The sequence below is a fragment of the Neolamprologus brichardi genome, chromosome 11 (assembly GCF_056152115.1).
Source record: "Neolamprologus brichardi isolate AB-2024 chromosome 11, ASM5615211v1, whole genome shotgun sequence".
In the NCBI taxonomy this organism is placed as follows: Eukaryota; Metazoa; Chordata; class Actinopteri; order Cichliformes; family Cichlidae; genus Neolamprologus; species Neolamprologus brichardi.
This window is the reverse complement of record NC_142114.1, coordinates 2,455,341-2,577,236: the sequence shown is the minus strand read 5'-3', so window position 1 is coordinate 2,577,236 and position 121,896 is coordinate 2,455,341. Positions and strand designations below refer to the sequence as shown.

Genomic DNA, 121,896 nt, shown 5'->3' with positions numbered 1-121,896 from the left:
TTACTCATCAAACTAATCTTACTAATCTGGAACTATTTATTTGCTCCTTGTGTCATCGCTATCATTACAAAATGTACATCAAATCACATCCATGTTAAAATATGTGACACACATATTGGGCGGGACAGAGTTTGTCTTCCTTTAAAATAATGTAAATGTCACACACTGGCTTAACGCAGTGAAGAACAATGAATTGAAATTACTGAATCGGTAGATTAAGGAAAATAAATGGTGATGCATTTGCTAACTACATCAGTATTTGCTATATTGCTGTAATAAAGCAATTAATATTCACCTTAAAGAGCACAGCGAGACCTCTGGTGTTTAATTTTGAAAAAACGGAAGTCGTGATTTTAACCGTGACGCGCGCTTGTCGCCTTCTGGTCCGCTAAGCTGCTCACCGTGATAAGTACCGGACGGGTCAGGGGCATTCAGAGCCTGTTCGTCAACTCTTGCTCGGTGAAGACGTCGATAGGACAGCGGGGACTCTTCCTTCACACACACCGACACCGTTTGTAAATGCCTGCAGACACACAAAAGATGATGCTGACGGCCTCTCCGTGGGACCGCTGGTACTCCACGCGCTGCTGCCTGTGTTGCCATGTCCGCACGGGAACCATCATCCTGGGGGTCTGGTACATGGTGAGCATCGCCTAACTCTGTCACTCACTGCATGCGTGTAGACTTCAAGAAACAGCAGAGCCAGAGACAACATGATATGAGCACAGGATTTAAGAGTATCATAATCATTTCACGTCAGACTTGATCTGTACTTGCCTTTTTGATATTTATATAGCTGGAATCAAAATATAAAGATGACATTGTTTTAAGTTACTTTATCCAAGCTTTTTTTTTGTAAATACAGGATTATTGATAACACTTAATTTAAGAAATTACTTATAGTATAGACACTTTAATCAAGTATTTTAAAACTGATGAATAAAACAATTCTGCCTTTTCTGGGTTGTGGCACTAAGCTCTTGTGGAGCATGTCTGTGAATTAATGCTGGTGTAGTTGAGTATATCAGACTGACTAAACCAAACACCACATGTGGAAAAAGCTTCTCTCTGCTCCCTATGAATAAATGAGCAGTGGGCCTCTTCAGGTAGCAGGTTTTTGTGTCAGGCTGCCAATTGACTGTGGAGAATTTTCCATTACACTCACCTGATCAATGGGGATGTATGAGTCACCTGAATAATGAGAGGTGCTGGCCAGAGCAAAACAAAGACTTCTACTGTAGGTACTTCATTTAACATAGCTGCACTGTCTCCACGCCAAGACTTAAGAATTTAAGGATGGTTACTGGCTGCAGTCTGTGATGATAAAAAGTTAGGTAATGTAAAGAGCACTAACAGACACTGCTCTGCAGATTATTAATTATGTGTGGAATGTCAGGTGAAGAGGTTTACATTTCTGGTGCGCCATCTGTGCATACTGTTGCCTTCATCTGTCCATATGTTCTCTGTCCCTAAGCTCATCAATGCTGTGGTGTTACTCATCCTGCTCACTGCCCTCAGCGATCCTGAGCAGTACCACTTGACCAGTGCAGAGTTGGCTAATGACCTGGATGTCATGGATGATGCCAGTAAGTAGTGTTTTGCAGTAAATGTATCACAAGTTGTCTCTAAGAGTTATGAAGTAGATTATTGTTAGGAATTTTTACATCCATGTATCTTTTTGTATACAAGGGTTAAATCTTGATGGAGATTTGGTAGAAAACCCAGTGGGCTCTGTGGTGTTTTTCTTCCACCCAAATCTAAATCTAGACTGTGATGGATGACTTAAACTCTAGCGTGTAGGTAGATCCGTCATGTAACTAATGGAATAATTTACTGTGTTATTATAAGGACCGCAGACATTGTCTAAAGTGACAGTCTTCATTTCTGTATAAGTAAAAACACCCAAAGCCACAGCCTCGCAAAAACCCAATGTCCATCTGTGCAGAGCATTTGAAAAGCCTTCTTAACACACCAGGTGCATGCTGGAACAGTCTGACCAGGGGTGACTCACAGCACATGGTGCTGGTAGTCTCTGATTGGGAACGACTATTGTCCCAGTTCCAGAGGATGAGCGTTGTCCTGTGACCCATTAGTACATGCTGGACCAGCCGGTGCCACTGCAGTTTTACAATCACATGCATAGAATGTTCAGATTTCTGAGGTTTATAAGTATCAGTTCACTCAGTAACATATCTATTTTGTGTTTTAATCTTTTCTTAGTAAAATAATTCTCCCCTGAGAAAAACAACATCATTATCCTTAGGACTTTGACCTAGATGAGAAGAAAGCTACTGGTTCCATTTGGGGTTTTTTTCAGCGTGTAACTGGAGTTGAAGGGGAATTACCGTAGCTCATTAGCTTATTATAAACACACTGAAGCTAACAACTAGCTTGTCACAGTTTAATGTTTTTTAGGCCAAATTAAACATGAGGTATATAATATAAATATTGAGCTTTGGTGTTAGATGTTAAGATCAAATTTTCTGGTTAGCTATAATCTACCAAACAGAATCAATGCTTGGGTATATTTATAAATGTTGGAGGAAGAAAGACAAGCTAGTCTTTCTGCTAGCTAACCTTCGTTTAGCCACATTTTTATGTTTTGTGGTGGCACTTAAAGATAAGATATAACATGCTAATGGATGAGCTTTATACGTGTTGCTATATTGATTTGGGGCACAGTTTCCTGGCTTCCAGTCTTCATACAACAAAATATTATTATATTCTGAAATTACTCTTAATAACAAATATAATAGCTTGTGTAAAATGTATAATAGCTTAAGCATTCACCACCAAATAGCAAGAAGGGAAGGTTAGCAACAAGCCTGTGAGCATAATGGAGAATTTAGCTGTTGCCAGATATTTTACTCATTAGCTGGTAAAATAAAACAAAAAAGGGTGAACATCACCGGGCGGCCACAATTGTTTCTGCTGCCCCAGATGGCAGAAAATCATATGAAACATTTAAAAGCTTTTTATACTGGTATTTTGCCATTTACCTGAATTAGATTCTGGGAATAAAGTGTCACACTTCTGAGTCGTCTTTTTTCTTTTTTAAACCACAAATGTGATTCATCCTGTGACTCAGAGCTGTGAAACACTGATTGTCAGGTCATTATTAAAAGAATATGGAAAATAATGGGTCAGGCAGGAAAAAAAAGTGGCGTTTCATTGAAGTGACTATTATTTCCCCGTAGCGCCACTTTTATTTTAAGGTTGCTCGGCCCTGCGCTTATGTAACACAGTGATTAGTTCTGTTCTGTTGAGTTGATTTCAGGTCAGGCTGACACGATGTGTATCCCAGAGCAGAGGTTAAATCCTTTTCTAGTTGACAGATGCATCATGCCGTTGTTTTCTTCTGCTCTCCATTTGTGGTCCCTTGATGACACCATGGTCTAAACATTTTCATAAATGTAATTCAGGATTGATTGCGCCACATGTGACTACAGCCTGAATAATTAGAAAGCAAAGATCGGTACAGCTTTTTTGAATTTCTACCTTTTCTCCTGTTGCTTCAGACATGTGCATTGCCTCAGCGATCTCTCTGCTGATGATACTTATCTGTGGGATGGCAACATATGGTGCCTACAAGGTAAAAAAACATTTATTTTACTCTCATAATTGTATTTCACGTGTTGCTGTTTCCCCGTTGATTCTCTGCTCTTTGATAAATTAGCCATTCTGTCCCAAATATCTAACGTTAAGGTCTTTATTTCAGTTACGTCCTGCCTGGATCATCCCTTTTTTCTGCTACCAAATATTTGACTTTGCCCTTAACACCTTGGTGGCTGTTAGCATCGTAGTTTACCCAAACACCATTCAGGATTACCTGCAGCAACTGGTGAGAAACATCTGATATATGTATATATTTATTTTACTTATCATTTATAATTTGACATGAAATGAAAACATCACTGCTGTCTTTCTGATTCCTCCTCAGCCTGAGAACTTTCCCTACAAAGAGGAAGTTGCTGCTCTCAGTAACGTGTGCTTGGTCGTCATCGTGCTGCTCTTCATCGGCTGTATTCTCGGCTTTAAGGTAAAGTTTTCTGCTCCCAGTTTACATATTTGTCTCATATGCTTAGCAGCACTTAGAAATGTTTCCTGGTCTGCTGACAATATTATGCAACCTTGTTACACAGGCTGTTGCCTTTTTACGTAACCTTCTGTTCACATGTGGCTCTGTGATGTGACTGAAGTGAGGTGGAAATTGATTAGCTTTCACTGGTTCTAGGTAAGGTAGAGCCCAGGAATGAATCATGAAAGCGTGCTGTGGATAAAACCTCGCTCCAAAAAAGCCGAGATGCTGTGTAAAAACTCAGAATGCGATGATTCGCAAACCTTCAAAACAACATGTCAAATGTTGACACTTTAGACATTTTATATTGTTTTGACTGTGTTCGTTTTCAGTGTCTGGACACCTTTTTGTTTTACACCACTCTGTAAGTGCTTCCCACTCCTCCTTGATTTGAGATGCTCAACAGTTTGAAGCCACTTTGTTGTATTTTGTGCCAAATGTTTTCAGTGAGTAATGTGTCTGGACTCTCAGTAGGCCAATATGGCCCCTAACTCTGGACCCTTATTGTTCCAAAATCTGTGTTTGTCATCCAGTATTAATGATGCCCTCACACAATATGTGCACCAATGGACCTCCATTCGATTGCATATGCTAGCTTTTGAACTTTATTATAATAAGCTAGCTGTTCTCTTCATTCTGACGGAGGATTTAGACATTTCGAAAGCTCCAAAAAGAATTTTAGCTTCTGGTTCATCAGACCACAGTCTCAGTCCAGCCTGACTGAGGTCGGGCCCAAAAATGGGATCCCGTTAGGACTCAGGCACTGATGGCAAAAAACTGTAATCAGGCAGATTTTCCAGATTCTCTTTTAAGGATATTATTTTGAATTTGCTCATGCAGTCCTGCCCCTGTCTCAAATGTTTAGAAAAATGTTGCTGGTTCATTTTATACATGATCCCAACAGTTGTTGGAAATGGGACTGTATTTTTCTCAGCAGACATATTTGATTTATCACAGCAGGAAAAGCAGAGAGCACAATACCAGAACCCCAAAGCAGCTACACTGAATTCAGACACCATTTCTTTTATTATTTATATGTCAAAGTGAGAAGGAAGAAGTGTAGTACTATACTTGTAATATAAGGTTTACTCTGAGCTTTCCTTCTGAAAGATTTAAAGTCAGAGTCGGGTGTAGGAGTGTACACATGTGTAGTCTCAAAATTATATTACAGTGTTTCTAGGAAATTTGTGATGATGGTATTTATGACAACACAGGGAAGAAAGGCTGAACAATGTGGTGACTGCAGTGGAAAAGACATAAGGAGGCATGTTTAATTGTTCTTTTCCAACGAGCTCTGGTTATTTATGCAATGTAAAGTATGAATTTATTCCCACGAGGTGCCAGCAGCTACAGTGGTCACACAGCATAACTCATATATACAGTGCTGTGAAAAAATATTTGTCCCCTTACTGATTTCTTAGTTTTTTGCATATTTGTCACATTCAAGCAAATTTGAATGTTAGATGAAGATAACCTGAGTAAACACAAAATGCAGTTTTTCATTCATGATTTCATTTATTAAGGGGAAAGACCTATCTAACCCAACCCGGTGCTGTGGGAAAAAGCAATTCTTCCCCTGTTAAATCAGTTTTTTGGAAAGGAGTTCACTTTCACTAGCTGCACCCAGGCCTGATTACTACCATAGCCAATAAATTAAGAAATTGGGCTGTTTTAAACCTGTAGTGGTGAAACAAGTTTGTTTTTTCAACCAGGAGCAGGAAGAGTTTTCTTGCATGTTTTGCAGAGTTTGGTGAAGGTTGTTGAAGTAGCTCACTTTTTACTAAATCATCATACGGCTCTCGCTCCAGAAGGTTCTGGGCTTGTCGTGTTGTTGTGCCCATTAGGGAACGTAAACTCTTTGCTTTGCAATCTCATTGACGCTGCAATATTTTTTTTATCATGTAAAAATGTATACCGATATAATCGCCCAGCCCTAGGGACGAGTTACTTCCTCTTTTTTTATTAATTTTTTTCAGCCACACTATTAAAGTGGCTCTTTGAGGGTCAGTGTGTTCTGATACTCAATTACTGAACACTGTTTAGTAAAATTAAGCAAACATTTATGGTTCCAAGGCAACCAATCACTTCCTTGCATCATCTAAGTTGGCCTGTGCCATGCACACTAAGTGTGTTTGCAGTAGCAAACTCCTTATTTATCCAAGTGTGTCCCTGGGAGCTCTAGAATAAACCTCTTAATGGTCACTTGGGCAGTGTGGCAGTTGGAAATGCGCACAAAACAAGCAGGCACTTGGCCACTTGCAAAGTGTGGGCGCACCTGTTAAATCCTGTGGAGTTGAGCTGTTAATGAACTTCGTCAGGAGTTGTCAGGAGAATCAGGTCAGGCCATTGTCCAAAGCTGACATTTCTCACTTTAAGCACATAGGAGGGGCAAGCTAGCTCACCTTAGGTGAGCGTGCTGCCTGGGTAGAGCTTGCACGAGGTGTCACACAAAATGCTCATATGCTCACTGTGAGTTCACTACACATTCACCAGCCTTATTCTTACATGTTGGACATCGCACAGGCTTTGTACTCGAGAGCAGGTTAAAGATAGTTTAATTTGTGGTCCAGATGCAGTTGACGTTTGTGCTCTGACATAAACCTGTGTAAGGCAAAGGTAAAGGGCGCTTTAGCGTCAGTGCAATATTTAGCCTCTTAAAAAAAGTTGCAAAGTACTTTAAAAAGCCATGAAGACATAAGAAAAATCCTAAAAAATAACTTGTGTCATGTATCTAAAGCCAGTAATCCTGTCAGATAGTTGCTGTGATTCTGCTTAAAACCAAAACATTAGGTTAGTTTTAACAAGGTAACGGTTAATAGAAGCTCATATGTTTCATACTATAGTCGATCAGGGCCTTTTTAGATTGCAAACCCCATGTAATTACCCCAAATCCATCTTTTTAATCAGCACCACTGTCTGAATAATTTCTGATTCAAATAATTGGATTTGCACAATCAGCATCATTATCACACTGTCAGCATGGTTTTGAAGTGGACCATGAAGTAAATTAAGCGATTGCTGCACCTTCCTGTGGAGGTTGTTTGAATAACAGAGCTGTCAGAGCATTAGGGCTGATACTTAATTGGTTCTTATGGTAAGAATGTTAGAGAGCTCAGCCTGGCTTTGGTTCCTGCTAGCGGATGGATGTAGCAGATGGTGTTGTGTTTGGCCGAGGCGTTTCAGTAGCAAGCCGCCTGCTGAGAGCCAGATGATTTCTGGATGACAGAGAACAACAGGAACTTGCTACTATAAAGAGACGTCTAACCCTCAGACAGATTCTGCAAACACAATCTGAATCTAAAGAAGAGCGAGAGTTTATTTAGAATAACAACAAATTTACTCCAGCCTTACATTCTGGTAACAGTGATGCCATCTGTGTCAGTAGGTGTGCAGAAAACTTACTCTTACACCGCAGCTTCTCTGAGGACAAGATGACCCAGTCATATCTGGAACACCTTGGAAAATTCATTTGCATAGTAACGAGGAGAAGCTGCTTGACTTAAAGCTTTAATACAAGCATCCACTGAGCCGTGCTACCAACGTGGCTGATAATAATTTGTCTATGATTTGTTATTTACCATAACTGTTATGTAGTCCATGTGTCTAACATGTGTTTTTGTTTTCTTTCTTCCCATTCTCAGGCATACCTGATAGCTTGCGTGTGGAACTGCTACAGATATGTGAGCGGACGGGGTATTTCTGAAATCCTGCTGTACGTCACGACCAATGACACCACCGTAAGTACTGAGAACAGCGCTGACTTCTTTGTTTAAATGATAAGACTGGTGATGTCATGATATCATGTACGTTCAGGACTTTTCCTTGCATATTGGTAGCATTTAGCATCAAGCCCACTTTTTCCGGTTGTACTTGTAACAGTTTGCTACAAATACAGTGGTCTGTTTGGCATTTGTTTGGGACTATTTCCAGCAGGAAATGAATATATATTTGGCACTCCAAACATTTTCACAGCAACAGCAGCACACTTTCTGTGGGACTGAGCCAGAGTAAATGATTGTGTGTGCTAATTAAGGTCATGAAACACAACGTTATGTGTTTTTCTCAGTGGGTTTTAGCCAACACTGAACTTCTACAGCACAGAAGAATGAAATAAATCAGACTAGCAGAAGAAAAAAGTATTTTTTTAGCGGCACTTTATTTTGCTGTCAGACCACCTGTGCGAATGTTTCCAGTGAGCTGCTACAAACGCCTGTGTGCAGAGCTCGCCAGACGTGTGAGGGTTCTCGCTTCAACACTAATAATGCACTCATTCCTCACGTGCAGTGTACAGCTGTCCAAATACTTGTAATTTACAAGTCAGCAGTTATTAATGTATGACAAATAAGAATAAACTTGTCTGTGAAGGTTCTTAGTAATAAAACTTATACAAATATAAGTATAATATATTATACTCCAAGTCCATTAAACCCTCTTTCATGTCTAAATCATCATTTTGGGAACTAACATTAAACAGTTTCTGATCTTTGCTGTTTTTCTGCATTTTCCAAAAAGTAGAAAAGCAGCTTCAGTGGAAAAACGGTTTCCTTATGCAATCCAGACTGCAGGTCATGTTTGGATCGTCTGCGTAGGTTTCCTCTGCTCAGGCCAGTCTGGCAGCCATAAAGTCACTATGTTGATGGGAGAAAGAACATTTAAAGCTGTGCTGTAGTAGCGCGTAGTTTTACAGAAGCTACAGTAGCATGGATGAATGGACAGACTTGGAAAGAGAGACGAGGATCCATGCTGGTGAAGTCATTAGATGGGTACAGTAAGCTCTTTTTGGGGCCTCATGTTGGTGTCTTATTGACCGGACCTGGCTCTCAGTTCACTGTTACCCCACAGCCCACACAGCTAACTGCTTGACTCTGACAGAGGGGAGAAGACTAATGGAGCTATAGAAACACTAATGACTGTTTTGACTATTGCAAAACATGGTTTTCGGTCTGAACACATAAGGAGCTGCCAGTAACTGGCCCCATCAGGACTGATATTTGACCTTGCAATATATTGGGTTTCACAAGTATTTTGACAAAACCTGTGCTCCCAGTCTGCAACTTAAGACCCCTCAGGGCGTAACACTGCACACAATTTAAAACAGCACCTGATGGTCTACGCGCTGTAGTTCCACTCGCTCCTGATGTGTAAAACACGTGGGCTGTAAAGAGAGACCCAGGAGGCAACTTTCCAGCTCACTGACATCATCTACACGTCTGCAGGGATGCTTTTTCAATTAGAGCTAGCCATATTTAATGGAAGCCCCCCCACATACCACAGCCGGGTTTGTGGCTTTTGGTTAGCAGCTTGCATGGTGTTACATCAATTATATGATGGTTAGGTCAAAGGTCCGCTAATGCATTGCATGTGAACTGTATTCTTGGGCATAAAGAAAAGTAATTGACACCTACACACAGGTGCTTTATTGGAACAATAAATAAATGCATCATAGAAGAAAGCATGCTTAATTTCTCTTCATGGAGTTGGTGTGGGTGTTGACTCTTGCTTGGCCCCACTCCCCACAGATCACCGTGTTGTTCAGGCATGGCACACATGCAGTTCGTGGTGGTGGTTACTGGGATTACAGACTGGGGATTTATTAGCTAGAATGGAATAGCAACTGTTAGATTTGATCCACTGTGTATCCATAGATGCTTTCCAATACACACACAATGTAGCAGAAGATTTACTATACCCCAATATTGCCATAGTGATTCCTGTGCTGCTTGCTTCCGGTTGTAATCCTGACTCCTGTGTTTCCTTCTCTGTCAGTTTGCTTCCTATTTTATTATTTTGGGCTTAGCATCCTTATATTCCTTTCTCTTTATTTTAGTACCCTCCCTTTCTGCAGCTCACAATTGTCTCAGTTGAATCCACCTGTACCTTCTTATTCCTTTCCCTTAAATTATATATGGTGTGTTTTGTTTCCATTGAATTACTTTGTTTTCACTGACTCTTGTGCTGGCTCTCCTGCACTCGGTCAATTCTTTTTTATTTATAATCTAATGCACCAGATGTGACCAGATGCAATGCACTGTTCTTTTTCTGGACAACAGATGATGTCACATGTGTCACAGCAGGGCACAGACAGATTATTGAAGTTGTGTAGTAACCTTAAAGTTCATGATATGCATACCACATGCTAGAGTATGCACTTTAAAACGATTTCAGTATGTGCTGAAAGTAAGAAGAACAGTGTCATCTATCCAGTTGCTTTATAATGTAAAATCAAACTCTTTAAAATGATCTAATATATGCAAGTACAGGCCTAAAGGAAGTTATTGATTACTTAATATCCCACATATTTATTTCAACATCATTAAAGTTTATTGTCACAAAGGCAAGACTGTACCCTCGTTGACTCATTGTTAAATACTTAATAACACATGCAGGTCAAACACATAGCGTTGTTGAGGAAGCCCACATTTCTGTTGTCAGGAGGAAAACCAGAATGAGTGCTGGAATGCTGAAAGAGATCTTTCAAATCCAGGAAAACATTATACAGCCTTAAAATGCATCAGTTTTTTTTAAAGTTCCTTCATGGTAGGACCTCAATTCTGGCTCTATCATATCACATAACGGGACTCAGCATTGAGCGGAGACATCAGTCCAGCTAAGACTGTGCCTTCTGTGATGCATATAGACAACCATTAGTCAAATTTAGTTTGGAACTCCCCACTTACCCTACTTTTACTTTTGGTGTAGGGGATGAATAATAAAAGATAAACAAGTAGATCTGTCCTCTCTAGTTATCTGTATACAGCTCTAAACTAAATGCTGCTGCTGACAGATGCTTTTGTTTTTCACGTGACACAATTTTAGGACACTCGCTTCATGTACTACATTTCCTTCCTGATATAATAGTAATAGTAATAGTATTTCAGTAGTAGATTTTTAAAAACAATTTTACATAAAATAACGGGGAAAAAGTCCTGCAAATAAATTCAAAAATGAGCATGGGAAGCTTGATGGCTACTACATGTTAGCACTGCTGTTGTAAGCATGGTAGTATGTAGGTCAAAGCCACACTGTGCTGAAGTACAGCCTGCTGCTTGCATGCCTTTTTTTCTTATGTATGACATTTATTTTAATATTTTGTCTAAGAAGGCTTCCAATCAACCGCTCCAACTGCTTATGTAATGTGCAGTGCAAATAAGGCTGGTCATCTTGCCATACTTGCATTTTACATGTTATATAATCATATTTGACTGCAGTCCTGCAGTTTAGCCTATTTTATTGGGGAATCAGACTGATTTCTGTGCAAGCTGTTCTCTCTGGGCTTACAAATATTTCACTTAATCCAAAATAAATTTTTAATATTTCATTTTTTTCTGTTTCAAGTTACATCAAAAGGGATGTAATATTATGCAACTTTACCAAGAACATGTTCATATTGATCAGACTGATTTTCATGGTATTTATTCTGAGTCATGTTCTCATTTCTTTGTCTTCCAGGTGCTGTTACCTCCTTATGATGACAGTGTCAGTGTCCCTCCCAAGCAGGCTCCTCCACCTTACACCACTGTTACAGCCTGAAAACATTCCCGGGATCCTGCTGACTGCTGTTGATAAAAGCACAGCAGAATTGATGCACCACACTGCCTCTCCACTGTACAGTATATTTCTGGATATATTGTAGCTACACACACATTACCGTTCTCTTAATGCATTCACACGCATATGTACAAAAACCGCTCATCCCTTCCTGTTATTTACTTATTCTTATGTATTTCTCTCCTGTAGCTCTCTGTGTATCTCTGTGTCTTAGTATTCATCCAGAAACAATGTGCACTTTTATGCATTTGAAGCGAAACAAGACAAAAGCACTAGAAAGTTCGATAGATGATATATATTTTTATTAATTCTATTTATGCTCTCTGTGTCTGTAATCGTATTCTGTGGGTCCTACCTTTTCACAAACATATTTAACTTGTGCAGAAATGCAAAAAAAACCCCAAACAAAAACAAACGTATGGCTCGCATTAAAGAGTGAGGAGCCGTTGCGTGTTTCCTGTTTGTCTCGTCTGAGCTCGTGATCAGGGTTGGATTGCCTTCATTCATAGCTTTCTCTCTCATGGGTGCACTTCATGGAGCCACGTGTGAAGTGTCACCTTGACGGGAAGTTTCCCAAAGAAATGCACCTGCCTGTGTTCTGACATGATCAAGGAGCAACCTAGTGTATATCAAACATATCAGCGTATTCTACCACAGACATAATCACGGTCTCGTGTTCTAGAAATCAGGAGTGTTGATTTGCGTTGACTGATATTCACAACTTTCTAATGTAATTGTGTCTTTCTACTGATTGATGACAAATGTCTTGGATTGCTGTTTATCTAGAAGCACTGATCTGGAATCAGTTTGCTCTTTGAAGTCACTATAAGTTGGTTGCTGGACAGAGGACTCGGAGCCCAATAAATATGGACTCTGGTTGTGTTTTTTCAGTTAAGCCTAATGGGAGCTTTCTTGTCTGTGTAAACATTACACAAGTCTGTTCCACCAGATGGAGTTACTGGCAAGCCACTCGTCCCTGGACACAAAATGTCCTGCAAGCACTCAAATGTCAAACCTTCTGTATGGAAAACAAAGATGTGACATATATTTATCTATTAAAATCCAATTTCACTGATACATGTTGTGTGTTTTATTTTGTCAAACATGTATATGAACTTGAGCAGGCATGTTTCAAGGGTCAAATGGAGCTCAGTGTGTGTGTGTGTTTGCAGGAATTATTTAAATTAATCTGGTTAGGGTTTTTTTTTCTGCTATTAAGAGTTAAGCTCTAGCTTAAATGGAAGATGTGACGTCGAAAAATATATTTGGTCACTGAAGTGAGCAGTGACTGTGTATAGTCTAAGGAGCTTGGAAAGAAAAGCGTCTGGACTTCTTTAAGTTTCCTTGAAGACGTTTCACCTCTCATCTGAGAAGCTTCTTCAGTTCTAAGAGCAACTAGTGGAGAGTCCCAGGTTTTAAGCCCTATGGGAGTGTCCCCAAGAAGGTCATGTGATTTATTGAGACCTCAATATATAACATGATAGGGTGGGGCTAGGTTTCACAATGGGTTCACCTGAAACCTTGGCTGGTTGTGACCCACACCCGTTTTCCCACCTTGGCTCATGTGATTAGGTAGAGGATCAATAGGGGGTCCATGACCCTCTTAAGGGGGACACACCCACAGGACTTAAAATCTAGGACTCCCCACCATTTGATGTTAGAACTGAAGAAGCTTCATGGATTAGAGGTGAAACGTCTTCAAGAAACTTTAAGAAGTCCAGACGCTTTTCTTTCCAAGCCTGCTAGACTACAATGAGCTGGATGACTGAGAAGCTTCACAGACATGTCTGTGTATAAATGTCTCTACTGTGTGGGAGGCAAGGACCCCCAGAGTGGAAGTGTGATGACTTTTACTTACCAGGTACCAGCACCATAAACTGCTGCTGTGGCTTTGTACAGTTCATCTGAGCATAATTTGTAAAAGTACAATCCGCCTCTTTGAGAGCAATGATGACCCATTACACTACACTAGACTTTAAATCTATCAGGCCTCTGGCAGTCTGACTCCATTACATTATAATCTATCATTTGATGAGCTACCCTAAAACTTTAATGTGAGAACAACATGAAACATTTACGTTGTCTCTACTTTCCTCCAAATAATAAATGTTTAAAGTGTTTTCAACATGTAAAATTGGGAGTTTAGTTCCACTTATCTGAAATAAATATGAGTAAGATGATCTGAATGGGAATGAAACACTCATAGTTATTGTTTTACCAGCAGACTGATCAGAACAAGAGGCGTCTCCAAAGTCAGAGTCAGAGTGGGAGTATACAGAGAAATAGTGGATGGAGTAAGGGACTAGGCAATGCAATAGCCTCCAGAGATAGAGACAGGACTGGGATATATGTACATTTGCAACGCGGAGCTAAGGCATTGACAGACGTTTCCTGCTGGAGCTCAACTGTTGGCTCAGTTTTTGGATTTTCAGAGAAGCTTCGCTGAATTAAAAATTCCAAAATAATTTTTAATATAATGGTGAGTAGATTTCAAATTGTTATCTTGAAAATGCTATACTGTGGGCTTTCCCTTTTCTAAAAAAACCCAATGCTTTTTCTTTAGCGTTTTAATAGCAGGGTAGAAAGAGTAATCACCACCAGCCACCTGTGTGGTATTGACTTCTTATCTGCGTTAGGACACATCCTGTGCTCCTTTCACCTGCATCATGAAAACTCATCAGAGAAATTTAATGTGCAAAACAGACACAGTGTCATAAATGCTATTCAGTACATGATGTTTTTGTGTTTCATAGTAAACACACAACTTTGGCTTCCACTCACGGGGGGAAATATGAAAGGAGCTGCTCTTTTGTGGAATAATCAAAATGCTGTAATTACTAAACTTTCTTCATATCTTTGATTCATGTGTTTAGAGGAAATGCCAGTTTAAAAAAAAAACATTTTAGGACGCTGTGGAGTGTCATGAAATTCTACAGCACATAACAGGATTTTACCTTTGCTGCTGGGATTGTCATCTGAAGATGAAAACGCTGTCAGGATGGCGGCTGAGAGACGTAAAACACATGTGAGTTCAGAGGGCAAGTGTTCCATGAGGGTTTGCATATGCATGTGTGACCTCTGCAGGTCTCAGGTCAGGCATATAAACCTGGCTCTGCGCAGAAGTGTTGATTTTTTATTAACTGAACACACGGAAGCTGCTGAAGTTCTCATTTGGATGAATCAAAATAAAAGTTTTATGTTGCCTTCACGTAAGATTGTTCTTCTATTGTTCTTTTCTCCTTTTTCAAATATGAATATATTTATAATTTCTGCACTGATCACGGACATTTCTAAGACAGTAGTAAAGGCTGGAGTCTGAATATGACGGGTAACAAGTGGGTCTCTTGGGGAGCGGATAGGGAAGCAGTCTGGTGTTTTTCAGCCTCTCTTAAATCACTGTAAACCTCCTATGCAGCAAAGCATTCTCATTCACAGAAGCTCACTGACTTTCTTTGAAGGCTTTAGGAAGCACAACACAGGTGTACTGTACAGCCCACGTCTTTAAACAGAGTTTATAGAACAGATGATGCTATTTTAAAGTGCTGAATATCTGAGAACAATCTCCATATTTCAAGGAAATTAGATAACAAGCATATGAAGAATAAAAAGTGCAAAACACTATACGCAGAATATTGGTGGAATTGTTTTTTATTCTCTTGTTGACACTCTTTCCACAAACGTATTGCAAATGTCACAAAATGTAACAAGTACATTTTCATTCTGCCATATCATAAGTTTATGCCAAAACTTTTTTGATTTAAACTGCATTAAACTGAAATTACTCAACGTGCAATGTATCAGTTGCAATCAGCCTCACCTTTCGTGTGCAGCTCGTCCCAGTACAAATCATTCCCAGATACTGGTGCTTCACCTAATCACAACCAACCACGCTTAGCGAGTCATGTGTCAGATTTTGTGTTTATTATAACACGACGCTGTGGCTGTAGCTCAGGAGGCAGAGCGAGTCATCTACTAACTGGAAGGTTGGTGGTTTGATCCCTGCTGCCCCAGACTGCATGCCAAAGTATCCTCGGGAAAGATATGGATCCCTGCATCCCATTCAGTGTTAATGAGAATGTCAGATAGAGAGGACTTAGACACAGAAAAAGTGCTTGTATGAATGTATGCGTGGATGACGTGTGTAATATAAAGTGCTTTAAGTGCTCGAGTAGAGTAGAAAAGCACTTTATAAGAACAAGTCCATTTATAATGCAGATTTCTTGCCATGTTTCTACATGTAGACAATTATATATAAAAAATAAATAGAAATAGTACAAATAGTAGGTTGGCAGCTTCTCTCTCTCTTCTCCATCTTTGCTCCCTGGTGATCAGGTTTGTACCCTACTTGCGCTGCACTGTGGAAGTGTTTCTTCTGGATCAGCTCTTGTTTTTGTGCTTACGTCACTCTGCTGCAGTTGTCGTCTTTCATCACAATGAGGTGTCTGGCTCTTGGCCTTTTCTGCCTGCTGTGCTGTAACGCAGCGCAGACGTACAGACGCCGCCCCAGACCCATCACGGCAAGAAGCAACACAACTTTCCCAATCAAAGCAGTTGGTAGGTGATTAGTCGGTTACCACGGCATTTCTGTATCAGTTTTGCCATTTCATCCCAAACTCATCCCAAACTTCCTCATTGTCTTTGATTTTAGAGAATCCATGTAAAGCCATCCCGCTGGATTTCGTCTTTGTGATTGACAGCTCCAGAAGCATCCGTACCAATGACTATGAGAAAGTGAAGACCTTCATCATCAACCTGCTTCAGTTCCTCAAGATTGGCCATGATGCAACACGGGTCGGTCTGCTGCAGTATGGTAGTGTGGTCCAGCCCGAGTTCTCCCTCAGCACCTACACCACCAAGAGCGAGGTAGAGCAGGCAGTCAGGAATATGGAGCACCTCGCCACAGGGACCATGACGGGTCTGGCCATCCAGTACACCATGGAGACAGCCTTCACTGAGGAACATGGAGCCCGACCAATGAACCTACACATCCCACGAATTGCTATGATTGTGACTGATGGAAGACCTCAGGACACAGTAGAGGAGATTGCAGCTCAGGCAAGACAGGCTGGCATCCAGATTTTTGCTATTGGAGTAGGCAGGGTGGATATGAACACACTGAGGGCCATAGGGAGTGAGCCGCACTCGGAGCATGTGCATCTGGTGGCCAACTTTAGCCAGATAGAAACCCTGATCTCTGTGTTCCAGTCCAAACTGTGTGGAGGTGAATAATCCCGTCTATTTTAAGTGTCTCTCTTTATTTCTAAAATGCATGTGTGTCTACTCATGCTTGAGTGTTTGTGAATGTTTTTGTGTGCATTAGGTTCAGACATGTGTGAGGTGGTGGACCATCAGTGTCAGCATATCTGTGTGAGTAGCCCTGCCTCATACAGGTGCAAGTGCAGGGAAGGATACATCCTAAACCCTGATGGCAAGACGTGCACAGGTAACCCCCTCTCTTCTGTTACATAGCTACAGTCTTTTAACACTGCCCAAAACTTGTACAAAGGACCTGATGATGGTCTGATGGCTTAAGGACCAAAAATGGATCACGTGACCTTTTGCATAACAGATTTTGCCCATCTGGCCACCTTATTTTCATTTTTGGTTTACTCTCACGGTTTGGCTGCAAAAACAATCACTGAAACCCTTGTGTTGCCTTTTTACACCAGACTGAAACAACTTGCGACTCATGAGTTTCACTCAGATCAAAGCAAAGTAAAATGGGAATGGGAGTGTCAGTTTAACCTCTTAAGCCCCAAGCCTACCTGATCTCCTGCCTTTTGCCCCCGTATCAGGGGGCGTTGGGGCTAAAGAGGTTAAAAAGTCTCACTGATTGGCTTATATTTAGTTTCTGCTGTCCCTGACTGACTAGTTACTGCAGGTTTCCTTCTGCACACTGAACTGTAGGTGATTGTTCTCCACACTATTGCAGCTGAGGACACGTGTGCTGTGGTGGATCATGGCTGTGAACACATCTGTGCAAACCTGCCTCGTGGTTATGAGTGTCGGTGCCGTCCAGGATATCAACTCACCATAGACCTGAAAACGTGCAACAGTAATATTACATTTTTTTTACTCATAAGAAACTGTTTTATTCAAATTTCATGACTTATTGTTAGAGTCATAATGGAAACACAACTTGCTTCCTGCCACAATGTTGTGTTTGTGGATTAAAGTGTTGGCTTTAAATCATCATATATAGCAAGTAGGAATAAAGTACAATAATTTATCTGGTCTTGGATAAAGGAACTCAGCGTCATGAAGCCAACACTGCCCAAAGGCACAGTCACCGTGAGAAGCTTTTTTCCTACCAGTGATGTCTGTTAACCCACTGATGGAAAGTTTTCTCTTTGCTCCTTCGGTGGATGTTAACAAAAAGGAAAGTGGGGGAGATTTCCTGAAGAAAGTGTGCTTTTGCAATCATCAGTGCAGTGCAGCTGCTGAAATGTAGAGGTGTATCTGGAGTGTCATAGTACATCCCAATCCAAACAAGAATGAGTTCAATCATCACAGTGGGTTCACACTCTGCACCTTTAGAGTGGATTTTTTTTTATTTTAAAACGAAATAATTAGATTTAGCATCTTATTCTTCTGTATTGGGCATATTTTTATTAATCTGAAAAGTCTTGTCATAAAACAACAACAAAATAACCAGTGAAAAAGTGGAATATCTAATAAGAGATTCGCCCTCTTCAGGAATAGACCACTGTGACCTGGGGAATCATGGCTGTGAGCACAACTGTGTCACTGTTCCAGAGTCCTACATCTGCACATGTAAAAGGGGCTACGTCCTCAATCTCGATGGCAAGACCTGCAGCAGTAAGTACTTTTTTTTTTATCATTCAAAACGCGGCAAAATAAAGTGAAAACACAGCAAATATACAGCATCTTATGAAACATTCAAACGGTGCTGGCTACAGCAACCACGACATAAATTTCACCCAAATGCGTCCTTGCAGAAATCGATTACTGCGCCGATGGCACCCACGGATGTGAGCAGGAGTTTATGAACACAGAAGACAGCTGTGTGTGTAAATGCAGGAAAGGCTACACACTCAGACCTGATGGGAAAACATGCCAAAGTAAATTTAGTGCTTTTTCATATTTAATTAAAAAAAAAAAAGCTCCACATTTTCTTTATATAGAGAGCATAGAAAGCCGCCTGTTTTACATTGCACAACGCATGTAAAGCTTTGTGCATCTACAACAACTGTCTGATACCATTCCAGCCAACTTTGAGTGTACAGAAATTGACAGATTGGTTGATGAGTCTGAGATGTAAAAGTGTCACATGAGGTCTAGGATGATTATCTAGCTTTTTGGGTCTTTGGATTGCTTCTGTCTGTTCAGAGCTGAGAAATAAAAGAATATACAGGAAAGCCTGAAGAGCTCTTTCTTTATAGCAGGCTCTTATGTGTTCAGTATTTTTCAAAAAACGGAAACTATTTTTACAATTTAATGCAAAATTTGCAAGTTAGTAAAAGTAATCACTACAGGTAGTGATTACTTTTACTAACTTGCAAATTTTGCCTTTTTGTACTGATAAAATGACTTCCTCTAGAGATCGATCACTGCGCTGATCGAGCCCACGGATGTGAGCAGGAGTTTATGAGCACAGAAGACAGCTGTGTGTGTAAATGCAGGAAAGGCTACACACTCAGACCTGATGGGAAAACCTGCAAAAGAAATTTTAAATGAGCTGTTTCCATGTTATTGGTGCTGTTTTTAATCCATATTTTTTTTAAAGTTATTCCACATATTCTTCATAAGTATAGAGCATAAAAACACCCAAGTATTGATTTATAGCTTGTCTAATGATGTGTACATTCGCATCTATTGTCTCATATAATTCTAACCATGTTTCAGCATATGGAAGGCTGATGTAGAAATGTGTCACATTGATGTCTGGGAGGATTATTCAGTTATGTGAACTTACTTCTGTTTCTGTGTTCACTAATAAAATTAAAAAACAAACAAACATAAAAACTGCAAGATGTAAATGTTCTGCGTATTTTTCAAATAATAGAAACCAGTTTAACCAGTTTGATCCACAATTTTTCATGTAAAAATTCAACACTTAGTTAAAACCTTCTGTTTTTGCTTGTTACCTAATTTCTCCTTTGTCTTTGTGACCCGCCAAAATGATTTCTAACAGAGATCGATCACTGCGCTGATGGAGCCCACGGATGTGAGCAGGAGTTTATGAGCACAGAAGACAGCTGTGTGTGCAAATGCAGGAAAGGTTACACACTCAGACCTGATGGGAAAACCTGCAAAAGTAATTTTAAATGAACTGTTTCCATGTTATTGGCGCTGTTTTTCATCCATCTTTTTTTAAGTTATTCCACATATTCTTCATAAAGAAAACATAATAACACCCAAGTATTGATTTACACCATATTTAATGCTGAGTACATTCACATCTATTGTCTCAATATAATTCTAACCAGCTTTCAGTATATGGAATAGATCTAATTGGCTGATGTAGAAATGTGTCACATTAAGGTCTGAGAGGATTATTCAGTTATATGAACTTACCGCTAATTTTGTGTTCACTAATAAAATTACAAAAAAAACATACAGAAAAACTGCAAGATGTAAATGTTCTGTTTTGTTTTTCAAAACAGTTTAACGTTTCTGATCCACAATTCTTGATGTAAAAAATCAACAGTTGGTTAAAACCTTCTGTTTTTGATTGTTATCTAATTTCTCCTCTGTCTTTGTGACCCGCCAAAATGATTTCTAACAGAGATCGATCACTGCGCTGATGGCGCCCACGGATGTGAGCAGGAGTTCATGAGCACAGAAGACAGCTGTGTGTGTAAATGCAGGAAAGGCTACACACTCAGACCTGATGGGAAAACCTGCAAAAGTAAGTGTAGCTAAACTGTTGTGTAGCTAAAATCAAACAGATATGATTGTCACAAAAACACTTTTGCTCATACCTGTAATGTGAGGCAACACTTGAATGATCATATCATGTGTTATGCTGCAAACTGACATCCACATGCCTCTGTAAAAATGTTGTTAAAGCACAATAAGCAATGTAATAATTAGGGTTACCCACTCTTGAATAAACTTATTTCACATTCTGATATCAGTAGAGGCTGTAGTCATGATGATGCAACACATTTATCCTCCACCGTTCATCACTTATAGTAAGAGTGCAGTAAGAGATTAATTACAGATTTATAGATTCACTGCATTGAACTGAGTCTTGAATTCAGCTTTATCTGAATTTGATTAAAAGAACTTGGCAATAATGGAAGCACTGCTCTCCTGCAGAGATCGATCACTGCGCCGATGGCACCCACGGATGTGAGCAGGAGTTCATGAGCACTGAAGACAGCTGTGTGTGCAAATGCAGGAAAGGCTACACACTCAGACCTGATGGGAAAACATGTCAGAGTGAGTTTGAGCTCCTTCGGTGTCATAAATAATAACAGTTTCTCCACCAGAGAATTGTTTAACACTTTCTAGTGACCCATGAATCACAACTTTAATGTGAAAACACTGATTGCCGAAATACTTTGGAATCATTGTTGGGGGTAAGTGTTAAGTGAACATCACATACATGATAGATGTTGAAATGCAGGCATTCGGTGGGTTAAGCATAGAACTACGTTTGAATCTTTTCAGTAAGCTGTGTTGCAGTGAGTCTTATTATTATTTTTCTCTGCTTTTACTAGTTTTCTCTAGAGGCATCTCATCTGCAGAACTATAACACTCTGCACAACACAAGACAGAAAAATCTTCATAGGAGACAAAAATAAACCAAATTCAGAATGTGACGTTTTTCATCTGCATGTTTTCAAATGTTTCTATGATTGTTTATGTCCCCTATTTGGGTATTTATGTGTTGCATAACTTTGAGTGTGTTTTTGAACCCAGTTATGAGGTCAGCGCTAATCCCATGGCTCACCAAAAGATATATCTTTTCCCTCCCCTGGATTAAGGGATATTCTGTTTACCACCACACAGCATTCATAATGTCAGAGAGTTATTAGACCATTTATTGTATTTGTAGCCTCACAATATATCATATAAATGCTAATTCTGCCATACACTTTCATGTGCTACAGCAACATCATGGTAATCTTTGATTCTGTGTAATTAAACTGAAAGGTCTGGATCTGTGTCAGACGGTGCACCATGGCTGTGAGCATCAGTGTGTCAACACCAATGATTCCTACATCTGTAGATGTTTTGAAGGATTCATACTGGCTGAGGATGGGAAGAGCTGCAAAAGTAGGATTACTCTTATATGGACTGTCTTCTTGAGAATAAAATGTGAAATAAATAAATGTATATATTTTAAATATTCTTCTTTTTCCAGCAGAACCCGAGTGCAGCGAAGGAGTCATGGATCTTGTGTTTGTGATCGATGGCTCCAAGAGTCTGGGCCCCAACAACTTTGAGTTGGTCAAGCAGTTTGTAAACAGCATTGTGGACTCGCTGGACATTTCCAAGACGGGCACTCATGTGGGTCTTCTTCAGTACTCCTCAAAGGTGCGCACAGAGTTCACCTTGGGCCAGTACTCCACAGCACAACACATCAAGAGTGCCGTGAACAGGATGCGATACATGGGAAGGGGCTCCATGACTGGCTCAGCCCTGCGCCACATGTTTGAGTCTAGTTTTTCAACCAAAGAAGGCGGCAGGTTCAACATCCCCCGTGTCAGCATCGTGTTCACTGATGGAAGATCACAAGATGATGTTTCTGAATGGGCCACTAAAGCAAAGAATTCCGGTATTTCTAGTCATCCCGATGTACGACAACCTCAGAGTATCTTCTTCCTAATGCAAGTTTCATGTTGTTATGATGCTTTCTGATACTTTTCAGGGATCACGATATACGCTTTGGGAGTTGGCAAAGCCATCGAACAGGAGCTGAGAGAAATTGCGTCGGAGCCAGATGAGAAGCACTTGTATTACGCTGAGGATTTTGAAAAAATGGCAGAAATTACAAAGAAACTCAAGTCCAGGATATGTGCAGGTACTCCACACAAGGCAAAATATGTGTGATCTTTCTTAATAGATGAAACTAATGCTATGTTTGAGGCTATTCAGGTAAAGTGGAGCTATAATAAGGGCAGATTGGTGAAAAAAATGTAACGTTACTGCCACCTATCTGCTGCTGCCATGGTAACCTGTGATTCTAGCAGAGCAGCCACTCTGTGCAATACCGTCTACTGTATTATATCAAGTAACTCATCAGTCTTTTATGCTCTGCAGTCATATGTCCTCCCTGCATGTCCTTCACATTCTCCACAGACAGAGACAAGAAAGCAGAAAAGGATTAGGGGAGAAAGGACAAGATAAGAAAAAGAATCCAGGGACTGAAAGTCTTTCACAACCTATCAACTTTTGTTCTGCAGATAAACCATCTGATGAAAACATGTGCCAGTGTGAAAACATGATAATGTTTCAAAACCAAGTCACAGAGAAGCTGAAGAGCCTGGTTCAGAATAATATCCTTTTGTGCTCACTGCACAGTTACTAATGCTCAGGATTGCCACTGCCAAACTATTTCATGTGTCATTCATGTGTTTTGTTATGTGTTTTTTTAAAACCTTGAACACAGTTTTCAGCTAAATTGGATTATTCCATTCACGCTCACTTTCGCTTAAGGACAAGTTTTAAAATGTAGGTTAAGTAGGGATCAGACGCTGGTTAATCCCACGATGTCTCTTTTGTCCTGTGATCTCAGAAAACTCTCATTATGCATCAAAAATTTCAATTATGACACATTTTTAAAGGGACCCTGGATACTCATATTAAACTTGGGAGCTCTCTAATAGGCTGACAACATTTCCAGGGTGTAGTCCTCCTTTCATCTTACGGCAGCTGGTAGAGGGATAGCCTTTTGGGAAAAGTCTACATAGATCAAATTTATATACATATATAGGTTGTGATCAAAGATTAAATTTATTGTTGCAGGTAATCAGCATAATAGTTGCTTCATAGAAGGTTTTAAAACTTTGATTAGGAGAAGGCAGAGGCTGATAAATACCAGATCTGTCAGCTGATTACTCAGTTACCTCAATCACACTGATGACATGACAGTATAAACAACTTTGAGGGTGGCAAATGCATTTTCACTTACACTACATCAGGAAATCCAATCATTTCCCAGTAACAGATCTAAAACTTCACTGGCCAGAGAGGTATAAGTAACTCCTTAACATGCCTACTTGCAGCCATGTCAAGGAGGCTGGAGACTCTTGAGAATCAACTTGTGCATAAATGAAAGGTCGAGACTCATCAGTCTCTACTCTGCGGCATCTCCAGGATCCCTTTAATCCTGCTCAACAAGCTATGATGGAACATATGCAAATGCAGCTCTTCCTACTGAAGATATTTATAAGCTCTTCTAAAACTACAGTGTATTCCTTCTGAAGTATTGTTAATGTTATGTAATGGAATATCGCATAATTAACTCTTTGTACAGAAGACTGGCAAATAAACATTTTACACTTCATAATTTTGGCTTTTTAAAAATGATATTTTCACCATAAACGATTCTAAGTGGTCTACAAGTCATCTATGGCACTCAAACTTTTGACTAAAAGTAAAAAAGCAAGCAATGGATTCATTCAGCATTTTTAAACTTTTTCTGGTTTTGCTAACAAAAAATAATTACAACAATAAACTAAAAAAATATCTACTTATTAAGAATTTGCTATTATAAACATGACCACAAGGTGGTGGATCTCATCCAGAGGGGGCACTCCTATAGAGGGGAGGACACACACACACACACACACACACACATTTCATGCACATGTTGCCTCCTCCTCCTGTATGAATAGTGTGACTGTGAGCAGGAGGCAGTCAGGGAGCATTCAGCAGTATTGCCTGCATTGCCTAGCTGCATGGTCATAACACATCGTTGTCTGGGGCAAGAGGGCAGCAGGCCATGCATGAACACACAGACAGACAAGGGGATATAATGGTGCTCAGTTACTCTTAGGAACTGGAGAGAGTTCAGCGTTCCACGTTTTCACTGCCAAACAGTCTCTGAAAACAGAAAGCCCTGAGACGCGTGTTCGCTTGCTCCTATTCCAAGTTTTTGATTCATCTCAACCCATTTTTTCCCCCCAAACATGGGGTGCTCCTCATCCAGTGCACAGACCGTTGATCAAGAAAAAAGACCAGGCACAAAGCCTGAGGAGAGCAATGGAGACACAGTGGGTAAGTAGTGATCATGAGTATGTATGCATTTCATAAAATGTATACAGTGGTTGCTCCAAGGCTCTGTTACTTTACTCAGTCAGGTCTTGCTCAGGGGTGCTGCTGCTGGTTGCTCTAGTACATGTTGTGCTTTCTCACTTATACTCTGCTAGGCAGCATACTTTAGTACCTCACGGAAGAAACATTCACGCTTATCCACTTTATCAAACCCATAAGTGGTTGGTATTATTTCTTTTTTCATTGAATCATTTTTAACTCATCAGAATGATGGTTGAATGTATCAGGACAAAACAGTGAACATCACTATGTTTTAGTGTTGAAATGTGACCTGAGAAATTTTGAGAAATCCTCAAAAAGCGTTCCCTAAAGATAATTCAGTGTTTAGATTTGCTTGGACCCATCGGGGGTTGAGTGCAGCTCTTAAAGCATATCTCTGTGTGAGAGCCAGCTGGGAGTGTTTAGGGACCTATTTGCAGCCTAAGGCAAATCCAGACAGTTTTGTACTGTAATGGGATCTTTAACTGATATTTCAAACAGTAGTTTAAAGAAATAAAATCAAACAGATATGATTGCTTGATGTTTTAAAATTTCCTTTATCAAAACATGCAACACTTCAGTTATAATTAAGGAGCGTCTGAAAGTTGCTCTTTTACAAGCCTGGACACTGATGTTCTGATATTCCTTTTTGTGGAACCGCACAGCAGAGCTCTTAAAAAGTTTTGCATCCAAAATATGCAGTCCTGCTCTCTGTGTAATTGCCCTGGTTTGACAGGTTTTGCATACAGTATATGTGCACCGTATTCAAGCCTGTGCAGAAACCCATCAAATGGCCTGCCACAGCCTATGATTGTTCATTCATGGCTCCGTACAACTTTGTGACACATGTCTTGGTCATGCCAGCACAGCTGCATGTACGGCATGTTATCACTGACATTCCCCACATACACACACGCAGCAGGACACACGCAGGCCTTGTTAGAGAGTGTGACAGCAGTCGAAAGATGTAATCTCGCTTTTGAGGAAGTAACCTGAAATGTTCTAAACATATTCCTGCCTGCCACAGTTTCTTTTTGTGAGGTGTTCCATTTCCCCAGTGCCACTGCATCGCTCTTGTGTCACAGTATTGTCTCTCCTGCCAACCAGCTTGAGTCACCTGGAAAAGCATGGGTCTCTTTTCCAGGCTTTTACATCATTCCGGCAAGAAAACCAGTTATTGTGCTCCTTGCCTGGGCGGGCTTTTTCTAAATGTGTCTGAATGGGTGGAGGTTTTAAATCGTACAGTATACGGTCTGTCTGACAAACCAGCTGTGTACCATCCAAGCCACCAATGGTCCCATCCCCAGTCTGGGCCCCTGGTCTGTGTGCCCCCCTCCCCCTCCTCCCTCTAATGGCACTGTTTTGACTGGGATCTCTGTCATCTTTGGCTGTGAAATCATGTTGACACACAAGTCATCCATGCCTGGAGTGGCTGTGTCTGTCTCAACCCAAACACGCACATTCGCATATTTTTTAACACAAGTTCTCGGTTATTGTCCGGACAACAGCTTTCTAGTCTCTGTTGATAGTGGGTGCCATTGATTAAACAGTAGGACCTGGTGGAAAACCGGTAAAAATATCTGAAAACACCTTTACTCTTATGCAGTTTTACACTATTCCCTCAGTCACCGTGTTAATAACAACACTGAGCTCACATAAACACCTCTATGCATTGCGTGTTCTTCCACTGGCTCATTTTCATTCAAGTTGCCAGGCCGTCACATTCCCTTCCACCCATCACTCTCAGCCCTTTTTGTGCTTCTGACAGACAAATAAAATCAGGAAGCTGCAGCTTCCAAACTATCCACCCATACAGCTAACTGAACCCTTCTGCTTGTGAACTATATCCTTTTCGTGTTTTAGCTGTGAAATAAGAAAGGGCAAAAGCTGTTAGGCTTCTGTGAGTCCCGTAACTGAGATGTGCATTGATGTTTCTGATATTTGAGTCCAAGTATTCAAGCCCACTATTGTTGCATACTGCAGCCTGTTCACACCCACAGTGTGTGGAAGAGCAGAGACTGGGGAGGGAGACTAAAGGTAGAGACATCTCTTTAAATTCAGCAAGCCATCATCGCGTGTATTGTTCTTCCTCTGAGAGTGCGTGTCCTCAGGGCTCTAGACAAACACGAGCTCTCAACTACGGAAATGAAAGGAAGTTTTCCTCAGCACGCATTCTGTGTGCCCCTTATTGCTAATTTCCTTTCCCCTGCGTTTCATGTTAACTTGATTTAAAAGTTTTGCTCCATTGATAGGTTTAGGGTTTTTTACAGTTTTAGTGGTCCACATATAGATGCAATACATTTACAAAACATTTTTTGTGTGGGAATAAAACAACTGGGAAAGAACCATTAAACACGTAACTACCTGAAGAACCTTCTACAATCCTTCTTTTGTTATTCAGTGTTGTCATGAATTCAGTGTTACACACTAACATGATTATCATTAGCCGAGCCTGCTGATCAATGCTGAACTTGTGTCAGTCATAAGTCTTAACTGAGTTCTTCATTTGTCATCTCTGCATTGACAGCAGTCAAAAACGGCATCATTGCAGAAGATCCTCAAACCATCGAGGACCAGATGCAGCTTCCTGTGCAGACTGCGTTACCCGATGATCTTCAGAGGGGTGCTGATGATGAAGCTGAGGCTGTGTTAGTGGCCCTGGAGGCCCAAGAGGACCTTGGCTCTGGGGAGGACCTTCTAGCTGCTTCTGAGGTAAAGGAAGAACCTACTGCTACTGAAGAGACAGCGCCAGAGGCTGATGCTTCTGCTCCGGCTGAGCCTGAGGCTGCTATAGCAATTGTTGAGGTACTACCCCCGGTTGAAGAAGCCGCCCCTGTAGAAACTGTAGAGGCAGAACCCCCTCCTGAGATTGAAGCTTCTGTTGAGACTGCAAAAGAGGCCCCTGCTGTTGAATCATCAGCTGAAGCGGTGCAGGCAGAGGCCTCTGCCATCACTGAGGAGGTGGTTGCAGTGCCTGTCGCTGAACCGGTTATATCTGAGCCAACTGTGAACCCAGTTATTGTGAAAGAGGCTTCAGCCGAGGCTGTGGGGGCCCCTGCTGAAGTGGCTGCACCTGCGCAGGCAGCTGACAATTCTGAACCAGAGGCTGCTTTACCTGCACCAAGCGAAGCTTTAACAAAAACACCGGCTGAGTCTTCAGCACCAGCTGGAATTTCAGAACCAACTGAAGCTGCACCACCTGCTGAACCCTCGGTGCCTATTGAAGCTGCAGAGCCGGTAATAGACACAGAGATTGCTGCTGCAACTATCCCAGAGATGCCAGCGTTACCTTCTGTCACAGATGAGATCAAAGCTGAGCCACAGCCTGCTGCCGAGGAGCCAACAGACCCTACTCCAGCTCCTGCTCCAGCAGAGGCACCCAGCACCGCAGAGGATGCCCCTGCTCCAGCTTTAGGAGTTGAACCTGCTGCTACTGAGCCGGTCCAGAATGCAGAGGTTCCAGCTCCTGCTCCAGCTGCTTCAGAAACCCCTTCTGGGGTAACCTCAGAAGCTCCACCAGCCTGTGTCACCCAAGAGTCCACTGCAGACAGTGTAGCAGCAGTGGAGGCTCCTGTGGTTGAGCCCACCCCTACAGAAACTGAAGCCCCTTCAGCACCAGCCCCATCCACCGATGCAGCTCCAGAAGATTCACCAGGTGGTATGGACCATTAATGGCTCCAGATTACCTTTTCTTTTGACATTGTTTCTTGGCTTGTTTAAATAAAAAGCAACATTTAAGTAATATTTCCATATTAACAACAAAATGTTTGTTTTAAATGTACACAGCAGAGTTTATTGTTAGATTTCACTCGTCAAAACAGATTTTTGGCACAGTTCATACTCTGCAATTTGCCACGGCCACATGCCCTGCAGAGTAAAACTTATAAGAGCTGAAGGATTACAACTGGGTTTTAGAGGATGATAGCTGCCACTGAGCCTCTTGAGGGAGTTTATAATGACAGGTTTTCTTGTTGATTTATTTACTTCACTAAACACAGAGTTGTTTCACTGATTAACCTGTCACACTAAATTTCATGTCAACCCATCATCCTAATGTTGGAGACAGTTTTTGGGTGGAGGTCAGGCGCAGCAGCATTATTGCCGGTTGAAATAGCTGCAGAACTCTATGCAAACATGTGATGGACGCTGAGCATGTAGGAACAAGCTCAGAAGGGGATGAAAAAGCTGAGCAGAAACAAACCTGGTAATGAGTAACAAATGGACAAGAGTATGTTTGCATCCAAGTAAACAATTAACGGTCTGTCAGGTGGTCAAACACCAGATCTATCTTGTTGCAACACATACGGCCAAAGCAAGACTTCTGGTAATTAAACACACATGTGGTTAATAACCCCAAACTCTCCATATACTAATCCACCGTCCACACACTCCTCTGTGTACTAATGTGACTGCTTGGAGCTGACAGGATCAGCGGGCTATTGTTGGGCTGTGAGGCCGAACAGATAGTGCAGTGTGAGAAACAGAAAGCACACACTCAGAAAGAGAAATGAAGGCTCGTCTTGAGAGTGTCAATTATTGCACAACAGCTCCAGTCAGGCAACTCTCACTCATTGTGCTCTGTTATGCACTGTCTACAGACCGATCATGCCCTGCTGCTTTCAATTATACGACTATTAAAACACACCGAAGATCATCCTACAAATTTGTGAAGAAAAATCATTTTAAGGGCTCATTTTGAAGGAAAAATCGAGTCAACTTGATATTAAATGCACGGTGATTTGCTCCGCTCTAACATGCAGGATTTTATACCTATACATTTCATTACAATGTGCAGTGACTGAGTTAAACCTTCAGAAAGTAAGTATACATCTCTACACTTTCTCTACACTTTACTGTGTAACCTTGCATATTAAATCATAATGTGCACCTCCAGTTGTCACCAGTGCTTTGCAAGGCTTTGCACACGCGATCTCTTTTTTGACCTTTACCCGACTCTTTATGTTCAGAGAACATGTTGTACTTTCAGGATAGAAACAAGCCTCCACGCAGCACGAGACGAATGGACTTCTGGCATGGAAGACATGCTGTACTGCATAATTTTTATGAGAATTTTTTGCTCGAGGCTATGTAGTAGTTTCTGTGTGTTTCACGTTTATATATCCTGGTTGGGACTTCAACCTAACTGCACATGTAAGAATGAGAGGGGCTGTAAGGACAATAAAAGCACAAAAAAGCTGTTTATTTAATGGTTAAGAATTAGTTTTAGGGTAAGACACTAAGGTGTGCATTATTTCAATGAATACCCTCTACAAGGATATAGAAACAAATGTGTGTGTACATTGTAGTAACTTGTAAACGAGTTCAGAGGGACTCATGCTGTTTTGTATTGGTTATAAATTTGGCACTTATAAATCCTCAGAGCCAGTCAGTTTTGACATTATCATAGTTAATGAAAATGCCATGCTAATGTTTGTGTCTATATATATATGCAGTGGAGTCTGCAAGCGAGGTGTCTCAGGATACAGAGGGTGAGAAAGCCAAAAAGGAGGACTGAGTTGGTAAGAGCACAGCCACAAACCAAACTATAATCCAGTGCAAACTCTGAAGGATTAGACTGACTCTGCAGTCAGTGCATACTTGTAAAAAATAGTCTCCTACAGGTGAACTGGATGCATTTTGGTAGAAAAAACAGAAATACGTTGAATTCTGTTTATACTCAGTTACAAAGGTAAACTTGAAGAGTGAAAGTGTGAGTCAGATGCTGAAGTGCTGACATGTTTTTTTTTTCTTTTCCTTTTACAGAGAAAAGAATGCAACAAAACGCCCAAAGCTACCACTGTAAACCTACTGGAAGGAAGACGAGATGAAGTAAACAGAAGAATAAAACAACTGATTTTCAGTTTTGTCTCATCAGCACTCACCAAACTTTACACCACATTTCCTAATATTCACTGTGCCTTAAAAACATTCCTTAGAATCTTTCCCATATTTGTATATAAACCTTTTCAGGAGAGGAACGGGAGGAGTATGTGTTTTTTAATGGGAAATCAAGTCTCTGGATCCACGTACTACACATGTGGCCTGTGACAAGAGGGTGCAATCCTCTGTAAAATCTGTCAACTCTTGCTAGCAACTCTTTTGAGTTTCGAATGGCAGTGTGCTGAAATACAGGGAAGGATACTCGGTTATTTAAAGAAGCCGCTTCTGAGGAATACAGCTGTGAATAAAAAACTTAGACAAAGAACTCAAAACTGACAAGAATACAAACCTGGAATGACACACACTGGCTAGGTGTACACTGTACTTAGGCTGTATTAAACTGATTCGTAATTGGTTGAATTTCTAGTTTATAATTCTGACATTAAACCATATATTTTTGTTAACTGTTTGCACATTAATTGCAGCCTTTCCAAAGGGGCTCATTTATTCAATAGGAATGACAGTAATAAGTGTTGAGTAACTCGGCACACGTGGTTTCAATATTTCAACATTTTATTGGTTCACATTAAAGTGTTTTGATTTGCTTAAATGAAAAGTGGGCAAAGATCACGTATGCAGAGGGTTAGCACTTATATATGCTTTTATAATCAGTCGTTGGCGGGTTAAGGATACAGGCGAGGCCATGTTCCTGTTCTGTGAAACCCTTCTGTGGTTGCTCCGTAGCTGGTGGGTGTTTGTGAACTTTTCTTTCTTAAAGTAATGAACCTTCCAACAAAAGGAACTTCGGGGTAACGCTGATGTCATACGCTTGTCAGTTTTAGATTGAGTGCATTACACTGCATTGCCTAGTGGGCAGAATATTTAACTATTTAGTTCTACATGCTGAGTTTAAAAGTGTAAGGGCATTAGAAAATTACTGCAACCTCATAAGATGTGATGATGCTTTGGGAACAAATTTTGTTTTGATCTTTTTCATTTCACTTCTCACTCCCTGTAATATATTCGTTTTCTCTGACTGTGTCTATGATTCCGCTAACCTGTTAGTGTACAGAATAAAGTTTTACTCACTAATACTCTGTCTCTGTAACTGAATTGTGACTGGAGATTATATTGGCTTTTAGTATATGGTGACCACAGTCTTTCCAAGACCTCAGTGCATACTGTAGTGTGTTTAGAGAAGCATACGTATTTAAAACCACTCAAGCATAAGAAATTTGAATAGTCACAATACTGTATTAGAGTGTGGCGCTGGGGATAAAAGGCACCCTGGTCCGACTACATCCTTTAAATGAATTCAGGCTTTGCATACGAGCTGCTCGCTGCTCTTCTTTCCCCCCTATATCGATATTTGACTCACCTGCTGACACACTGCACCATGCATGTAATGAAGCATGTGAACACGGAGTACCAGCATGAGAAGCTGAGTCTCTCTGAAAATAAAATGATTATTTTGGAATATTTAATACTTAGTATGCACATGAAGACTTGAACTGCTGTTTTAAAAATCAGTTTGTGTTGTGCAGTTCCAGGCTGAACGTTTTTATTTAGCCCCAAAGTATACCGAGTGATTCAGACACATTAATCCAACAGGAGGAGTTAATCACTGAAATTAAATCATATAGTTCTTTATGGGTTTGCAAGCCTGCAAATAAACAACCCATTCTGCCATGAGTTAACCCTGTTAAACAAACTCTGTTCATAGTTATTGCAGAATTGCTGAGGACTTTTTAGTCTACATGAGACAATGTGAGATTACAGTGATCATCTACAGGCGGTTTTCTTGACATTAAGAAGCAATTAAGGAAAATTAAAACCTTTTATTATTCAGTTATCATCTATCACCTGGTACAAAGAGAGAGGATACACTGTCATGATGACAACACAGGACGGTAGTGTAATCCAATCCAACAAACAAGCTTAGGTACTTCTCAGCTATTGTAAGTGAAATGTGAGCAGAGTGGATTTAAAATGCAGTGCTGTCTTCAAATACATCTCATCATTATCAGTGAGGGAGGAGAAAGTGCTCCACACCTGACTGCCGTTAGTCTGCTAGGTGACCTGTGGCATGTTAAAACAGCACTAAATCGCTGATGATACTAGACCTATAATTACATCAGTTTCACACTTTTCAGTGCTTTTAGCTCTTTCTAGTTTTTGCTTGTTTAATGTACTTGTTAGGAAGTGTCGGTCAGAGGGCCCAAAACAGCAATTGCTTCAATTTCAACCAGTCCACCCTGGAGAAAGAGACAGCATCAGTACAGTGAGAATTGTGGTTTTCTGTTGGGTTCAAAGCACAAAAGTGGAATAAGTGGATAAAAAGTCTTTGTCAAGTACTCACTCGAGGGAGAGCAGCGACCTGATAGGCAGCCCTGGCTGGGAAGTTGGTGCTAAAGACTAAAGAAAGCAGCTGAGTTAGGTCCCAACACATTTACACATACAGACTTTCAATGATTCAGACACAGATACAGAATCTACAGAAGCTTACAGGACTGCAAAGCAGCCAATTAACTGGTACCTGGCATTTATAGTGTTGTCCTTGTCTGACATGCCTTTATATCAGCTGATAAAACAAGCAAGCTCTTTATAGTGACTGTCAGAGTAGGAGAAACACAGGTGTGCGAGTACACAAATAAGGGCTCTACTTCATCATCAGTCAGCTTGAACAAGCAGTTATTAATCTTATTAGTTACACTTTTGGATTTACACAGACCTGCAAATACCACTGAATCAACAGAACATTTATCTTTGTGACAATTTTAATCTGCACAACAATTTAACTATGTTCACACATATTAGACACAATATACATTAAATATATAAAGTTCAGTGTATAATTATCATATATATTCACACAATTTCATCAGTACAAAAACCAAAACAACACATTATTAGATGCACAATGGGAAATGTATTACAATGAAAAGCCGCAGCAATAATTAAGACACATTAATGAGTTACTACAGAGTGTCCTTGATTGTGTTGGGCACTGCACTACAAAGTTATCTCTGGTTATCTCTCTGTTATCTGGATTCACTGAACCTAACACTCGTGATCACAAAGCTGGTTATCCACTCAGTGAGTTAACCAAGGGTTTAGACACTCCTATTCTCGGTGCACAGAGGTCTGAGGGATCTTCACGTAATGGTGACACTATTTTCTGGAGACTTGACTGGTCAGTAGGTGGTGATTTCATACCTGTTGACCTCTAATATGGAAGCACAAGTTACCATGGCGATGTACCCTGGTAAGAAGTGAACCACATTTGTAGTACAGAAAACCTGGGGTTAACCCCAAAGCTACCTGGATAAGATGAGTTCCTGTTTTGTAGTACAGGCCTCTGCTCAGGCAGCAGAATTTATGTCATTGTTGTTCTTGTCGGTTCATGTAACCGCAGCATAGCTGCACCCAACTTCAACCATAGCAAAAGCCTAATCAGCCAGAATAAAGTGAAAACACCTGTGACTCGGTGCAGGGCCTTTAAAGACAGAGGTGGACTGAAAGAATAATCTCATTTTGACTGTACTGATGTAATCACGGATAATGGACTCAACACAGAGTGCATCAACCTGGGTGCTTGGATCAGTTGATTGTAGGAGCAATACCTGAATTAACTGGCATTACAAAAATGCCCCGTTATCTTTTCTGCCATACTACTAAAACAATGAAATGGATATGGGGGCTTTGTGAATAGACTTAAACTTTTTTTTATTTAATCTATGGAATGTCAGATGTGGCAGTCTGTCGTCTGACATTTAGATTAAGATTAAGACCCGTTGGTGGGGGAAGCTCAGGTTTCACTCTGCTAAGTGACTCAGCAAATGTCAGCGTTCCCTGCGAGTGTTTCTGCCCCTGTGTTTCTGAATATTTATTTCATAATTCAACTTGCTCTGGAGTTTCCACAGCATATTTAGAATATGAAGAGGCAAATTCAAGCCCTAGTTGAGTTATTGTAAAGGCCTTCTGGGTGAATACATTACTGGAAAAATAAAGAGTCTATAAAATCTGCTTGTTATGCAGCAGCGCTGTATGTCGCCTGGACTGTGCTGACACCTGGTGGCTAACATTGTATTGCAACGCGAAAGCCAACAGCAGCAGATAACTCCAAACACACACTGATACACGTTAATGGCTGAATCATTGATACTCACATTGCTTGTACACGTCATTGACACTGGTGAAGTCGTTCATATCGGCTAAGAGCACTGTGGTTTTGACAACTTCAGGAAGTAACAAGAAAAGAAAGAAAATAGTGCATGATCGGGTCTGTGGTTGAAAAGTTGAAAGACTTGTCCTGTGCACATGCAAAGAAAGGCAGGGCTCTCTCACCGTTGGTGTAACCACACCCAGCAGCCTTGAGTATTTCACCCATATTCACCAGAGCCTGAAGAAACAGAAGTCATGTACACGATTGTGCAAAAGTAATTCTCACTTTGTGATGACTTTCAGATCCTCATTCAGCCTGCAGGAAGGATGCGTTAGACCAGTCTTAAATTTATTCTGCAGCATTACAGAGAATTAAGGAATTAACCTGGAATTGGCCCCCCGCAGGAAAACTGGTGGGTTTTTTCAAAAGGCACTATTTTTAAAAGCATTGTCACTAGATTTTCTTTTAAGTAATGGACTGCATTTATTCACACTGTAGCAGCCTCTTAATGGTTTGGTTGTGAGCTCAACTCCATTGCAATTATCTCAGCAGTTAGGAATAAGGAACATCTACTGATATCTGGATTGCTTTCAAGTGCGCCATGTTCATGAATGAATGAAGGAATGAATCAGTGATGATGGGGATTCCAGTGTCACCTGTCTGGTTTGAGCCTGAACACCACCTTCTACCAGCTGTCCACTGGCAGGGTCCATTCCCAGCTGTCCTGAAATATACATGGTTCGATCCACCACCACTGCTTGGCTGGAAAACACACACAAACATGCAAAGACAAATGCTTAGCTACTCTGGGTTTATTTCATTCACAGTGGTAAATCTCATTGTCCTTTCTGCTGATCTTTGCTAAGTAAAGATTTACTAATAATGAAGGAAGTGAGGTTAAAAAAGTTGTATGTTTGCTTGACTATTATGTCACTTATCTCTCCATGTGTAGGTTTTTAACTGAGGGTTGTTTTTTGATGTTTATTTCCTTTTGAATAATAGATTCATAAAATTGCATTTATGCATCTTCCTTGTTTCAATAATATATACACAGCTTCTTTTCTCGATAAAGAGAACACTCTCTTTATACCTGTGAGGAGTCTTGAAGTCATTTTTCTGTGCCCCTATTAAACATATATTTGGGACTGCTTACCTGCATTTGTACAGTAACTGTAAAATTAGAAACATCATGTCTCAGAGTGATGTTGAAAATAATTCATGCATTTATTTCTTCTAGGTGGGACAATTGTAACTCATTATTATATGGATGTCCTTAAAACTACCTAAAAAGCCTTCAGTTGATCATTGTGTCAAAGTATCATATCACCCCAATAGAGCACTTTGCTCTCAGACGACTGGCATAACTGTGTTTCCTGCGATGTTTCAAAGCAGAATGGGAAGCAGAGGTTTCAGCTTCCAGGCCCTTCTTCTGTGGAACCAGCTCTCTGTGCAGATGTGAGCGATAGAAACCCTCTCTGCTTTTAGGATTAGGCTTAAACTTAAGTTAGAGCTGGATCAGGAGGGTCGTTTGATTGTTTGGGGTCTTCTCTGTATTATTTTAGGCTCTTTACCATTTATAACAATATAAAAAAAAACCCTCTGAACTCTGAACTCTGAAACTGAATTAAATTAATGGCAGACTAAAGTATTGAAAAACCTCGGGCACAGTTTGCTGTTTATCGTCATTGTTTAACATTTTAGTGGTGTGTAGAGTTTAAAGTGCAACATCCAAAAATCTGAACTTTGCTCCCAGAAGCTCTGAGAGCATATGCTATCCCACCTCTCCCAGCAGCAATCTTATGGACGAAACAGTGAACTCAGTATAGCTGTATTACCCGATTAAGCAAAAAAAGTCGTGGTGTGTCATCAATGAATTGGCAGTCAGTGCTATTAACAGTCCAAATGTAATGTAGTTTGGTGCTGCGGCAGGTGTGTGCCAGCCTCAACTTTAACCTTAGGGCAATGATTCAAAGCTCTTCTCACCTGTACGGACCGATAGCAGCAGGAGCTTTAGCTGTGCTGATAATCCTCCTAATTAGTGCAGCCATTTCACTGGAAATCTATCGGCCCAAGTGAAAGAAGTAAGTTGTACAACAGAAGGCTGCAAGCAGAAAAAGCCCTGACGTCAGAAGGACGTCAGAGCTACTTTACCGTAAAAGACATATCACATGCGCAAACACATTTCCCTTTACAGATTTTAGTTCCAAAACTGGTCACCTCAGACATTTTAAAACTCAAGTAAGAGACAATAGTGACAACATATCACATAATCTTACGAAAACGTACCTTGGTTTTTATTGGGTTCTTTTGTTGACGCGCTAATACTCTACAAAGCGCCCTTAACACGTCATATCCGGAAGCAAACAAGACCAGCACCAGCGTGAGGAAACCTCACATGGTTGCTAAACGTAAAACTAGAGGGTCCCTGCAGCTGGAACAGCGTTTCTGACACACATCACACTGGGGAACCTTGAGGTAAGCTTATGAAGTGTAATTCCTCTGTACGTTTGGTATAGAAATGTTTTTGCTTTGGTTTTGTTAGTTAAAACAACTCCGCAACTTTACCCCAGGTAACGTTGCTAGCAAGCCTGCGTTTTAGCTCAGCATTCAACTGTTTGGGTTAGAAGCTGCTCGCATAGCGAGGTCTCAAGCGTCTCATTGTATCTTACAGAAAATGTCTGCGGCTAAAGTCAAAATGCGGGAGAAGAAGATGAGAAATCAGCCCGCCAGTGTGCAGTATCCATCTTCTTCATCTAACGTGGAGAGCAGCACGCAGAATGGAGCAGACGCCCCTGGCACCGGTACTCTTGCCTTCCCTGGTTATTTCACGTAGCCTATTACATATTAAACTGTAGGAACGGCCAGCGAGTCCCCTACAGTAATGCAGAACAAAGCACACATATGTTTTCTTCCAGTCTTCCACGTATGAAATGGATTCTTGTATAAAAATTTACTGCCAAAATAGTTAAACCGGCAGATAATATGAACCACATAAGCAGAATAAAGCCAAGGTGAACTGAACAGTTTTGCTCTCCTTGGACTGTATCATACATACTTGAAAGATAAGGTCATACATGACTGTATCTGATATAGCTATACATTAAATATCAAACACAACAGAACATTCTTCCTTTCTAAGTAAATGGATATATGTCATATCTGATAGTTCTGCTACTTGCCATGCAGTGCGTCCAGAAAGTATTCAGTGTGTCACTTGTTCCATGTGTTGTCATGGGAGACGCATGAAAACATGTTAGTTGTGCCTTATTCCAAAATGGACTAAATTGTACATGACATATCTGATAATGACAAAGTGAAACAGCTTGCTTGAAATTCTTGCAAATCTACTAAAAACAAAGGTATAACTTGTAGATGAGTATTCACAGCCTTTGCCATGACACACAGATTCAAGTTCAAGTGCATCCTGTTTCAACTGATCGACTGTTTTCATAGCTGATTGGAGCCCACCTGTGGTAAATTCACCACTCATCACCTGGCCAGTACCATCCCGACAGTGGAGCATGGTGCTGGCAGCATCATGCTGGGGGATGTTTGTACACGTGCAGCAGTGTACAGAGACATCCTTTATGCTGACCTGCTCCAGAGCGCTCTGGGCCTCAGACTGGGATGAGGGTTCATCTTCCAACAGGACAACAACCCTAAGCACACATCCAAGATAACAAACATAACTGATCCCCATCCAGCCTGATGGAGCTTGAGGGTCTGCAAAAAAGAATAAGAGAAACTGCCCAAAAATAGGTGTGCAGAGCTTAAACTCAAAAAGACTTGAGGCTGTAATTGCAGCCAAAGGTGCTCCCGAGCAAAGGCCTTGAGTACTTATGTACGTGTATGGACTGTATAGTCTGTATAGTCTGTATCTGTCTGTGAAGGTTCTCAATCATCCAGCTCATCATAGTCTAAGGAGCCTGGAAAGAAAAGCGTCTGGACTTCTTTAAGTTTCTTGAAGACGTTTCATCTGAGAAGCTTCTTCAGTTCTAGGGTCAAATGGTGGTGAGTCCCAGATTTTAAGCCCTATGGGAGTGTCCCCCCCCAAGAGGGTCATGGACCCCCTATTAATCCTTTACGTAATCACATGAGCCAAGGTGTGAAAACGGGTGTGGGTCACAATCAGCCAAGGTTTCGGGTGAACCCACTGTGAAAACTAGCCCCACCCTGTCATGTGACTTACTGAGGTCAGATGACCAAGGATGTGAGTGGGCACTAGGGCGTCTGGAAAGGGATCTCAAAACTGGATTATAGATGGCAGACAGTTGGTGTCGTAAGGCACCGCCTCTGTCCAAAGGACATCTAGAGGGCATTCCGGGCATCTAGAGGACCCACTTGTCCATGGTCACACTTAATTTGGGACAAATCAGAGCATTTATAGTGAAATAACCTGAGTTCAGGTCTAGCACCTCCTGTTTAACATAGTTTTTTCCAATTGACATTAATAATTTTATGCAAGAATTTATTTCATGTGTAAGAGACCTTCGAGAAAACTATTACTGTTGCTTTGTTTTGTTGCACCTCTGGTAGGAGTATCTCAAGATTTTGTGAGTCTTCCCTATGGACTGTCTGTCACTTGGTTCTTATGATTTTTTTTTTTAAACTTTTTTAAGTGCCCTCCAAATTTTTGTTTTCTTTCTAGTTCCTCATCTTCCTCTGTCATGTGTTGTTCATACAGTGAATATAGGGAACATATTTTTTCCAAGGGAGGAATCCCTTCTTATTAAGGTCGTTTCTATGATGAGATTCATGTGAAAACAGAATAAACAAGAGGACAAAGATGTTAGATGCCTTATTAAGTTGGGCGAGTTTACACGCATTTGTAGAGGCAGACCACACATGACTCAGTCTCACTTTTATTTGACCCCGACAGGAAAAAATGCTGATCCTCTCAAAGGTGGTCTTTCGGAGGTGCACCCCTCTACAGAAAGGCAGAAGAAAACTCCCCACCAGAGCGGATGGGTCCGTGGACATCATAAAGATGGTGGTGGCTACACTAAGGAGATGCCCAAATACGTCACTGGTAAAATCTCAACATTTTTTACATATTAAGTTTAATTCAGAGCATAAACAGTCATGAAAGAAATGAATTGTAAAGGTATTCATGAACAGTTACAATCAGTGTTGCCAACTTAGCGACTTTGTCGCTATATTTAGCGAGTTTTCAGACCCCCTAGCTAAAAAAAGACGTGAAAGCGCATATCGCTTTTACTCTCAACAAGCAGTGGGTGCTGTAACGCAGTCAGTTCTTCTTTTACTCTTATGCTGTTTTGTGGATCAGGTTTAAAACTACTTATAAACACACACACACACACACACAAAGTAACTCCACCAGAGTGCCTATTTCGGGTCACTTTTGCCGGTCAAAGCCCGGGTAAAGGAGCAGGGTTGGAATTGTGACATTACAAAAAACAATAATTGCTAAAAGAAATTTAATTTGTAGTTCTAAATAAATTCTAAATGCATTTAGGACGTTTATTGCTCACTTTATGTCTCGTCCACGATGTTATTTCTCTCTCCAGCAGCGTAGGTTACAATTACATTAGCATGACCAATTATGCAAATTAGGTGATGACGTCATTTAGCGACTTCTAGCGACTTTTAGGACAACCAATAGCGATTTTCCTTACTGAGGAGTTGGCAACACTGGTTACAATCCAGTGAATGACTTCCATCTCCATCTTTACCTTGCTCACTCAGCTGGAGCTTTTGCAAGGGCCAGGGCTGCAGAGGTGAGCGCCATGTTGAAAGCTGTCAGAAAGACCACAAGCAGCAGCCGTGTGTTTGAAGCTCTGCCCAAACACATGAGGAGACGAGCCATGAGCCACAACACCAAGCGGCTCCCTCACAGACTGAGAGAGGTGGCCAACAGAATGGTAAATTTCTGGACGTATTTTATTTTCAGCACTTGAATGTCTCACAAACACCTCCGTACCCTTGTTTTATATACGAAGTCCCCCACTCTGAGTACCTGGGACATGTCCACTCACTTGTCCTTCCTCTGTCAGCGGGAGAAGGGCCTCCAGGCTGGCTCCAAAAAGAAGAAGGAGCCAGCAAAGAGCAAGAGCCGCAAGGCCCGGCGGCGTCACGGAAACCTGCTGCTGGAGTTCAACCGCCGTCAGCGTAAGAACATTTGGCTGGAAACGCACATTTGGCACGCCAAGCGCTTCCACATGGTTAAAAAGTGGGGTTACTGCCTCGGGGACAGGCCCACATACAAATGCTACCGGGCTTGCTACAGAGCAATGAGCAGCCACTGTCTCCTACAGGTAACCACCTGCTGTTCACACAGACTCTGTGAATAATTTGTTTTTACGTACTGTAATGCCGCTGTCTGGAACATCAGCTTACATTTTGCATTATCTCTGCTCAGGATCTCTCTTATTACTGCTGCATAGAGCTGCAGGGGGACGAAGACAAGCTTCTAGCTGCTCTTTCACAGCTGACCAGCAAGGAAGCAGGTAAGAAATAATTGAGGTTTCCCGTTGGGCTTCTCTCTTTGCCTTCATACAGTAGTTCTCAAGGCAAAAAAGAGTTTTTAGCAGCAACTCCTGCTAACTTACACATTTAGTTTAAGTAGTGTAGTTATACACCTTTGATTTTCTTTTCTAGGCCCTACGTTTGCTGCAGCACTGTGTCTGTCAGGAAGGAGACAGGGCAGTGTCATGGTGTACAGAGCTGGACGGTACCCCTCACAGCCCCTGGGGCCCGTCACCTTCCTCTGGAGACCCCGCACACAGGGCTCAGCGCACAGGCAGCTGTGGATCTGGGCTCATCCCACTCTTAAGCAGGTGTGACTGGTTTTAGAGGTCTGCTGGTTGTAAATCATTTTTATGGTTGGCCTTTTGAATTTTTACTTGATATTATTACATTTACAAATAACTCCAGCAGGACTGTTAATTCCATATACGGTATCCTCCTTCCAGGATCTTCTGCCTGAATTACAAACTGTGTGTCAGTGTTGTGAGGCTGTATTACCTCCGGCTGCACCAGTAGTGGTTAATCTTACCTTGGAGGCAGAGTCAGAGCCTGAAAACACGCCTGAGGCCAAGCCGGTACCTGGAACCAAGAGAAAGCGTAGCCGTAAAGATGCAACTGGACCCCCTGCAAAGAAGATCCTTGGTGATGGAACAAGATTACCCTCCACCCCAGTGAGCTGGAGGTCCAGCTCAAATGGAATAGTTATAAAGTTTGTGTCATTTCAGGAACAAACCGAAATGAGATTGGTTTTTACTGTAGATGTTGATGATTGTTTCATTCACTTTATTCTTTGTGTGTGTGTGCGTGCAGCGATCTCACAATGGAGATTGTACGCTATCGGCTGATTGGACCACAGTCCCATTCGGTGTTGGTAGACACTTTAGAAGCTGCTACAGGCTGTGATGTAAGAACTGTACTATGTTATTAACTTGAACTGTTCCCAAAAGGCGTTTTCATTTTCACTTCATGCTTGAATTTGTTTTTTGTAAACAAGGAAGTGCAGAAATCCCAGACTTGCTCCCTCTGGTGGCCTCAGCACTGCTCAGATGAGGCCAAGATGACTCTGCATCAACAACAAGCTGATATCTTTAACATCCTGAAAGGTTTGTTTTTCCTCTACTTTTTAAAATCCCTGATTACTTATTTTGCTAGTTGATTGTGTGTCCAGCCTTTTCTGTCTCACCGTGACTGTCGTTCACCCAGGCATCTATTCGACCGCCGAGCTCCCCTCAGGCACGGTGCTGGGTCTGACTGTGGATGACCCAAGGCTCACTTTACCAAGAAAGAGAGTTAAAGCTTTGCCTTGTGTAAAGCAGGCACAAGGTAAAATCAGATATACTAGATATGACGGTGGAGGAGGGGAAAGGGGTTTTAAAGTTGAGTACTTGTACATCTCACAATATATCGACACTGTTGCTTCTCTCCTACCGCAAAATCTGACATAGCAGAGAGTCAGTCTGTTTCTGGTCCTGAGGTTGTTTCAGTGAGTACACATCTGGTTCTGTGCTCCGGGGAGCCTCTGCTTCGCCATGCAGATGTTCCAGGTTCGAATCCTGGCAGAACCCTGTACTCCAAACACACCCTTAGTGACTGGCAACAGCTGACTTATGAGAAGATGCTTGAAAGATGAGGTCTGTTTTTAAAAGGGCCCTTTGCTGATTTAAATCGGATGTACCATATTCATGATCCATTCTCATTGCATAAATGGAAAAATAGAATAAAAGTCTCTTTTGTTATCTTAACATAATTATTATACTTGATATTCAATGTCTTATATTAAGCTGTTAGTTTCTAGTTTTTCTTTTATCAAATTTCAGTATGAAGTTGATCATCAGGCATATTTCAGACTCTGAGGGGAAAAAGCAAAAACAAATATGTGAACATATGAATAAACAGGAAAATTCTACAATTAAAAATAGAACTGCTTGGCTAATAAATTTATGCCTTCATATTTTCCCTCAGCCTTAATGGCTTCGCAGCATCATGAGGCTGTAATAAGTGGGAACCTTTTATTGTTCATGTGGGTGGAGCTCTGATAAACAGGTTTGCTGTGATATCTGGGTAATATTGCTCAGTACTATTTTTCTTTGCCTCATCCTGCTTTACAGTAGGCGTACTGAGTTCTTATAGAAAATGCATATTTGATGTCTAGCATCTGAACTAAATCAGGTTTAAATCTTCATATTGGACTTTATTGACTATACAGATGACTAGACACCCATCTAGTACAGATTTTCTTGTACTAGATGGGTGTTTTGCTCCTCTTTGGTAAATCAGTGGTAAAATGGGACCCACAGGAGCATAACATTATGATTGATCACTCTGTGGCCATCCCTAATCAGCTGCAACATTAAAACAACCTGCCCTGCTGTTGCCATGGTGGTGTGTGCTAGTCTGCACCAGTGCTTATGTGGGTGGTATATGTTAAAGTAACATCCACATAAATTCCAGGACCCATGGTTTCCCAGCAGAGCGCTAAATCATTGATAAATCACCTGCTTATCAAAATTTTAGATCATAAAGCAGAGGTCGAGGACTCTGTCTCACCTCACACTAGTGATGCTGGTTATATAGGGGTATGCCATGTATGTGTGTTTCTTCCAGAGGTGGACGAAGAGAAGAGGCGAAAGCTAATGTTGGAGGGAGTACCAGAGCCTTGCTGTCAGAGTTTCATTTGGGAACAGTCTGTGCGAGACAATGTCACCGATAACAAGATATCTGAGCAGGTAGCTTATTCTCTCGCCACTATCATTGTTGTCGTATCGTGCGTTAGCCTCTCCATTCCTGAAAGTGCATATGTGGCACTTTCTGTTACCTCCTGCAGGAGCTGAACCGTATGAGGAGTGAGGTGCTGGTGCCAGGCTCCAGGCTGAGCCCAACTCCCCTGCAGGGTCGTGTCCCCATTCTCCTTGTTCATCAGCCGGGCAAACAGGTTGGGCATGAGATGAGCTCCTGGGGAGCTGGATGGGACCTATTGCTTCCCAAAGGCTGGGGGATGGCCTTCTGGATCCCACTGGTAATACGTTTTGGAGTATTTTTACTTTTCCTTGGAGTGGTTTGGGTGCTTTCACACTGCTTGGTTTGGTTAAATCGAATGCTGCCACGTTTACTTATTTACTGTGTTGTTGGGTTGATGTACTTTGAACTCATATAGTGAGTTTTAGTTTGTTTCAGAGTGCACTGTGGTTTGGTTTATTTCTTGTTACAGTGGAGGTTTCAAGAAGAAAATAAAAGACAGATCTGAATGTTTGAAAATGTTTTGGAAATATTCTGTAAAGATGAGATGAAAAATACTCAAAGGATAAATTCAAATGGTTTATTTAGATAAGTTGAAAAAAAAGTTAAACAAGAAAGTAAATGAAGAAAAAAGGTAAAACGAAGTAATAATGAAGAAAGTTAAACAAGTAAATGAAGAAAGTTAAACAAGTAAATGAAGAAAAAAGGTAAAACGAAGTAATAATGAAGAAAGTTAAACAAGTAAATGAAGAAAGTTAAACAAGTAAATGAAGGAAAAAGGTAAAACGAAGTAATAATGAAGAAAGTTAAACAAGTAAATGAAGGAAAAAGGTAAAACGAAGTAATAATGAAGAAAGTTAAACAAGTAAATGAAGAAAGTTAAACAAGTAAATGAAGAAAAAAGGTAAAACGAAGTAATAATGAAGAAAGTTAAACAAGTAAATGAAGAAAAAAGGCAGAGGAGAGAAAACCCCAACAATCCCCTCTGAGCAAGCACTTGGCGACAGTGGGGAGGAAAAACTGCCTTTAAACGGGCAGAAACCTCCGGCAGAACCAGGCTCAGGAGGGGACAGTCAACTGCCGGGACTGGTTGGGGGGGTTAACAATCAGGTGAGGAAGCAGTAGCGTCTCTCCTCCGGAACAAGTGGAACCATTTTTTCTTTTTTTTCAGGCACTTTTCCACGAGCGCTTTTTTCTCCAGGATGAGATTTCTCAACTCATCAATGGTTTCTGTGTTTTCCTTTTCAAGTTTCTTACATCTTCGTTCCACCTCTTCTAATGTGGCTTGTTGTTCTTCAAGCTTGTCTTGGAGCTGTTTGGATGTTTCCTCCTGTATCAGCTTGTCCTTGTGCATGTCTGCATTTCTCTGTTGCACTTCTTTGTGCTTGTCTTCCAACTGCTCATTTTTTTTCTGGATTTCTTGGAGCGTGAGCTGCAGGTCTTCATGTATTTTGTCTTCTTGTTGTTTTTGTGCCTGCATTTGAGTGTTTTCACGCTTCAAGTTATTATATTCCACCAAAATCCCCTTAACGAGCTCTGAGTTGTTTCTCGCATTTTGCTCGATCCTTTTCTGCAACTGTGAGCAGCGTTTCTCCAGTTTGTCCTTTTCTTCTTCCACTTTAGTTGCTTTGTCCTCCAGCTGATTACAAAACTCCTGCAGTTTTAGATTTTCAGACTCAAAGTCCTGGACGATACGCTTTCCTTCTTTCAGTTTTTCTTGTTGTTGCTCTTTCTGTTGAAGAAGGTCTTTATTTTGGCGCAGCGTTTCATCCAGGCTTTCTTTCAGCATTCGGTATTTTTCCTGCATGCTCTTCAGTTCGTGCTGCATGTCTCTTTGCTTTTTGTCCTGCTCTTCCTTCTGTTGGAGGAATTCTTTCTTTTCTTCCACAGCTTCATGGAGCTGTCTTTGGAGGAGCTGATTCCTTCGGTCCATGTACTGGAGATCCCGTTGTATCTTATCAGTCATCGTTTTCTTCTCTTGGAGCTGGTTGGTCATTTCTTTTAGTTCTGCACTCTTTTCCCTTTTTTCTTTAATGAGGTGCACAATCTGCTCTCGGGTCTGAGCAAACTTGATTCCCCAGCCCTCATTGATAATTTTTATGTCCGGCTGGCGCTGTTGTCTGTCTTCCAGCTCTTTATTTTGGGCTTCCACTCGTCTACACTTGTTCTCCAGTTGAAGTTTCTCTTCTTCAATTTGTTGCATTTTTTTCTGGAGAAGGTAGTTTTCCTTCCTACTCTCCTCTAACGCCCTTTGGAAGGATGAGACACCATTTGGGGAAATTGGCCGGCCACGCCAGGAAGGAGAGGCGGCGTAATCTTTTTGAATTGGTTGTTTTCTTCTTGGAAACATGTTGGAATTTCAATACGATGACTTTGGTTTTGTGGTGAACGTTTGTTGGCTGCAACACAGATGCTGCTGAAACGAACTAAAAACTTGCTGTTGCTCACCCCTATTTAAGGAAAAACATCAAAGGACTTAAGATTCTTAAGATGACATCATCCCTATGACATCATCACTCCCTAAGCCAATGAGATTGTCACAAGACATTTTGGAATGGGGTATTTTTTTTTAAACTGTTTTCAAACTTAACTTAAAATTTCAGTGTTTCCTAGTTGTGGACTATTGGTTAGTCCAGCCGATTAAGAAATTAATTGTCACAAACATCCCTAATATTATATAACAGACAACAGAAAACAAGACAGTTTTTTTTCTACGCAATAGAACTATAATAAAAGTTTTTTTAAATTATCCTACTTTTTATAAAAGAGAACATTTATTAAAGAATATGTATTTAATTAAAAAACTCTGTTCATCTAAAGCAGGGGTCAGCAACCTTTAGGACCCAAAGAGCTGAAGATCCATAATTGGCCTATCTGGGGTTGAAAGTCTCGATAAATGCACGGCGTTTCGCCGGGTACACCGGCTTCCACGAGTGTGACGCTTATTTTGAGCGATGAAAAAATAAGAAAATATAATTTTATTTGTATATTGCAAAATCACAATAATCTTCCAATTCAGAACTACAAGTTTAAAAAAAAAAAAAGAACTAACATAAATAAAATACACTTCAGCTAAATACTAATTTATTTTCCCAAACCACGCGGAGCCGCACTATAAGGACTAAAGAGCCGCAGGTTGCCGCCCCCTGATCTAAAGGGTATAACAAAAAGGGGGAGCTTCCTGCTCGAAAATGAAATGTCCCCACTGGGCGCTCGTGGCTCATGAGTTAGGAGTTTGCCTTGTAATCGGAAGGTTGCCGATTCGAGCCCCGGCTTGGACAGTCTTGGTCGTTGTGTCCTTGGGCAAGACACTTCACCCGTTGCCTACTGGTGGTGGTCAGAGGGCCCGCTGGCGCCAGTATCCGGCAGCCTCGCCTCTGTCAGTGCGCCCCAGGGTGGCTGTAGCTACAATGTAGCTTGCCATCACCAGTGTGTGCGTGAATGGGTGGATGACTGAACGTGTAAAGCGCTTTGGGGTTCTTAGGGACTAAGTAAAGCGCTATACAAATACAGGACATTTACCATTTTTCTGGGCGTGGGTGCTTAACTAGTTAAAAAGAACAAAAAAACAAACAAACATCTGTCTCCTATTTTTTATGTCACACAGGAAAGAAGCTTCAATATCTGATGAGAAGACATTAATTTGTTGGTGTTTGTGGTGTTTGGTGCAGTTTTGTTTTCTGGGTTGTTGTTTATTTACAGTGGAGATGAAGATCTCTAACAAGTTGATTTGTTCACATTCGCACATCTTAATCTTTAAGAGGAATGTGTTTTTTGAGTTTGTACACTATATGCATGTAAGGCAACCGTTTCCTCTTTCACTATTTTTGTGTGCTGCGTTTTTCTTTTTTAACAAAAGGGGAACAAAAGACATTTAAGTCGACCTAAGATGATTTGTTTAAATTTTTACAAGGTCTTACTGAGGTGATGCAAAGTGAAACATGCTTTCGTCTTTTTTGGTAATGTGCTGAAAAAGCTTGAAAATTGACCTTGAATGTGCTTAAAAAGTGCTTGAATTTGACCCTGAAAAATGTGTATGAACCCTGAGTGGGGCAAAAGCAGATACACTGGGGGGAATGATTATTTGATCCCATACTGAATTTGTAGCTTTGCTCTCTTTGCTGTTCCTCCACAGCTGAAAAACACTAATGGGATTTTGTCATCACCCTGCGCAGTGGCCAGTGTGGATCCCATAAATTGATACCATTAAAATCTTGGACAAGTTCGAGTATAGCTCATCTTGACCTCAAGTTCAGAGGTCAAGTTTTCTGACAATCTTGTGAATGTGGTAACTTGACAACAAGGCCACATAGGATCTAAAATTGATACCATAGTTGTGTCTTCTAGGTACTAGCAGTTTTTATGGAAGTTTCATTTTAATGGCGAGAGATCAACCAAAAATCAAGAATAAATGCATTACATTTGTTATAAATTGATTTACATGTCATTGAGTGAAATGGTATTTGATCCCCTACAAACCCGGCCAGAATTCTGGCATAAAAATCATGGAGGAAAACGGCTGAAGGATGGGTCTTCCAGCATGACCATTACCCAAACGTGACTAAAAAAGAAGCTCACAGCTCACCAGTTCTCAATCCTCCATATGAAGTCTGTGGAGGGAACGTATGCTTTGAGTTACCAAGAATCAGCCAAGAAATGTAAAGCATTTAGAGCTGCTGTAAAGATGAGTGCAAACCTGGTAAGCAAGTTCTGTTTTACTTCACATTGATTTCACTCGTAAATCAGTAAAACAGTGTATAACTTTTGTAATTTATTTCCTCTGGATTTTGGTTCCTATTCCAACTCTCTCCATGAAAATAAAGGCTGTTAATTTCTTTGTAATTAAACTAACTTACAGTTTCTGCAGGAGATCAAATGACCGTTTCCCCCTTTGTGTGTGATAAAATCAAAAAACTATAGAATAGAAAAATACATCTGCTTGTCAGCTGTTCAAGAAGTGATCTTATAATTAGCCTGTTTTTAAAAAAATAAAATAAAAATACAGTAAACGGTCACTTGGTAACTATATTTCCACTTTACTTGTTGCGGACTGTAAGCTCTGAGAGTTAATAATCAGTTATGTTTTTTTCCCTGAATCCTGACTCCACAGAACATACATGTGCACATTAGAAGCAGGTACATTTAATAATGGTCACTACTTTTTTTTTGTTTGTTTGGTTTGCAGATGAAAAATGTAACAATGTATCTTTTTCTTGGTTTAACCCCCCCCCGCCCCCCCCCCCCCCCCCAATAACCTAAACTGCAAGAAAGGAAGCACACTTGACATGTAGATAACACCACCTTCATCTGATAACCTACTACCCAACTGCTTAAGGCAGGATCCCCTAGACTGGTTGCAAATAAGCCAGATGGTGATATCAGAGATTCTCAGGCTTTCACTTTATATTTGCTTCCTCATTTTATTGAAAATGTAGAGTGATGTTGGTAAGATATGCTATAATACTGTAGGGCCTTCTCCTTACAAAATGAAGCATCTTGAGGTGACTGTTGTGGTATATAAATAAAGTTGAATTGACTGAAGCCCTCAGATTTGCTTTACCTCTGAAGTCGGCTAAAAATCCATCTCTCCTCTGCGTCGTTTCTCCCTCCTGCAGGTGTACAGAGGAGTTCGCATAGGTGGACTCAATATGAGTCGGAAACACTCTCAAAACAAAGCAGCGCCTCACTTTCCCCGTGATTATCCAGACTGCCCCGCAGGCATGCGTTTTCAGGAGGAGCAGGAGGCCGAGCTGCTGGACAAGTTTAAAAGGTCAGCTGGATACTGAGCACGAAGGAAGAAAAATATTAATGCAGTGTGTGATTAATTTTTATCAAACATGGTGAGGTCCGTTTTCAGTGGGGACGTTTTGTCCTGCCAAAGCTTTTGTGTATCTTGTAATATTATTCTGGCGTCTAACTACTATGTCAGCCTGCAGACAGAAAACAGAATCTTAAGAACTTGCCCAGAATCTCAAAGTCGTTTATACATGTTGGATATGTTTCTCCAATTTGTTTTAATTAACTGCTGGCAACGTTAAAAGCAATCTTTCAAATGTGATGGTAAAATATTTTCAGTTACATAAACATTAGCTGAGGTGATAATGAGACTTTATTGGAACTAAAAACTCTTCGCCGTGTTCTGTTTTTAGTGTAAAGTCATAAACGGGGGTAATAATATTCATAATCTACAGCCTGAGTGGTGAGATCAGCAGTAGATTAGAGGTTTTGATAAGCGGAAGCACTCCAAAGTTGTGACCCAGTTAATTTTCATAATGCGGATCTCTGTCGCCATGCAGATGAGATGCTAATAAAGTCGCTTGTCCCCTTCTATCCACTGCTCGACACTTGTGATGTCTTGCATAAATTGGCAAGGTTGCCCAACGGTTTGACAAGGGTTTGCCCTTTTGACCTCTCCGTAGGCATCCACCTGCTAAGAGGACCAATTACATTAAGCATGGCTGTGTGGCTCCTTTCCGTTGCCCTTGGCAACAGCTGGCAGAGGAGTGGGAGATCATCGTGCGGGAAGGAAGCAGCCAGACACGAACCACAGCGCAGGCTGACGCTGTGACCGAGGAGAGGACATCACAACAGGCGATCAGCATAACAAAACCTCCGAGCCGATTCACTGTACTGAGGTGCATGTTTTAAACGTTTGTGGTGTTCTTTTCTTAAAGTGAAGATAAACTTTTATCAGTACTGACGTGTACACTAACATACACACACTGGTGCTCCCAACGTGCCTTTATCACACACGTCTAAATCACACTTTAAAAAGTCTGCTGCATTAATATTTTTAAGAGTCCCTTGAGATTAATGTGCTGTGTTTTTGGGAGGCCGTGGACTCCAATAATCTCTTTCCTCCTCTTTGTATTTTTTATTAAGAGACACAATCACTGCTTTTGACAGCTTTGATGCATGCTGCTTCTCCAGTCTTACCCCCCTTTCATCATAATGTCCCCGATGAGAATACCCAAAGTACATCCAGCCTTAAATTGCTGCAATACATCACTGTGATTAGTGGAGGGGAAAAGTAGCATCTATCCTCATAAAACCATCACATAAGCTTTGAGTAATGACTGACTTTATGGGAAAAAAATTGGATTGATTTTCACCGTCCATTGGCTGCCTTTTGTTTTCAACATTAGGCATTAAAAATGTTCTCCAACAAAATTTTGTCTCTGAGGATGGCTAATGGAGCCAATGAAAATGCTACTTTTCCTTTTAGTATTAATCACCTGATTTAAATGGGGCTTTTTAAACAATTTATTTATTTTTTGCTTCCTAGGAACAGAAAGGCTTTGAAGCTGCTTTCTGCCTGGTGCAGACCCACAACATCTAAAGGTCAGAGGCCATGCCGTGTTGGCGAGCTACCGCCTATCAGCTGTGAAGCTATGACGTCGTTCCTGTCAGCACATGCGATGAGTCTGGTGTGGGTGCATGTGTCGCTGCTGTCAAAGGGCAAACCGGAGTACCATGCCATGTTATGCGTGCCAACTCCAGAGGACCTAAAGGCGCTAGGAAATCGACAAGGAACTGGCGGTCCTCAGGAGCCACCACACAGAGACCACTTTAAAAGCAGAATTAAACGCAGAAAGAAGGACCCTAAGAAGGCTGCAACATCCTCTGTAAGTCCTAATAAGCCTGATGGCAAGAAGACAGACCTCATCTTTGCTTCTGACTTAGACACCAACACATCCAAAGACCCTAAATCCTTCTCGGAGTCTTCCTCAGACCTCGTTCTAGGGCTGTGGCCGGATCCTCTGCCCAGTGTTGCCTCTCACTGCTCCCGGGTGACCGTGGGCTGGGTCACTCAGGGTGACTTCTCCATGTCTGCAGGCTGCGGGGAGGCTCTTGGATTTGTGAGCGTTGCTGGGCTCCTTAATACCCTCCTCAATCAGACAAGCGAACACAAAGGAAAGCTGCTGCTTCGGAACCCCACCTCCTTGCACTACCGCTTTGCTAAGATCAACATAGAGGTCTGAGGTCTGTTTTGTCTATGCAAGTTAATGCCAAGAGTGCAGTAAATTGTTTGATGTTTCATTTGTTCAGTGAATTGATGGAATCTTTGTGCCTTGACTGAAGATTTATTGACTTGCATGGCATCACAACAAGCAACCTAGTGACTTTTTAGTTGAGTATAGTATACTCTGAGATACATCTTTATTGATTTAACTAAGTAAAACAAAACAAAAGGTAATCTGTAAAAGAATCGGTGGAATACTGTAAATGAATGAGAGCCTTGGTTTGTCTCAGAAAGATTAAAACTTTAAGTTTGGGTTTCCTGGAGGAATGGATTTGATGATTTATGTTACAGATTTTGTGTTTAAGAGGGTGTTTGCAGCTTCCATTGCATTGAAGAGGTTTTGAGTATATGCTGTGAAATAGGTGTACTATACTGAACAGAACTGTTGTTGTGGGAAACCACAGCCATTAACCTACAATCAACATAAGTGCTCAGAACAACTGATCCTTTAACATTCATTCTTTTTATAGTCGCACTGGCAGGAAAAGCAGTTTCCTGCACATCCCATAATATGTAGGTGGAAGATAAGAGTATAGTTGCTTGGCAACATTAAAGTTTAGTATATAGTTCGAGGTGAACATGGGTGATATATTATTGCTTTTATTGGTAACAGATTTTTGGAGCGAGCAACTTTATTGTGACAGAAGATTTTAAAAGCATGGCTCCTGAAGCACTTTTTTCTTCCTCTCCCCATTTTAAAATGAGGCCATGTCAGATCAACATGGCACAAACTGGGCTGGCCGGTCTTCTTGGGAGTCCCTCCCCCACCATTAGAGGGCAGTAGTGCACTTATTTTTCTGTAACAAATGGAAACCCTCAGACCGCAGGAACACTTTTTTTGCCCTTATTTATTTACACACAACACACAGAGCGGTTTATTCAGCTCATTGACATATAACCTTATGTTATATTGATAGGCTCGGTCAGAGTGCCCTCCTGGACCTTTTTGTTCAACCACGACTCTCCTCACAATTACAAATCGTTGCTTGTGAACAATCTAATATTGACCTTTCATCCTGAGGTGTTTCCTTGTGTTGGAGTGACTCCTCTTGAGGTATTTCTGATACCTGTGTGGGAAATGATGCTAAGACACAAATGGACATTTTACCTAATGAGAGGTACTTAATAGTTGGAACATAAAATGTAAAATCAATATGGCCACCAGTTCTGATGCTCAGCTGGCACTGGTTTTAACTGATGGCCATCATTTCTTTCTATAAACACATTTTAAATGAACCAAGAAGAGAGACGCACACACAAACGCATCAACATGACAGTCTCAACAGATGGAGCTGGGCCTATGAATCGTCTGTTTGGCCCGATCTGTTGCACATAAGTTTGGCTGCCAGTGATCCGTATGTTGTAGTCTTTGCCTCAGGCTGAACTTTGTCTGTGTGCCTTCTCCCTGTGAATATGGACAGTGCAGCTCATTAGATGGAGTCTGCTGCCCGGGTGGCAGACAATAGCAGCTGGGTGATTCCAGGATCACAGCCACTAGATATAATTCAAAAGCTATCTGCTAATAAGTGAACCATAAAAACCAAAAAAGGTTCTAAGGGAACGAAATAAAAAACGATAAATAGATCTTACCAGGAATTTTATTCATTGCGATAAAATTGCGTTCTTGCTGCTTTATCTTTGGCCTGTTTCGGGCTATCAGGAAAACTCCAACAAAGGACAGAAGACAACTGGGGGGGAAAACAGTTTGAGAAGTTTGTTGACATTTTGCAATAAGCATAATTTGATAAGCTGCAGTGGCTGGTAGCTTATTGAACACTTACCCAAACAGGAACATACCGATGTTCAGCAAAGCCAAGCCTTCAAATTCCTGATAGAATACAATCCCTGCAAAATGAAAAAGTCCATTTAATGTGACAGAGTAACAAAACATGCACATCACCTCTGCTGCTTTCTTTGTGAAACATGGCCCTAAAACCCTAAGCATACATTACACTGGGATAATGAGTGGGGAGAATTATTAAGTGAAAGGGTGCAGTTTTGAGAGATGAATAGTAAACACTGCTCAGCATATTGACAGAATGCAAAAACAAACAATGTCCTCTGTGCAGAGACTGTAGGAGAGCCACTGTTGGCTCGGAGAGCGAGTTCATTTTTCCTGTGCTCAGTTCACTGTCTTAAGCTGTGACCGTCACCGGGTTAGGACCAAAACAATATTTTTCCTCAATGTTGAACTAATCTTAAAGTAAAAGTCCGCCCACGGATGTTCTTACACCACCAGATATAATACATCAGCAATTTGTTGTTCATTGCAATCAATTGTGGGTTATTTGTGTGGGCGGACAGAGCAATAGTAATACTGAGAGCAATATCGGAGAAAGTAAAGAGTAATTCAAACTACAGCTCATCTCGTGCCTCTGCCTCCCCTATCACGGGCGTCTCTCTGTATTGGGCGGCGTTGTGAAAGACGCTGCCGTTCATTTGCAGTATGAGAGCGACACCGGAGCTGATCTTGTTTGAGCCTGATGTTTTGTACTGCTGGAACATTTTCTTCTTTTACACTCCACTGAAGCCATGCTGCAAATGGGTTGAAATGACATCACTCGGCCAATTTATCCAGAAGTAAAGCAAACAAGAAAATGGATTTTGTAACACAAGGTGTTCCTGCCAAAAAGGGTTTTACATTGTGATGAAGTGTTTTACTCTGGATTTTCTCTTCAAGCCCAAAATACTTGGGGGAAACTTTTGTCTGTTTTTCGGGTTTATTGATTAGATATTAAAAACCTGACCTGGCAGAACACACACACTTTAAATACCTTGCAGCATTTGCTGAGCAAGGACTCCTAAGTGGTTCACAGCAGTGAGTCACTGTCTTGATCGTGCCCTGTGTGCGTAATGTATGTGTACCCGATTTCAGCTATTGTAGTGCTGGAGCACATCTTTGTCTGTTATTGCCAGTAAATCTTATGAAACATCTAAATCCCTTTAATTTGCTTCTTTAGTAGGAATCAATCTCCAAAACTGCTTTCATGAGGTGTTCCCGCTTTGCAGTGATCAGTATCTATCCAGTGCAGACAATGTTGCTAGCATGGCAGTAAAACTAATGTGACAAACAAAGCCTGCAGGCCACGAGTATTTCTACATGTTGACATGTAGGGGGATTAATGGGCTATTGTTTAGTTCCCAGATGTTGATGTGAAGGCTTTGTGCATAGATTTACTGTGACGCACTCTTACCATCTCAGGCTCTTCAACATCCACACTGTATGATACATTAAATGCAAACATTTTGACAATGTACTTCTTTTATACTAAAAAAAACAGGGAAGTTGTTGGTTTATTAAACTAGGTCATTACTCTGTATTTATACTGGTCCAGTTTAGAACACTTCTGTCTAACAGGCTTCTGTAGCTTTAAGAAATAATGAATGAAGTATGCAGTTGCAATTCCTAGAATATATATTTGGTTTGGTGGTGAGTGTTCGTGACACCACAACAATGTCCAGAGTACAAAAAGCTGGCACTGATAAGAGCCATAAAGGAATATGTCACTTTGTGGCTAAATGTTGCACTTTTAAATCATTTTTGAATGCAATTCAATTTTATTTATATAGCGCAGAATCACAACAACAGTCACCTCAAGGCGCTTTATATTTTAAGGTAGACCCTACAATAATTATACAGAGAAATACCCAACAATCATATGACCCCCTATGAGCAAGAACTTTGACGTCTGTGGGATGGAAAAACTCCCTTTTAACAGGAAGAAACCTCCGTCAGAACCAGGCTCAGGGAGGGGCGGGGCCATCTGCTGCGACCGGTTAGGGAGAGAGAAGGAAGACAGGATAGGAGACATGCTTTTGAAGGCAGCCAGAGATTATTGACAAGTGTGATTCAATGCAGAGAGATCTGTTAACACATAGTGAGTGAGAAAGGTGACTGAAGAAGAAATACTCAATGCATCATGGGAATCCCCCAGCAGCTCACACCTATTGCAGCATAACTAAGGGAGGATTCAGGGTCACCTGGTCCAGCCCTAACTATATGCTTTAGCAAAAAGGAAAGTTTTAAGCCTAATCTTGAAAGTAGAGATAGTGTCTGTCTCCTGAATCCAAACTGGAAGCTGGTTCCACAGAAGAGGGGCCTGAAAACTGAAGGCTCTGCCTCCCATTCTACTTTTAAATACTCTAGGAACAACAAGTAAGCCTGCAGTGTGAGAGCGAAGTGCTCTAACAGGCTGATATGGTACTACAAGGTCATCAAGATTTGGACCACAGAGGAAACCTAAGGCCCAGAGAAGCAACTGTTCTGCTCATTTAGCCACATAGCTGTTCAACAGCTTTCTGTTTAACAGACCTGCAAGGATGGCACTTGCAGTGAAAAACACAAAGTTGATAGGAACCACCTCTGTGGCATCAAACATTTTCATCGCCTGATTGAGAAATCTGTAGAGAGAGAGAGAACAAAGCAACATTTGAGAAGTTTGGTGAATGAAATGCAGCAGGTACAGCGTCATCATGTAAAGTATGTGATTTCCTTCACTCTTCACTGAACAGCCATCGAGCCAGTGACAAACATGAGATTTAAGTGATGACAAAAAGCTTAAAGATGAGAACTAGAGACAGAAAACTTTGACTAACTTGATCTGGAAGGCGCAAGAAGCAACCATGACAACAAACATGACGTAGAAGATGGGGTAGATGAGCTGCAGCTGGCCTTTTATTGACTCTGTGATCATCCCTGACACGGCTTTGACTGAGATCACTGTCAGAGAGGCTGCAACAACACACAGGCAACACATCGCTTTAACATTTAGCTGCAGCACCTCACAAGTTCATGCTAAATCGTGGAGGCGGTTAATTCGAGTGAACACGCTGAATTATTTCCTTCTATTGTTCTCAACTTGGTTCTCTTCAAAAATGATAACAGCTCTATACGGTAGCCAAGCAACAAAAGCAACCTCCGGCTTAATCTACAGCATCTGCCCTCAGTTGGGCAACTTGCACTCTTTCGTACCGAGCAGGGCCACCAGCAGCATCACAATGACGATGTGCTTCATGTTCCTCCTCTTGTACAGATAAAGCAGAAGGCAAAAGATGACGATCTCTATAAACTGTTGAGAGAGAGAGAAGTACAAATCATTAATGCAGATTCCATTTCCTCGAAGCTGCACAGAAATTGAAAATCTGAATTGCACTTGAATTGTACTTTTACTGACTGTCTTATTAGTGGAAGAGAGTGCAGCGTGTAGCCAGAGAGCAGGACACTTTAATTGAAACAAATGACTATGGTGGAAAAATGAAATGAATTGCTGGGTTTTAAATGAAAAGAGCTCGAGGTTGTCCGTGTGAGTCAAATAGCATTCAGCTGTTCCAGGATCCTCTAATGCAGCTCGAGTAGATAAAGAACAACAACAGAGTGTAAAGCAGAATAAAGTGGGAAAAAAGGGCAAGCTGACCTTTAAAATGCCTCCAGCTATCATCCATGTATCTCTGTATGTATTTTAAATAAAAGGATTACTTATGATTTGAAAATGGATTAACAAAGACCTCAGGCATTTGTGGCAGATAACCAATCCATGTTCAGATTGACATTACAGCAGTCCTTCCAGATGAAGCCATCTGATAACAGAATGATCTTTGGTAATAAGAAGAAGGGGCAATGGGTATTTCATTCCCTCTGATTAATCACCCACTAAAGTTAATCCCATACTTGTTGGCGGCTGTTCCTCTGCAGGCTGATGAGTATTCACAAACAGCGTTTCTAGCTATCCATTTGTATTTGCCCAATATCTTCTTATGCACTTTTCATGGATTTTTTTTGTACCGGTTTACTAAATACAAAAAGATTTGTGAGTGAAATGCTGTGCCCTGAATAATGATGGCACTGCCACCCGGGGCACGTTCTCCATCTCCACCATTGGCTAGCACTCTTAAAGAGCTGCTGCCGGTTATCGTTTTACATTTATTTCTACTTAGCTTGACAGATCATGTGCAGTTGTTCAAAAAAGTTGTTCAAAAAAAGTAAATTAAATGTTTAGGATTTGGAAAGATAGCGTCAGTAGAAAAGTGTTTTTGCATTTGTGGTATATTCTGTAATATAGGAAACAAATGAAAAAAATTCAGAGTATTTCGATAGCCTATAGGTCTTATGTGGTGCTCAGGACTTACTAGTTACTAACTAAGACGTCACAGCTAAAAGGCACAAAACGCAGTGTTTGGTACAGGAGACATTTAACCTGAGACATGAAATACAAGGTGCATGAGAGTCAGGGAATGACTCAGACACAGCTGGATGGATATGAATGACCCCAGTCTAAGTCTAAGTCTAAGGAGTGCTTTCAATCAAGACTAGTTCCGAGCCAACATTTACGTTTGTGATGAGTGGGTTTTGACAAAAAACAAAAAAAATGTTGTTTTAGCTCTGTACTTGTCTTCTGATTGGTCACTATAGCAACAGCTATGTTTATGCCACTGCTGCTTGAGGCAAAACTGGACTAGGGGGGTACACGGGTAAGTGTTAATGCACTCACAGCCTGTTTGGTGGAGGGAGTATTTCGTGACTACCGAGTATGAAAACGCTATCTAAGCTTAAAAGGACTCTCTCGCACTTGACCACTTTCACAACAGAGAACAGAGCTAAGGGAACAGCCCCTAAGAGTAGTGGTAGAAAAGACCTCGCCTCGTTTGGAAAAAGCAGCAGCTGGTTGTAAAGAGTGACCTTGTCTTTGACCAACAGTGGTGTGCTACATTAGGATTTTCAGTGACATGACCGCGGTGTTGTGCAATAAAGCTCACAACGATGCATCCTGTGATTACATGTGGTTTCTCTGTTACTGATAAATAAAAAAATATTGTTAAACGAATACACATTAATGTGTATTACTTGACTTATAAGGGAGCATTTTAAAGGACACACCAGGTAAAGCAGGAAGTGCCAGCTGATGGCGTAGTACTGGACCAGATGGGCTGTGATGTGTGTGGAGGTGTGGGGGGCAAAGGTCACCAGGACGTACGTTCCTGTTATTGCCAAGGTACCACCTAAGAAAGAAAGACAGCAGAGTGGTGAGTTTATTGGAGGTGGTTTTTATATTGATTTGACAGCTCAGTTGACCTCATCTTACAAGTAGTTCTGCTACTACTACTGGGAGTAGCTAACATCCATTACACCTACAGTCATGTGAGAAAGAAAATATACCTTCTTCAGGTTTTATGCCCCCCTCCCCAATCACATTTTACAGTGTAATTTTTTTAAATGTAGCCATACTGCAGAAGCAGAGTTTGAACAACTATGTAAACATTTAAACTGTCCTGCTGTATCAGCCAATTTTTTGCCTTAAGCTGCTGGACAAATGCCCTCACACCTGACTTTAGCTGTTCATGGTAAACTCACTGACTGCAAGGTGCCCATGTCTTGTGGCTATAAAGGGAGCCCAAATCCTCGCCCTTCCATCACTGTTCTTGACAGCTGGTATGAGGTGTTTGTGCTGATATACTGTTTGGGTTACGCCAAACGCGGCGCTGTGCATCTCAACTTTAGTCTCGTCTTTCCAAAAGACATTATTCCAGAAGTCATGTGGATTGTTCAGATGTCACGCTGCCAGCAACCCTTCCAAACAAGTGATAGTTGTTCAGTCTTTTTGTAACTGTAATGTCATGATCTTTAAAAATGCAACCAGCTAACTAAGAGCTGTAGAGTCTCAGTTGTAGCCCTTGGATTTATTGCAGTTTCTCTGAGCACTGCACGATCTGACCTTAGGGTGAATTTGCGTGGATGCTCACTACTGGGAATATTTCAATTGTCTTGAATATTTTACAGTTCTTCTGACTGTACATGATGGACTTTTAATTGTTTGGAAATGGCTTTATAACTCATACTATTGGGCAGTGATGGGCAATGCCTTTTTCAGATCTGATCTCTCTTCTTCTTGGCAGTCTGTTAAAACACGTGTGAATGGTTGAGACTAGAAAACGGCAAAGCTTTTCTTTTAGCAGCGCTCGCACTTGCTGATGATCAGTTAATTAACTTAATTTGATTATCAGCACCTGGCTGCCACGTCCCCTCTTAATCCCCATGGAAACAGTAAGATCATACTTACAGTAATTCTTCACACGCTGCTTCTGCACTTTGCCTTCATTTTTGTCAAATAAGTACTGACACAGTGTCGCATGTAACACCTCACCACACGGTTTTTTTCTTCTGTCCTAAGACGTAAAACCTTACAACAGAAAGAGGACCTCCTTTCCTTTGCACATGACTGTATATGGCTTAGTTATTTAAAGAAGTGTTTTCATTTTGATGTCATTTTTTTAAAAAAGTGAAGTGAATATAGAGATTCCCTGTATTTTTTGATACAGCTGTCCAAGATGCAAAATGAGTAGTGCAGTGTTTGATAGAAAAAGAAAAGAACTGGCCCAGTTCTTGTTTATTATACACTCCATTCCTTAAATTGGTACAGCCCTGCAGCACACACTGACATTTATTTGATTGTTTGCGATAGGCATCCTGCTAAAAAGATAAACGGGACATTTATTGAAATGGTACGAATGCTCTTTTTCCCCTACAAATGATCCAGTGACTATATATCTTACCAATGGGCTTCACTTTAAAACACATTTTGTGTCATATTTGTGTTTCTAACTTCTGACACAAGAATGAACTCAACTTGAAAAATGAACTTGAAATGAAGCCTAAAATGTTACTGTGTTCATTCTTGCAGTGGTTTTTAATATTCATCTTTATTTTTGTTATTTAAATGATCATTTTCTAGGTTTTACCTCTGCCGCTGGCTGCACACAGGCAGAAAAACAGAGCTTGTTCCCGCTAATATGCCCCTTTATGAATAAAACATTCATGCATTTAACTGTTTCCAATATGCGGTTGATAATGGCATTCAGCAATTGTAAAACAAAATGGCAAAAACATTGCAGCCAATTTATCCAAGAAAGCAACAATAAACAGAGCTGTGTGATGCTGATATGAATTTCCAGTCCAGGAGTAGGAATGGTCATCACAATTATGCCATTTAGCAGCAGAATCACCAAATTGTTATGACAAACAAAAGCTTTTCGTAAAACAAAAAATATGTCTGTGCTGAGTGTGACTTCGCTTTCCTGAAGCTACAAAGATAAAAAAGCAAGAGGGCATTTTTACTAGTACATAACTGGAATTCAGGATATTTTTTCTGTTATGACTGAATTATCATCTGTAAACTCAGTTTGGCATAGACAAACTACATTCATAATTGCTCTGAACTCAAACTGCCAGACTGCCAGAGGACACTTATACTGTAAGTGCCATCATCGCTGCTGAATGCTTACTTACCAACGATGTCAGAGGCACACAGCGTCTCCTTGAGAAAAACCACAGATATGATAGCACTGGCTGTAAAAACAAAATAAATGTCTCTTAGTTTAACTGCAATTCAAAACATTCAGTCCACTACAATGAAAGTAAATACCAACATAGTTATATTTCCATAATAATCACATCAGTAATGTTGAAGGTAGTCTACATTGTTGACTGCAGACACACACACGTCAACCACATCAAAGCATCTGTGAGGCAGTGAGGTCTTAAAATAATGAAGCAGAATTATTTGTTTAGAGTTTTTTTTTTGGTGGTTGTTACTGGAATGCTCAATATGAAGTCAAAGGAGATGTTGATGCAAGTAATCATAATGCATAAAGTAATCAATCAATCAATTAACCAATCAATCAATAGAGATATCAAAGATTTTGGGAGTGGCCAAATCAATAATATTTTACAAAGAAGGAATGCACTGGCCAGTAGAGGGATAGATTCTGAAGCGTACAGGGCTACGCTTTCTGCTTCAGCCAAATGTTTCTGATCTGATCAGACAGCGCTGCACAGAGCAAATGGATTATGACCCAAAGCGTGCTGCAAGACCAAAGAAAGAATTTCTCAAGGCAAAAAAATATGATATTTTTCAACAGCTAAGTCAGTCATCTGATTTCAACCCTATAGAGCATGCTTTTTAGTTATTAAATACAAATTTGAAGAGACTGACAAACAAGCTGCATCTAAGGGTGACTGCAGAACATCTCAAGGGAGTAAACGACGCGTGTGATGATGTCCACGGATTGGAGACTTCAGGCAGTTTCATCCAAGTATTAAAAACAATCCTCATGTTTAAAATGATGTTAGTTTGTCCAATTACTCTTGACGCTCTGAAACGATTTATAAAAACGACTGTAATTCCCAGACAGTTCATGGAAAATTTTCCTAAACTGCTTGAATTAAATCTCAAAGTCTACACTTGATTTAAAATCCACTGTTGCAGTCTACAGAGGCACATACTAAAAGAAAATGTGCTTTGGGCACCGTGCACCCATCACGTTGGGTGCACGGTTTACCTGGGAAACAGAAGGCTGCAGGACGCACTATGGAAGGAAGGCGATTTCTGGACATTGTTCTGAGGGAAAACCTTGGGTCCTGGTATTCGTGTGGATATTTCACTGACATGCACCTCCTTCCTAAATATTCCCAACCACCACTTACACACGCTTCATGGCAACCATATTCAAATAGGCTACTAACATCAGAACAAGCCATCTTTAGTTTTTTTTAAGGTGTTATGCTACACAAGATAAATGCAGTTAGTGATACAAGTATTTAGTTATGCACATATTCACACAGTGACACTATATTATTATATGTAAATGTGTGTTCACATAAATACATGTACACAATGCTTGACATGTTTAGATTAGACCAACATAAATCAGTCCGTATGCTTGGATAAATGGAACTCATTAGGACTTCATAGCACCAGCATGAAATTATGATATTCCATGCCGGCGTTTTTTGCTAACCCATCCATCAATATCATTGTCAAAAACTGCGACACTGAAAAGCAATCAGTCTCACATCAGCTAAGCCTGAGATTAGTCTTCTTAATGTTTCCCGGGGATCTGCACCGAACCAAGGGAGAAACACGGCATTCGGCTGTCACGGAGACAAATAGCGAGGCGGGCAGAAATGCGTGCAGACTTCACAGACATGCCGATAAACAGGCAGATACACAGATGGATGGCCACACAGGCACGCTAACTGGCTGAGACAGAAAAACAAACTGCGAGACAAACGGCCAGTGGACAGAGAGGCAAACTGACGTGCAAGTGACAGCGGCCTGTCACAGTGAAGAGGTCAGTTTGCATAACACGCTGACGCTGCCGTGCTGGAGGTCTCCTCACTAAACAACACAAGTGGAAAGCTCATTTTTATATAACCAGTTGGAATTATGATGTTGCATTTTTCACCAATATCACAGCAGAGCATACTATGGGCGCTATGTTTTGCCGACACGACTGCCAGACAGCAATCTGGGTGAGCAGGTGATGGCACACAGACACAGGGACTAATTGAATGGAAGAAATTGCTGGAAATTACTGGAAGAGAAACAGACAGAGCATTTGAGTCTGTGTATGGGCTCTGCCTCCGCCATAAGGAGATTAGATACAGAGTGTAAACAGCTCAATGTGTCAGAGACACAGTGTGGCACGCATTGGATCACAGGCAGTGACAGGTTCTTAACATGGATATTAAAGATATATAGTTGCAAGTTTATCTGAAACAAATCAAATATAAGCAAAAATGGCATTTTAAAACCATGATTTAAAGCCACACTTTCTTTCAAATAGGCTCCAAACACACATTTTCCGAAAGAACAGGCCATGGATGTGCACAATGCCGCAAGGACCCTACGCTCTAATTGGAAGTTTATAAGGATTCTCCTTAATATTCTGATGAAACAGTTAGTTGTTAAATATTTCATACTGAGAGCATGTTCACACTCACATTTTGGACTACTCTTTTGCCTCTGGGACCAGCTGGATCTAACAAGTAACCATAGCAACTCCATACAAAGTGAGCTTTGCACGGCTTGATATAATGAGAAATGTGGCAACGGGAACCTCTGGGGTACGCAGTTCTGTCACTGCTGTCGTGTGCTTGTGTGAGCAGCACCTCTATACATGCTCTTTGTGATGTGTAGTAATGGGTACCTACCAGTGAGGACGAAACATACAGTGTCAAACATTCTTGTGCAACACAAATCTGTCATGAGCAAGATGAAAGCAACAAAAGTCTGACTGCCATCACCCAGAGAAGCTCAAATATAAGAGCTGTGCACGTGTAATTTGTAAAAGAAAACAAAAGTATTCACAATTTCCCAAACAGAAACTTTTGATAACTTGAATCAAAACAGTCCTTCTGAAGCTATTCAAGAACAAATTTCACAAACGTTGTAAAGGAGTTCTGAAATCTGAAATGAGATCTTGTCCTGACCCTGAATAAATACAGTCACACTGTAAAGTCATTCTTTAAAATCATTGTGTTATTTATACATCTACATTACATCCTGACTTCTTCACTCTGCGCTAACACCGCATCCTAATGGATAATACAGCGCTGCAGGTCTGACATCTGTGAGTGATGCAGTCAGGTTTCTGTTCATTTCCACACTGCCAGCTTCCCCTCCTCTTCTGCATGCGATGACATCGGTATCTGAACGAGAGAGCTGATTCTCTGCTCCACACAACAGCTTTTGGGCTGATGCTGTCATTCCTAATAGAGAGGACTGGGCTCTGTGAATGCGGACAGTAGTAATTGCTCTCCCCCGGAACGTCACGAGTGCCAGCGTGACATGCACGGACAGGCGGATGACAGCGGCATCGTCATCTCTCTCGATTCCGGCCCTTTACTCCTTTGCTTCTCCCTGTTGTGTCTTATTCATTCACATACTTATGCTCTCCTTTCTTTGAAATTTTCTTCCTCTCACCTCAGCCTTTCTCCAAGCCAGCCACTCACTTCCCTCTTGTTTACCCAGTGAAGGCATCCTGCTGTCTGTACCCCCTTCTGTGCCTTCACACAGCTCTCAGCACAACAGCACAGCAGGAAGGGTGTGTGTTGTGTGTGCATATGTCAGAGGAGCATCCCAAGTCGACACAATCCTCTAGACCTTTTACACACCGCTACAGTTATGCATAAATTTTATGTGTGTGTATGTATGTGCTTTACACATTTGCATATAGTGTGAGTCAGTGTGAGGTGAGGGGTACAGTCAGTCAAAGAAAGGAGCCAACCTGCAGATTCTCCCCTGTAGCTGAGGACAGACTGTGTCATGACTGCAGACATCTTCCTCTTCTTTCTCTTCCTTTCACCTCGTAATCTCAGATGCATTCATTATTTAAAAGGCTCCTTGAAAACGCACTTCAGCTGCATAATATTCATTCAAACTCCAGTGCAACACTAGCAATCGGCTGGTTTCACGAGGATCTGATAGTAAAATGGAAATGAGTACGGTAATTGTTAATGGTTGTGGTTTTAAAGAGATTCATCACAAGGTTAGATTTACACACACACTGACAACACATTTGGAGGTTGCTGGTCTGAACGGAACACAGAACTGAGGCTTTATTTTTCTGCTAAAAGCATTTTTTTCTTTGGTAAGTGCTCACTGAAGCAAATACAGTGGCAAGCAAAACTACAATGAACAAGAGGTGCAGCCTTCTTAGCAAGATTTGTGATTTCGCTTAGTGCTTTATTCAAACCATTCATCCACTGGCAAGACGTGACTATAGGAAGCATGGAGGTAATAGCTGTCATTAATATCCATGAGTCACCACCACCTCCAGCGCCGTGAGTGATGCGTGGTGGAAGGTAAGAAGTGAACCTGTTCAATATTTAACCTGTGTTTAGAGTGTTTGCACTGAGCAGCTGCCAGCTGTAGCAATGGGCCAGGCTTTGTTTTGACTGGCTAATGAGTCCGGCTTAGTCTGTGACATCTTTAGCTCAACTGTGGGCCGTAAAAATGATTGTTTCTCAAGTGTGGTGTTAGATTCATAATGTCAGGAATAATTGGACTTCCTATGTAATTTAATCTCTGAAGCTAAAATGTAGAGATTTATCTTCTGGGTTCAGTGCTGGGTATAAGGTAGGAATTGAAACGATGACACATGAACTCCCCCCGCCGCCACCACTCTTCCACACACACACAATGACCCACTGTTTCTGCTCGTTTAAAATTTGTTAAATTACTTTTGAATTTACACCTTAAATAACAAAGAATGGTTTGTAAGCTTGAAGATTCCAGTGAATAAAGTGAAGACTGTTAGTCTCATCAGTTATAAGCAGTTGTGTAGCTTGGAAACAGGAGAGAAATAAAACTGTTATTGCAGATGGAGAACTTCACTGATACATACAGATCATTTTTATGCCCTGCACTTGAACATACTGCTGCTGAGCTAATGAGCTGATGAAGTGATATATATTACCATATATGAAGGTCTATTTAACACACAAGGGTAGAGCAGAAACTAGAATTGTGCAGTGCAGCACAAAATAATAGGATAATAGACACATTTAAGTACCAGTGTATTGTGACATTTAATATAAATGTCCTTACAATATGTAATGGTTATTAGGCAATAAGGGACTTAAATATAATGATTATTAAGAAACATTACTACGTGATAAGAACAGATTTTACGTGATTCTTATAGAAACAGGTTAAGGTACTTTTTCAGTACTTACTTGCAATGCTTCTACATTTAAAATATTAATAAAAGGAGTACAGTTACTGAACCTAATTAACTTAGCTCTGTTGTCACTTTTAAACCTTTACTTTAATGTCCATGTGTTGAATTTCACATGTTTCAATTAAAGTTTTCATATAAATAATACAATACAATACAATAATACAATATTATGCCTCCAATCTAAAAAATGCATCATATGTTCTGCATCCCTATTATAAGGCCCTAATATTATATATTATTATATATCCCTCTAAAACTGAGAGACAATGAATGTGGGGAAGAATTTGTATAATCGATAAGTTGCATTACTGCCGTGAAGTCTTCTTGTGTATGTTTAAATGCAAGCTATTTTAAGATGATTATTATTTCCTATTTTGAATCAAAAGCTTCTTTTGCAAACAATATCCATTAAATCCTAGAGAGTCTTTGCAGTTTTCAGATGCTCCACAAACAACAGCAAATGTCAACTTTGGAATAAAAATGAATGTTAAACACACGAGTCTTTACCCAGGTCTGCCACCCTACATTTTACAACGTTTCCTAGGAGATTTCTTCTGCAAGTAATAAAGACAGAGCAAAAAGATTTAATTCCCAATACCAAAAAGAAGAAATTTGTTTTGTTTTTGTTTTTTTGTTTTTTTACCAGCAGTAAGTCTCACAATGATTCATATTCCCATTAATATAGTGATATAGGTAATGTTAGCTAAGTTATCAATGCTTACCTAGCTAAGTGGGAAAAATAAACCCAGTCAGCCTACTGTGGTGTTACAGTGAAATATAACAGTAATGGTTCTAGGGAAATCAACCAACCAGTATCTGGAAGCCACTCAGATCCTGAGCTGGTGTCACTGTCAAACGCAGCATTTCTATGAGCTCAACACACAAACTGTCTGTGTGCAGTTTGTCGCACACTGTGTTGCTAGCTAAAGATACAGCTGCTGTATTTCACTATTTAAACGTTGCATGAAAGTCCTCAGCAGGTTAGTGTAGCATGAACAGGTTAGTTTGCTGTACTGTAATGGATTCAAAGAAAGGAACAGTGTGTGACTGGTGCACAGTGGTCGTCTAGAATAAAGTTAATATAAACAGTGTACTGTCAGTGTAGAGCAGGGGTAGGCAACGCCAGGCCTCGAGTGCCGGTGTCCTGCAGCTTCTAGATCTCACCCTGGGTCAACACACCTGAATCAAATGATTAGTTCATTACCAGACCCCTGGAGAACTTCAAGACATGTTGAGGAGGTAATTTAGCCATTTAAATCAGCTGTGTTCAAGGACACATCTAAAACCTGCAGGACACCGGGACTCGAGGCCTGGAGTTGCCTACCCCTGGTGTAGAGGGTGGAAATTAGCAAGGACAACTCATGAAACATCTGCTGACATCTGGTTGAATTCAGCTGTGTACAGTGTTGGTCAAGTTACTTGAAAAAAGTAATTAGTAACTGATTACTTCTCCAAAAAAGTAATCCCTTTACTGATTACTTACTTTCAAAAGTAATTCGATACTTAGTTACTTTTTTAACCCTCTGGTTGTGTGCATCCCCACCTGCCTTACTTGTTCCGGTCACAATTGACCAGTTAGTTTTTAAAACATGATACACAACCTGAATACGTAATAAAGCAATAGACCTTTCAGCCCAATTCTATTTTTTCTACATAATCCATCATATAAAATTGAATCAAATGGAAAATTCTCTTTTTAAAACTTGTTTAATTACTTTTAATCCTTTAACCTCAAGCGCATTGCATCAAGCAAAAATTAAATTATATGCAACTCTCTCACAGAAAGAAATTTGTTTAACATTTAAACCTATTTTCTGCATATTCCAGCATATGAAATAAAATAATGTTTTGTGTTTACGCTCTCTTTCAAATAGATGCAAGTAAAACACAGCAAAAAAATAAATAAAATCAAAGTCTCGGTGGCACTAAGTCCTGTTGCTCTTTTTCACCTGTTTAGCAGGAGTGGGGCGGGTGGAGGTCTGCCCGGTCATGTCAGTGGGGGGATCCGGGGGGTTTCTCTGTGAATTTCACATTCCCGTGGCAGCGTGCTAGGTACTTGCTCAGATTTGAAGTTTAATTTTTCACGGTAAAGAGAAGTTTTCTTCCCATGCAGAGTGTACAGCGTACATTAATGTTTTTGTCACTTTTTACAGAATCAAACTCAAAGTAATGTCAGTACTTCCAAGCTTTAAACCCTGCATGGTCGTTAGAGGTGGGAATCACCATACATCCCACGATACGATATTATCACGATACTTAACGCACGATACAATATTATTGCAATTTTTTAAAATAATTTGCGATATTCAGATTCTGTACATAAAGGTAAACTTTATCAATATTCATTTTATCTAATATCAAAGTCTCACACTCAGTCTTTCTCTCAATTCAGTTTTATTGTTGACAAACTGAACGGTTTGTATTACAGTCTAGTCCAACTTAACTGAACGCAACCATCTGGTACAATTATAGCTATTCTGAACTATGCAATTTATGAAAACTATGCAGCCCCTTCAGCAACTGAAGAATTTGAAAGTAAATTAAAACAAAATATAATTTTACGTTAAATAAAAAAGTTTTAAACTTAATTAAAATAAAACATGTCTTAAATTAAAATAAGTAAACTGTCATGTTTATTGCTGCCATAAAAAAAGTTAAACACATTTGGACAGTGAAGGAATGTCAGGATTCTTGCTCAGAAAAAGGATCAACGTGCTCTGAAGTCAGAGCACAAAAAACTTTTTGTAACAAAATATCGATTTCTGCTGTCCCTGTATCGATACATTATTAGCAAACAAAATATCACAATACTACACAGTATCGATTTTTCCCCCCACCCCTAATGGTCGTACTCGCTCCTGCTCTCCATATTATCCATTGTTGATCTGCACATGTCTGTTACCACGAACGTTGCATGCGTTTACGTCATTGTCACGAGACCCTTTCACAAACAAAATCACGATTTAGTAATGCAGAAATGCAGCGTGCTTACGGGAAAGTAACAGTAATCTAATTACTTTTTTGCAATAGTAATCCCTTACTTTACTCGTTACTTGAAAAAGTAATCGGATTACAGTAACGTGTTTATTGTAACACGTTGTGTACATCCACAAAGAGCAGCAGATCTGCTACTCACAGCCTGTACAATAAGACAATCTACTGGAGCTCTCAATAGAAATTACTGAGCTGTGATTCTTTGCCCCACACTGAGCTATTTCAACTAATTTTAGGGTTCCCCCATCTGCTGAATCCACTTTAATCTCTTCCCTAATCATTTCCTGCTTAGAGGCAAAGTCACCCTCTACAATGTAGGTAACAGAAAATAGAGCTCTTCTAATATTATTGTTACATTAATAAAGCACAAGGTTCAGTTAGCTTTGCATAAAAACAGCTGGTAGAAATGTCCTTTCCTGTACTTTTTTTTTTACTTTTACTTGAGTAAAGAAGTTGAATCAGTACTTCAACTATTACTGGAGTATTTTTCAACACTAGTATCAGTACTTAGGTACAGAATGTCTGTTCTTTGTCACCTCTGGTTAAGAGACTACTATTCGCACATATAATTTTATTAATGCATAAAATATACAAATAAGCATTATAAAGTGCTACAGATTAAATAAAGTCTATAGAAAAATGTTTTTAATAAAAAATGACTGGATAAAACATCATTTGTTTTTGGTTGGCATGACACTGTCAACAGGATCAGAAGGAAAGAAGACAGGTCTTGCATGGAAACACCTTGCACTGTTAGTTTTGCTTTCACACTTGGATAATGCATGACAATAATAAAAAAAGAAGATTATATTTACCTATAACAGACACACAGCCCAGTGGGGCTATGAGAGATGCTGGAGCAAAGCCATAGGCAGCAAAGTTTCCCAGTTCCCCAACACCCATGAGAACCACTCCGCACCACCACGTGGCGGATGTGTAGTAGGGTTTGGATCCACGCTGTGCCTGACGCACATGGGCATATTTCTGTCAGGAAGAGAGGGAACAGGAGCCAGAGGAGCCAGGGGAACAGTCAGATAAAGTGGGCCCAACAGAGCTGTACAAACTACAGCAACACAACACAGACGATAACTCCACTGCACTGTGCAAATCCTAAAAAAGTAGGTGCAATTTAACATATTAATCAATTTAATGTAGCATTACACCGACTGTCACACAACTCTAAACGCAGCATCACACTCTCTGCTGATTACCATTTCATCTCAGAAGAGACATGACACCAATTAAAATCACCACAAATCAATGAAGTGGGAAGCTGTATGATCCCAACACAAGTCTACAGTATACCTCATAATCATTAACAATTCTATTTCTGGAAGCTTATACTGGCTTCTAAGTAAGGGTTATCAACCTCTTTTAGCACTTTCTCACATCTACTTGAAGCTGTCACGGCATCCAAGTTTGCTTTGCATGCAGACTTTATTTCATATTATCAGTTCCCCAGAAAAAAAGAGCACTTTAGACAAATAAAGTTTTTAGATTAATCTTCTCAGACTGGTAAATGTTAGCGCTTGTAGGCTTACATTACATTTAATCAATGAAGTCCTTATTTTTTAACATTGTGATGCTCAGAAAATGGTAAAACTTCACCTGAATTAGAGCTATCAACCTAAGGGCAGCTTATTAATACCCTACTCGGGTCCAGACTGTGCAAAAAATGTGTTGTTTGAATACTTAATTGCAGTATATTAAAACTGAATTGCAATATTTTAACACCCACTTCTTTTCGTTTTAATTCAAACAGGCTTTTCTGTCATGAAATGCAGTCATTTCTAATGCACACTGCCTGCTGTGAAGATCACACAGCCACAGTGCCCGAGGGTACACGCACTAAAATCCTGATGAGCACACAGAGTTTGCTAAAGAGAGCAAACCATGAGGAGAAAAACAGTCTAGAAATACTTTACAGGCGCTAAACGCCTACTGTGCTGAGTGTCTGTCATACAGCTGGATTCCAGTGTTTCCTACCTGTATGTTGAGCGAGATGCTGATGAGGACATTCCCACATATGGAGATGATGATTCCCAGGAGATAAGTCTGTGGAAACAAACAGTAAACAGACAGAGGATTAGGTGACGCTCTAGTTGTCACACGACTCCAAACACCCCATAATACTTCTTGCAAGTCTTCCCTCCAGCTGTCGCATCTGTCATTTCCATGACAACCACAGAGAGCATTGCTCCATTGGTGTTGTGTTCAAAGACACAACTGCGTGTGTAGATATTGTTTGTACTCCTGTGGAACAGAGGCTTCGTAACACCGAAATCTGTATTCTCACGCGTAGTAAAAAAAACAAAACAAAAACAGCAAACAGACATTTGACACATATATGCCAAAAAATAAAAATAATCCAAATTCTCACACAATATCTGACTAAGATCTGGATGTAGGCTGGTGCACACCTTCAGACAAATAAACACACAAAGTTCTGGGAATATCACACTCAAGCTGACAAAGGCAAAAATGGAGATTCTCCACTATAACTATCATGTTTACCATCTTTAGTGTTTGCATACCAACATACTCACAGTAACACTTTCCCAGGATTCATTTCGTATTGTAAATACTGCAATTAGGACTTTCTGACTTGCAAATAGCATCCACAACAAGAAACTAGCATTTTAGCAAAAGCTGCAATTTATCCTGAACAATAAGGAAAAGTGGATGTCTCACTGTACACCATAAATACAATAATTTCAAACTATGCAGGGCTTTTTGGGTAAAGAAATACAAAGATTTTGAGACATCCAAAGTAAAACTGCTATATAAAACAGCCAAATTCAATTTTAGTGCAACCTTAATTAAAACAAAAAACGGGAGAAACGGGATACAATCACTTAAAGTGCTGGAACGGTATACTTTGCTGTTTTGTCCCTGATATATCCCAGGAAAATGACTGCCAAAAGAAAATTGAATTCTGGGTTATTAACATACCGTTGGCTGTGGGTGGACAAAGTTTATAAAGGAACGATAGCACAGAGTGGGGGTGAAATGTGAAGGATAAAACCTAAAGAAGAGAACTCAATCACTCTTGAAGAAGTAAAAGAAAGCGCAGCCAAGCATTTATCTCTTGAAATTGCTTTAAGGAAGAGAGGTGGAGGATGGACAAGGAGAGGGTGGATGGTGATGGGAGTTAAAACAACGGGATGAGAAACAACAGTGAGGTGGAGAATAAGAGGGAATTTAATCACATGCAGCAACAATAGATTTAAGTATTAATGTTCAGGTTCAGCGGTCCATTCTGTCTGATAAGACAGACAGTGGGTTATTGTCAGTATTATCCATCTGATGTTGTTGACAATAAGATAACACCGCCGTGGTCAAAGGACACGGGAGTGAATGGAGTGTAAATTAATTCCTCTGGTCTCCAAACACAGCTCCAAAAACAGCTGCTCACTACCGCACGATGCAGAGGTCGCCTATTGTCCATCAGTGCGCATCATTAGAAATCCTCAGTGACAATATGAAGCATCTCTTTGCCAGACTGAGAGGGAATAGCTGTGATGATTATTTACATTAAAGAATTAAACATGAGAGTAAACATCCACGAAATACAGGTTAAAATGATGTTTTCCTTACCTGCCTTAGTGTGCTACCTATTCAGTTCAAAACCAAAAAATAAAAAGTCCTATAAAAACATAAAGTGGTGGGTTAAGGTCGACGGGATATCACACATAATATGACTCCAGCACAATTATGAGTCATACACTTTCATGTTTGTTTAGCAATAAAGGCCGAGGTTATAAGAAACACTGTATTCTAGCAAAGACAATAAAATGCTGCTTGTTTGCAGTTTTAATGTGGAGCATGAATTTATACTGCATCTCTTAGGCCAAAGCGCTCCTTTGCTCTGTTGTCAGAAAAGCTGCTCACTGTGGTTTTGTTTATCTGTGTGCACAACAAATAACCTAAACAACCGTCACTTCTTCTAACATTTAACTCGAGCCTGCTGCAGACCTGAAATAGGTTCATTAAGTTTAATATTTGAACAAGATAATAGAGCTCAGATCCTTTTATTAAGCTCTAACTTTCAAATATTTAGTGACGGTGTAATGACATCCTCGAATCATGCTTCATACCAAAATCAGATAAACATAACTAACTGAGACTGAATGCACTCACACGACAACAGCAGCTGCTCTGAGGAGAGTATCCTTTTTAGTGTAATTTATATATTTAAAGACTAATGGAGACTGACTGTGATTTTAGTAAGTAAGTAAGTAAAATTTATTTATATAGCGCTTTTCACAGATAAAAATCACAAAGTGCTTTACAACACAGGAAATGGGAATATAAAAACGATATAACAGGAAATAAAACAATGTAAAACAATAAAACTATAAAAACAGCATAAGAAGAAATTAATCAAATGCTTTTCTAAATAAAAATGTCTTCAGCTGTTTCTTAAAACTTATGATCAAATGAATTAAGTACAAAAATAAATTTAAAAAAACTGTTTCTCACTCCAGGGAATTCACTGGCGGACTTCATTTCTCTATTAATGGTATCCAACTTACCAGAAAACTATCAGGAATGTCTGACTAAATTGCTTCATGCACATCACTTATCAGTAATCATTCACATATACTGACTATTTGTATAACAGTGTGGACGTGTAAACAACACCGCAGAGCACATTACAGATAATAATGACACCAAGAACAGTAGAGCAACACAGATATTTCCACGATCATCCTGACAACCCCTCTGCCCATTAGCCACTTCTACTCCCAGTGAACTGCATCATGATGCGTGTCTTGGACACACGTGTCGCGACAAGCTCACACACCTGATTTCCTTGCGGTTCAGCTGTCCTTGCCCTTGACACAGCAGTCAGGTTCAGGACAACTCACAGCTGCAAACCCTAGTTAAATACACTAGTCAGAGCGAGTAAGAAAGCAACGCAAAGTCCCACTGAGAGGTTTTGGAGGGCAAATTAACTATTTAAATTGGTAAAGGCGCCTGAAGAAAACCCAGAGGATTGATACTGCAATGTTACCCTAAAGCGACACTGATGTCTGAATAAAATGTGAAGTGAATCCATATAAAGTCTATAATAAATCCATATTGATGAGACTGGTCAATTACAACACGGGTCCCTTTGAAAACTCTGATCAGCTGTTAGTCTACAAGGAAAAGGCAAAAGTGTGTTCCTTACTTTTAAGCACCAGAGTAGATATGAAGCTATAAGAAAAGACCCTGAAAACCTACAGCCAACTTTCAATTAGTTTTGACTTATCTGCTCATGGCACTCCTAATTCCATCCAGCAGCTCACTATAAAGTAAAACTACTACTTTTTATTGCATAACTCAGCATATCAGCTCCGCGCCAGCTTGATAAGAAATTGAAGTCTAGGGGACTTATGGGTAATTTTTCATTCAAAACCACCACATTACAGTCCAGTTTTTTTCTCGCTTCTCTCTTTCAAGCCCATCTTCTCTTCACCCTCTCTCTCCCTTTTCACTTTGGCACCAAGCTGGATGAGCTCACTCACCTGGAACCTACAGCGAGGACGCTAGTGCTAAACCGGATTTAGTTCACGTGTGTTTTCCTACACTTGCACGATGATTGCAGAGTAGGAGAGGTAAACAGGATTTGGGAGGAGGAGGGGAGGAGATGGGCGGCTTGCTGATGAGTTTCCTAGGGGACTGATAGGTAAAAAGCCTGAACTTGTGTGTGTGGGTGTGAAGTGATAGACGGCGTCCTCTAATGATACTGCATACAGACTGACGGGGAGAGTGGACTGTGACTCCCGACTGTACGGGAGAAGAATATGACCTTAGTAATTTATGATCAGACACCTATCAGGCAGCTGTGGTCTGTACACTAAACCGAGATCAATAACCTTGTCAAGCTCTGCAGGAGAGAGTGTGAGTGGCTCCCTGCCGCTGCTGTTACTGAGCCCATGGGGAAGCTGCAGGTTAATGCTGAGAGAAGCCGGGGGCAGAACAGGGTGTTTAACTTTGCGTGGGTGCGTGTGTGTGTGCGTGCGTGAGAAACAGTGTGTTAAGAATACGTGGTGGTGGATGTGCAGCCTGAGGACAGTTCATTCCACAGACTTCACACAGGAGATAGCAATTTGAAATGTGAGGAAGGATTCATCTTAACTTCTATTGGATTCATTCACTTCATATTGAGCTGACCAGCAAGTGTTTTCAGCCTTATTATAATAAATCATTCCTCTCGTTTGTTGGTGTAAAGTTGGAGGGTGTGCATTTGCGGTACAGGTGGTCACTGCGGGAATCAAGGACAAGACTCAAGGCTGCAGGAGCCTAATGCTCTTCCCACCGAGGGAGACAAATTCATGCGAGAGTGTGAGAGAAGAGAAGCAGGAGAGCAAGTGAGGAAGGGAGGGAGGGTTAAAAGGGAGAGACTTTTCCTGTCAGAGGAAGAGCAAACAAAGCTGCTGGATCAGGCGAGGCTGGTATACTGGGAGCGTCTTTTGTTAGCTGACTTGCTTAGCAAACATTATGCACTTTAAGGAAAGCGACACACTTCACACCACAGCACCGTTTAAACTGCTGCACATTATTCATCTTACTTTATTTTAATATAAAGACAGTTAACGTGTGAAGAAGTAGAAATAAGCACTTACATTTACTCAACTACATTATTTAAAATATTTGAATTTAGTTGAGCCTGTCCATTTTGTGCTATGCTTATACTGTATTACATTTATATCCAAGTGCATTAAGAAGAGATATTTGCACATAAATATGCACAATTTGTAGGCAAGGAACAGTTTTTGATACTGGAGGCTTTTGGTTTCTGTTTTTGTCCAGGCAGTACTGATTGATCACGTTTGAGCAGTTTAAACATTTAACAGAGAGGGGAAAAAAAGAGGAAAAACATCTGAAAAACAGCCATATAGGAAGTGCTGGCTATCATCTGGTTTCAGCCATTTAGCTTTTTAAAACATATCCTAACAGTGGGTGTATAAAATGTGAATTATTTGCCCAAATCTCTTCAGGAAGAGCTGAAATCTTGGCTGATGGGTTCCCATGTTGGTAATGATGTTTATCAGCAGGGTAATAGTAATATCAGCTGCTTAATTATACTGGCCAGAGTTTTATTAACAGTGCCTCTGAGCAGAGTATTTTGGTACTGTCCATATATTCAGTGGGCTACTCTCAAGGAATTCTAGGATATGGTTGTGAGGTTTCCATCGCTGAATGATTATAATAGCAGTAAGACTGTCAGACTTTCAGGATCTAGAAACCTGTGTTATTCTTTGTGATTTTATCCGTATAAAAGAGCAACTAAACATTTTGGTATTTTTATTTTCACTTAAGTAAAGGATCTATATACGCCTCCTTCCACTGCATCTATGTTTGGACAATAGCAGGTATCCAGAAGTTCTTGTCTTTCCCATCCTCTGTAATTACAGGTTGTTTGAGGCCATCCAAAATAGAAATCTGCTTTTACTGCGATCTTATTTTAGCTTCCTCAAAATGTAATTTGTTTGTTACAGTCAAGGAATTCGATTGTACATAATTTCAGAGCAAATGATTCTGAAGAGCTGACAACTTAACTGGCAACACAATAATGCAGCCCCTGAGCAGCATGTTTAGTTTTTAATGTTGCTGCCAGATTTAACAAGAAGTGCTACGATTATTGTGAGGACTGGATTCAATAAGCTGATACTGATACTGGCTGTGAGAAAGGCAACGAATTAAATAAAGATTCTTGTGCTTTTAAAAGTTACAATGACACAAACTCAAGAAGGATTCCCACTGCAGCAGTCCAGCAAGTGTGAATATCGCTATCAGTGGGCTCTAACTCTGAGAGTGAGAACATTCATCATCGAGACACAATGAGGGAATTTACCACCAATTGTAGGCCATGTGTTGTATAAACTCCATTACTTAAATGTCAGAGATAAGACTGTCTGAGCTTCTTTTGCTTCATAAGCACAGAGCAAACTCCAATTAGTGGATTAGACCAGAACCCGGAAACTACATGTGACTGTTCTGAGTAAAATAATTTAAATCTGAATGGATCTGAAGGCTGATGAAGGGCCTGATATCACTGATCCTCCTCCTCCTCCTCACTAGGACACTGACCAACAATGAGAAAGACCGACAGACGTACAGACAGCACGATCCTTTGTGTCCACTGACAATAGGGATCTGTCCCTCACTGGGATGGGCTGATCTCTGGATGCAGCCCTTCAGTTTGTGCTCCGGGTGAGTGGTGGGTACAGAAGAAAAATGGATACCAGTAGTAGAAAGAAAACAGACATTTTAATACCATTATCAAAATCTATTTGTGGATTGCATCACATTTAACCTTAAACCGTATGTTTACTGAGTAAAGGTAGATCAGGATCTAGAGCCAGGATAAATAACACAGCTGGCTATAGATCTCTGCAAGTAATAGTGCTAAGAAGAGGTCCAGGAATTAGATCTTTAAAATGTATTCTTTTTTATTATTTGAGGGAGAAAATGTGTAAGTCCTATCTGTTAAAATCTAATCTCTTGTATACTGGACATTCATTTTGGGTTTACTGTTGCGCTGTGCTATCGGCTGTCAGCAGATTCTGAACAGGTCTCCCATCACCCACCTCTTTTACCTCCAATAGAAATTGGCAGTATTTAGTTCAGCAGCACGTGCATTCTGCAATTTTCAAAGATAAAATACAGTTGTCGACTTTGAATAAGCTTAAAGTGAACAGCTTTGTCCATAGACTGAATCAGCCTGGAAGCTCCGCTGCCCGCTATTCCCCGCACTAACTCCAATAAGGCAAAAACTGGTAAAGAAATTCTTAGGAAATATTACCCATCCTCTGTTACCTAACATAACGGATCACATCACTGGAAGTAGCTATCTTTCAAAGATACTGGGACTAAGTCTCACTTGTGAAGCATAACCAAGACGACGAACTCCTAAAACCCCAGCATCATTTTTTTACAGCAGCACATTTTCACTTCTAAAACGCTGTCAAAGTGTGACACAGACAGATATTGTCCCCATCCTGAGATGCTCTGTGGGATGGTGGGTAGCCATGGACAGAGGGGGAGCTGGGACCATTAGCCAGCTGTTCAGGACTCTTACAGTAGATCTATTCTCTCACAACCCACCAATGGGTCATTACTCATTACTCACGCCTCTCAGTCCTCCTCTGCTACCCTTTCTCTCTCTGGCCCCCAGTGGTAATGTCACACTTAGGAAACACGGCGAAACACAGTGACAGGGGAAAATGAGGGTGAGAAGAATGTGTGGTTACATAAGAGTGGGAGGAAAGAGGACTGGCATAACATAACAGGACGTTTGCACACACACGATCAAGGAAATTGCTTTTTATTATCACACACAAACAGAAGTGCACGCAGTCCGCATACTCTGTTTAATGGACAGATTAGTCGAACCCACTTGCAAAGTTAAAAAGTTCAAAAGAAAGAGAGAGCCTTTCAACGCAATGATTTAGTCATGATTGCTTTAAAAAAATAGTTGTGACAGGTGCCAGCACCAATAGATCTCTGCCCTGTCTAGAGATCTAGATTCCTCATCCACACTGAGTGCTCATTACCTAAAGAGCTTTAGAGGCTGAGGTTATACTTTGACTTTCAAGATTATTTTTTTAGGCACTAACTAAATCTTCTCTCGGATATTGGAGTGCAAATTTCTGCTTTAAATGGAGTTTAAAAAGTGAAGTTTCTGAAAATTAAAAAAGTTTTCCTCTCATCTCCGCAGCTGCAGCTGGAACAGGCTCAATATCATTTATATTACAAGCGGGCAAAAATATAACTATGGTGCACAGAATATGGCTCATACTGTAGAACAGAGATTGAAAAAAATAAATGGTTTTCTTTTAAATTTACGACGCATTCTGTGCTTTTAGGTTTTTGTTAAATTAGAATAAGTTACCTGTAAGCTTGTGACTTATACATCTTATGGAAGTTTTTTTTAAGTATTATTTTTAATCTCACCTTGCCAAACGTTTCACAGTTAAACAAACTCACCTGAAGCGGATTTTCCAGGACCTCTGCGCGGTGAGCCAGAGCCGGGGTCAAGGAAGGAAACACATGAGAAGAACTTGAATTCGCCATTTTTTCCATATCACGTAAAAAGGAAACACTGTTTTGTCGCGATTCCTTCCGTCTTCACATGTTTGGCGTTACATCTGACGTTCACCTCATCCCGTCCCAGGCATCCCACACGTCCTTGTCGCTTCAGTGGAAACTCGGAGGGTAAAAGTTCTTCATTGTTGAGGACAGGAATCAGGAGTTGGTGATGGCTTCAGGTACGATCGGGAAAATAGACTTTTAAATTAACAAAGTCATAGAAAAAAGCAAACAAACATGTGCATCTTTTTTTATATTTTACTTGTGCTCATCACTTCTGTGACGATGGGATTGGAAGCAGCAAGACAAACAGCAGATTGTTTGCTTCGAGCCCCGCTGCGTTCATGTTCATTGGCGGTTAGACGCTCTGATGTACGACATAACTGTGGACTTGAAGTAGGCATCAGGAAAGAGCCGCAGTTGTCGTCGCTCAGGCGAAGCTGCGCATTGGCCGCAGATACTGGGACACATTCACTTTGATGCGAGACTGATGCGTCATTATCGATCAGATGGCTTAGAATGGAAGTAAACAGAATCCAGCTGATTGTAAAGTTAGAGATTTCGCTTGTTTTTGTTTCAGGCTCGACTGAAATGGCCCCATGACCTGAAGATTTATAGTGTTTGGGTTTAAATGAAAAGTGAATTTAACTTTGTGCTTGGCAGTAGTATTGAACCCACTGGATCTGGACTTGCGATGCGCAAGCTTCTCGTTAAAGGATAGAAGTTTGACGAAGACAAACACCAAGCCGCTGTCCTGTTTGGTTTAGTGCGTCGAAATGTGTATTAAGATGGGGTACAAGTTGAAATACTAATTCTCCTGAAATCCAAACAAGTTGGCATGTCAGCGCTCCAGTTTTTGTTAAACATGTTGCCACCTGCTGGCCACACACACACACACAGAGAATGGCAGTTTTGCAGATGGTTCGACAACGCATCTGATTAGAGCCACATGATGTCCCTCTTCTAATTAGGCTGGTAATGTTCTCACCTACAGACAACAGGTGTGTCATTGTTCCTGAATTTGCAATCTCTTCCTATTCGCTCTTCATCACCCCTTTGGAAACCTCATCAGCAGCTGAAAGAAAGACCAAATAAATAAATAAATAAGAATCATCATAACAAAAGGGCATGCAGGCAAGTCCAGCTACATCAGTAGGACCGCATCTAATCTCTATTCAGTCTGGGTCCAGCTGTGAGAAGCCCCACATCCCAGTCAAAGGGTTGAACTGAGATACATCGCTGTGTCGTCTTTTGTGGCATCTTTCTGATCCGCGTCTGTGAAGAGAAGAGTGTTTGTCTCTGCACAAACAAAATTAGATTGTGCAGATGGGGCTGCTGCCTTCTTTTGAGTATGAGCAGTCTGTCTTGACACATATACATGCTTTTCGTGATCAGAGGGAACTATGATATTTATAGCTGCAAAAACGTCTTTAAAATGGACTGAATATGCTGTTTCTCTTTCATCCCTGTCATTTACAGACACTATTAAAATAATGGATTCTCATATTGAACATAATCCAAAGGTTCAGACTTAAGATTGCTCTTTTCCAGACATGGTTTTCTCACTGTGTGATGTCAGTGAGACCAGGTATCCTTAATATGGTCACCTATGGTCACATTTAAAACTCTCAGGTTGACCTCATATATTGATTGGCACATTGCTAACATCAGAGGCAATTGGGCTACGTTCACACTGCAGGCGAAAGCGCATCAAATCCGATTTTTTTTTTACCCTATGCGACCCATATCCGATCATGGTTTGACAGTGTGAACGGCACAAATCCGATATTTTCAAATATGTGGTACTGAATCCGATACATATCTGATGTTTTAGAAAGCGACTGCTGTTTGAATGGTCGCATTAAATCCGTCTTTTACGTCACTGACACAAGACAGACGCCAATTATCAGCTCCGGAGAAGACGTCGCGAACGCTTCCTGGCCATCCAGTGTAGATGTCAGTGAAACTGTTGGGAAGACAACGTTGGAGAAACGTGAACATTTTATTTGTACTGTATAATCTGCAGATTCTGACAGAAATCTGCAACTATCCTTTGAAGCACCGCTCCTCTCTAAAACAGCAATAAGGATCATTATTAGGTTATCTGCATTATTATGTAAATAACAAAATAACTTAAAGCAAAAACTGGGAAACGTAAAGTCCGAAGTATTTATATTAAGGGCCAACAGTCAAACAATATTGTTTGCTCTGGGTCTAAACAGAGCGCGTTGTGTGTGACATCTTCTTTTGCGCATGCGGGCTGCTTTGAGCGTTCACACTAGAGCGCGTTTGCTGTCGCATTTTATTTGTAGTGTGAACAAGCAGACAAAAAAAATCGGATTTGATCAAAAAATCGGAATTGAGCATTAAGACCTGCAGTGCGAACGTAGCCTTAGTGACAAATTACTGCATTTTGCATCTTGATATCCAGTACTGGACACTTGCATTGAGAGACAGATCTTACAAACAGTTATAAAATGTACCATTAAAAAACCCATTCTTGGTATCAATACACTTATAACGGATTTTTTTTAAGGCAATTAAACAACTTAGAAGCTTTTCGTGCAAATCAGTTTCAATAAGATGTATTATAAAGTTATTCTGTGGTTGTCAAGAAATAATTATGGTTTACACAGAAATAAGTGATACTAACACACCAACTATCTCCTCCTCCTCACTTTGGTAATTTGTGGTGGCCGGTCAGATTCCCGAGCAAAGCCTGTGTAGTTTACTGGTAATGTTTATCATCTGTATAACACTGAGCAGCATTAGTAATGGACTCAAAGTAGATGAAAACATAGCAACAGCATCTAAATACGAGAAGTCTCCACATCATTAAAGGGTTGAAGACAGTCAGTGTTTTAATGTGAAAGATGCGGTGGACCAGCTCCCATCTGACTAAACCCAGAACTACACAAAGGTGAAGCGCAGAAACAAACACTGGTATCTGTGCACTAAACACTCATTTCCTTGTGTGGGCAGACCTCTACCTTGTGCACAATATGTTATTGTTCCAATTACTATCATGTATCTGAGTCTGTATGTAGGTCAACATGCTGCAAGTGTTCCACATTATTCCATGTTAATGCTTGATACCTGAGCCAATTTGTGCTTGCCATGTTCAGCGTGTAGACTCCAGCCAGATGGACACAGGCTTAGTAATGTGTTTAATATGTTTTATGTATAATTACTGGACTTCAACGTACACTCATACTCTCAGAGCTGGAAGCAGAAGAATAAGCGTCTCCGATTTCCATCTGTATTCATCCTGCTCCTTCTCTGTCTGCGCTCTGTCCGGAGTCAGCCAGCTCTCTCTGCCATAATAATCAAGAGCCGTTTGATGTGATTACTGTGGCGTGAAGTGGAAGACGATTGAAAGCACATTTTATTTCACATGTTGAAATAACATGACTAAATAGATTCTCCCGCTTTACTATTTCCATAAATCTCCAAGGACCCTGCTGGTTTATCCATCAGTGCTGGCAGAGATTCCGAGTGAGCTTTGAATGACAACCTTTGTCATGGATACAGGGGCGTGACATTTTCCCCAGTGGTTGCTGAGTCCCCCCCCAGCGAGGCTTCAGATGACACACTGATGTTTTCAGTCAAAGATGAGGTCAACACACTGTTGAACTCTGACCTCTAATAGAAAAAGATGTTGGCAGACTGAAGCGGGGAAAGATATGCATGAAGAATAAAAGATATATGTGAAGGGGGAAAAGAGGGATATAAAATGTTAAGAGAGACACATAAAAACAGCGAGGTTTGGGAAAGAAAGCAAAGGAAAGAGAGATAAAGGCAGCCAAGCAAAAGATAGGGAGCAGCAGATTTAGTCAACACAGACACACAAAAACTCCTACACGCTCACACTTGAGCCTGCACCTCAGGCTTTAAAAGAAAGAATAGACAGATAACGGCAGCCATATGTTTTTCTTTCCTTGTTGTCTGTCTCGTTCTCATTCTCTCCTCTCCATGCATTCTTTATCTACACCTTACTTTATCTTCTTCAAATTAGTTCGCTTACCAATAGGCAGCAGAAAATGTCTCTCTTAGGAGATAAATGGACCGCCTCATCTCGACCATGTGGGTATGATTACTGAATATGAAATTCAAAGTTGAAGAATTGAAACTGGCAGAATGATTAACAGCTCTGTATTTAATTCAGACACACTGTAAATTGTCTCAAAGGTTTAAAGTCATGGCTTAAAATTCAAGCTGTCAAGCATTTTAATGCAGAGGACATTTTATTTTCTTTATCTACTGTTCAGCTGTTTTGGTTAAGACATAAAAATAAAGCTGTCTATTATTTTATGATTAAATTTATAGCTCCATCAAAAGATATGAGATGTGAATGAAAGCTCACCAAGAGTGCACAGAATGAAAATGGGAGTGATTTAAAGTGCAGGAGGCATTTTATTGAGACTTTGAAAAACAAAGGCCTGCATATATGTGTATATATGTGTTTTTTGTCACAGTTTTTGCTCCTCCTGAAAAGCCAGTAACTGAAAAACCCACCCAGCTGACTGAACTACAGTTAACTGTATCTAGATATTTGAACTGTTGTTTGTCAGAGTTTAAAGTACAGGAATATATTTATCCAAGTATGGTATTTCAGAGCAAAATATGTGCCTCACATCATTTATTTGACAGTTCTTAAACAGACTAGTTTATGATTGTATGTGAATGTATATAAAATCACAGACTTATGAGTGGATTTTGACCTTTTAGCTCGTTATCTCTTACCAAAAAAAGTAGCTGTCGTTGGAGAAAGCCTGACCTTTTAGGCTCCCGTTTGGCCTCTGTGAACATATTTTGGATGTCAGGGAGACAATTCTCTAAACTTTTTTAGGTGATTATAAAATATGTTTGCCTATGAAAGCACATTTTCTGCATTTTACAAGCAACAAATAGACAAAAATCCCCAAAGTGATTAGAAACATGTCCCTGTGATGTGCTGTTATTAATCATGTCAGAAGCCCTCTCATGTGTCTTGTGAGCCTTTGGAGACAGCCTGACCTTTTAGACTAAACTGCCTAACTGTAAACAGCGGTCTAATAATTCCCACCTCGATCTGCAACAACACCAAAGACTATTAAATCACAGATGCACTGGTGCCGATATCCCGATGTAAGGCAACTGCAAGAGATATTTTTTATGCAGATTTTACACTTCATACTCTGATAATACTTTTCACAAATAAAGATCGTTCACTTTTTCACTTGTGTATTGTTATTTCAGTGTACTGGGAGTGGATAGTACTTCCTCCACCTTTGCAGGTTTCTAATAGCCGACTAAACCAAACACGGAATGAAAAATGAGACTTAAGGATTGATCTAGAAAGTGCGATCTGCTTTCATCGAGACAGAAGATCTAAAGAAACTTGTTGAGGAACAAGTTACGGCCAATAGTTCATCTGCTACAGAAGCGGCACATTAAACTCAACCATGCGAGTGAAAAATGAACCAAAAGCGGCCTGTTCTGATGAAAAGCAGAAGGTGAATAATCGGCAGATGATAGTCTTTTATCACAAATAATATAGCACAAAACCGCCCCAGTAATCCTGAACAAAGTCCTAACGTCATTTGCTATTACAAACATCAAGCTTGCTCACCAACGTTAATTAAATCCAGGGAGGTGTATGTGTGTGCTGTCGGAGATAGCATTCAAGACCGATCAAGCTTGCAGAGTGAGGAGGCAACTATATTATCACCTAACTCAGATACCCTGCACAGAAAATGGGCCTTTTCCAACACGTGTACACACACACACAAATAAAACTGACTGCCCTCTAATCCCAAGATGCTGACATCTAAAGCCATCCAAATGCAAAGACATGTTGCTGAATACATTAGCTTTAAAAGGCACTCCTGCACAGTGAGAGGAAATACTATAAGAAATAATCAAATAATACAGACTACAAAAAACAAGGAATGACAGTCAACAGAGGATGATACCGAGGCAGTCAATGAGATCCTGCTGAATGATGATAATGATAGACTAAATAGGATTATACCCACAGCACTACATTCCCATGCAAACACAGATGGATCCCACAAGTGAAAAGAGAAAGTCTGTAATTTTGCAATATTGTAATCAGCAGAGAGTGGTTGTTTGTCCTTTCTAGGCTCTTGTTAAGCTTTCCAAATCCTGCAGAGCTGCTGTGAGAGGGTGTCAAGGATCTGCAAGGGCCCACAAGATGATCTATAATACTGTCATATAGAGCACTTTTTTTGGTTTTCATAAAACCCTAAAAGCAGAATGAGAATGCAGTGCATGAAAAAACTGTAAAAACCCAATGTGTTCAGGCAGTCTCATGGGTTTGCACACTCATGTTAAGCTCCAATTGTTGGGCAAAAAAAACTGTGATGAAATATTAATGTTCTGGCTGCTTGGGGAAAAATATGGCAGTGAAAGATCTTATTTAGGTGTAAACAGTTCCAGTGCTGCCTGTGGCCATTATATTTCCAAACAAGTGCTGCAATACAATACAGTGAGTAGGAAATTGCATCCAATGCTCCTAAATGTATTTCAAATTGGAACTAAGGCCCGGTATCTTCAACAAGATGGCCAGTAAATGATGCTGGAAAGAACGAAAGCTAAAACGACGGCAGTGGCACGAGCTGGGGGAGAAGCAGATGCTGTCAAAGCTTTCACTGCATTCAACAGAGCTTTATAGCGGCAACTTATAAGTTTGTGCTGCGATGGAAAACTTCAAACAGCACAAACCAATAATGCTCTATTTTTCTTGTGGATTGATTCGACAGCTTAGCCACAAACAATTTATCTGCATCATACCTTTTTTATGTGCAAAATCTCTCGTGACAAAGACCTAACTGATGGCATACCACTAAGAATTCGCCCAAGACAAGGCAGCTTTTTCTCTGCAGGCACTATCGCCTTCATTAGACGTGCTGCCATGTGTGAGACCAAACCTTCAGCTCTTAATCAATAAAACCAGGGATGCTGGGCAAGGCCACAGCTTTAACACTGGCTTTGTGTTCTGCCAGACAGAGCTGTTAATGATGTCGCCACTGAATTGATAAAAGGAGATTCGGGAGGTGGAGGTGCTCTGTGTTGAGAGATCATACGTGCTTTTTTCACATGCTTTTTTCATCGGCTCGGAGATCATAGTTCCCACATACATCAGTGATGATTAGTAAACAGCAAGAGATGTTTCAGTCGGGAGATATTGGTGAGGGTTGAATGTCATAAATCTGTTGATGGCATTTATCATGAACACCACATGAGTGAATGTGTCTGATCAGTGGGAACAGACTCAGCAATCAATTGTGACCTTTTACATCAGGGCATCGATGTGCATGTGTAACATACCATCATACAGCTGTGCAAAAACAACAGAGAGCATTCAGGACGCGTACAAGGTTTCTCTCTAGTTCAAAAAGGGCTATTTCAGCCTAACATGAGCAGACAGCCTCGAGATTTTGGAAACCCAGTTCATTTTACGCATCATGATAGTTTCTTCTCAGTCTATTATTTTGGTGTTTTCTTTGATGCTGATGGAGCTTTAGAAATTTGATGCACTAGAAACTAAAGGCCTTACTTTGGCTTTCTCAGTTTGGGCCTTGAGAATTCTTACAAAATCGGAAAGTGAATTTTAGGGTGTGTGCATTTATCTAGTTAGCAAGACAAAAACAAGTCACATGAAATGAGGCTGGAGCTATAACAGTCATAAAAATCAGGACATATTTATGGCTATTTTGGCCATTTAAAGATTAACAAAAAAAAAAAAAATCATTTATGTTAGCTGAATGGTGTGTGTGTGTTTTTGAGAGCATGTATTTATATCTTTGTGGGGATCAAAAATTGGAAGTTTACTATACTTGTGGGGACCAACAGCCATTATGGGGGTCAAAATCCAATCCCCTCAAGTTTAAAGGGATTTTTAAGACTCAAAATATGGTTTTAGTGACAAGGTTACGGTTAGGGTTAGGCATCCATTTTTCATGGTTAGAGTTAGAGTAAGGGGCTAGGGAAAGCATTATGTCAATTAAATGTCCCCACAAGATATGAATACCGTGTGTGTTTGTGTGTGTGTTGGTTTTTATTATGGTAACAACATTAAACCTATATGCTACCACATTTGCTTCAAAAAGCCACTCTCCAGTTATTGTGATGTTGTGTCTGCCTGTGTGTGCGCCTTCGTTGGTTGGCTACGCCCTCTCTACCCGAATCTGCACCTCGCCCTTCAGCACAGTGATGCTGAGATCACTTTGGGAGGGCGGTGCAGAGGGAGAGCTACGTGTTGCTGCTCAGCAACAGATAGAAAGGAGAGAGAGAGAGACAGGAATTCCCTCGCAGAAATAAAAGCGTCTGCCAGGGCGTGTATCAGTTCCTATGGTACCCAGAATTTCCTGTGATAAGTGTAGCCGATACCTGTAGCAGGAGGAGGGGGAAAGCCCGATGGATGAAGGATGTAAGGGCTGCCATCTACAACAAGCCTTCGGGTATATTTGAAGATCTTCGCCTGGAGGCGAAATTATATTTGATATCGCGCCGACTGCGCTTGAAATAGGCGTCCACCTCTACCAAATAAACCTGGCACAGAGCCGCTTCTCTGGAATCCAGTGAACAAAGGTCTCGGCGTTTGTTGCAGGCGCGCAGGTTACCCACAAACTAAAACGTGCCATCACTGGAGCTGAAATGCTGTTGAGTCTTCTTGCCGGAGAATTCGGTGAAGTGGACGCGCTTTAAAGTAAGTTCTTACAGTTGTCTTTGTTTCAGCGCGGCTAAAGCCGAAATCCTTCCTGTTTTCTTCTCGTTTATTTCATATAACCCACGTGGCTCTAACAAAGGCTCATCACTTTGGTCTTTCACATTTAAAAACAAGGTTTATTAGCCTGTGAACTGATAAAACTGCAGTTCGAAAAACAAAAACTTCCTCTTGTGTTTTCCGCTTTGTGTCTGCCGTCTGTCGCCCATTCTTTCTGTCTCTCTCTGTTCCGTGTGTCTCTGTGTATTCCTCTCTGCAGATATGACAGGTCAGGTCCTGGGGGAACCGTGCGGCGGGGCTCACGCGGATGAAAACGCCGCCATCCGCATCAACGTGGGCGGCTTCAAGAAACGTCTCCAGTCGGACACTCTCTCCCGGTTTCCCGAGACGAGGCTCGCGCGTCTGCTCCACTGCCAGTCTAAAGAGTCCATCCTGGAACTGTGCGATGACTACGACGACACGGAGAAAGAGTTTTACTTCGACAGGAACCCAGCGCTCTTTCCCTACGTGTTGAATTTTTACAACACGGGGCGGCTGCACGTCATGGCCGAGTTGTGCATCTTCTCTTTCAGTCAGGAGATCGAGTACTGGGGCATTAACGAGTTCTTCATCGACTCCTGCTGCAGCAGCTCCTACCACTGTAGGAAAATGGACCAGGACCGGGAAGACTGGGATGACCGCAGCGATGAAGGAAGCACCACTTCATCTTTTGACGAGCTGTTGGAGTTTTACAACGACGCCTCCAAGTTTGATAAGCAGCTGTTCGGGAGCGCACGGAGGCGCATCTGGTTGATGCTGGATAACCCCGGCTACTCCGTGGCCAGCCGCATCATCAGCATCCTCTCCATCCTGGTGGTGCTCGGCTCCATAGCCACTATGTGCATGAACAGTATGAGTGAGTTCAGCCTGCTGGACAGCGAAGGCCAGCCAACAGAGGACCCACGTTTCGAATCTGTGGAACATTTTGGCATCGGCTGGTTCACTCTGGAGCTGGTGGCCAGGTTCGTTGTGGCGCCAGATCTGCTGCACTTCTTCGATCATCCGTTAAATGTGATAGACCTGGTGTCCATACTTCCGTTTTACCTGACACTTCTCATAAATCTGGTGGTGGAGAGCAGCCCCGCACTGGCAAATCTAGGACGCGTTGCGCAAGTGCTGCGGCTGATGAGAATTTTCCGCATCTTGAAGCTGGCCCGTCACTCCACGGGGCTCCGCTCCCTGGGAGCCACACTCAGGAACAGCTACAAGGAAGTGGGGCTTTTGCTCCTCTACTTGGCAGTCGGGGTGTCGTTTTTCTCCGTCATGGCCTATACGGTGGAGAAAGAGGATAACGAGGATCTCACCACCATTCCAGCATGCTGGTGGTGGGCCACCGTCAGCATGACTACCGTGGGATACGGTGATGTGGTGCCGGTGTCTATTGCCGGCAAACTAACCGCCTCTGCGTGCATCCTGGCCGGGATCTTAGTAGTTGTGCTTCCGATTACGCTCATTTTCAACAAATTCTCCCTCTTCTACAAGAGACAGAAACAGCTGGAGATCGCAATGAGAAGCTGCGACTTCGACGAGGGGATAAAAGAGGTGCCCTCGGTCAACCTGAGGAATTATTACGCACACAAAGTCAAATCCCTCATGGCGAGCTTGTCAAACATGAGCCGGAGTTCACCCAGTGAACAGAGTTTAAACGAATCAATACACTGAAACAGGACACTCTGTCAGTCAGGTCGGGTGACGCTGTTCAATACATGTGGCCTACCGAGGAGCTCTCCAGAGTGCTGAAATTCTCTGGACTGAGAGTCTGCTTCCTTCCACTGATGTCTGACCGTTTGCCTCTCTGTAGCTCAGTGCAATAATGTGTTTATTTCTGTGTCTATCACAATGAAAAAATAAGCAAATGTACAGCCTGAACATCACATCTCACTGTGCACTAATACAGCCGCTCAACAAACAGGCTAAAAATCTGACCCCGTAAAGAATGCTGTAGTTGTTTACAGTGTCACACTGTAGTCCACTTTCAAGCTATACATGTTGTATAAGTATGTCTGAAGTAACTGTATCTCTTTCAAAAGAGTCTCGATGTATAATTGTGGTGTTGCAACAGTACTTCAGATGTGTGGTTAAAGCAAAGTGTATTAAATATACAATCAAACAAACAGAAAAATACATGACATACTTCCTTGTTTTTTTAATTCGAGAGTTAGGGTCTCACTCCGATCCTGATTGAGGGAACACATGTAAGCCCGAGGGTTGGAAGGGGGATTTATAGCAGCAAAGTGACTGACACAATATCTGAAACAGTTTGACAGGCATGGCAACAGCCATTCAGAGCTGACATGTTGAATAAATCTATTCGCTAAGGATTTGATGTTTTTTAATGGCATCACCATTTCAGTTCCCAAGAGACAATTTTAAAATATTAATCAGTACATGTTCTAAAAAGACTATAAAACTATGGTCATAAAATAGAAGTTAGTCCACAGTAAGGGAGAACTGAAGAGAAAGTTCAGTAGTTAGTTTATAGTTATCACTGCTCTCCGGAGAATACGCCATAGAGATAAAGTTCTAGTTTTACTTATCTCAGTGCTACATTTCAATTAATTTTTTCACAGAAAGCAATTTGTCTCCAGCCCGTAAACTCAGAAGATGAATGGCTGTGACAAACCTGCATATTTCTTTCTTTTTTTCTCCCTCTTCTTCTTACTGTGTCAAGATAAAAATAAGTTTTATGATCCCACAGGGGGAGCATGCAGCTTTTTGGACCCCTCTCCCTGTTTCTGGTCAGCATTTGCAATAAGGAGCTATCCCACTGGACGCAATAACAGCAGCAGAAATTCAACAGAGAACACTCACTTAGTGTTATTGATTTCAGTTTAAGGGGTAAAGAGCTATTTGATACAAGTAGGCAGCAGCTCTTTTAAAAACCAAACAAAAAAAAAAAACAGATGAAAAAGTCAGTTTTGCATCATCTCATATTTCAGAACAGTTAACTGCATCGATTTCCATCTTTTTCATTTGAAGGCCATTTTTATTTTGACACCAGTTCTTAAAATGAGAAATGATCATTAATGCTTTGAGCTGAATCCTCTCCACATCATTGTGTAGCTGTGACTGGTAAAATTGTCACTTCATCAGTGTCAGTATTTTGTTTGTTTTTATTCATCGTACAAATAATTCATACATGCATGCACATTTCAGTGACTCGAACAATCAAACTCATTTGCTCCTGTGGCAGAGAGATAATTTGAAATTCATTGTCTCAAGATTAATTTGAGCAGACAGGCAGAAGGATTTTACATATTGCTGCTCATAACTAATTAGTCTGAGCACAGAAAAACCGCACATTGCAGCTTAGTCACTATCACCTGATGTAAAGGAGAATCCCAACAATAACAAAAGAAGTTTTTTTAAAAAAAATAATTATGTATTATTGTACAAGTTTAAATAATGAAAAATGTCTTCAAATATCAAAGAGCTTTCAGGTGAACAAATAAGGTTATATCACACATTTGGCAGAATAACTGAGCGACACAGAGATCATTTCACTGCATTTCAGCCACAAGGTTGTGCTCACATTTCAAATCCTAATGAGAAACCTGCGTATATCCAGCATCTTCTCCCAGGATTTCTGGGGAGCTCATTTGAAATAATATTTACCCTCAGAGTCCAATTATATCAGTCTGCTTTTGTTTACTCCTAAACCTTTAAAGACTTTTCCCCCTGGGACAAAATCCAAAACGCCACTGCAGCTCCCAACCAGCATGGAAAAATCAGTAAATGAGTACACAGTGACAGCGGGTGACATTTTAACATATCAACAAAGGGCCAACCCAAAATAAGAACAACAGTCAATTTTTTCCATCTCAGGGAGAAGAAAGTAATTATAGAATCTGAGAGAAAATTGAAATGTATAAATGTACTCCAGGACTGCGGGCAAAGGAGAAACAGTAATAAAGAGAGTAGATTTGCACAGTGTCATCCAAGTCCACGTGTCTGGGCTTTGTATGTATGTGTGTGTGTGTGTGTGTGTGTGTGTAGGTCAGCATGACTCCTGAGAAGGAAGATGGAGATGTCTGGCCCTTCAGCTGCCTCCCCTTGGCTCGCCTGTATCATTACCCTCTGACTGTGGTGATAGATGTAAGAAAGGCTCCCAGCCTGCCTGGCTCACAGTTCAGGAGGCAGCTCAGGTCATTAGAGGGCGACCGTGGCAAAATAAAATCTGCTTTCCTCATTTCCAGTAACCAGCAGAGCTTAAACATCCAGTCCAACCATCATCGTGACTGAAACCTGTGACTCAACATTGTGAAAGGAACAGTTGCATTAGAGGGAGATTTATTTTTTCTTGGAATTTGTCTGACATGTAATCATCAACGCTTTTAGAGGTGTACTTGGTAATAAGGGTTGGTTATTATTTTATTTCAATGTTAATCATTAAATCAGAAGTCCTTTTGATCAAAGGACTTCTGATTTAAATGAGCTTCCTATAAAGTTAAATGAGCGTGCTTATTTAGTTCCTTTCACACGAGCTGTGAACAAAGACAAGAGAAGATGAGCATAAAAGGTGCTGGAAATCCGGGAAGAATATTATGCTTATTAATGCAGCACCGACAGGGAATAAGAGCTAAATGGTGTACGTGCTTCCTTGTGTGCATGTGCAAACGTACTGTACACAAACACACCACACAGCGAGTCTAATGGGGAACTTATCGAAGCTGGCAGCACGAGGCTCATCTCCAGGCTGCTCTGTATTGGTGAAATAAAACTCTGTTACTAAGCAGGCGTTCCGTGTTGTTGCACATTACCATCTGCTACTATCCGTTTGCTTTAAACAGTGTGGGAAGATTGGATCTTTTCTGCGTGCATGTTTCTTTCTCCCTCCGTACTTCCCACCATGTGTGATCTGTGAACATCTCCAAAAATAATCTTTCATTACATGGATGGCGGCATAGCTAATTATCACATACAGATCTCATGATAACATCAAACCCAGGTAATGCTTAAGGATGGCTGATTGCTTTTTTTGTTTGTTTTTTTAATGAAAGGATTAGAAATTGTAATCAAACTGATGTTTCGGGGTCGTGGGAAATAATAGGGAGATATTTTTCATGTTTGGACTCTGCATTATGAACTCTCCTGACATTTAATTTTGAAACTACATTTTAGTTTTAATCGTTTGCTTTTCGTCAAGTCCTAAAAAGCCACAAAAAATGCAATTGAAGAACAAAATTTGTAAACTTACTTCTAGAATTTAACTGGTAGTGAATTTATGGACTCTCTATGGACCAGCTACAATTTAAACCAATTACCAACACAAATACACCAAGTTTACACCAAATTATCACAAATATGTTAAAGCTTAGATTTTTTGCAGTTTAAAAAACCTCCACTAAGTCAGCGCTACAGACGGCAGTGTTGGGAAGGTTACTTTTAAAATGTATCCCATTACAGAATACAGAATACATGCCCTAAAATGTATTCTGTAACGTATTCCGTTACGTTACTCAATGAGAGTAACATATTCTGAATACTTTGGATTACTTAATATATGCTGTTTACAACTACATGAATGTACTATTGCTGTGATTTATTACTGTTACTGAAGGTTCGCGGCTCCGAACCGTAGTAAAGGGACCTCTGACTAATACGGTGGGTTCTGTGTCGGGCTCGTAGCCGAAAACTAGCTTTACATTGTTGTCAGGGTCAACTTTGCTAGTGAGAGACAGAGAGAGGCGTTGAAAGGCTGCTCCAACGGAACTTATTGTTTTTGGAGGAAAACACGAACACGGTGTACAGTCGAGTCTTAATAGCTTACTTACAACTGGGCTCGTCAGGCACTCTTCTTGGCTGCAGTGGTTATTATTATATTTACATGCTTCCAGCTCCCGTTTTTGCTCGATGACAGCTGTACTTTTCCTTTTTCTCCCTCCCTCGCTCACAGACACATAACGTGTACGGCAGTCCATTCTCCCTGCAGCACGGACTACACTGCCTATGATGCTACATTCTTCAGAGCTATACCTGTAGCATTCTGCTTATTAGCTTAGCACAACAACAACAAAAAGGCCTCTCTCACCCAGGAAACACACCCTGTAACCATGGCAACCGTAACGCTGCCACCTGGAACAACAGAACGTAGCTGTCAAACAAAACCCAAACAGTCCTGACCCGCCACAATATGAAACAGGGAAGTACCGCCGTGTAATCCATTTATTTCAACAAAGTAACTGTATTCTAAATACCACCTTTTTAAACGGTAACTGTAACGGAATACAGTTACTCATATTTTGTATTTTAAATACGTAACGGCGGTACATGTATTCCGTTACTCCCCAACACTGACAGACGGCTGCCCCTCCCTGAGCCGGAGCTGGATTTTTTTGCTGTTAAAACAGCGTTTTCCTTTCTCACTGTCACCAAGTGCTTGCTCATAGAGGGTTGTCTGATAGTTGGGGTTTTCACTGTATTATTGTAGCGTCTTTACCTTACCTTACTAAGTGCATTGAACCTACTGTTGTCATCTTAATTCCTTTAAGCTTCCTTGTTGCTTTTTCCACATGGAGTAATTAACACACACGAAATATGTCAGTCAGATTATTTCAGTTTATTCATGACTGTTGCAACCTTGGATTATATTCATTCTCCTGAAGCCTAAATTAACATTTCTGAAAAATATATAACATCATAATGATTTGTGACCTTACACAAAATGTTGTGCTACTAAAACTGGTGCTGGTCCTCCACCGGAAAACTCTCAATCACTAAAATAACCACTTCTGAAAGACAATGAATCTAGATGAAGTAACCCATCAATGTGTCTTCTTTTTAACAGAGTCTTCAGTCTGCTACTGATAAGTGACTCATCCACAGAGACAGATGTTTCTGGATTTAAATCACAATGGTGCTCCCACTGAATTTTAATGAATAGCACAAAATGGGCCAATCAAACACCCGGGGAGTGTTACCTTTTACCAAAGACTGTTATGAAAATCAATTCCCACATTTTTATTGGAGCCTCATGTCTTGTCTTGTTTAAAGAGCTTGAAAGGACTGTAAATGCAGTTTTGTTCTCCGCAGCCAAGAAGGGTAATGGTGTACTTTGGCAGTTTTGCCAGGATGGCACAGAGGCAGCACTGAGAGGAAAACACTTTAATTATAACATGCTGTTTATTTCAGGACTTTTCAAGAGCAAATCTGACATTTGAGAGATTTCACAGAGCCAAACAGAAAAATATGGCTTCTAGCGGTGCTGTAGTTTTTGTTTATTATTATATCCATTCCTGGATATTTCCAGAAACTTTTCATTTATATGACCATCTGCGCACATCCCTACTTTTCCAGCCAGGCCATGGATTCTTCTACTAGAGCTACAGCACACTGAACATCATTTTTCATATGCTGCAGATTCCCTGGAAGGCAGCTCTATGTAATTACCCCAAAGGCCTTTGAGAACCACAGTAATAGACTGCACACACCTATGATATCATGCATGAAATCATCCAGGTCTAAAAAGAGGTCTTGGAAAAACAGACACACATATATGCATGTACACACAGGCACACAGACAATGCCTTAATTTCTGTTGACTGATAATTCACACATGTCACTACACTTCTCTCTGCTTGTAGTGCGACACTGCATTTCAGTAGCAGTGTGGCTAAATCAGTGGCCCTGGTAGTGAGAAACACAAAAAAGCGATGGCTAACACAAAAAAGCTCAGCGTGAGATGGCATCTCTGTATGCACGCACCGTTTCCCAATGGCTGTTGAAGAGGGAATACACTGAATATTCTCATTAACACATAGGAACGGAAAGTCTCCTAACATGCAGAAATGCAGGAACATTAATGTCAATACACATACATTGCTCAAAGTAAATTAAACTACAGCTGTTCCTCAGGCACAGCAACTCCCGTAGGTGACAGAGTTAGATTGAACCCATTATTACAGCTGGATCTGGGAGACAAGGGGTCCAGTCAAAAAGACTTTTTCAAAGTTCAAAGTCAGAGGAGATACATATAGATTACTTATCCGTCTGCGTCTCTTTATGTGCTTGTGTGGCCACGTATTTGATCAAGTATGTGCAGAGTTAGTGTGTGTTTGTGTGCGTGCATGCGTGTGCCACTTCTTCCTTCCATAATCAATTTCCTCAGGGACGTGCCAAGGACATGGGTGTAGACAGTTTGATTTGTAAAGCTTGAACAGGAGGGTGTCTGAGAGCCTGGGTGCCAGTCCACCTGAGCCCAACAGGATGACGTCAGTAACACCTTGAGAAAACCTTGACATCTCATGTGTGCACTTTTAGAAAAACAAAAAACAATTATGTGGAAAATGTTGCATCAATAACATAGAAAATGTCAATGAATGTGCATGACTACTGAGATTTCTTCAACCACAGGCTTTTGACAGCGTGGTGAAAACTATCTGTAAGATGCATAGAGGCACTAAAGCTGTTCTTCACTTTAAATAAAGACAAAGAAATGGTGGAATGACTTACGTCAGTCAGGGCCACAGGCACAAGGAAATATGTGTTTTGACTCAACGAGAGGAGATGAAGAAAAAAAGACACGAATACAGATCACGGACAAAAAGAAGATTTCAGCTGTTGGTGGAATGTGTCATCAGAGCAGTTGTCAAGAGACAACACACACAACATGTGAGGAGTGCGACATGAAAACTGATTTCCTGAAAATAACAGGGGCTGTGATAGCATATTGTGAGACATGATGTGAATATAATAGCATAATGAGTCTATTTCTGTTCACAAGTAGGCAGCCCTTTTCTCTTTTTAAATCCGCTTTTGCTCCATCTATCTTACTGGATCATCAATTTGCTAAATACTAAGGGCTACATTCATCCCACCATCATGTTAGGGAATGGTGATAATTGCCAGATTTGTTATAAATGCAGTGATGTAACTTGTCTGGTGTGCTTAATTGCCTTTGAAATCCACCTGTGTTAGAATTATACTGTGCTGCAGCTGCTCTGTGGGGACCGCGCTGGCTAAATGAGACTGATTATAGAAACAAACTGAGCTTTGGCCCTGCCTCTCTGGGTTTGGTGGAGTGGCTGTGTACTTTTCATTTGAACTAATCTCAGGTTAGCTACTAGTGTAGGTGGTTTGTGTGCCAAGGTAAATGTAGAGGTGCCCTATGGTTCTTTATGTCCAATAAATGTTAGTCATAGCTGGCAATTGTTGGTCAAAAGGTTTCTGTGTTGTTGTTTTTTGTTTGTTTTTTTAAAAAAAAGACAGCTTGTTGCCATTTTAAACCTTCATTTATCAAATAAACACTGTCCTCTTTATCCCAAGGCAATGAATGTGTTTAATTATGTTAATATGAACATTAGCGGATGCTAGCAGTTATTTGCTGTCCCAAAACTGAATGTCACTGACTTCAAATAGACAGCTGAAAATAACCAAGTTATTTCCCAGTAAATTAGATGTAATGGAAAATGATAGTATTGGAATGACAGTGATATATCTGGAAATCAGAGTGTAATATGCAAGTATAGTCACTCTTACAAACAAGTTGTTATAATTTATTATTGCTGAGTAATATAAATCACTTTCATAATTGGTGATTAAATTATTCTGCATATGGATTTAAATTATGTTTTTAGCTCTGAGTGGTAGTGCGACAAACATTTATATTGTAGATTACAACGGCAAATATGTCAATGTTTTTTGTTTTTTACACAACCATCTATCTATCTATCTAGTGACAAGTGGAGGACATACAGACTCAACAAACAAGGGATATAATGAGTGTGAGAAGGTAAGCTGACACCAATTAAATTGAAAAACCATTCTTAACTCAAGTAATAGGACATTTGTTACAGTGGATGTGGGTGATTCAGCAACCCATGATGAAAGAGGGACCAGCTGGGAGATGCTGCTTCGTGTTCGTTGCAATCCCACTGGAGGCAACAGGGGTGTGAATATGAGAAAACAGCTGAAGAATACAGATGGATAGCTTCCCATTATGGATCATTATAGCTTCCTATGAGCCAAATACTGTAACTGCTAATGTGAGTGTGGAATAGTATATGCATATATCTTTTTTTTATTGTGCTTTTAGAATTTTTTATGGAGGTTGTAACAGTATAAAAGTTGTTAAAGTGGTTTTACGAGTTGCTTCATAAACATTATGTTGACTTAAAATCAACATAAACCATATGCTACAAATCATAATGAACTGATGTGTCATAGAGAGTGTGCAGCCAAATAAAAGGGGCAAAAGTCCCTTTATTTAACTGCAAAATAATGTCCTTGGCACTGCAGACACAGTTACACAGTCAAGTTCAAAATCCAAACTTCCAAGCTCTGTCACATCAAATATGCTCACTGGTGGGGAAGAAAAGGGAGCAATGGAGAGAAAGAGACAGAGAGATTTGCTCACCCAGACCCTTCTAATCTATTAGTCTGGGCTGCATGTCAACTCCAATTGAGCAAACACACCTAAGTAAGCTCGATCCCACAGAGACCGCCGCTGTTCAGCTGGTGTGTCCACTGCAACATTTCTAAATATGCTGGTTCTGGTTCCGGATTAGTTTTCCTCCGTAACACTGTTGTATTCTGTATTCCAGTCACATCTCTGTGTGCAGCGACGCACTGAGTACCCACAGCCCAGCCTGTGTCGAGGCTTAAGGAGAGTGCAGTGGAGTGAAGACACAACAACAGGACCTCTGCAGTCCTTTAAGCAACCCACCTTCTGGGAGACTGTCGTGATGCTCTCACTAGCGCTCTTGGGACCACAGGTGGGAGCAATGCTGTCTGTTTGAAACAGATGGTGGCGATTGCTTTCTGCTGAAATGTCACACCAATATTCCTTTCGTAAAAGATTGGATTACTCTGTATCTCAGAGCCACTGGGGACTGATGCATCATTTGGAGGAGCTCATTATTCTTTCATGGACACTTTTTAGTACTTGAAATGCACGCAAGCACACACACACACACACACACACACGCACGCACGCACGCACGCACGCACGCACGCACGCACGCACACACACACACACACACACACACACACACACACACACACACACACACACACACATGCATGCATATACCTTCCCAGTCAGACCCAGGAGAGGGCTCTCATGCATTCACTCATAAGGTCACCATTAATTTAGCTTCTCAGACTTGTGGAGATGGTGATGGATGGCTGATATTTCCTCAGAAAGCACACTTTGTTGTGGATGCCAGGAAAAGGCTTTACTCCATCAGTCAGCTAGGAATCAGATTTTCTTTTATCCAGGGGCATGAATCTATTTGCTTCTGTCTGGTGGTGCCACTGGGCTCAAAACACAACAAAGAGAATGACATCTGAGTGGGTGTGGAGTTAATGACATTCTGTCACGGCTGATATGGTGTAGACTCCGCTAAGGACTCATCCCCTCCTTCAGACCTGATGGGAGGAAGCAAAGACAGAAAGGATCTAAAGTATATTCCCCCATCACTGCAATTGTGCTTTCTTCTTTTCAAAAACGCTGTTCTCACTCATTGTCACACACTTAGCCATGAAATCATTTGTATTGCTCTTAATTCCTCTTCTTTTTCATATTTTTCAGAACGTTTTGTTATTTTCCTTCCCATTTCACTATTTTTTTTAACACTTAAGTTATAGGTTTCCAATCTTTAGTAGGTGTGTACTCATTTCAGGAAGCCTCAGCCAATGCTTTCAAAAACCTTTTAAAAAGAGAACACATCATCTTGAACAGCTGCATCTTGAACTGTAAAGGTTTCTAGACACACCCTCACCATGAACCTAATTACCCATCCATTCAGTCTAATGTCATTTTATTCTGTCATCTTTTCCTTGTTGCACTGAAAAAGAAAAACTTCAGGCAGGCAGGGAGTTGTGGAGAAATATAGCAGTCTTTTCACAACAACTCACTATTTCTGCTGTAAATCAAGTAAGGTATAAACGGGATAAATGTAAGGTATGGCTGTTGGTAGTGGCAGTTTGTGACCACTATATGTGCGGATCAAAGGGGGGGGGAGGGGGGGGGAGTACAGACATACTTAAGTAGAAGTACAAATAACAGTGTTTAAAAATACTCCAGTAAATGCTGAATAAAAAGTAGCTCTTCGGAGGACGTTTCTATTCAATTCAATTCATTTCAGTTCAATTACTTATATAGCACCAAATCACAACAACAGTTGCCTCAAGGTGCCAGATATTTTTGTTATATTAATGTAATAAAAAATAATACATGGGAATACAAATTTTATTTTAGCCTAAATAAGTAGAAAAAAAAATCTCTGTTTTCTGTTTGTCGAGGGTGACTTTGACTCTAAACAGGAAAATGAGTAGCCTAAAAAAAACCTCAAATCGGTTGAAATGGCTCATCGTGGGGAAAAGAATCACAACTCACAATAATTTTGATTGAGTGGTCCAACTGTAACTTATGGACACCTGCGGTTGTTGCGGTGTTGTGCCAAAAAAAATAAATAAAACAAAATAAAAAACAGCCCACTATAACCCTTGACTACTTGACTTGGTTTTGCCTCTTTCATCTCTTTTTTTGTGACATCCTCTGGTGATTAATACACAAACAGGATTGCATTGCACGCGTTACTGCTAAGGTTCAATACGGTTTGATGTTTGAAGGCTCGCAGTGGTGTGAAGTAATAACTCACCTCAAATATGTCAAACCAAAAGTAACTTGTTTTGAAAGTGTAACTCCAGGACAAACAATCTGGCCACCTTTCATCTGTGACGAGTGTAGGCTGTCAGTCAGGAGTTTACCTCAGCTATCAATACAGTATGTGACCATATTTTCAGCTGAAAGTATCGATACAAGGTGATTTAAGTCAGTGAAGGTCACTTCTGTTTGATGCCATCGATACTGAGGCGGGTTGTTTAGGATGTCCTAAACTTCGATGTCAGTAAGCACTGCTGTTTTTGACACTGTTAGCTACTGTTAGCCACTGTTAGCTACTGTTAGCCACTGTTAGCTACTGTTAGCTACTGTTAGCCACTGTTAGCTACTGTTAGCCAGCATTAGTAAAACTTTGTTTGAGCAAACAAACAAACTCTCATAGAATCACACTATTTATTAAAGGGAAAGTGTGATTTTTAGGAGACTTGAGCCTAACAAAGCTTATAATCAGATGGTATTTTTGTTTAGCTGACTCCAAGAAAGCCGGTTCTTTTCATCTGGACTTTGCATTTTCCAGCTGAAAATGGGATTTCTGGAATTTCCTTACCTGGACGATTGAGACGGACACTGGAGTGTTGCATATCTAAGCTGCTGGCAATAAAAAATTGTGACAATATCGGGGTTAAAATAACTTATTTATGCTTTTATATTATATTTATTTATGTTTTTGTGTGCTACAAGCATACTACAAATGTTCAATATTTAGCCACATACATAAAACCCAATTAGGCAGAACAGTGCCGTCCATCTCACCCATTGTATTCAAGATAGCGTCGCAACAGTGTCTTCCACAAACCAGCGCCCTCATCTGTGTATTTTTAATGGATAAATTCTAAGTTTATGAGAATGCATCAATTTGTCTGAAGAAGTAATTACACTCTAATCAATGTTTATGAGTAAAAATGATTTTTTTTCAATTTATTAAACTAGGTCTTAACACAGTATCATGCAAATTCTGTAATAACCAGATGAAAACATGAGTGAAGTTGCTAAAGTAAATAAATGCATATCCCATGCCATAATACTTAGGAGATTGTAGTGTGTGACGATACAGCAAATGAAGCAGAAATGGTACAGAAATTTCAGGAAACTAAAACAATGTAAAAGCAGACTAAAAGTATATAGCCATTAAATGCTCAACCACAGGCCTTTGTTTTTATGTCATCTGACTTTCTTCACTCCCTTTCATTTCTACTGTCCAATAACAATCCTAGTAATAATTAAAAAGTCTTTTACAGTGTAGTCCATTTTGCTTCAGAAAAGTGTTTTGGAGTATGCAGCTGCAACTAAGCTTTAAAATATTTTGGAGCTTATAATATTGTCTTTGAGTGACAAGTTATACACAACAATGAGCTCAACTAGCAAAGCTAATTTAGCTCAGTGTAATTAAAATGTAAGAGTTGCAATTAGTAACAACAAATATGTTCTCATAAATAGAGCCACAATTAAGCTGTAGAAGTTCTGGATGTCGTGCATAGCATTCCCAAACACTGCCGTATCACTGTCAAATTAAATGTGACACCTTTGTAGAATAATTACACAAACCAATGAGAGGATGACACTCATGTCCGTGGTACTGCTTTCAGTGGCATTTGCAGAAGACGCTGCTTCAGGGTTTATAGCAGCATGCTAATTGCTCTGGAGATTATCCTGACAGCTTTTCTCTTCATCCACTACCTAAGTTTGCATTTTAAATTTTTTACATGTAATTGTAGTGTTGAAGGCATACATTCGAAGGCACACAATTTCGAGCTATAAAAGCCGTTGAGGTCAATTCCTTGCTCCTTTATAATACTGTGCTATTAGCTTAATGTTTCATTGCCTGATCACAATAACATGAGATGTTTTCTGCATATTTTGAAGATTTCTTAAGTAGAACACTGGGAAGAATTGAAACAAAGTAGCATTAGCTTTATCAGTTCATAAGGGTTGCAGTGATTCTCATTGTGAGGATGTTTGAATATAATCTGGAAGTGTGTGACTGATTTGTGATAACCAGACACAAAGCCAACCTTAATGGTCAAAGAGAAATCAAACTGTGGGGTTACTCACAAGGTGTAATTCAGGGCGCTGCTACAAAATAGCACTAGTCAACTCGTTCTGGATGAATAAATAGATGAATGCAGCACACAACCTGTACACTCTTCCAAGACAGTGCAGTCATTACGAGTTGAAGTTACTGTAGTCACAGTGTCAGTGCTAATTTTCAGCTCAAGGCTGCTGGGAATAATTAGAATCCTATCATGCAAGACAGACACAACACGCTATAATCAATACAGACAATTACAAACTACACTATTCACTTTGCATGGAGGAATGGAAAGAGTAAAGAACAGATCCAAGTCAACCGGGCAAAAAGGTCAGAGGATTAAAGCATGCGGTGTATCAGAGGGTAAAATTCTATAATGAGTTTTAAAAAAGTCATTGTCTTGAGTTGGTGAAAAGTCACACATTTACAAATTTGATCAGGGTCTCTGAGGGGTTGTAGGGGTCGTACTCGTTGTACTGCAGAAGGTGAAGTCCACTGAATGGGGTCAACCATTCCAGCACTTAATTGTTTGTGAATCATAAAATCCACATTTTATGATCAGTGGCACACTTTTTGTAAGTGAATTGGTCTGGTGACTTTTTGAATTGCATGTCAAATCTAGAGTGTCAGACCATTTTTTTAATGTTACAGATAATTCACAGACAGTTATGTAGAGACAATTTGAAATGTTTGCTTTGGAAAACCTGGTTTAAAAGGAGAGACAGCCTGGATCCCACCTACATGAGCTCTGACAACACGGAGGCAGACTAACATTCTCTAAAGCTGCTTCCTTACACACTGTGTGTGCTCCCCATTCCCCTAAGCTAGAGAGGTCATTCATATGAACATAATGAAAATGAATACCACTACTTAAAGTGAAGCTGTTAAATGGGACAATTAAATGAGAATAATTCATATTGATATATTTACAATTTCTATATACATTAAAGAAATTGTAAATATACTGGGTGAACTTAAAGTGTTGCAGATGCTGACAGCATTTTATTACATAACAGTTAATGCCCACCTGAGAATGCACCAACCACATTTAAATTAATAGAATCTATTGGTATTAACTTTACAAAGGCCAATACAACGGAGGGCAGCTGTGTTGACTTATGTGACTTAAACCACATAAGTTGATATTGTTTATTATGCTGCAGGCTAACTGCTGCCTCTCTGAAAAAGGTCATGGTTCAGGGAGGCTCCTGTAGCTCTTTGCAATAATTCACAAAAAAAGTTTTCCATGAAAACAAAAGTCACTCAGAGCTTGTGACTTCCACCAAGTTCTGTACTAAGACCGGTGCTTTTTTAACCTTGTGCATGCTTATGTGTTTGGACGGTGGAAAGGTTTGGCCATGTCAGTAATGTTGTTCTCTGGGGCGATCGTGGCTCAAGAGTTGTGTGTTCGTCTTGTAATCGCAAGGTTGCCGGTTCGAGCCCCGGCTCGGACAGTCTCGGTCGTTGTGTCCTTGGGCAAGACACTTCACCTACCGCCTACTGGTGTTGGCCAGAGGGCCGATGGCGCGATATGGCAGCCCTGCCTTTGTCAGTCTGCCCAGGGCAGCTGTGGCTACAACTGTAGCTGCCTCCACCAGTGTGTGAATGAATAGTGGTATTGTAAAGCTCTTTGAGGGGTCCCAAAAAGCACTATATTATTATTCCATTGCACAATACTTTTAAGAAGTATTGCAAATTTTAAATGATTATCAATACAGATAACTTTCTTAAACATAAAATGCACTGGACTATACTGTATAAAAATAAAGAAGATATACTGCTAGCACATAGTTCATAGCTTCAGGTTTAAAACAAAGAGACGTAAAACTGAAAACAAAATATCCACAAATATTTGGCCCTTTTTAGTAGAATCAGAATTTACACACCAACACACATCAACCCTCTGAAAATTATAGTCTTCCTTTTACATTTGTGGTGAATGTCTGGAATAGCCTAAATCTAATGGTCACTAAATGAAAAGCTAAATATCTCCATAAATCAATATCAAACACAAAACAATAATTTAAGAGCACATATCCGTTAATCAGTTATTCACATATTCTAGATACCTCTAACCTGTTGCTTTTGATTTGCCACAGGGCCACTTAAGCAAGCAACTGAGCTCCTTGAACTTTTTTGCTCCACAATAAACTATGTAACACAGAATCTAGGCTTACAAGACAAATAATTAGACCGTGTGAAGAGTTATGATTATTTTATTTTCCAACGCAGGTGGGACAGCCAGTCCACCTCTGCTCCCTCACCTTCCATAAACTCACTAAGCTAATATTCCCAGAATATCAAATAAACTGAGTAAAGAATCACCAAACAATAAATGTGTGTATACGTAGCTTCCAGTATCAGTCATTGATGAACTAGTAAAAATGTAGGTTAATGGAATCCCTATTCTCCATTACAAGCACCATTAGACCATTAATGAAAGCAAACTGTAAACATGACTGAATATTAGTTAGTAATCTGTTTTCTGTTTCATGCCATATCCTGCTGATATGTTTTGAATCTCCAGTGAAAGGCCACATCAGGTGAACTCTGAACATTATGCTGCTGTAATAAACTCTGCTTCTTAGAAAGTTGTTGTGTTGTTTGAAGAACAGATTTCTGTGTACGAATGCTGCATGAATAAATATCAAGCGCTATATTCAAATGATCAAAGTGAATTCAAGGTTTACCATAATTTAGTATGTATTAGTTATTTCCCCAGTTTGAGCTTTGCTGTATTGCCAGCCTTTAGGATTATCACTGATTAATTTGACTTCAATCACAAATGTTAAAAGCCATAGTCTTAGATCATCACTCCAGCTAGAAGAGAAAGTGTGAGGGGCTAATCTCAGTGTGACAAGGATTTAATTTAACCTTACAGGCTGTATATTACTTTATCATTTAACTTTAAGCCTAATGAAGTGGGTTTTTGCTTTCTTTTATGCTTTTATATGACCTGCATGGAACAACCCAATACAAACACATGAGGTGAGGAAGCCTAAGATGCACTTTTTGTAGTCCATCTTCAAAAAATTGTAGTTTCAATGCTGTAGAGTCATGTCATCAACAAGATCAACTGATAAATTATTAAATAATATTAATATTATTATTAATAATAATAATAATAATAATGGATTGGATTTATATAGCGCTTTTCAAGGCACCCAAAGCGCTTTACAATGACACTATTCATTCACTCTCGCATTCACACACTGGTGGAGGCAAGCTACGGTTGTAGCCACAGCTGCCCTGGGGCAGACTGACAGAAGCGAGGCTGCCATATCGCGCCATCGGCCCCTCTGGCCATCACCAGTAGGCAGCAGGGTAAAGTGTCTTGCCCAAGGACACAACGACCAGGACAGAGAGCCTATTGCAAGTGCAGTCTGATTTTCTGAGTACTACGTTTCTCTTTACTTGAGAACTCCTTCACATCTTTCCACATAATATTTTTGATTGAAGTCAAATCATTAGAAAAAGGTAATTTATTTTTATTTTGGTATTTAGAAACAACGTATGTGAACAGGAATTGATTAGAATGGCTATCAATACAAGACATACATACACCAATACAAGTCAGAATGCATATTACTGATATCACACCCACACACACACAATGACTGACTGGCTCATTAGAGGAGAAATGTGGAGCAGTTTATCACAGGGAGTTCATGCAGATCTAGAGCATTATCGACCTAAAAATGGCACAGCCTGTCACTGCTTTGTCACAGCTATCGACATGCTGTCTAGAGCTGGATGGATCTCTGTTCCATGGCTTTAATTGGCTGCTCTGATATCCACAGAGATTGATCAGTTGTTTCACAGCTTACGGATGAACCACACAGGAATCCACAGGATCAGCCAATGGTTGTTCAATAACCTCTCCATAAACCTGGACAAGGATTTCACTCTTCTCAGAGAGCAACACTATTCCATCCATTCATTCTCTCCCGCTTATCCTTTTCGGGGTCGTGGGGGAGGCCTGGAGCCTATCTCAGCTGTCTTAGGGCGAGAGGCGGGGTACACCCTGGACAGGTCGCCAGTCTTTCGCAGGGCTAACACACAGACACAGACAACCATTCGCACTCACATTCACACCCACATTCACACCTTTGGGCAATTTAGTGTTATCAATTAACCTATCCCCACTAAATTCATGTCTTTGGACTCTGGGAGGAAGCCGGAGTACCCACAGAGAAGCCACACAAAAACGGGGAGAACATGCAAACTCCACACAGAAACACCTCAGCCAGCACCACTATTATTTTAACAAAAATCACTTAACCTCCTAAGACCCAAACTCTTCCACGGCATGCATTTTTTATTTCTCTTTGATATTTGGGCTGATTGGGACCCAATGAATGTAAAAACAAAGAATTACCAGATTTTTTTTTTTACCTGATTTTTGTTTCTTTTGTTTCTTTTTTTCTTTTTGCCTGTCCCGTTTGGATCTTTAGCCATCAGAATTGTTGTCTGAAGGGCAAGAAAGATGCCAAGCGGATTTACTTTACCAATTGGATCATCATGGCCTTGCCATATTGATCCATTTGATTGACCTTTATTATAATTATGTACTTATTTGATTTGATTTTCAGTTGTTACAGACGGGACAGACATGACTGGGGGATAGGACAGGGAGAAAGAATGAAAGAAAGAGAGGGGGAGAAAGAAAAATAGAGATAGTGAGGAAGGGGGGAAGAAAAAAAAAGAAAAACAAACAAAACACCTGGATCACCTGTATGGAGATAAGAAAAAACAGAAGAGAAAACAAACAAAAAAGAGCAACATAATAAATACAACACCATCTCAATAAACTAGCTAACAGTTGATAACAGTAGATACTAAATATTATATGTTATTGTGCAGTACGCAAGATTGACAGCGCACAATGTGCTTTGAGGTAGCAGCCAAGAAAGGTGTAGTTTGTGTCTGTGAACACCTGTGTGTACACCTGTGTGGATCAGCATGCTTGTATTCCAAAGATTTCTCCATGTAATGATCTGCTAGGTAGTGTGGGGAGCCATAGCCCCGTCCCCCAGGGCATGAAGCAGGTATGGAGGAAGTCCAGGCCCCAGATATCCAGAGGCCCCAGAATATGAGGACCCAAGGAGGACCACCAGGGGGGCAACTGTGCCACCCTCCTGGGAAGAGCTGAGTAGAGCCCCAAATGAGAGGTCACCCAGCAGCCACGGAGCAGAAGCCAGAGAGGGTTGCAGTGACGTGCCCACGAGCTCTGCCGGCAGCCAGCTGTGTCAGAGAGGACCAGAGGCCAGAGGCCGAGGTCACCCTACCCCCCGGAAGCGGCCCAGCCGGGCCACAGGCGCCAGGCCCCACCAATCGGCCACCAGGAGTGAGTCGGTACATACATGAGCGCCCAGCCCCAGACACAACACACCAATGTCTGAGGGCATCAGTCGGGGCTGGGGGGCTGGGATGCGGGGCCTCCCTGCTACTGCAGATAAGGAGGTGGTCTGCTTTCCTCCACCCCAGAGAGAAGGGTTACATCTCCTGGGTCCGGGTGCGGTTTGCCCATCTGGGGGCAGGGGTACCTGGACCTGGGATATAGAGTATGTTTGGGGAGTGTGAATCTGTATACAGTGTCTATTTGTGTCTGTCTCCACGTCGAGTGAGTGCTGAGTATTTGTTTGTGTATATGGGGGTGGGAATGCACGTTTGTGTCTGCGTGCGCCTGTTCGTCTGTGTCTATATGTCAGCTTGGGTCTTAGACTCCACCTCTCTGGGAACATCTCAGGCTCTCCGAGGTATGGAGGCCTATCTCCCCTCACCACACTCCCTGCCAGTGGCTGATTTTTGTTTCTAAGAAAAATGAGAGCCACATATGAGGATATTTGTTTAAAATTTCGACAGAACAGTAGCAGTATAATGTCCTCGTAAGTGGCTATCAGGCCCTTGTAGAGCAAAATTGAGTATTTTGGTCTAAATAACCCAAAATGTGATGTCCACATATGTGGACGCCAGGTCCTAGGAGGTGAACAGGTGAAACAAGCTTGATAATAACTTGAATGGCAATAGGTGTATCAGCCACCACTTTGTGTAACACATACTTCATTTTTTTTAACAGAATACTATGATGAAACTTATACATTGTATGTTTAAATGTCTAATCTAATATGTGAGCCAAAAATGCTGAATTCACGGTTATATATTCATATAAAAGAAGGTGTAAAATGGCTGATACCAACTAGTGAACTAAATTACTGAAGAAATTAAATACATCTACAGAAGTACCAGCAAGTTCTGGAGAAACGTGAAGTCCTTTACATTTAAAGAACCAACTGTTCTACAGTAAACACTGTAAGGGCCAAAGCTTAAGCCTTTGACTTACATAGACCTACACAACTGCACTTATAAGGTGTAAAGCAGAGAGTAGCTTGCACACATTTTTTTTTTTTTGCCATACTGACAAACTAGCAGGCAGATTTACCCAACAGTTTAAAGTCCTTTCTATTTATGCCTTAATCTTCAATTGTGGCCAAAGTAATTAATATTTCTAACATTTACAAAATAATATGTTTTTAAGAAAGTGGTTAATAATTGTAAAATTTATTACGATACTGTAACCTACAGTCACGTAGAAGAGACAGTTTTCATAGGACTCAAGGCTGTGAGTACATTTCATGATTCATTGTCCTGTAGCAGGACTTAATTTGAGCCAAGCTTTAGCTGTTGGACAGATGGCCTCACATTGCATAGAGTCCATGTTCAAATCGGCGATTCTAAGGTGCCCAGGTCCTGTGGCAACAAAAGAAAAACAACTCATCATCCCTCCACAACCGTGCTGCACACTTGAGGTGGTTGTGCTAATATGCTGTGTTTTGTTTTCTCCAAATGTGGTGAGTGCATTACAGACAAACATCTGCACTTTGGTCTCATCTGTCCAAAAGACATTGTTCCCGTAGTCTGCTTCCGCTTCCATACAACCCATACTTGTTTGGTCCATTGTGAACATTAACAGAATATTGCATTTATGACACTTTAGATGCTTATAACCAGTGTTGGGACTAACGCGTTATTAAGTAACGCGTTACAGTAACTACGTTATTATTGTGGTAACGAGCACGGTAACTAGTTATTATGCCAAAATCAGGAACGCGTTAGTCGTTACTGGGATTTAGGTAGGGTCGTTACTCGTTACTTCGTGTGGTGGCTATCGCGGAGCTTCCACAGATTCAGTAACATTAGCAAGTGGTGGAGGCAGCAGGTGGGTGAGGGAAAGGGGACGCCGAAGGAAAAGAGACCCGAGGCGGCCGCCGGTCCAAGTGTGAACTGAACTTCAGGTAAGAAGTTGTGACCTGCAGTCTATCTGGGTCAGATATAAACCAAGTTTAGGTGGAGTTTATTTTCGTTATTCTGACTTTTTCCGTACTGCGTACTAGCTAGCATGACGGAGTTTCTATACAGCTGGGTGGGTGCTATGAAGTTAATGTTGAACTTTATTTTGTTCATAAGTTATTAGAGTTGCCAACCGTCCCGTCTGGTATTCAGAGAAAATATTACGCGTTTCTTATTGAGGTGAAAAGGAACAGTTTGTCCCGGACTAAAGCTACAATGAAAAAGGCACAAAGCTGGAGTTATTCTGTGTCTTTGCTGCACAGCTGCCTCTTCTTCTTTTATTCTCACCCTTCCCTCTCCTGTTTCTACTTCAATCATGAAAACTGATCAATGATCAGCTGATCGGCTCTCTTGTTTGTTTATCGCCCACTTTGCGACAGAAAGACGAAACCAGCCGATGTCGCGTTAAACAACAGCAGCACGTTTAAGCTTGATCAGCTGTTGTTAGAATTTATTTAATATTAATTTCTAATATCAGCTGATGTTTGCTGGAGCCACAGCTGCAAAAAAGCTGCTGGTCATGATGTCAGTTTGGTTATCTGGTGTGAGGGAAACATGAAGATGAAACCAGGAGACGTCCTTACTGAATCATCAGAGCTGAACAGGTGATGGAGAAACAGGTTTACCTTTTAGGTGACATAAATGAGTTGAAGGGAAGTTATGATCTGTTTCTGAGAGACAGATAACCCCAGGATCCTTTTTTAGGTAGCTGACAGCTGGTAACTGTGCAGGTGCGGATCTAGCAAAGTTTTGCCAGGGGGGCCAGGTAGAGCATTAACAGGGAGACGGGGGCACAAAGAAATATTTTTCTTTCTTATTCTCATTTAAAATTTCTAGCTTTTAAAAAATAATTATCTGAATCTTACAACAAAGGATTGATAGATTGATGCATATATACCATCAAAACAGTGTACATCACTGTCACAACAGCGTTTGTTTTCATTCAAAGGCTTTATGATTTTTCCTATAATGGTGGGCCAGTCTCTAGTCAAAATGCCCGGGCCGATTTTTTGTCCCAGTCCAGCCCTGTATGCAGCTCATCTGCAGTCTGGTGTTACCTACATCTTCCTATTCAGAAGGCAGAATTTCTGAGTTCTGAGTACAATCAAAGCACCACGACTGCAGTTTTTGTGTTGGATGTAAAAGGCGCACATGACGCTGTGACGTAGGCTAGAATCATGGCAGCGGTCAATGACAGTCCAGGCGTGGGATTTCTCTCGTGGAAATATGCACATTATCTTTTCCTTTCTATTGGTAGGTGGCACAGTGCACTTGTGACAAGTAAGCAAGCTAGAAGACTGGCAAAGTTGTGGAAGCAACACATTAACAAGAGAATTCTGAGTAAAACCAAAGTTACTTTCCCTAGTAACTAGTTACTTTGAAAGTAACGAGTAACTTGAAGTAACTGAGTTACTTTTGATAGAAGTAACTAGTAATGTAACTAAGTTACTATTTTAAAGTAACTTACCCAACACTGCTTATAACACTGCACTACTACAAGAAAGAGAACCAGGGAAACCAGAGCAGTCTCAATACTTCATCACCTGGAATAGGAACAGTTTTCTGTGGGATGCTCTGGTTTGTGTGCTTTTCAGGGACTTTCCCCCTTTTTGAAACCTACATATTTTCTGTTCCTCTGTGTAATATAATGTCGTTCTTAGTAAGGCAGTGGAACAATTCTCAGAAAAACATCAATCAACATTAAATAATAATAAATATAAATTAATACTGGTGGCCTCCAGCTCGCCTTGGAACGGTTCGCAGCCGAGTGTGAAGCAGTGGGAATGAGAATCAGCACATCCAAGTCTGAGGCCGTGGTCCTCAGCCGGAGAAGGGTGGAGTGTCCACTCTGGGTCAGGGACAAGTTCCTACCCCAAGTGGAGGAGTTTAAGTATCTTGGGGTCTTGTTCATGAGTGATGGGAGAAGGGAGCGGGAGATTGACAGACGGATTGGTGCAGCGGCCGCAGTGATGCGGACGCTGTACCAGTCTGTTGTGGTGAAGAATGAGTGTAAAAGCGAAGCTCTCAATTTCTGCTCTCTCGATCTACGTCCCTACCCTCACCTATGGTCACGAGCTGTGGGTAGTGACCGAAAGAACGAGAACGCAAATACAAGCGGCGGAAATGGACTTCCTCCGAAGGGTGGCTGGCCTCTCCCTCAGAGATATGGTGAGAAGTTCAGCCATTCGGGAGGGCCTCAGAGTAAAGCTGCTGCTCCTCCACATCGAAAGGAGTCAGTTGAGGTGGTTCAGGCATCTGACAAGGATGTCTCCTGGGCGCCTCCTGGGTGAGGTTTTCCAGGCATGTCCCACAGGGAGGAGGCCCCGGGGCAGACATGGGACACGCTGGAGAGATTATATCTCTCGGCTGGCCTGGGAACGCCTTGGTGTTCCTCCGGACAAGCTGGAGGAGGTGGCTGGGGAGAGGGAGGTCTGGGCTTCTCTGCTTGGGCTGCTGCCCCCGCAACCCGGCCCCAGATAAGCAGAAGAAAATGGATGGATGGATGAATATAATCATTTGTCATTGTGTTGCCATTAATATGTTGTATGGCATTGTTTAAATCTGCATGCAAGTATGAATGTCAGCAGAAGCATATGAGAAAGCAGGGTTGCCAAACTCGTTTTAGTTTAATCTTAAGTGAGCCTGATCAGTCAAGCTCTGCTTTCTGTCAGTGAAAAGAAGTTTAACTATACATTTAAATCTTAATAAGAGAAAGAGAAATGCAACAGTCTGTCTCCATTTTTCCTTATGATAATGAAATTCTGCTGTAGTACATGAAAGAAATCTTTCAGCATGACTCTTTGGGTTTAAACTGTAAGAAATAAATCTGTAAAATTACAGAAAAATAATCCTATATCATCAAGTTTTTGTTAATTTACAAGAAAGGTCCTTCTTTTTTGGACACATTATTAAAAGAACAAAAACATGAATTTCTATAGTTTGCAGTGAAGAAAAGTGTTATTTAATTGTGTATCTGTTACTCAATTACTTTGGTGTAGAATGACTAGCCGTGGGGGTGGTCATAATCAGTAGGAAAATCTGTATAATGTATATTTGACAACCCCTAGGGTATAACTACATATTTAGAAAATAAGTAATGATATTTTTTTAAAGATAATAAAAAGTGAAAGAAAGCATAAAGGACGATGACATTCATTCAAACCTAAAAATCTTAACAGCCATTGTACATATTAAACCAGCAGGTCTAAATATATGCATATATAAAGTATGCAGAGTGCACTTCAATAATACAGCACATAGGGCTGTTCGATATAACGATATATATTGGATGACGATATAAAAACGTCTATCGTTTCATTTTACGCTATCGTTTGTTTCGTGGTGTCGCAAAATAAATTCTTTACGGCAATATTTTTTCATCGTTTTGATGGTCACTGTAGTGGCTATATTAATTTCTTAAAGTTCTCTTTCTCTTATGTTTTATATAACCACACTACGGATGGACAAGCGCCTGTTTTATGCGTTGTGGTTAGCAACAACGACGGTACCAGCATCGCGTGTCCGCTTGTTTATGTTCCACATAAACCTTTCACAATAAAGCTCAAGATCCTGTTGAGACTTTTCAAAATAAACTGAATCACGTGAAAGAGCAGATTATTTACGGATGAGAAGTAAAAAAGAGCTGTCAGGTGCTAATAAATAAACCTTAGACTCAAATGTTAGAACAGGCTTTTCCCCGCAGCACGCCGTGTAATAAATACTCACAAAGAAAACGGCGGCCGTTACAACTTATGTCTAAAAAATGTATAGTTTCACGCATTGGTTAAAACACTCAACTCCAGCTACATGACGCGCAGCTGGAAACACTTCACGCAAGTCGAGCTGCCCGAGATTCACAGAATTTACAGAAAATGTTACATTTTTGTGATTTATATCGTTATCGGGAAGATAGAATTCTTATATCAGGATATGAGATTTTGGTCATATCGCACAGCCCTAACAGCACATGCAATTCGTACATGTGTGCTTGGCAGCAGTTAGGGCAGAAAGACAGTTAATCAGCCACCTCTCTTTTGTCATAGTTTTTCCAAAGGGACGTGCCAAGAAGGCAACCACTGAGAGTGAAAGACAGTATCTTGATTACATTTTTCATCAAAACAATAGGCCCTCTCCAAGACTAGCAACCGGCAGCAGCCCAACCATATAATTGAGAAGATTTAATATTGCTAGGTAGGGAAGCCTCTTTCCCTGTGGGTTAGAGAAGCATGCAGATACCAGGAATGAGAGCATGAAAGGACATTTTTGGCACAAAGGACATGGGCCTATAATATTGATTTTTACAAAAAAGGAGTTTGTGCTGACATAATACTACTTTTTTTTTTTTTTTTTTAGCAAAAGGGCATTTGCAAGGAATCATAGCTGGATTGTTCTTGCCTGAGATACAGTTATTCTGATAGTCTAAATATTGATCATGACAACATGAAATATGACATGCGGCTTGAGCTGTTAGCATAATGGACAGTTTAACTAGACAGAGATCTGAAATGAATAGAAAATGATGATCAAGGATGAATTAAGGGGTGGAGGCTCTCTGCTCCCAGACAGAGAACGCTGTATGTTTTGATGAGTCACTTTCTGATCCCTCGTTTCCAAACAAATTAGGCAGAACACAAGCACTGGAGGAGAGCAGCTTGATGAGGTCTGCAAAATCAATATGCTATTAAAATCTGTCTTTGCCCGCCTCTGCTCATCTGTGCCCTCTGACTGGAGTAACTTAGTGTGTCCTGACCAGGCTGACTGGGGGGCTGGCAGGACCTGCTGTACTTGTACGGAGACACACGGATATTTTCTTCAGCTCTGTGATTAAACAGTCACAGTCAACTATTTCACAACATTGAAGACCATAAAGAACAATAACATTGGCTAAACACACTTCTTCAAAGGTGCATCCGAATCTGTAACCAGTACCAAAACCTGCAGGTGAGAGCAGAATGATCAGTTTTACCCAAGTAAGATTATCCTGAAACCAGCGCTAATTTGATTCTCAGCACAGACCGCCTGAGAATCATATAAACTCTAATCATGTAACAAATTTCCCTATTCCCGAATTCTCATCTCACCATTTATACTGCACTCTTCTAAGATGCTAATCTAGCGGAAATAGAGGGACCACTAAACAGTTTTAAGCCAGTAAAAGGATACATTGCTATAGCCAGTGGCAATGCTAACTAGCAAACCATTTTTTCACTCACTGACGACATTTTTTGTGGTGCTATTTGGTGTTTATGTTGGTTAAATTGTTTCTTCATTGCAGTGAAGTCACTAATATGTGTCATCAGAGGATCATTGTGTTGCATTATGCATATATTCCAAAAATGTGGTGGATAGCACGAATAGTAGCTTTCAAGCTTTGCAACAACATTTTCTGGCAAGTTGAGGGCAACATTGCCCTGTCAAAAATATACTGCACACGTATGTGTATGTAGAGTTGTTCTTTGGGCTTTTGGGTCTTAGCCCCATCCTCCACTAACAACTACCCATCAGTAGATCTCCACAGGCATTCCAGTTCAGTGGTCATTCATTCATTTAAAAATAGGAAGTCAGCACCTCTTTCAGTTCATGAGGCAGTCAGTTCATCACTGCAGCTGCATACATTCAACCATCCCACAATACGCAGAAAGAAAAGTCTTGTAATCTGACGTGTTCCCTACGAAACTGCTTCCCACTTCATCGCTAGCTGGAGTGACTTTTTTAAGCTCTTTGCTTGGATAAAACAAATATTGATCAGGTCTGTCATCACCTATTTCCTGTATATCTGATAACATAAAAACATGTTATATTACACTTAGCAGAGAACAGAAGAGAGCTGTGGAAAGACAAACAGACACTTGGAGTAAAAGATTCTCTTATGGTTCAAAAGCACATAGATATTTCTCTTGAGTGTTCATCTCCAGTCTGTGACCTCTCGATTGGTTAACTTCCAATTTAGAATGATTCAGCACTCAAATGAAGTATAGAAAGCGTGGCTTTGGCTACACGCCACATGAAAGTAGACAGGTGGGACTGGATTCTGCACTACACTACTCACTCTTTATTTTTGTGTAGACTCACTGCTTACTATTTGTTGATCTTATTGTCTGGTTTGATTCTATAGCACCTAAGATGTTATGTGTGCCGAGCTCATCCAAATGGAATTGGGATTTTCTCTCAATAGCTATGAGACAGCGCATAAGACCTGATAAGGACTGGATACTTTTTTTTATTATGTCTTGATATGTGAAACTTTAAAACTGACAGAGGTATAATTTATTTCTATCATGACTGTATAAATTTAAAATTAGAGTCAACATCAGTTTCTGTTTGTGTCATTCAGCATGAAATAACAAGGGAACAGGCGTCAGCTGCCCGTAAAACAAACTTACTATATATGTATAGTACTATACAGTGCTATATATGATTAAAGTAAAAGTTAAAAGGTTAGACATCACACAAACTAATGAGAAAGCAACAATAATGTTACTAATGATTAGAAACATTATCTAAATTACAAACTTTGCAGTTTTTATACATGGATTAATGGTTTTAATGGAAATGCACCTCGTAGCACTGATGTACTGATGATCAATGTGCACATTGTTTTTCTGTTACTCAGCAGGATAAGGGGTCTAAATTATCTGAGCTCGGATGAAGTCTAAGATGACACGGTCAGCTGCTATATTTCATATCTGCCAAAATTTTCACCAATATTTCATCACAGTTCCAGCTGACTAATGATCTGTGGCTATTATTCACTACAACTCACACAGGTCTTATTTTTGAACAATGGACAGTGAGCAGGACGTCCTGTTATGAATCATACGGAGAATGCTGAGCGTAGAAGCTTCAAATAACCCCTGCAAATGTACTTCAGCAAACATTTGTGAGGGAAAAAAAGCAGTATATATATATATATATATATATATATATATATATGTAGAGAGAGAGAGAGAGAGAGAAAGAGAGAGAGAGAGAATATATACAGATATATACAATATAAATATAATATAAAATATATACAGAAAAAAACTAGCTTTTATTATGCCAGAAATAAACTCACTTTAGTTGTGAAGATTAGGGAAATTTGTTACATGATTAGAGTTTATATGATTCTCAGGCGGTCTGTGCTGAGGAGCTGACAGAGAAGGATGTAATGAACATTTAGTATTGGTGAAAATGTACATCCACGTAAAAGTTAAACCATGTAAGGTAACTTACATTTTTGATAGGTTGGCCTCTTAGTGCAATCGGATAGTTCAGAGACAGGGAGGCTAATATTACAAATAACTGCAGAAATTGTATATTACTAGAGATGCTATTAATCACCAGGAACACTAATCATAGCTGTTGTGGAGGCAGCAACACCTTTTTGCTGTGACCTCTGAATCCTGACTCTAACTTGAACTGTTTGATACTGTACATATACAATGAAATATAATATTTCTATGTCACTCACCCAGTTCTCTATATAAAGTGACTGCAGAAAAGTGAAATACTGCATGTTATCTTTTAAAACTAATCCCTCAGTTTTACGACATCATTGTTATCCATATCAAAATGATGGCACTTTTGATGGGATCAATTTTCTTCCTTTTGTATTTGTTTTATTTTTTCATGGTGTTCATTGTCCTCTTTTGTACCGAGGAACTCTTGCAAATTGTGGATTTTAACTATCTGTATTGACAATAGGTATAAATACCTAGATACATTTTATAGTAGCGATCATGATGTTACAGTAGTTCCATCACACCCTACCAACACAAGACCAATCTTTATCATTTTCTTCCCACAGTCACAGATGTTACATGCAACATTCATGCTGGCTGTTCCAATTAGCACAACGAGCTTCAAAAGGAAGGACGAGGCAGAGAATAACGTGAAACTGAATTATTCCCAGCTCTAGTTAATTATACACCTGCTGTATAATGAAGTGTCTCAAACCAACAATGCATCCATAATGGTTTCATATTTAAAGAAAATTCTGCAATTTCCTCGTGTTTCATCAGATATTGAAGTCTTTAAAAATGCAAAAACACAATTCATGTCCTTAGAAGAGAGCGCAGATCAACATTAAACTGTCCTGCCAACCAAAGCCCAGGACACCTTGCACGCCTGAGCTTGAAAGAAGAGGATATCTCCAAGTAAAATCCCCACAATACCATAAGACCACTCTTTGATAGTGCTCATGCAGCCTGGCCTTGCCTACCCACCCACAGAACTGTTGTATAACCCCTGAGAGTGAACTCTGGGTCCCCCACATCAGTCTCACACTTCTCTAAAACATTTGGGAGTAATAGTAATGTGCTCTGTGTGTTTAACAGTTCAACAAAGAGTTAAGATGCTCTTAGGTGAGTGCAGAGAGTGGCTGTACACAGAGTGGATGCAGTTAAGGGTCCTATGTGGTTATATAGGCCTAATGCAACAAAACAACTGTTATTAGAGGGATCCATTTGTTACACCTACACTTTACATTCCGCATGAGATCTCAGTCTAGATTTAGGTGTGTGCACTTCATGACGTATGAGTAGTTTGATAAACTGGACCCCTACAACTAAGATTTGAAACATAAGATCTATAGGGAGGGCAGCTCGGTGGCACAGTGGTTAGCACTATTGCCTCACAGCAAGAAGGCTCTGGTTTTGAACCCACCATCTAGCCAGGGTCTATCCTGCCTCTCGCCTTAAAATAGCTGGGATAATCTCCATCCTCCTGCAACCCTGAATTGGATAAGGGGAAGAAGATGGATGGATGGAGATCTATAAGTTTGGACTGAGGTTAAATCTAAGGACATGACTTGCTTTTATCCTGCTACACCTGCTCATCTATACTGATTCAGTCAGAAAATCACTCCTCCGCTGCATGCATCACTTAATTCATTCACTCCTAACTTCACAGGCAATAAAGCAGATAATGTTTGTAAACTGTTTAGGCTCTTCCATTCATCTGTCTTCATTCAGGTGCTCACAAATGGAAGTCTGTACTTGTGTGCCCCTCTCAGCATCTGTAATTATAACGAATGACCCCCTCAACAGCCTCGCTGTAGGCTTTTAGCTGTGATGGCTGCTGGGAATCCTTGTCCACTGATTGCGAAAGAGAATTCACCGCTTTGGACTATTAGTCTGACATGAAAGGATGTAAAGTTTCAGAGTGAATTAAACGTATAAGTGTGTAGAGCTGCATGTCTCTGTAGTGTAAATCAAAGACACGCAGTAAAGCTGCAGCATCTTTTAACACCCAAGCAGATAGGAAAGTGGGTGGCACAGCAAATAAATGACAGCATCGATTGTCAGCTGCCTCACGAACTGTCTTTTGTGGCTCTTTTCTTTTCTTTTACAGCTCTTTTCACAGAATTTGTCTAGTTTAATTACTGCGTGGTTGAGCCCATTCCTTGTTTTCGCTCGCTCATTTGCTTTTTGATCATGCTCTCATTTTATTCATACCACGTGTGCCCTGCTCACTTTGTTGCAGGTTCCAGTCATCCTCTTTTTCTCAAATGTTGCTATTTACCTCTTTCTTAAAGATAAAATGATAGTCCTGGTAATTACCCTGTAAGAGGTGTAAGAAGCTGTGTGGGCAGAGGGAATAAGAGAGTATACAACAGGGTAAAAATAATGAGAGAGGAGAGGATTAGAGACATTGTTTAAAAGGAAACTAATTACTTGGAAGTACTTTACCGCAGTGTGATATGTCCCAGCACACACACTGTTCTTCTTTATTTGGCAAGTAATCCAACAGCTTTAAAAAGTCATGTTTAGGTCATTTGTTCCATTAGCTGCTTGTGACTGTTCAATCCTGATTTTGTGTCGTCTCAGCCACTATGAATGAAAAGCATGTTGAAAGGACTAAAACTGAAAAAAAAGGGGGTTGCCTTCTGGCTCATAATCAGTTTTCAGTTTCCAGGCCACAGTTACCACTTAGTACATGAATCTTCATAGAAGGTTATTGTTCGAAATGCTTTAAAAAATGTGATATAGTGAGTTTAATCTTATAGAAGATTACGGAAAATAGCACAAGTCATATTCTCTTGTTTATACTTAATAAATGATAAGTCACTTATAAAAAATGTTGCCAGTTAATTTTCTGCAAATCAGTGATCAGTTTATCTATTCATGCACTAATTTCATTTGTAGAGTATCACAGTGCCAACAGTCGATAGTGCATGTGCACTTCTCCTGTGTATTCATCTCCATCGGTGCAGGACTGGCCCAAGTGTTGAAGATGGAAACATTACCTCATGGCTTTGATATTCAATTAGGTTCTCAATCAGTGTCCACAAACAATTAGATCACTCTAATAAATTATAGATGCAGTATAATTCATGAAACTCATTCATTTCTTTCCCCTATAGTTACCAGGGAAACTCCGAGTGCATCAAAGGATTCACGGTTTATGAGGTTGATCTCAAAGAATACTTTCAGTAGCATCAGGTGGGTGTTTAGTGACTCACTGCTGCAGATGATGTCTCCATTCTACTTAATGAACACATACTGCAAAGCAGAGGAAATTGGCATCACCGCATTTCTTATCTCCAGTTAAGTAAATTTCACTGACTGAAAAGTCCATCAATTTGTTTCTCGTCCCACCCTAAAACACACAGACATACTATAAGATGCAGATCAGGTAGGCGCCCGATCTGTTTTTTAATGTTTGCACATTCTTATCAGTTTACTTTAAACATCAGACACTGAGGCTGTGGCCCCTCAAACCACTGAAGCTCTTTCAACTATTCCAGACACTCCGTATAGCACATCCTACATACACATGCACATACACACAGCAGAATGAAGGGCTTAGCTGAAGGCTATCGCGGCAGAGATGGACTTTTTTCTCAGCGGGAAGCAGAAATACAAAGGCTAACAGGCAACAGATTTGAACCATACACCCCCCACCCTCTCTCACACGTGCGCGCACACACAGAGAGAGAGAGAGAGAGAGAGAGGAGAAGGCCACAGCAGTAATAAGCTCCTCTAAAGAAACAAAAGCAACGAGGACCTCTAATGTTTCAAATTAGCAACAGTATCACTCCATGCACTGTAGCCTTCAAAGACTGAAATCCGTCTTCACTCCGACTCCAGACTCCACTGCCTTCCTACAGAGCCCGGTCAGCAGTTTCCAGTCTTTGCCACATGCCACGTTCCATGCTGCACTGAATATTCCAGTTTTGAGTTGGAAAAGTTGTCGTTCAAATTGCTGTGACGTGAAAACTCCCATATTTCAAATGTTTTTGTTAATGCACTCTCAAAGCAACGCAATGACATTTTCAATACAGTATAACCATCTGAGATAAAATTCGCCTGAGAGGGCGTTATTATGAACAGATCATGATGAGAGGCAATCATGCTCAACACTAGCAGTGCTGAGGTTATTTTATTAAGCCTTCATTCT

General features: G+C 40.6%; 7 protein-coding genes and 1 pseudogene across 7 annotated transcripts; 5 read left to right on the top strand and 3 right to left on the bottom strand.

The window, feature by feature from the left end:
- Window positions 1–392: 392 nt before the first annotated feature.
- On the top strand, window positions 393–12,703 carry LOC102788249 (lysosomal-associated transmembrane protein 4B-like). Its single transcript, XM_006795967.3, has 7 exons — window positions 393–642; window positions 1,475–1,586; window positions 3,519–3,592; window positions 3,719–3,841; window positions 3,941–4,039; window positions 7,720–7,815; window positions 11,528–12,703. Exons 1-7 carry the CDS (start codon window positions 520–522, stop codon window positions 11,606–11,608), a joined length of 708 nt encoding a protein of 235 aa, XP_006796030.2. The 5' UTR covers window positions 393–519; the 3' UTR covers window positions 11,609–12,703.
- A 1,233-nt stretch (window positions 12,704–13,936) lies between these two features.
- On the top strand, window positions 13,937–24,081 carry LOC102780797 (matrilin-2-like). Its single transcript, XM_035910002.2, has 14 exons — window positions 13,937–14,105; window positions 16,042–16,180; window positions 16,275–16,847; window positions 16,947–17,069; window positions 17,559–17,681; window positions 18,323–18,445; window positions 19,782–19,904; window positions 20,376–20,498; window positions 20,912–21,034; window positions 21,752–21,874; window positions 21,966–22,376; window positions 22,470–22,622; window positions 23,005–23,097; window positions 23,821–24,081. Exons 1-14 carry the CDS (start codon window positions 14,103–14,105, stop codon window positions 23,874–23,876), a joined length of 2,289 nt encoding a protein of 762 aa, XP_035765895.1. The 5' UTR covers window positions 13,937–14,102; the 3' UTR covers window positions 23,877–24,081.
- Window positions 24,082–24,460: 379 nt separating this feature from the next.
- LOC102788744 (uncharacterized) lies at window positions 24,461–31,828 on the top strand. The gene is made up of 4 exons (XM_006795968.3): window positions 24,461–24,820; window positions 27,384–28,511; window positions 30,310–30,375; window positions 30,620–31,828. Exons 1-3 carry the CDS (start codon window positions 24,733–24,735, stop codon window positions 30,369–30,371), a joined length of 1,278 nt encoding a protein of 425 aa, XP_006796031.2. The 5' UTR covers window positions 24,461–24,732; the 3' UTR covers window positions 30,372–30,375; window positions 30,620–31,828.
- LOC102789025 (2-iminobutanoate/2-iminopropanoate deaminase-like) lies at window positions 31,330–37,026 on the bottom strand. Its single transcript, XM_006795969.3, has 6 exons — window positions 36,885–37,026; window positions 35,558–35,663; window positions 35,084–35,138; window positions 34,906–34,974; window positions 33,096–33,151; window positions 31,330–32,991 (listed from the first exon to the last, which is right to left on the bottom strand). The coding sequence occupies exons 1-6, from the start codon at window positions 36,947–36,949 to the stop codon at window positions 32,932–32,934; spliced, it is 411 nt and encodes a 136-aa protein (XP_006796032.1). The 5' UTR covers window positions 36,950–37,026; the 3' UTR covers window positions 31,330–32,931.
- A 236-nt stretch (window positions 37,027–37,262) lies between these two features.
- pop1 (POP1 homolog, ribonuclease P/MRP subunit) lies at window positions 37,263–52,768 on the top strand. Its single transcript, XM_006795970.3, has 16 exons — window positions 37,263–37,376; window positions 37,573–37,702; window positions 39,781–39,930; window positions 40,608–40,783; window positions 40,916–41,176; window positions 41,281–41,368; window positions 41,520–41,698; window positions 41,834–42,096; window positions 42,198–42,291; window positions 42,382–42,490; window positions 42,591–42,710; window positions 43,992–44,113; window positions 44,212–44,403; window positions 49,739–49,893; window positions 50,543–50,758; window positions 51,409–52,768. Exons 2-16 carry the CDS (start codon window positions 37,576–37,578, stop codon window positions 52,103–52,105), a joined length of 2,949 nt encoding a protein of 982 aa, XP_006796033.2. The 5' UTR covers window positions 37,263–37,376; window positions 37,573–37,575; the 3' UTR covers window positions 52,106–52,768.
- On the bottom strand, window positions 44,662–46,568 carry LOC148100431 (uncharacterized; annotated as a pseudogene).
- Window positions 52,769–52,976: 208 nt separating the features above from the next.
- Window positions 52,977–79,901, bottom strand: nipal2 (NIPA like domain containing 2). Its single transcript, XM_006795971.2, has 11 exons — window positions 79,639–79,901; window positions 71,644–71,712; window positions 70,473–70,641; window positions 61,427–61,486; window positions 59,021–59,142; window positions 57,119–57,215; window positions 56,743–56,878; window positions 56,459–56,547; window positions 53,928–53,991; window positions 53,737–53,834; window positions 52,977–53,551 (listed from the first exon to the last, which is right to left on the bottom strand). Exons 1-11 carry the CDS (start codon window positions 79,732–79,734, stop codon window positions 53,445–53,447), a joined length of 1,107 nt encoding a protein of 368 aa, XP_006796034.1. The 5' UTR covers window positions 79,735–79,901; the 3' UTR covers window positions 52,977–53,444.
- Window positions 79,902–88,001: 8,100 nt separating this feature from the next.
- Window positions 88,002–90,667, top strand: kcns2 (potassium voltage-gated channel modifier subfamily S member 2). Its single transcript, XM_006795972.2, has 2 exons — window positions 88,002–88,453; window positions 88,731–90,667. The coding sequence occupies exon 2, from the start codon at window positions 88,733–88,735 to the stop codon at window positions 90,170–90,172; it is 1,440 nt and encodes a 479-aa protein (XP_006796035.1). The 5' UTR covers window positions 88,002–88,453; window positions 88,731–88,732; the 3' UTR covers window positions 90,173–90,667.
- Window positions 90,668–121,896: the final 31,229 nt, after the last annotated feature.

What these genes read in the sequence shown, in the direction of transcription:
- kcns2 (XM_006795972.2), top strand. Translation starts at nt 88,733, where the DNA reads ATGACAGGTCAGGTCCTGGGGGAACCGTGCGGCGGGGCTCACGCGGAT.
- pop1 (XM_006795970.3), top strand. Translation starts at nt 37,576, where the DNA reads ATGTCTGCGGCTAAAGTCAAAATGCGGGAGAAGAAGATGAGAAATCAG. An exon ending in TCAAATGGAATAGTTATAAA is followed by an intron (nt 42,097 to 42,197) that starts GTTTGTGTCATT and finishes GTGTGCGTGCAG; the next exon opens with CGATCTCACAATGGAGATTG. An exon ending in TGGCCTTCTGGATCCCACTG is followed by an intron (nt 44,404 to 49,738) that starts GTAATACGTTTT and finishes TCCCTCCTGCAG; the next exon opens with GTGTACAGAGGAGTTCGCAT.
- LOC102788249 (XM_006795967.3), top strand. Translation starts at nt 520, where the DNA reads ATGCCTGCAGACACACAAAAGATGATGCTGACGGCCTCTCCGTGGGAC. An exon ending in GGATGTCATGGATGATGCCA is followed by an intron (nt 1,587 to 3,518) that starts GTAAGTAGTGTT and finishes CTGTTGCTTCAG; the next exon opens with ACATGTGCATTGCCTCAGCG. An exon ending in AGGATTACCTGCAGCAACTG is followed by an intron (nt 3,842 to 3,940) that starts GTGAGAAACATC and finishes ATTCCTCCTCAG; the next exon opens with CCTGAGAACTTTCCCTACAA.
- LOC102788744 (XM_006795968.3), top strand. Translation starts at nt 24,733, where the DNA reads ATGGGGTGCTCCTCATCCAGTGCACAGACCGTTGATCAAGAAAAAAGA. An exon ending in GAGCAATGGAGACACAGTGG is followed by an intron (nt 24,821 to 27,383) that starts GTAAGTAGTGAT and finishes CTGCATTGACAG; the next exon opens with CAGTCAAAAACGGCATCATT. An exon ending in AGCTCCAGAAGATTCACCAG is followed by an intron (nt 28,512 to 30,309) that starts GTGGTATGGACC and finishes ATATATATGCAG; the next exon opens with TGGAGTCTGCAAGCGAGGTG.
- LOC102789025 (XM_006795969.3), bottom strand. Translation starts at nt 36,949, where the DNA reads ATGGCTGCACTAATTAGGAGGATTATCAGCACAGCTAAAGCTCCTGCT. An exon ending in GCTGCTATCGGTCCGTACAG is followed by an intron (nt 35,664 to 36,884) that starts GTGAGAAGAGCT and finishes TGTGTTTTCCAG; the next exon opens with CCAAGCAGTGGTGGTGGATC. An exon ending in CAATGACGTGTACAAGCAAT is followed by an intron (nt 33,152 to 34,905) that starts GTGAGTATCAAT and finishes TGCTTTCTTTAG; the next exon opens with TCTTTAGCACCAACTTCCCA.
- nipal2 (XM_006795971.2), bottom strand. Translation starts at nt 79,734, where the DNA reads ATGGAAAAAATGGCGAATTCAAGTTCTTCTCATGTGTTTCCTTCCTTG. An exon ending in TCCTGGAAAATCCGCTTCAG is followed by an intron (nt 71,713 to 79,638) that starts GTGAGTTTGTTT and finishes TTGTTTCCACAG; the next exon opens with ACTTATCTCCTGGGAATCAT. An exon ending in GGGCTGTGTGTCTGTTATAG is followed by an intron (nt 61,487 to 70,472) that starts GTAAATATAATC and finishes TTGTTTTTACAG; the next exon opens with CCAGTGCTATCATATCTGTG.
- LOC102780797 (XM_035910002.2), top strand. An exon ending in AGACCTGAAAACGTGCAACA is followed by an intron (nt 17,682 to 18,322) that starts GTAATATTACAT and finishes CGCCCTCTTCAG; the next exon opens with GAATAGACCACTGTGACCTG. An exon ending in TGATGGGAAAACCTGCAAAA is followed by an intron (nt 20,499 to 20,911) that starts GTAAGTGTAGCT and finishes GCTCTCCTGCAG; the next exon opens with AGATCGATCACTGCGCCGAT.